Source organism: Oncorhynchus masou, chromosome 1 (assembly GCF_036934945.1).
Source record: "Oncorhynchus masou masou isolate Uvic2021 chromosome 1, UVic_Omas_1.1, whole genome shotgun sequence".
Classification (NCBI taxonomy): Eukaryota; Metazoa; Chordata; class Actinopteri; order Salmoniformes; family Salmonidae; genus Oncorhynchus; species Oncorhynchus masou.
In genome coordinates this window covers 20,967,357-21,111,535 of record NC_088212.1, presented here as the reverse complement: position 1 = coordinate 21,111,535, position 144,179 = coordinate 20,967,357, and the positions used below count along the sequence as shown (strand labels likewise).

At 43.1% G+C, this 144,179-nt stretch overlaps 3 protein-coding genes across 6 annotated transcripts; 1 reads left to right on the top strand and 2 right to left on the bottom strand.

Moving 5' to 3' along the window:
- The first annotated feature begins 12,610 nt into the window (after positions 1 to 12,610).
- Positions 12,611 to 28,357, top strand: LOC135532081 (protein FAM219A-like). Of its 4 annotated transcripts, none has more exons than XM_064959745.1 (6): positions 12,611 to 12,898; positions 14,206 to 14,323; positions 15,812 to 15,914; positions 16,147 to 16,227; positions 23,879 to 23,954; positions 26,691 to 28,357. In XM_064959745.1, exons 1-6 carry the CDS (start codon positions 12,830 to 12,832, stop codon positions 26,847 to 26,849), a joined length of 606 nt encoding a protein of 201 aa, XP_064815817.1. In that variant the 5' UTR covers positions 12,611 to 12,829; the 3' UTR covers positions 26,850 to 28,357. The 4 variants fall into 4 exon arrangements, with proteins under 4 accessions (XP_064815817.1, XP_064815868.1, XP_064815920.1 ...); XM_064959796.1 differs by having other exon boundaries at positions 12,612 to 12,898; positions 14,221 to 14,323; XM_064959848.1 differs by having other exon boundaries at positions 12,614 to 12,898; positions 23,879 to 23,933.
- A 288-nt stretch (positions 28,358 to 28,645) lies between these two features.
- Positions 28,646 to 33,819, bottom strand: klf9 (Kruppel like factor 9). The gene is made up of 2 exons (XM_064959686.1): positions 32,476 to 33,819; positions 28,646 to 29,820 (listed from the first exon to the last, which is right to left on the bottom strand). The coding sequence occupies exons 1-2, from the start codon at positions 32,915 to 32,917 to the stop codon at positions 29,543 to 29,545; spliced, it is 720 nt and encodes a 239-aa protein (XP_064815758.1). The 5' UTR covers positions 32,918 to 33,819; the 3' UTR covers positions 28,646 to 29,542.
- Positions 33,820 to 45,300: 11,481 nt separating this feature from the next.
- On the bottom strand, positions 45,301 to 140,150 carry LOC135543978 (transient receptor potential cation channel subfamily M member 3-like). Its single transcript, XM_064971680.1, is given in 29 exon segments — positions 45,301 to 48,400; positions 48,553 to 48,685; positions 48,774 to 48,967; positions 50,506 to 50,656; positions 52,870 to 52,903; positions 52,905 to 52,999; positions 53,540 to 53,714; positions 54,246 to 54,497; positions 54,929 to 55,057; positions 61,452 to 61,592; positions 63,303 to 63,503; positions 67,902 to 68,130; positions 69,060 to 69,352; positions 71,106 to 71,135; positions 77,500 to 77,640; positions 77,807 to 77,842; positions 83,757 to 83,807; positions 84,176 to 84,310; positions 84,604 to 84,704; positions 87,045 to 87,117; positions 108,645 to 108,768; positions 108,988 to 109,162; positions 129,256 to 129,427; positions 130,473 to 130,597; positions 131,457 to 131,670; positions 131,819 to 132,020; positions 134,409 to 134,518; positions 136,392 to 136,486; positions 140,006 to 140,150. Coding segments are annotated over 29 exon segments (5,508 nt in total). The 3' UTR covers positions 45,301 to 46,848.
- Positions 140,151 to 144,179: the final 4,029 nt, after the last annotated feature.

Genomic DNA, 144,179 nt, shown 5'->3' with positions numbered 1-144,179 from the left:
GGTGACAGTGCCCAGTCAGGAGCGTCCGGCGACAGTATCCAGTCCGGAGCGTCCGGCGACAATGCCCAGTCCGGAGCGTCCGGTGACAGTGCCCAGTCAGGAGCCTCCGGCGACAGTGCCCAGTCAGGAGCGTCCGGCGACAGTGCCCAGTCCGGAGCGTCCGGCGACAGTGCCCAGTCAGGAGCGTCCGGCGACAGTACCCATTCCGGTACCTCCGACGTCGGGCCACAGTCCGGAACCTCCAACGTCGGGCCACAGTCCGGAACCTCCAACGACAGGCCACAGTCCGGAACCTCCAATGACGAGCTACAGTCCGTAACCTCCAGCGATGGTCCCCAGCCCTGGGTCTCCAGCGACAGTCCCCAGTCCGGGGTCTCCAGCGACAGTCCCCAGTCCGGGTCTCCAGCGATGGTCCCCAGTCCAGAACATCCGCCGATGATCCAAGCAGCGAGGGTCCCCAGCCCGGGACCTACGGTGAGGATCCGCAGTCCAGAGCATCCGGCGATGATCCACGGGTCAGTGCTACAAGAGCGGACTCAGTGTAAAGAAGGGGGGCGGCATCCAGAACCAAAGCCACCACCAAGGTTAGATGCCCACCCAGACCCTCCCACATAGGTTAAGGTTTGCGGCCGGGAGTCCGCACCTTGGTGTGTGGGGGGGGGGGGTACTGTCACACCCTGACCTTAGTTATTATTTATGTGTTTAATTAAAACTAGGAAAATCAAACTTTGTCACGCCCTGACCTTAGTTATCTTTGTTTTCTTTATTATTTGGTTAGGTCAGGGTGTGACAAGGGTGGTTTGTTTAGTTTTTGTATTGTCTACAGATTTATCTAGTCTAGGTGTTTATATGTCTATGGTTGCCTAGATTGGTTCTCAGTCAGAGGCAGCTGTTTATCGTTGTCTCTGATTGGGAACCATATTTAGGTAGCCATATTCCTTGGTTATTTTGTGGGTTGTTATTCTATGTTCAGTTGCCTGTTCTGCACTAGTCATATTGCGTCACGGTTTGTTTTGTTTTGTTTAGTTCTGTTCAGTGTTCTCTCTTTTATTAAAGAGTTATGTTCGCTTATCACGCTGCGCCTTGGTCTCCTCTTTATGATGACCGTGACAAACTTCTAAAATTCCATATGTTTGTGTACCCCATTAAAATATTGTGTCTCTAGGAAAAATGGAAATCTCCTCAACCCAAAGGCAACCCCCAGGTTCTAAACAAACAAAACATTTCCAGGCCTTTTCAATATGGTAGAAATATGCCTCTATCTCACTCCCTCCCTTCAAGATTACATCCCCAGAAAACATTTCCAAAGAGACAATGAAGCACTCCTTTTCCCAGAAAAAAAACACAACCACTTGGTCAGCATTTCATTATACTACACCGATTCAGAAACTCAAACGTTGACTACAAACAAAACCTAATGATAATTCCATTGTACTCCAATCATTAGTTTTAAACTTCCTCAATGGTTATACAGTGGGGAGAACAAGTACAGTATTTGATACACTGCCGATTTTGCAGGTTCTCCTACTTACAAAGCATGTAGAGGTCTGTAATTTTTAATCATAGGTACACTTCAACTGTGAGAGACAGAATCTAAAACCAAAATCCAGAAAATCACATTGTATGATTTTTAAGTAATTAATTAGCATTTTATTGCAGGACATAAGTATTTGATCACCTACCAACCAGTAAGAATTCCGGCTCTCAAAGACCTGTTAGTTTTTCTTTAAGAAGCACTCCTGTTCTCCAATCATTACCTATATTAACTGCCCCTGTTTGAACTCGACACCTGTCCACACACTCAACCAAACAGACTCCAACCTCTACACAATGGCCAAGACCAGAGATCTGTGTAAGGACATCAGGGATAAAATTGTAGACCTGCACAAGGCTGGGATGGGCTACAGGACAATAGGCAAGCAGCTTGGTGAGAAGGCAACAACTGTTGGCGCAATTATTAGATATTGGAAGAAGTTCAAGATGACGGTTAATCACCTTCGGTCTGGGGCTCCATGCAAGATCTCACCTTGTGGGGCATCAATGATCATGAGGAAGGTGAGGGATCAGCCCAGAACTACAAGGCAGGACCTGGTCAATGACTTGAAGAGAGCTGAGACAACATTCTCAAAGAAAACCATTAGTAACATACTACACCGTCATGGATTAAAATCCTGCAGCGCAAGCAAGGTCCCCCTGCTCAAGCCAGCGCATGTCCAGGCCAGTCTGAAGTTTGCCAATGACCATCTGGATGATCCAGAGGAGGAATGGGAGAAGGTCATGTGTTCTGATGAGACAAAAATAGAGCTTTTTGGTCTAAACTCCACTCGCCGTGTTTGGAGGAAAAAGAAGGAGGAGTATAACCCCAAGAACACTATCCCAACCGTGAAGCATGGAGGTGGAAACATCATTCTTTGGGGATGCTTTTCTGCAAAGGCGACAGGACGACTGCACCGTATTGAGGGGAGGATGGATGGGGCCATGTACCACGAGATCTTGGCCAACAACCTCCTTCCCTCAGTAAGAGCATTGAAGATGGGTAGTGGCTGGCTCTTCCGGCATGACAATGACCCGAAACACACAGCCAGGGCAACTAAGGAGTGGCTCCGTATTAACTTATTGTGACTCTCAAACCCGGAACCCGGGAGCGTAATCATCGCCTCAAACTAATTAGCATAACGCAGCGGACATAAATCTTCCTACAAAATCTTCCTATTCATGAAAATCACAAATGAAATATATTGAGACACAGCTTAGCCTTTTGTTAATGACTAAATAATACACAGTGACATATCAAACACTATAGGGAAACATACATGTTATACAAGAATAAACCAAACCAATACATGTATTTACATTCGATACTCATCAATGACTGTTCTAGGCCTATATCCAATTATGACCCTTCTTTTCAGGATTTTCATCATAATCTTCATAAAAAAACTGCCTAATCATTAGAAATGATCTCATCCAACATGGGCTCCTCGTAGTTAAAATAAATGGAGCCTTCCCCTAGGCCTGGAGCTCTTGTATTTGTCATCCCACTGGTCGGAGCTCGGAATCGGTCCATATCTCACCATCTGTTGCGTCATTGACCTCTCCAGAGTCCTGGTGATCAAACCTCTCACACATGGGACCAAACAACATCCACACAGAACCAAAACACTCATACAGGTGAAAGCAGCCCACAATACAGTACTTACAATATTTTTCCATTTCCCAAACATGCTATCAAACCACTCCAGAGTTCCCTGCTAACTCATGAGCTAATGTGGTAAAACCTACCAGGGCCTTGGTCACTGATCCCTCTGGAGCTATGTTATTAAAAAATAAACGTACAGCAATGAACCCCAATCATTCTACATACCCCATCCTTTTCTGCCAATAACCTATCGAGAGTCAGTCTATTTTACCAGGTCATGAGGGAGGTGGTGGATAATTGTTCAGAGAACCTCCTTACTGCATCCCCTGTATCATTCATGAATCTCTGTTGATTATAATAAATGTCATTAAGCATCTCAAGGTCCTGGAGTGGCCTCGCCAGTCTCCAGACCTGAACCCAATAGAAAATCTTTGGAGGGAGCTGAAAGTCCGTATTACCCAGCGACAGCCCCGAAACCTGAAGGATCTGGAGAAGGTCTGTATGGAGGAGTGGGCCAAAATCTCTGCTGCAGTGTGTGCAAACCTGGTCAAGAACTACAGGAAACGTATGATCTCTGTAATTACAATGTCATGCAATAAAATGCAAATGAATTACTTCAAAATCACACAATGTCTCTCACAGTTGAAGTGTACCTATGATAAAAAAATTACAGACCTCTACATGCTTTATAAGTAGGAAAACCTGCAAAATCGGCAGTGTATCAAATACTTATTCTCCCAACTGTATGTACTTAATTGAACATGCGCTACCCTTGGATACAATACTGTACTTCAAATCTATGAAATTCCCTTACTTAACATACTACTTGACTAGTTTGGCCCAAGCTTGCTTTACAACATTAAAACCCAGTCAGTCTGTCTGCAAACAGTCTCTCAAAGTGCGAGATAGGAATACCCTGCCATTAGACACACACGACTGATTAATGTGCACTGTCCCTGTAAAATACATTAAACTCAACCTGCAATCCACTTTACTGACCTGACATTGTTCCACGTAATGGAAACAGATTATAATGTCAGGATACATTAACTTCCTGTTCAAATTCACTGGTATTACCTAAACAATCAAACCAAGAATCAATAACTTTTACAATTCAACTATTCAGACCTGAATCCCTTACAGTCAAATATAGTCCAGTGAGCACGACTAACTCTTCTCTTCTTACCAGTGGAAAAAATATAACCTCTGCTCAAACAACGTTTTGCCTTACCTCTATCATACGATTAAAACCAAACGTTACAACTGTCCCTTCTCTTTCGGCTTCACCCTTATGAAATGTGCAATACTTAAAAGTAACATGTAAGTCACCAAATGTATAACCTACATCAGTCAATCCATAAGAATAAAAAACATGTTGGTGTGCACAACTCTATCGCCATTATCTGTGATTCAGTTATTTTAAATACAACTCCATATTACATCGAAATCACCTCGCTATTATTTTGAATGAATTAGTCTTTCAATTTAACCTAAACAAGCTATTAAAATGTTTAGTTTTTATCTTAAACAAACACTAACAACCATATCTTTCCAGGCAAAACATATCAATAGTTGAATTACAATCAGAATCCCAAATTTTAGTCTATTGGTGCATAGGCTGGGATACAAACCCGAGTCTCCCGTGTGGTAGGCGAGAATTCTACCACTGAACCACCAACACTTATTAAATTGCGAAGACTCCTCGCAAATAACCCTATTTATAATTGCTTGTAGTCGTAAATTCCCAGAAAATAGCCCTAATTTAAAGGTCCAAGCGTTTCCCCAGCGAGGATTCTCATTAATCTCGCTCTCGTTGTCTCTGCCTCTCTCTTTCTCTCCCGATTTGTCGCACCTGTCCTTCCCCTTATGTTTGTAATTATGGTGGTTGTGTCCTACTCGGTCACAATGTTGACAGGGAGCCTTACACTCCTGGCTGAAATGTCCCGTCTTATCGCAATTGAAATATTTTCTATCATCTGATCCTGTCCATTTTTTTCCTTCTCTCATAGGTCCATTCCCTTTAAAGCCTCCTTTATGTTTGTCTACAATTTCCCCGATAGTTACTGTCAGATGCTCAGACTCAACCTGTTCTCTCTTTTTACAGTCTCAGTGATTATGGCCTACTTTATTGCAGTGTTTACACGGTGTCTCACAATCTCTAGCAAAATGACCCGGTTTGTGACGGTTAAAGCATCCATCTTCCCTTTCTTTTGACTGTCTCTATCCACTTTGTCAATAAGGTTGCTAAATCCTGTCCTCCTTTCTGTGCATCTTCCTCTCTTCCTCCCTCAGCTCCCTGAGGACCAGCATAAGGGGGAGGGGGTACGGGACAGGCGGCACCTGATGTGGCTGCCTCCGTTTCATTACCACCACCTCGTCGTCTGGATTCCCCCTCCCCCTGGTCTGGGTATAATTTGAGTTTAGGTGGTGTCTCTGTGGGAGATGTGGGAGTCCTCTCTGTCAGCTCCTGGCTACCTAATTCTTCCTCCTTAGTAACTCCCTTTTTCTGGCCCCCTTAGATCTCACACTTTATACAACCATAAGTTCTACTTATTCTTAGTTGTTCCCGGTGACTTTTGACTGATAATTATTTGCGTGTGAGAGAGATATTTATCTTCTTATTCTATGTGTGTGTCAATTACCTCTATGTTTCTCACAATTGATGTGGATGTCACTACTCCCTATGTGTGTGCTCACACTCTATGCTCACAATCTATGTGTATCTCTTAACCTGTGTGCTTTTCCTTTCTTGAAACTTTATCTAGAGAGGTGTCTTTCGGTCAGACATTGGCTTATGGGTTGTATACGGGTGAGACCTATCTCCCAGGGTTTGTAAAGTCCTAGTTAACAGCCTATTTTTCTGTTGTTCCTTGTGCTTTTGACTCGTTAATATCTCATATCTCACTGCACTATATTAGGCTTCCCTTCTTCAATGGAGAATCAGACCTAGACATGCGCCTCCTAAAGATCTGAACATCCCCTCCTAAGCGTATTTAGACAGGGAACCTATATTAATAGAATCAAGTCTCTGACCTCCTCTCTCATAATTATATTATTATATTTCGCCTCCCAATCGACGTTTTTGTGCCAATGTCTTTCAACCAATTTTACGTTTAAGGTCTCAACATTTAGCTAGTTTATTTTGGTAGTCATTATGGACCCCCCCTCCTCCTATTTGAATATATACCCGATTCCTATCTTCCATTTGCACAGAATACTTGGTTCCCTTTAAAACATTTTTTTTCCACACAAAATTCTAAAGAACGGTCACCAGATATAAACTCCTCCAGATATTTTAGCGTCTAACACCCAGAATACATTAAAATTCTTTACTCATCTCCGGTTAATTCCGGCATTCCCTTAAAATCCTTTACCTCATTTAATGCAATCATACAGATATTATCCCCTATATCCTAGAATAAAGAGCACTGACCTTATTATTTGCAGCTGAGGTTTCAATGTGGTTTAGATTTTGTCACCGTTTTCTGTCGCGTACCAGTTTGCCACCGGCCTGAAATGGAACCTCAATTTCCAGAGGGCAGGTCTTTAACATACGGATCTCTGATCCATCCGTACACGGTTTTTGGGGGCTCCCATGGGAGGACAGAAAACAGGTATTGAAATCCAGCTTCGAAGGACCAAGCTGTCACAAGAATTTAATTTTCAATCCCAATGATAACAACTTTCAATCAATAGCTTTGACCAAATCCCCGAGGTTTGTAAGACCATGGGTATAATAATAATTAGGCAAAGACTCAGCTTTATGCAAAAGGTCTGTACAGTTTATTCCATTATATAAAGACATCCATTTTATTGCTGCGCACATACTTCCACACAAATAGTAGGTATCCTACGCACATACTTCCACACAAACAGTAGGTGAGTTTTATCCTTCTCCATAGTTCTCACCACTGTGTATCACTACCCAGCCGACAGTTCCATTCCCCCGAGATTAGGGAAACCTTGAAGTACTCCTTATGCTATTATAAATTCCTCAGAGGCCTAGCCAGGTCGGTCCAAACACAGTTGAACTGTTTTCTGTGTTTTTCTTCGGCACATACATACAAGTTCAAATCCTAAGCGACGTCTTGCTCAGACAGTCTGTGTTTTTCCACTATTCAGATACATTGTTTAATCTAATTCTGACTAAAACTACACACATCATCAGATTATAATTTTATGATTCTAATCAATTTTATACAATTATAAGGTTTCAGAGTGGAATTATTTTATCATTATCTTTCAACATATACATTATTTTATCCCAAACACATGGTACCAAACTCATGGTATCAAACTCATGATATCAAACACATGGTTTGATACTATTCCATTCACTCCATTCAAGACATTATTATATTATATATAATGTGTAAACATCATTGGACTGGAAAAGGCGCAACACTCGCTCACCATAAAAAAATATTTGTTTAATTAGGTTTAAAAGATTGACTTTCGGCCAATAATGGCCTCCTTCAGAATTATCACAAAGGGAATGGTCAAGTTCATATAGAGCTTAGGGCAAACAATTAGGGACAAAACTCTCTTCAGCTGGTGATGCTAATGAGAGACGGCGGTAGACCGTGTAGGTTGGTGCTCAGGGATGTGGGGTAATATGGTCAATGTCTCCAGCTAGTGATGAAATACAGAACTGGAATCTGTAAAAAAACAAACTATTAGAAAACTGGGCGAGCTTTTTTCAACTATAGTATGTGTAATTGTTGTACAACGATTACTATATAATACATGTTAAATATGTTGGATATTGGAAAATATAGGTAAAGGTTTTCAGGAGATATTCATTGTTTAGGCTAGAGGAGGAAATTTAAAATAAAATCCAATGTGGGATTGAGCTCCTACAAATGAAAGATCTTAATTTGAGCCAGTTTGCTAAAAATAAAGTTCTCCTGCAACAGGGTGATCAAATTAAGATCCTACATCTGTACCACCAAAATAGCGACTTGAGTTAATGTGATATGTCCCACCATGTTTTAAGCACAAAAGGCTGAAATTTCCCTCTCGCAAAGAAGCACTAAGGTCTTGTGGAGGACAGTTCACTTTACTGTCACAAATTTGATATGACTGAACCCTGAAAATCTGACCTTCTCTGTTGGGGTTAGAAGAAACTGGCAATTCTCCACCACTCACTCATATCGACATGGTAAGCTTGGATCCATGGCATCCCTCCAGGATTGGGAAAGGAGTACATAAGCCAGTAGGATTGGTGGTGTTTACTCATTCAGTTCTCCAATTGACCCATCCTGGTGGAGATTTAAGAGCTGGACTCAGCATGGCATTACATAACACGTTGAGAATATATTGCAAAAGCAGAATGCCTAATAAACAGAGGACCGCACAATAATCTGCCTCTCCATCTGCACCGCTGGAGGCGTTGCATAACCTACATCCAGGTAGAGAAGCTGGGATGAAGTCACTGAAGATAGAGGTTAGTGTGTGTGTGTGTGTGCGTGCGTGCGTGCGTGCGTGCGTGTGTGTGTTATTGAAAGATAATGAGGCATGGGAAAGTGAATAATGAATGAGTCACCATGCAGCACTAAGGTTCTAATCATATCACATCTGCATAGTGGGTGGCATTGAGATTCCCAGAGATAGATAACCATTCTGAAATTGGGTTTATCAAGCCAATTCACAATCGCAAATCACTATGATTCAACATAATGTTCTCTGAGAATGATATTGTCTAATTCTGGAAAGAGCCAACAGATAACAAAATAAAACAAGTATGCAAAATGGTGTGTGTGTGTGTGTGTGTGTGTGTGTGTGTGTGTGTGTGTGTGTGTGTGTGTGTGTGTGTGTGTGTGTGTGTGTGTGTGTGTGTGTGTGTGTGTGTGTGTGTTGAAGGCTTATTAACTAATTGCTATGAGTTGTGTATCCTCCAGTAACAGTGATTCATTTGTAAATCAGGAGTTGCTGGAGCACATGAACATGAGACACTGAATGACCTGCGGAGCTCAGAGGTCCTGAAATATTAATGAGCGGTGAGAACATGCACAGTTGTTTTTTTTACAAAGATGCCATGAATGCACATTAAAAGACGTCATAGACTTACCTATGAAAATGATTTCTGAACAGATTGAAGATATACTATAGGTATCCCAGGATCCCAGGCCTGAGTGACAATGGCCAAAACAGATCTGGGACCAGTCTAATTCAGACACCTACAGTATGACGGCTATAATATGGAAGGAGTCCTAATAGAACATAATATTGGCCTGTGTAAGGACTATCAATGGACAGTGACCACGAGTCACAACCGGCTGGCTGACAGAGCCGCACCTGTAGTGACAGCCATGTTTCCTTATGCTATTGTTCCCATTGCCCTTTCCCTATGAATGTTGAATTGTAAACTGATAGGGAATACATTTGAAGATTTTTAACTACATGGATTCCATGCGTTTGATGCCATTCCATTTGCGCCGTTCCAGCCATTATTATGAGCTGTCCTCCCTCAGCAGCCTCCACTGACACACACGCACACACACACACACACACACACACACACACACACACACACACACACACACACACACACACACACACACACACACACACACACACACACACATGCTTTGGGTCAATATGAGGGACCATAAGCCAACCACAGCCTCTGCTGTCTTTAGTTTGTCTTATTGCCCCCAGTTGACTATTACAGTTTTTTTTGATTGCTAAACGACAGTGGGCACAACTGGAGTCACATGTGCAAAACTCTAACTACAGTCTGCACTACCAACAGTCACCTGAGCTAAACAGTTCACATCACCTGCAAAACTCATTCCAAGCAACACAACTCTTAACACATGGCTCAAACACGCTCAGTGCAGCCAAACACTATGCACAACCCTCACTGAGATAACACACACTGTCACTCAGAACACACTGAGAGTAAAAACACTAGCATCAAACACCAATACAGAAAATACAAACTTTTCATCTTTACAGTTTGAACAATTTCAGTGACTTCATACAAAGTAATATTTTCTTCAAAGAAAAGAGTGACATTCTTTCACATGATTTATTACAATTTTTAGAACATAACAATTCTTTAAGGTAAATGAAAATTAGCAGTTTGCTTCAATAGTCTGTAGTAATTTACGGAATTACAGTAATGAGAAAAAAAGGTAGAAACTAAAAGAACATACTGTAATTCGAACAAATAATTGAGGGGCTAATCCTGCCTCTCTCTAGCATCAGGCCACAGGTTTTCTTCAACATCACATCTAATGTTTTCTCTTGCCATGCACCTGGGGAAGAACCTTCTGGAGTGCCTTATCCATCCCTGGCAGTCCTCTGGACTCGTGTCCTCACATCCGGCACGCATGGCTTCCAAAAGAGACATTTGGTCATGTGGGTGGTGACCAAACACTTTCCACCTCCAGGCAGAGAGAAACTCTGAGGAAGGGTGAATATGCAGGCAGGTACAAAACCATAAATCTGTGATGTGCTGCAAACCAATCTGTGACTGCTGCAGAGTGGTGAAAAGCAACGTTATCGCAAACTATGACAAAAACTTGGGGGTTTCCTACTGGCTCCCCCTGTTCTGCTGGCACTAGCTGAGCATAGAGCTGTTATAGGAAAGCTATAAGCCTTTCTGTGTTGTATGGGCCAATGAGTGGTGTGTTGAGAAGCAAACCATCAGTGGCCATTGCAGCACACATGGTGATATTTCCCCCCCTTTGGCCTGGAACCTCCACAGTGGCCCTTTTACCTATAACATTCCTTCCTCTGCGCCGTGTTTTGGCAAGGTTAAATCCAGCTTCATCGATAAATACAAATGAATGTGGTCTTTCCAGTGCTTCCACCTCCATTACTCTCTGAAAAACAGTAAGTGCACAGTTTTACTGTAGAAATGCTAGTGTAATACAAAATAGATTCCTGTAATGTTTTCATTTACTGTAAGGATGTAACTCTCACCTGTTTGTATGATGGAAAATTCTCATTACAGATGCCACTGTGGATCTTTGCTGATTGGGTTGCACCCTCAACCCTGCCTCTCTCAATGAGAGACCATGGTTCACGACATGGTCTATAAGTGTAGCCCTTATTTCATCTGAAATAACAGCTCTTTGTCTTCTTTGTCTTCCTCCACGCATCCGCCCTCTCCCTGCCACCCTTCTCCCTCCACGAACCCATCTTCCTTGTTCCATTTACAAAATGAGTCTTTCTGAGCTCTACCTATATATACTGTAATATGTGTGTGTGTTCACTAACAAGTCTAAAACAAGACACCTGCTTAGCCTTTCAGCTGAAATTGCAATCAGCAGTGTTTGAAAGGCACAAGGCTGAAATCTATTCTGTTTTGAATGTGTGGTTCACAGTTTTGACAGCAGTGTGTTAGCATTTGAACAAAGTGCTGTAAATCCACAGTGTTGTGCAGGTTGTGGTTAAAGTCATGGGATAAGTGTGTAGAGTTTTGAAAACTGTGTTCAAGCAATGAAAAACGAACTAGAGTTTGGTCCACATGAACTGCTGCTGTGCAGACTGTAGTTAGAGTTTTGCACATGTGACTCCAGTTGTGTCCACTGTCGTTTAGCAATCGAAAAAAACTGTAACACAAAACCTATGTTTGGAGCGCCATCTGCTGGTTCATACTGGCCAAGACAACTGGCCCTTGAAATTATAATTTAAAAAAATATTATAGTCTTCGTTAGTATTGATTAGTTTGCAATTAGTACATGATATTGCTGCTCTCTGCTGTAATGGCAACGACAACATGTTGTTTTAATTGGGGAGAATAGGCAGCCTATAATAGATGTGATCCGACAAAAGAATTAGGCCTAAATATGTTTATAAAAAACACTTCGTTTTTAATTAAAAAACATGTATAAAAATTTCATATTAGAGAAGAGGTCTGGCACCCCTCTGAGCCTGGTTCATCTTTAGGTTTTTCCTAAGGAGTTCATCCTGGCCACTGTGCTTCTGCTTATGCATTGCTTTCTCTTTGGGGTTTAGGCCAAATATATGTTATTTACTTTGTGACAACTGCTGATATAAAAAGGGATTTATAAAATATATTTTGTCATTTTTAAAAATGTATATAGCCTATATTTAAGCGTCAAGGCACGATGGGTGTGGTATATGGCCAATATACCACTGCTAAGGGCTGTTCTTATCACGACACAACTCGGAGTGCCTGGATACAGCCCTTAGCCGTGGTATATTAGCCATATACCACAAACAACCGAGGTGCCTTATTGATATTATAAACTGGTTACCAACGTAATTAGAGCAGTAAAAAAACATGTTTTGTCATAACGGTGGAATAAGGTCTGATATGCCCCGGCTGTCAGCCAATCAGCATTCAGGGCTCGAACCACTCAGTTTATAAATAGTAGTATCTTTATTGGAGTTATGCCATAAAGAATCACTGGTCCACATTGTCAGGCCATTGTGGAACAGGTTTATGCTCATTCTCGGGCGGCAGTAAGGCGGGCGAGACCATTATGGGCGAGACCGATTAACGGATCCGTACCCGGAAGTGGGTGGTTGAGTCACCGACTGGTCACTACAGATACTGCCTGCTGGGATGAGGCAAAGAACCGGAGAATCGCAGAGATTGATATAAATCTAAGAAACCGAAAATCTCAGCCATAATTGATCACACTAAAACACACGGCGCTGCCGTATTATTAATTACCTTGGCATAAACGGTAGAAATAACACCTCGCCAAAATGATGGAAGAGATACCGGTAGATAGATTTCAGGTGCCTAGCGCTGTTCAGGCGGAGATGCAGCCGCTTGTAAGTGGGATGTTTTTTATAGGCTACAACTTGTGATGATAAATTAATGCATTGGCTAATACAGTATGTTCCTATACTGTTAGACTAGGCTACTACATTTTTGACGCTATCAATTTTGCCTGTAATGTATTGTTTAATTTCGATATTGGCCTGGTGTTAATTTGTTGCATTTCGTTTTAGCTGTCTGATAAATGTAGAAAATGTCGCATTATTGGTAGGAAACCATAAGGTCACGAGAGTATGCCTGGCTTTATGGCGATGAGAAGCGAATTTAAGACGACCTTGATCAATATCCGTTTTTCAAGTGATCGAGCTGCGTAGTGAGCATCGATGATGCTTGGCGAAAACAACCATCCCAACCTCGCAGAGCCATCCGCTCTTGGGACAAACAAATGAGCCAAAGCCTGTCATTGCAAAAATCGTAGGTAGTGGATTGGCATGTATGTAACAGATCATGTTATTATTTAATTGTTTGCTATTTATGAATATTACAAAGCAATTGGCTGGCCTATCGGAGCGAGTAAGGCCTAGCCCCCCTTCGATTACTTCATCATGCGGTGACTGCGTGGAGCGGTACCCTCCACGGCAGCATATGGCGTTTCACTCAGAATCAAACCCGCTCGTTGCATCAGATGCTGTAGGCATATAGTTAGTGTTGTGTCTCAGTAGACCATGTTAGTTTGCTGTATCGAGTTCGTTTTTCAAGTCCATGGGTGGGAAATAATTTTGGCTTAAGGGCCACATCTAGATTTAAAAATTCAGTGGAGGGCCACACAATTTTTTCCTGAGCAATTTGTTAATCAGAAGCAATTTGCGGGCCTGAAAACGGGAAGTTATTTTAATACTGTATAGGTCCATTATAATTTCTACATACTTGATGTCTAGTTGTAGACATTCAAGAGTGGTCTTCCTTTTTTACTCAAACCTCCCTCGTGCCAGATTGAATGGCCTGAAGGGCCGGATTTGGTCCGTGGGCCATATGTTGCCCACCCCTGCTTTGGTGGAGCCTATCTGGAATACCATGATTCAGCGAAAGTGTTTGTCTGTATCTGCAGTGGCGTAGCTTTTGGGAGTTGTGAGTGTAATGTGTGTCACAATTAAGATGTGACAACCTGACAACCTTTGATGTGTGTGTAAAGTGCATATGTGTGTGTGAGCCGGACAGGAAATCTCACAAGTATATTTTTCTAATACAGTAGCAATAGGCCTATTGTATTTACTAGCCTATAAATAATGACAATGTCATATAAACATCCCAGAACGTGAGTCATGTGACACCAATCTCTCACTACTGTGATGCAATTTAGAACCTCTCTCTCCAGGACCCGGCATCGTCCACAGCTTCTTCGGAGGCAGACTCAGACACGAGGGAGGGCGAGCCAGTCACTATTAACTACAAGCCCTCTCCTCTGCAGATGAAGATAGGTGAGCGTAAGAGGTCTCAGCAGAACCTAGTACCTCTGTTTATTTCAGCACCTTGGACAGTGGTCACATGTCCGGAGAGCAATACAAAGATGTGGGGAGCAATACAAGGTTCTGTAGAAGGGAGCAATACAAGGTACTGTAGAAGGGAGCAATACAAGGTTCTGTAGAAGGGAGCAATACAAGGTTCTGTCGAAGGGAGCAATACAAGGTTCTGTAGAAGGGAGCAATACAAGGTTCTGTAGAAGGGAGCAATACAAGGTTCTGTAGAAGGGAGCAATACAAGGTTCTATAGAAGGGAGCAATACAATGTACTGTAGAAGGGAGCAATACAAGGTTCTGTCGAAGGGAGCAATACAAGGTTCTGTAGAAGGGAGCAATACAAGGTTCTGTAGAAGGGAGCAATACAAGGTTCTGTAGAAGGGAGCAATACAAGGTTCTGTAGAAGGGAGCAATGCAATGTACTGTAGAAGGGAGCAATACAAGGTACTGTAGAAGGGAGCAATACAAGGTTCTGTAGAAGGGAGCAATACAAGGTTCTGTAGAAGGGAGCAATACAAGGTACTGTAGAAGGGAGCAATACAAGGTACTGTAGAAGGGAGCAATACACGGTTCTGTAGAAGGGAGAAATAAAATGGCTAGGTTTAGTGTCAAGGCTTAAAAGGCATACATACCTGTATAAACACATTGAAATACCTCATTGGGATGACCAGAAAATGACATGGTAAAATAATGACTCAATTTAACAATTTTGTAAAAAGACATGTCATTGATGAGCAAACCCTACTCATGTTCCCCTTTTAACAAATGTTCCCACAACATATGGGATGAGGGAGGGAGTCACTGTTACTGTTGGATGGCCCTAGTCCCGCACACCAGATATTTCCTTGCCAAGCCCAGAATGTCTGTTATATCAAAACCTCAAACTAGCAAGCTGCAGTCATTAGCCTGACTTATGTACCCCCTATTCCCATCCATATGCTTGTATGAGGCAACATGAAGATTTTAGAAAATGTATTTGTGTTCTTTCTTTTTTATGGGGAAAGTTTTCCCCACAAGTGCGACACATCATCCACAGATTAGATTTTTGTCTATGTGAAGCTTCGCCCTTTAGTTGGAAGGTAGCTAACTAGCTACCATTTATATGTTTCTATTTGGAACCACGCCTTGTAGGTCTAGTAATGTGATTTGCTAAGATCGAATAATGACAAAATACCTTACTCTGTAAATTCACTCAGAAAGTTGACTCAGTAAGTTCATTAGGGCCAGAATTGAGTCGTTCTTGCACCAGGTGTGAATGTGCTGTGTGTGTATAGTCTGGGGATGTGGTGATGGCCTTGGTCTGTCATCTTTGACACATCTCTGACTCAAAACCAGATAACCAGTTGAATGGTGTCAGGAGACAGGTTATCTGAGAGCTGCCATGGCAGGATTGTGTCTGTGGCCCTCTATATTTTTCAATCCTCTGATGTCACATCCTGTGATGTGCAGAGAAACAGCGAGAGCTGGCCAGGAAGGGATCACTGAAGAATGGCAATGCAGGAAGTCCAGTGAACCAGCAGCCCAAGAAGAACAATGTCATGGCCAGAACACGGTGAGAGCTGACCTCGGTCCTGACTAGGGCCTCCTCCCTTTTGGCCCTTCATTCATTGTTTTCTTTCTCCCTATGTCCCTCTTCACTGGTATCTACAACCCCTCCCATTTCTTTCACTCTCACTCACTCTCTTCCTCCTGGTCTGTTCTACCTCTTCCTTCTTGTGTTCCCACTATCCTGCCCACCTTTACCTTTCCCTCTTTTTCACTCACTCCCTCTCTCCTCTCCACAGGCTGGTGGTGCCCAATAAGGGCTACTCCTCCTTAGACCAGAGCCCTGATGAGAAGCCCCTGGTGGCCCTAGATACAGACAGGTAGGTGATATCGTACACACATAATGTCACGTGTCCACCATCACCCTTTACTATCAGACCTGCCAACATGGATACAGTATTTAGGTTATCAAATCAAATCTTATTTGTCACATGCGCCAAATACAACAGGTAGACTTTACCATGAAATGCTTACTTACAAGCCCTTAACCAACAATGCAGTTAATAAAATATTCACTAAATAAACCCTAAGTAAAAAAAAAAAATCATCAATCAAAAAGTAACACAAGACATTTACATTACAATAACTAGGCTATATACAGGGGGTACCGGTACCGAGTCAATGTGAGGGGGTACAGGTTAGTCGAGGTCATTTGTAAAGTGACTATGCATAGATAATAAACAGCGAGTAGCAGCAGTGTAAAAAAAAGGGGGGGTTCAATGTAAATAGTCTAGGTAGCCATCTGATTAGTTTAGTTGGGGGTAGAAGCTATTAACCTCTAGCGTCGAGCAATCCCGTATCCGGGAGCGTAATCATAGCCTCAAGCTCATTCATTTCTGAAAACTTTTGTTATTGTGCAAGTTTCACATATATATTCATGAAAATCGCAAATGAAATGAAATAAATATATTGGCTCACAAGCTTAGCCTTTTGTTAACAACACTGTCATCTCAGATTTTCAAAATATGCGTTTCAACCATAGCTACACAAGCATTTGTGTAAGAGTATTGATAGCTAGCATAGCATTAAGCCTAGCATTCAGCAGGCAACATTTTCACAAAAACAAGAAAAGCATTCAAATAAAATCATTTACCTTTGAAGAACTTCGGATGTTTTCAATGAGGAGACTCTCAGTTAGATAGCAAATGTTCAGTTTTTCCAAAAAGATGATTTGTGTAGGAGAAATCGCTCCATTTTGTTCATCACGTTTGGCTAAGAAAAACCCCCGAAAATTCAGTCATTACAACGCCGAACTTTTTTCCAAATTAACTCCATAATATCGACAGAAACATGGCAAACGTTGTTTAGAATCAATCCTCAAGGTGTTTTTCACATATCTATTCGATGATAAATCATTCGTGGCAGTTGCCTTTCTCTTCTGAACCTAATGGAAAAGTGGACACAGCTGGAGATTGCGCAATAATTTCGACGGAGGACCCCAAGCGGACACCTGGTAAATATAGTCTCTTATGGTCAATCTTCCAATGATATGCCTACACATACGTCACAATGCTCCAGACACCTTGGGGAAACAACAGAAAGTGTAGGCTCATTCCTGGCGCATTCACAGCCATATAAGGAGACATTGGAACACAGCGCATTCAAAATCTGGTGTATTTCCTGTATGAAATGTCATCTTGGTTTCGCCTGTAGCATTAGTTCTGGGGCACTCACAGACAATATCTTTGCAGTTTTGGAAACGTCAGATTGTTTTCTTTCCAAAGCTGTCAATTATATGCATAGTCGAGCATCTTTTCGTGAAAAAATATCTTGTTTAAAACGGGAACGTTTTTTTATCCAAAAATTAAAAGAGCACCCCCTATTTAGAAGAATTTAAAGAGCATTTTGGTCCTAGACTTGGCGTTCCGGTACTGCTTGCCGTGCGGTAGCAGCTTGGCCCGAGTGAAGTACAGGGTAATACGCACTACCCTCTGTAGCGCCTTGCGGTCAGATGCCGAGCAGTTGCCATACCAGGTGGTGATGCAACCGGTCAAGATGCTCTCGATGAAGCCTCCCGGGTGGCGCAGTGGTTAAGGTCGCTGTACTGCAGCGCCAGCTGTGCCATCAGGGTCCCTGGGTTCAGGCTCTGTCGCTCAGGCTCTGTCGTAACCGGCCGTGACTGGGAGGTCACGAGTAGCTACTACAACAATTGGATACCACGAAATTGGGGAGAAAAAGGGGTAAAATTAAAAAAAATAAGATGCTCTCGATGGTGCAGCTGTAGAACGTTTTGAGGATCTGGGATCCCGTGCCAAATCTTTTCAGTCTCCTGAGGGGGAAAAAGTGTTGTCGTGCCGTCTTCACAACTGTCTTGGTGTGTTTGGATAGTTTGTTGGTGATGTGGACATCAAGGAACTTGAAACTCTCGACCCGCTCCACTTCAGTCCCATCAATGTTAATGGGGGCTTGTTCGGCCCTCCTTTTCTTGTAGTCCTCAATCAGATCCTTCGTCTTGCTCACATTGAGAGAGATGTTTTTGTCCTTGCACCACACTGCCAGGTCTCTGACCTCCCTATAGGCTCTCATTGTTGTTGGTGATCAGGCTGTTGTTTCGCAAACTTAATGATGGTGTTGGAGTCGTGTTTGGCCATGTACTGGACATTTACTCCTGAGGTGCTGACCTGTTGCACCTTCAACAACCACTGTGATTATTATTAATTGACCCTGCCGGTCATCTATGAACATTTGAACCTCTTGGCCATGTTCTGTTATAATCTCCACCCGGCACAACCAGAAGAGGACTGGCCACCCCTCATAGCCTGGTTCCTCTCTAGGTTTCTGCCTAGGTTCTGGCCTTTCTAGGGAGTTTTTCCTAGCCACCGTGCTTCAACACCTGCATTGCTTGCTGTTTGGGGTTTTAGGCTGGGTTTCTGTACAGCACTTTGTGACATCAGCTGATGTAAGAAGGGCTTTATGAATAAATTTGATTGATTGATGTAGTCGTGGCTGATCAGGGAGTACAGGAGGGAACTAAGCATGCACCCTGAGGTGCCCCAGTGTTGAGAATCAGCGTGGAATATGTGTTGTTGCCTACTCTTACCACCTGGGCGTGGCCCATCAGGAAGTCCAGGATCCAGTTGCAGAGGGAGGTGTTTAGTCCCAGGGTCCTTAGTTTAGTAATGAGGTTTGTGGGCACTATGGTCTTGAACGCTGAGCTACAGTCAATTAACAGCATTCTCACATAGGTGTTCCTTTTGTTCACGTGGGAAAGGGCAGTGTAGAGTGCGATCATTTAGGCAGGTTACCTTCACTTTCTTGGGCACAGGGACTATGGTGGTCTGCTTGACACATGTAGGTATTACAGACTCGGCCAGGGGGATGTTGAAAATGTCAGTGAAGACACTTGCCAGTTGGTCCGCGCATGCTTTGAGTAAACGTCCTGGTAATCCGTCTGGCCCTGCGGCTTTGTAAATGTTGACCTGTTTAAAGGTCTTGCTTACATCGGCTACAGAGAGCGTGATCACACAGCTTCAGTGTTGTTTGCCTCAAAGCGAGCATAAAAAGCATCTAGCTCGTCTGTTAGCCTCGCATCACTGGTCAGCTCGCAGTTGGGTTTCCCTGTGTAGTCCATAATAGTTTTCAAGCCCTGCCACATCTGACGAGCGTCAGAGCGGGTGTAGTAGGATTCAATCTTAGTCCTGTATTGACGCTTTGCCTGTTTGATGGTTCGTCTGAGGGCATAGAAGTATTTCTTATAAGCGTCTGGATTAATGTCCCACTCCTTGAAAGCGGCAGCTCGAGCCTTTAGCTTGGTGTGGATGTTGCCTGTAATCCATGGTTTCTGGTTGGGAAATGTACACTGCTGTACAAAAGTTTGTTTTTGAAAGAAAAGCACATTTTTTGTCTATTAAAATAACATCAAATTGATCAGAAATACAGAAATACAGTGTAGAGATTAGCTAACACAACATGCCAATTGAACACAGGAGTGATGGTTGCTGATAATGGGCCTCTGTATTCCTATGTAGATATTACATTACAAATCAGCCGTTTCCAGCTACAATAGTAATTTACAACATTAACAATGTCTACACTGTATTTCGGATCAATTTTGATGTTATTTTAATGGACAAAAAATGTAGTTTATTCACTGTCGGGACGATGTTGTGGATACACTTGTTGATGAAGCTGGTGACTGCGGTAGTATACTCCTCAATGCCATTGGATGAATCCCGGAACATATTCCAGTCTGTGCTACTAAAACAGTCCTGTAGCGTAGTATCCGCATCATCTGACCACTTCCGTATTGAGCGAGTCACTGGTACTTCCTGCTTTAGTTTTTGCTTGTACGCAGAATCAGGAGGATAGAATTATGGTCAGATTTGCCAAATGGAGGGCAGGGGAGAGCTTTGTATGCATCTCTGTGTGTGGAGTTAAGGTGGTTTAGAGTTTTTTTCCCTCTGGTTGCATGTGACATTTGCCTGCATTAAAGTCCACGGCCACTAGGAGCGTCGCTCCTGGATGAGCGTTTTCTTGTTTGCTTATGGCCTTATAAAGCTTGTTGAATGTGGTCTTAGTGCCAGCATTGGTTTGTGGTGGTAAATAGACGGCTACGAATGATATAGATTTGAACTCTCTTGGTAGATAGGGTGATCCTCAGCTTATCATTAGGTATTCTAACTCAGGTGAGCAATATCGCGAGAATTCTTTAAAATTAGACATTGCGCACCAGTAGTTATTGACAAATAGACACACACCCCCGTATCTCGTCTTAGCAGTCATAGCTTCTCTGTCCTGCCGAAACACGGAGAAGCCAGCCAGCTCTATATTATCCGTGTCGTCATTCAGCCAAGTCTCTGTGAAACATAAGATATTACAGTTTTTAATGTCACGTTGGTAGGATAGTCTTAATCGAAGATCATCCAGTTTGTTTTCCAATGATTGCACATTGACCAATTATTCTGAGGGTAGTGGTGGTTTACTCACTTGTCGACAAATTCTCACAATGCACCCAGACCTGTGCACCCTGTATTTCCGTATTTTCTTCACGCCAATGACTGGATGAGGGCCTGGTCTCCGGGAAGCAGTATAGCCTTTGCGTTGGACTCAACCTCTTGAAACTCCCCATCCCGGATCCGGGATCGTGACTAAAGCCTCAGGCTCATTAGCATAACGCAATGTTAACGATTTCTGAAAATCGCAAATAAAATGAAAATAATGTGCCTACTCTCAAGCTTAGCCTTTTCTTAACAACACTGTCATCTCAGATTTTCAAAATATGCTTTTGAACCATAGCAATTGACTAATTTGTGTAAGAGTATGCTAAGCTAGCTTAGCATTTTGAGTAGCATTTAGCACGCAACATTTTCACAAAAACCAGATAACCAAATAAATAAAATAATTTACCTTTGAAGAGCTTCGGATGTTTTCAATGAGGAGACTCTCAGTTACATAGCAAATGTGCAGTTTTTCCTGAAAGCGTCTGTGTGTAGGAGAAATCGCTCCGTTTTGTACATCACATTTGGCTACCTAAACGAACCGAAAATTCAGTCACCTACAACGTCAAACTTTTTCCGAATTAACTCCATAATATCGACCGAAACATGGCAAACGTTGTTTGGAATCAATCCTCAAGGTGTTTTTTCACATATCTCTTCATTGATATATCGTTCGTGGAAGCCTGCATTCTTCTCTGAATTCTGTGGAAAAATACTTGCAGCTGACTTTTGCGCACCAATTTTGGCGCAGGACACCGGGCGGACACCTGGTAAATGTGGTCTCTTATGGTCAATCTTCCAATGATATGCCTACAAATACGTCACAATGCTGCAGACACCTTGGGGAAACGACAGAAAGGGCAGACTTACTCCTCTCGCATTCACAGCCATATAAGGAGACAATGGAAAACAGAGCCTCAAAAATCCTGCTCATTTCCTGGATGCCGTCTCATCTTGGTTTTGCCTGTAGCTCACGTTCTAGGGCACGCACAGAGAATATCTTTGCAGTTCTGGACATGTCAGAGTGTTTTCTTTCCAAAGCTACCAATTATATGCATAGTCGAGCATCTTTTTGTGACAAAATATTGCGCTTAAAACGGGCACGTCTTTTTATCCAAAAATGAAATAGTGCCCCCATAGCATCAAGAGGTTAAAGAAAAAAGCTTCGACCAATTTGAGGTGAGTAATCGCTGTTTTGATGTCCAGAAGCTCTTTTTGTTCATAAGAGACGGTAGCAGCTACATTATGTAGAAAATTAGTTACAAACAACGCGAAAAACAAACAAAATAGAACAGTTGTTTAGGAGCCCGTAAAACTGCAGACTTCCCATTCGGTGCCATTGTGACAGGCATGAGGTGAATGTACATACAGTGCCTTGCTAAAGTATTCACCCCCTTGAACTTTGCGACCTTTTGCCACATTTCAGGCTTCAAACATAAAGATATAAAACTGTATTTTTTTGTGAAGAATCAACAACAAGTGGGACACAATCATGAAGTGGAACGACATTTATTGGAAATTTAAAACTTTTTTAACAAATCAAAATTATTCAGCCCCTTTACTTTCAGTACAGCAAACTCTCTCCAGAAGTTCAGTGAGGATCTCTGAATGATCCAATGTTGACCTAAATGACTAATGATGATAAATACAATCCACCTGTGTGTAATCAAGTCTCCGTATAAATGCACCTGCACTGTGATAGTCTCAGAGGTCCGTTAAAAGCGCAGAGAGCATCATGAAGAACAAGGAACACACCAGGCAGGTCCGAGATACTGCTGTGAAGAAGTTTAAAGCCGGATTTGGATACAAAAAGATTTCCCAAGCTTTAAACATCCCAAGGAGCACTGTGCAATCGATAATATTGAAATGGAAGGAGTATCAGACCACTGCAAATCTACCAAGACCTGGCCGTCCCTCTAAACTTTCAGCTCATACAAGGAGAAGACTGATCAGAGATGCAGCCAAGAGGCCCATGATCACTCTGGATGAACTGCAGAGATCTACAGCTGAGGTGGGAGACTCTGTCCATAGGACAACAATCAGTCGTATATTGCACAAATCTGGCCTTTATGGAAGAGTGGCAAGAAGAAAGCCATTTCTTAAAGATATCCATAAAAAGTGTTGTTTAAAGTTTGCCACAAGCCACCTGGGAGACACACCAAACATGTGGAAGAAGGTGCTCTGGTCAGATGAAACCAAAATTGAACTTTTTGGCAACAATGCAAAACATTATGTTTGGCGTAAAAGCAACACAGCTCATCACCCTGAACACACCATACCCACTGTCAAACATGGTGGTGGCAGCATCGTGGTTTGGGCCTGTTTTTCTTCAGCAGGGACAGGGAAGATGTTTAAAATTGATGGGAAGATGGATGGAGCCAAATACAGGACCATTCTGGAAGAAAACCTGATGGAGTCTGCAAAAGACCTGAGACTGGGATGGAGATTTGTCTTCCAACAAGACAATGATCCAAAACATAAAGCAAAATCTACAATGGAATGGTTCAAAAATAAACATATCCAGGTGTTAAAATGGCCAAGTCAAAGTCCAGACCTGAATCCAATCGAGAATCTGTGGAAAGAACTGAAAACTGCTGTTCACAAATGCTCTCCATCCAACCTCACTGAGCTCGAGCTGTTTTGCAAGGAGGAATGGGAAAAAATTCAGTCTCTCGATGTGCAAAACTGATAGAGACATACCCCAAGCGACTTCCAGCTGTAATCGCAGCAAAAGGTGGCGCTACAAAGTATTAACTTAAGGGGGCTGAATAATTTTTCACGCCCAATTTTTCAGTTTTTGATTTATTACAAAAGTTTAAAATAACCAATAAATGTTATTCCACTTCATGATTGTGTCCCACTTGTTGATTCTTCACAAAAAATTGCAGTTTTATATCTTTATGTTTGAAGCCTGAAACGTGGCAAAAGGTCTCAAAGTTCAAGGGGGCCGAATACTTTCGCAAGGCACTGTATAAGATCAACAGTGATGACATGAATCTATGTAAATGACCATCCACTTCCCTTTATGTTGCAGTGACGATGACTTCGACATGTCCAGATATTCCTCATCGGGATACTCCTCAGCCGAGGTGAGATGTGTGAGGGACCAGGTACCTATGCACTCTGGGTAACACTACCTAAGCCCGGAACAGATACAACAGCCGACATAAGGAGAAACGAGATGAGACAAAACTAACCAGTTTTAGAATGTTGTGTTGTAGAACAGCTGCCTAAAGAACGGGCATTCAGATCAAAAAGACAATACATGTGGTTGCGACCGTTTCCACTGTGATGGTGCCTCTTTACAATTGATTTAATTTTTATTTATTTAACCATTATTTAACAATGAAAGTCAATTAAGAACAAATTCTTATTTACAATGATGACCTACCCCGGCCAAACCCTAACCCGGACAACGCTGGGCCAATTGTGCGTCGCCCTATGGGACTCCCAATCTCGGCCGGTTGTGATACAGCCTGGACCACAATGACTGATGTACTTTGAAACAAAGCTGCCTCTGGTTGTAACAAGTTGTTGTAGCAAATTAGTATCATGAAATGCATGCACCAGAAACAGGGTGGACTTTCGTGACAAGTAAGGCTAGCTAACTGCAGCAAAATAGCTATCTGTCTGGTAGGCTAGCTAGCTAACGGCTTGGCTAAACACAGAACATCTGCACACTGTTAAATGGACACGTCTCTTCTTTAGCTAATATTTTAGATATTGAATCTTAGAAACTCCAGCAGCTGACATGAGATGTTCTAAAACTAGATCAAGCAAACCTCAAACTGCATAAAAACTGTCTTGTCTCATCTCAGATGTTGTATCTGTACTGGACTTTACAGTCATGCCTGGCCATTGCTACTCATCCCCACCACACTTATAATCTTCATGTTCTCTCCCTTCACAAACCTCATTACAGTAAATGCAGATTACTGTTGGATAAAATCTCAGACTACCTTTATTCATTTAAGGTCACCACAACTGACCCATTCTCAAAACCACTTACATTACATATTTTAGCCTTATGTCTTTGTCATTAAACAATTTAGCTACTGTAACAAGACTGTCTTCAAAAGCCTGATGTGATCGCTGAATTAAGTCAACTTCAACAACTTATGATAAAACAGTGATTATGGCTTTCACAGTGTAACAATATGACTAGCCTTCAGTTACATGGGTACTCCTTGAAGACGACTTATCTGAGAATACTCATCTGGGAGGAGGCACACTAGTCTAGGCCTCTCTGATTCCTCCTGGTCATTATTGTGTAATACAAGTGAAAATAAAAGCAAGGTCAGTTGATAAAAAAGGGGTGTAGGCGATGGTCAGGCATGTAACTAAGGGGTGTAGGGGATCGTCAGTCATGTTACTAAGGGGTGTAGGGGATCGTCAGTCATGTTACTAAGGGGTGTAGGGGATCGTCAGTCATGTTACTAAGGGGTGTAGGGGATCATCATTCATGTTACTAAGGGGTGTAGGGGATCGTCAGTCATGTTACTAGAGGGTGTCCCCTAGGGGATCCACTCACCCTAACATGACTGTCATGTTACTAAGGGGTGTAGGCGATGGTCAGGCATGTTACAATAAGGGGTGTAACATGGGGATCACCTATACCATCTCATGTGACCATCCCCTACACCTTTCATGACTGACCATCCCCTACACCCTCTAGTAAAATTACTGCCTTTAGTTACATGACTGACCATCCACTACACCCTCTAGTAACAAGACTCTACTTAATAGTCTTAAGTCTATGGTATAGTTTCTGCAGCCCCAGTAATGTGACATTCCCCTACACCCTCTAGTAACATGACTGACCATCCCCTACACCCTCTAGTAACATGACTGACCATCCCCTACACCCTCTAGTAACATGACTGACCATCCACTACACCCTCTAGTAACATGACTGACTATCCCCACCTTACATGACTGACCATCCTTAGTAACATGACTGACCATCCCCTTAGTAACATACCATCCCTACTTAGCATACATCCCCTAAACACCTTAGACTGACCATCCCCTACACCCTCTGGTAACATACTGACCATCACCTACACCCTCTAGTAACATGGCTGACCATCCACTACACCCTCTAGTAACATGACTAACCATCCCTTACAACACCTTAATAACATGACTGACCATCCCCTACACACCTTAGTAACATAACTGACCATCCCCTACAACACCTTAGTAACATGACTGACCATTCCCTACACCCTCTAGTAACATGACTGACCATCCCCTACAACACCATAGTAACATGACTGACCATCCCCTACAACACCTTAGTAACATGACTGACCATCCCCTACGACCTCTTAGAACATAACTGACCATCCCCTACGACCCCTATTAACATGACTGACCAACCCCTACAACACCTTAGTAACACGACTGACCATCCCCTACGAACCCTTAGAACATAACTGACCATCCCCTACACCCCTTAGTAACATGACTGACCATCCCCTACACCCTCTAGTAACATGACTGACCATCCTCTACAACACCTTAGTAACATGACTGACCATCCCCTACAACACCTTAGTAACATGACTGACCATCCCCTACAACACCTTAGTAACATGACTGACCATCCCCTATGACCTCTTAGAACATAACTGACCATGCCCTACGACCCCTATTAACATGACTGACTATCCCCTACAACACCTTAGTAACACGACTGACCATCCCCTATGACCCCTTAGAACATAACTGACCATACCCTACGACCCCTAGTAACATGACTGACCATCCCCTACACCCCTTAGTAACATGACTGACCATACCTTATACCCCCTAGTCACATGTCCATATGTCCACCCTTGCAGCAAATCAACCAGGACCTGAATATCCAGCTGTTGAAGGATGGTTACCGGCTGGACGAGATCCCTGACGACGAAGACCTGGACCTGATCCTGCCCAAATCTGTCAACCCCACCTGCATGTGCTGCCAAGCCACCTCCTCCACCGCCTGTCAAATCCAGTAGCCCACACATCTGCTGTGAGTTTACTCTGCCATTAGAGCGGCGACAAGAGAGCATTGATAGAATATGAGAATTATATGAAAACTTATCGGGCAGAAAGTTAAATGTAAAATGAAAAAATAGAAAAAAAGGAAAATTAAGACTAACAAAAAAATGTTAAAATACGACTAACAGTGATTACTTCCTCCTATGGTAGGACATGCACTTCTGTTTGTGTTTGAGATCTGGGAGGAGACACACTAGTCTAGGCCTCTCTGATGCCTCTTCCTGGTCAATATTGTGTAATACAAGCAAAAATAAAAACAAGGTCATTTGATTTAAAATATAATTTTCATGTCCCTAAATAGGAAATATTATCTTAACTGCTGGTGATAAAGCTGCTCTGCTTACTTGACTTTGTCATATTAATTGCGTTTTATTTAGTTCATTTTTGTAGTTATATACTTTTTATTTAAAGGATCTGTATGATTGAATGTACTGGGGTGTGTTGTAAAGATGAATATCTGGTATCTGATACTATAATTTGGTCCTGAAAGCAGGGTTGTCTAGCACCGGCCTGTCTAGCAGACTCATTCAGTCTACCTTGACACTCTTGCCCTGTTTCTTATTGTACTGGTTGGAGGTATTTATTGTTTTTAGGAATGAATGCATTGCAAAGGGATGACATTCATGATGAGCACCTACTGTAAAGGGATTGGGAAATGTATCTGAATTGGCTGTTTGTTCCCACATCTTACACACTCTGCTACTTTGTCCATTCTTCATTGATTTATCACTTTTGAATGTGTTATTCTTGCACATTTGAGTTTGTTTGGGTTCTAAGGTAATATGTGTATGGTGATTAAGGTGATTGCTAACCTGCGATGACCCTTATTCAAGAGGATGATACAGCACTCTATCATTGGATTCATTCTACAACACAATACTTTTCCAGTTTGCTTACACAATTCACCCCAGTAGAGGCCATAGGGAACAAGTGGTTTTGTTAAGTAAAAGTATAAGCCAACTTTAGATAGCTTTTTGGATACAGGCTGTTGACATCCTACCATGCCCCTCCCACAATGTGTCTAACTAATCACTCCTGCTATCTTGATTGGCACAATCATTCTAAATAGTGTCAATAGAGCAGACACGCAGCAGGGGGTGGGATGCAGTTTATTTTCCTCTCGTGATTGGTTGGAAAGTGATCAAAGGATCATAAGTATCATTAACTTTGAGTACTAATCCCTCACTGAATCCTTCACTCGACCACCTCAGAGTTGATTTCTGATTAGAGTATGCCTTAAAGTAGAGAATATTCAAACAAATGTGTATTTATTGCCAGTCTCATGACCGAATGTATTTTAAAGGGATTTGCAGTATGAATGTATGCATTTTTTTTTTCATTTAGACAGTTGATTATTATTATTTATTTTACTATTGTGTTCTCATGTAGACACTTACATTCTAGTATTTAACAATGTTACTGTCCTGTGTAGTGTATAACATCAATAAACACAAAGCCAACTGAACCTGCTTGGGGTGTCTACTGCATTCTGAGGAATTTTTCTAAATGCATTTCTGTAGCCAGGTGCATTGATAATGTAGCAAAAACTCTCACAGGGTGATGGCAGGAACTAAGTTCATTAGCAATCTAACAATGAACATGTAATGGAATACATTGTTGAAATAAGTAAGCCTACATGCTGACTGGAATGTATTTAGCTACATAAAAAAATGCATATGGGGAAAAAATTTGGCCTAGAAAATTGTGACACCATCTTGGCTCCCTATAAAATGACGCAACCTCACATAGATCATACTGATGTACAAAGAATAGTTTTAATGTTAAAAATATCTGACATAATTAACGACACAGGTATTTACAGTGAGCAATACTATCATAAATTATTATCCACAGGTTGACAGATGGAGCTTCAGACTTTCAGAAAATTAGAACAACTTCAAAACGTCCAAGAATGCTGAGCATGAATTCAATCTGAAAGGCACAAAGTATTACACAATCCCCTATACAAATACAAAAATAATGTACAAAGTTCAAAAAATGTTGCAATACTGCAAATGTAATAGTAATCCAAGCTGCAACACACAACTTTACATTCTATTTGGATAGTTTCAGTTGGCAATTTGACACCTATCTCAGTTGTACAAGTAACCCGTCTGACTTGGAACACAAATTTCACTGCTTTGTGTTATAACATAACCATAATTTAGGCAATTCATTATCAACTACTAGCACACACACACAACTACCAAGGTGATTTATACCATTACATTATGGAGCACTTTAATACATAAGGCCTCTCATTGTCTGGTAGTGTAAAAACCAAATAAATGGCCAAATAAAAAAATATGACATAGTTCACATATATTATTACATTGCTACTTGATGTACAGTATTCCTTGTAGAACGAGTAAATTAAATATTAAGCGAAAAGGTGAATGGTTCTACGATTTATACCGCTTTTCTCATTCCAGTGATAATATTGCTCACACCACTAGGGGTCACTAGAGACCAGTTATTACCAAACAAAACAAACAGGGCACTGTTCAATAGGACACTGGGCCCACAGTAGATTAAAAAAAAAATCATCACATTTTTCCTCGAAAGAAAGTGTGTTTGTTTATTGGGTAAATAAAGTAACTAGCCTACTTTCACCTCCCTGTAGTGTAGTTTGGTTGTGCGTGTGTGTGTCTCACACCTCAGTAGGGCTCTGGTCTCCAGAGTCGCAGGAGGAGAAGGAGGCGGAGGAGCGGCTTCTTCTGACTGTGGGGCCCTGAAGCATGCTGGGGTGAAAGCCTGCATGGCGGCGGGCGTGTTTGGTCAGATGATCACTCCTCATGAAACACTTGTCACATAGCGGGCAGGTGAAGCGCTTCTCCCCCGTATGTGTTCGGTAGTGGCGTGTCAACTCGTCTGAACGTGAAAACCTCTTAGTGCAGTCTGGCCAGGTACACTGGAATGGCCTCTCACCTGGAGAATCATAGCCACCAAGAGGACAAAGTGAAGGAAGAGGGAATAAGTGGAGTCATTCTGACGAGTTCTCAATGACAGAATGAAGGTCAACATTTTTCATAATAAATCAAATTGGCTAACATTCCATCTCTACAGGTGTGCAATTGAGTGAAAATTCAGGTTATGAGACATCACTTACCATTAAGCACTTAAGAGCTGTTATAATATTGAATTCTTATAACAAGGCTATATAACAATATGTTCTCTATGTATCAACATTTATACAAAATGATAGATATGTCAGGAACATTATAAGATTTGTATAAAATTATCTTAAGGGGATTCTACATGCTCATTATTATACCGACTGACCAATAGCATTTGTACTACAAATAGGCCAAATTCATTCAAGTGTTGAATTCCTTCATGACCAGGTAGTCTCGAAACAAAAATATGAGTGTAGTGAAATATGTGATGTAAGAGGAAGGGGTGTTGCATGGTTACCAAGGACAATATGTGGGCTTGAGTGGGTTTATTACAATAATATATCCAGGCTACACATTAAACATAGGTAACAGGTCCTTAACACTTGGTTGAAATGGTGCGCTATAGACAGGCTGGTAGATTAGCAACAAAACTGACGTGTGCGCAACTATGGGGCAAAACAGACAGGGTTTACTTAGACCGTTGACAACATGTAAACTATATTTCTTCTCCAAATGTTTATTGAAAACATAAATACATTTGAACAATGAGTACCTGTTGCCTCTAATACATTGCTACAGTTGTTGGTATTATCTATATTGTCACTTTACCCCTACCTACATGCACATATTACCGCAATTACCTCGACGAAACTGTACCTCTGCACATTGACTCGGTACTGGTACCCCTTGTATATATCCTCGTTATTGTGTTACTATTTTTCCTTTAGTTTATTTAGTACATTTTTCTTACTTACTTTTTCAAAACTCTGCAAGTAACGTTAAGCATTTCAAGGTACGTACGGTTGTTATGAATATGAAAATAAATAAAATGTACAAATGAAATGCAAGCTAGCTAGTCAAAACACCTCAAAACAAGACCTGGTATCAATAACAAGATACAAAGAGCTGAAAGGAGCCACCTACGATTCCGCAGGACAGCTTCTTGTCATTGTTGCTAGCTATCGGACCATTCACAATCATAACAACGCACGTCTTCCGGACACATCCATGAGCGCACATAATTTTTGTGACGTTGTCGACCAACCCGTCTATAATGACGCGTTCACAATCCCGACTTGTAACTGGTTGAATGCGGCACGTATAGAACTACAACCAATTAGCAAGTCAGAAATCTCAGAGTTTCCTAATTCTGACTAGCACGTGAACAAGACCTATGCAGCCTAGTAGAAGTTTGAATAGAGTACCACAGTATGAGTTATAATACCCATAAAACCTAGCAGTCAAACATGGAAATGGTTCCAATCGTTTTTCCACAATTCATCTTTCCCATAGGGGATTTTAGAAACGCTTAAAATAAGGGCTGTGTTTCGTGTAGGCTTACGTTACATTTCGATAACCGTGTAAATCTCTCTAGGCCAAGGTGACTTTAATCAATATATTCTGCTATATTTATTTAGGGGCTTGGTCGGTAGGGATGCAGTGCGTGCTAACCGAGGTTGCCAGGTGCACGGTGTACCATCCAACACATTGGTGCAGCTGGCTTCCGGGTTGGATGCGCGCTGTGATAAGAAGCAGTACGGCTGGTTGGGTTGTGTATCGGAGGACGCTTGACTTTCAGGACGCATGACTTTCAACCTTTGTCTCTCCCGAGCCCGTACGGGAGTTGTAGCGATGAGACAAGATAGTAGCTACTACAACAATTGGATACCACGAAATTGGGGAGAAAAAAGGGGTAAAATTTAAATTTAAAAAAAGACTACAAGTCCCTGAAAGTCCCAAAACCACTAGGTTTTATGGGTATTATAACACCTCCACTCTATGTGCCGTTTCTACATGTCTAGGAAGTCAGTTTCTGTACTACTATGCACACTGTGAGAGACTGAGGACTCATCTTTGTATCTGTGACAACATGCACAGCTCCATTGAGGCTCTCCATTTTGAAGTAGTACATTCTTCATGATTGGCTGATCCCTCCTGACGACCTGTTTGGACATGACTCCAACAGGGTCATCCGGAGGGATCAGCCAATGAAGTCGGAAGTCCCACCCAGTTGGTTAAAGTGGTGGAAGCCCTCAATTGCGCTGCCAATGCTAATACTGCCTTTTGGTCACTAGAGGCCTCTATGATTCTCTATGGTGTCAACAAGAATCACGCCGCCCTTTGCGCACACACCTCTCTGCCCATGGACACACCTCCGCATTAAAAACGCACAGGAAGACAGTTCATGTATAATTTGAGTTATGTACAACACGCACACATACTACAGAGCTAGGCACGATGGTTATCTAGATTCTAGAATACACTAAATCGAATTTTCTTTAGTACAAACTATGAGAGCCATATCATTTTGCAATGTTCTACTGAAAAACTGACTGGTCAAAGTCATGTTCTCAATAATCTCTGCGCCAGTGTGGGCATACAGAGCTAGGCTACATACCAGTATAGACTATCAAGTTTACTTCTATGTATGTATGTACCTATGTAGCCTAACCTTTACAATACTTACCAGTGTGCACTCTAAGGTGGGCTTTAAGGTGGGAAGACTTGCCATACATCTTCCCACAGCCGCTGAACGGGCAACAATGTCTCTTCTCTGAGGACACATGCACAATCACAGCCTTCTTGTTCCGTGACTGCTTTTCTGTCGAGGTATGTTGCGCCCTTGCTGTGTCCCCGCTCACCCTGTGACCGCACAGGGATCCGTTAACCATGCTGTTGGCATCACTTTGGCCCAGACATCTACTACCCCCACCACATGTCTCACTGCGTGTTATCTGGTTACATTTGTTCAGGTCGAGCAAAATCATCGCCACCATTAACAAAGTCCTGTTTTCTTGGTTCTCTTTCGACATGTCTTCTTTCGGTTTGGCATCGGGACAGCGGTCCTCCGGTGGCCGGCGGTTAGCGATGGAGACTAAACACTCAGCAGCGAGATCAACCTCCGACATTGCCGAAGCCTTTATTTATTTAACCGGTGACAAAAATATGTTCCCTAAACGGATGCTGATATTTTTGCCTTTGATAAATGGGCTCTCCTTGTAATTTATCAGGTGGGTTATCTTCACACTACAGGGATTTTGGGAAACATGTGGTTTTCAGTTTCACATGTGTCGCCTTTGTGTCTCAAAATAATACTATTTTACAGAAACGGATCAAATAAACGCTCTTTGGTAACTAGGCTACTAACTAGATAATTATCTTGATATTTGATTTACTCCTCTGTAGCCTGTAAATAATAAATACGGTCCTGGTATAGTGTTGTAGGTTCTGCTGTCTTCTTTCTCTCCTCGCAAATGCGTCAACTTGTCCTATTTTACAGCATGAAGCTGTTCCCAACTCCAAGAAACAAATTCGCGGAATCCCAGGGTGTCATAATAAAACAGGGCTGCAATTGGCTACGAGTAGAGGTGACGTATTTTTGTACACACAACTTGGAATAGCTCGTTCATATTCATTGATGGAAGGGATGGTCGGCCAATCACTGGATGAACAACATGAAAAGGGGGACTGTTTCTGTCATGCCACACATCATTGTTGACCAGACTGCGCGAGTTTTCTTTTTCAAGGGTTAAGGCAAGGCGCATTGCAACACAATTCCTCTAGCTCATTTCCGTAACACATTTCTTCAGCACCGAACACATCTCTTTGAGAAAAACGATTATTTTAAGTGTAAGTGTGTTTCTCTCCAGCGTAGCCTATAGCCTCACATGACAATTAAAAAGTTACATTTATTTGGGAGTATCCAGCGCTCAAGATGCTAAACTCATGAGGCATTTATGGATTACATTCTTCAAGAATCAATGGGAAAATATAAAGAATTATAAATACTGTGGCGAATTCGAGGTGTAGCCCCAATTAGGACTTGATTGGTCCAGCTACTGTCAAGCCAACACCTTAACTGTTACACCAAGAGGCCTGAACCTCTTCAAGAGGTCACTAGGTGTTGTGTTAAGGTCACTACAATACTATTGAACAGCTTCCCAAATCCCGAACTTTAGCCTACTTTGAACTTTTGGGGTTATTTTCTTAGCTCAGGGTTATACACTGAATGTACAAAACATTTGGAACACTTTCTCTTTCCATGAGAGACTGATCCCTTATAGCAAAAGGAGGTGCAATTCAATATTAGGAAGATGTACCTAATGTTTTGTTCACTCAGCGTATAGCCTAATAATCATTATATTTTAATTTGATTTACCAACACAAGCTATAGGCTATATGTGAATCTACTAACCTTGCATAGCCTATTATAACCACAGTGTGTCTTCATGATGTTTCAGTGGTTTGTCATTTTACTCTCAAGGGAACTCACTAATTTAAAACAATGTTCTACTTGAGTTTCTGATAATACATTTCTCTGTTACAACTATGGCATACCCATCTGCAAATGCATACATAGCCTGAAGTTCAGGTCCTGAGTGGTAGGAGAAATCAGCCAATGAGGCTGCTTGTAGTAACAAGAGCCTCTCCAAATGTAAACCCCTTTCTCCGAGCTCACCAGGACACAGTTCGAAGAAAAAATAAACAGTGTTGCCACTTGTCAGGAGAGAATATGTTGCTACAGTCCCCACCGTGATAGCCACGTGCCTGGTTCAATTAGGCTTGAGGCTTATTCTATTCTACCCCAACCCGGTTAGACTATGCCTAGGACCTAGCCTAATATCAGAAGGAAATTATAGCTCCCCCCCAACACACCCATGTCTGGTGGCCTAGTATAGCCTATAACAGGATATAGGCTATAAGAGTGTGGGAGGACGTCGTGACCATATGCTGTCGCCTGAATCTATAGTCTGCACTGGAATTCTCCATTGCCCATAAACACGTCATTGGATGTCTGTTAATGCCGCTACACCCCTTAACCGCAGCATATCACGTTGGTACGCTCTAACATGTTATTCTAACCAACACCGCCTCCTTGTGTGTGTCCACGTGCGACTGTAGAACAGAATGTTCTCTTCCGTGAACTGAGTATGAACTCGTGCGCCATTGCAGTTAAGAGGGCCAAGTTCCTCGAAGATTAGGCTACAGCAATAGAGCTCCCCAGTTTGTAGTCCTAATACCCAGAAAAAAACGCATCTGGTTCGTTCAGTCATCCTTATAGGAAAATGAATGGGGAAAGAATAGAGTTATGGAATAGGCTAATCACCGAAAATACGGTCTCAGTAGATCTTATACGTTTTTGTTGTACGATATAATAGCAGTCAGTTAACATGACCTTTATGAATTCTGAAGCCTTTGTGTTTTTTATCATTACATCAATTATTCAGAATTTACAAAAAGTGACGTGAGTTGATGAATATTGTCTCATTTAACAAAACGTATAAGATCTCATAAGCCTCCTGTGTTTACCACATACCTTATTTTCGTCGGTTATCAAACCCCCCTACAAAACCGCCATTGATTTTCCTCATAGGCTTTGTTCAACGAACCATGGCAGAGTTAGTGCCTACAAAAAGACGCCATTACTATTTCTCTCTATTGGCATGCATCTTTGTTTTCATACAGGCCTATCTGCAATCAATAGTAGTTGTCCCAGATAGCCTACGTTCCAAACAAACATATAGTAACGCGTTTTCACACAATTCTTACATTTTAGTAATTTAGCAGGCGATCTTATCCAGAGCGATTTAAAGTTGTGAGTGCATACATTTTCGTACTGTTTTAAGCTATAGTTTGTATCAGAGTTCGGCAATTTGTTACATTGTATTTTTTAAATGTTGTTTTTAAATTGTTTTCACGTTGCCAAATGTCAAACGAACTAAATGCCCAAACAAAAACATGTTTCCATGCAAGTCATTTGTTTATTGGACAAAAATACTCACCTTAAATCCATTTTTGATTATCATAAAGCATCACTTGTGTCTCCCTATCTTCATATTGCTTTCGCTTTGGTCTTCCAACAGCATGCGCCAGGAAAGAGCGCAATAGCCGCTTTAACTGCGACATTAATAGGCTATATTCAGTAGCCTATATCCCTAATCTGAATAACATGCGCTCAAAAATGCCCTGCTACTCACAAAATGTTTCAGAGATTTCAAGTTATGATGCTGCATGGATTTCATAAAATGCTCGCTGTCAAACAACCAATAATAATGCGCGACTAGCGTTCTTTTTCTGTGTTTGGTCCAGACTGCGTTTTCAACTGCAGCTGTTGTTCGAATTGAATTGGGCCGAGATCACACTTTTTGAGCGAACCATGGTGCGTTGTTTAGTGCGCTCCCAAGTGTGGATAGAGTATTCACACCAGTCCAAAGGGGGTACACTCACCAGAGTTCGGAAAAACCTTTCGGAAATACTGCACCAAAACAATTTGGTGTGAAAATCATCTTTACTTTGAGAACTCGTTGAATGATCGATGTGTGTGGATGTGGTCCGTTCACTGAACCCGCAATCAGCATCTGCTTGGACTGGTATGAACACTATCTGCACTCCGGAGCGCACTAAACAATGCATCACGGTTTACGGTTTAGGGTGATCTCGGTCCGATTCCATTCGTAGGCTACCTTGGTGCGGTTTGCTGCAGGTTTAAACCCAGTCCAGACCAAACACAGGAAAAGAACCAGAGGCTCTCAGTATTGTTGCTTGGTTGTTTGACTGTGCAGTACCATATTTTGCCAGTCTGTAACTTGATATCTCTGAAACATTCCGTGATAAACAGTTCATTTACAGTAAGAACTCATTATCTGATGCAGATTAGGGGAGACGGGGGCTATACCGGGGATATAGGCTCAGTGGCGACCTGTCATTCAGTATTTTGAGCCCAACCTATTTAGCTATGTACAGTGCATTCGGAAAGTATTCAGACTCCTTGACTTTTTCCACATTTTGTTACATTACAGCCTTATTATAAAATGTATTAACTAAAAACAAGTCCTCAGCAATCTACACACAATACCCCATAATGACTAAACGAAAACCGGTTTTTAGAAATGTTTGCAAATTTATAACAAGTAAAAAACAGAAAAACCTTATTTACATAAGTATTCAGACCCTTTGCTATGAGACTCATAATTGAGCTCAGGTGCATCCTGTTTCCTATAGATCATCCTTGTTTCTACAACTTGATTGGAGTCCACCTGTGGCTGTGGTAAATTCAATTGATTGGACATGATTTGGAAAGGCACACACCTGTCTATATAAGGTCCCACAGTTGACAGTGCATGTCAGAGCAAAAACCAAGCCATGAGGTCGAAGGAATTGTCCTCATAGCTCCGAGACAGGATTGTGTCGAGGCACAGATCTAGGAAAGGGTACTAAAACACATCTGCAGAATTGAAGGTCCCCAAGAACACAGTGGCCTCCATCATTCTTAAATGGAAGTAGTTTGGAACCACCAAGATTCTCACTAGAGTTGGCCGTCCGGTCAAACTGAGCAATCGGGGGAGAAGGGCCTTGGTCAGGGAGGTGACCAAGAACCCGATGGTCACTTTGACAGAGCTCCAGAATTCCTCTGTGGAGATGGGAGCACATTCCAGAAGGACAACCATCTCTGCAGCACTCCACTTGGAGTTTGCCAAAAGGCACCTAAAGATTCTCAGACCATGAGAAACAATATTATTTGGTCTGATTGAAATCAAAATTTAACTCTTTGGGCTGAATGCCAAGCTTCACGTATGGAGGAAACATGGCACCATCCCTACAGTGAAGCATGGGGGTGGCAGCATCATGTTGTGGGGATGTTTTCAGTGGCAGGGACTAGGAGACTAGTCAGGATCGAGAGAAAGATGAACGGAGCAAAGTACAGAGATATCCTTGAAGAAAACCTGCTCCAGAGTGCTCAGAACCTCAGACTGGGGCGAAGGTTCACCTTCCAACAGGACAACAACCCTTCACACACAGCCAAGACAACACAGGAGTGGCTTCGGAACAAGTCTCTGAATGTCCTTGAGTGGCTAAGCCAGAGCCTGGATTTGAACCGGATCGAACATCTCTGGAGAGACTTGAAAATAGCTGTGAAGAAATGCTCCCCATACAGAGCTTGAGAGGATCTGCAGAGAAGAATAGGAGAAACTCTCCAAATACAGGTGTGTCAAGCTTGTAGCCTCATACCCAAGAAGACTCGAGGCTGTTATCACTGCCCAAGGTGCTTCAACAAAGTACTGAGTAAAGGGTCTGAATACTTATGTAAATGTGATATTTCAGTTTTTAATTTTTTTATAAATTTACAACAATGGAAAAAAATGATTTGGCTTTGTCATTATGAGCTATTTATTGTGTGTAGATTGATGTGGGTAAAAACAACAATTTAATCAATTTTAGAATAAGGCTGTAATGTAACAAAATGTTGAAAAATTCTGAACACTTTCCGAATGCACTGTATATATTTTATTTTATGTTTGTTGCTTGTTTTGCATGTTATTTTGGCATTAATACGTGTCATATCAGTTTGCAAACAATGTAAACAAAAAAACAAAAAAAACATTGAGTTAATAAGCCACATTACAAACAGTCTCTTTTTTTTGCTTTCTTGAGTAAGGTAGCTTCAAAATGCAACTGTTTTAGCCTAGCTCAGTGCTTTCTGGGGTGGAAGGGCAGCCATCGGAAAATACAGAGCGTAGGGGTTGGTAATCTTCTCTAGTTGCGCCGTGATTGGCTCAGTGTTCTGTCACTCATGGGGACACTACATCACCGCAAAATCTACAGGGAGAGCTAGAAAGTTCATGCCCCCTTGGGCGCTACCATAGATGTACATTAGAAGTGCCCATCCAAGAAGGCTCAAGGTCATTGTCCATAAATAAAATGACGTCAAATAAAGTCTACTGTAGCTTTGATTGGACTGATCATGTCAACAACATACTTTCAAAATCTTAGCTAGACAAGCAGTTGTCCTTATGAATCACGTCATAAATCTACTGGCAAATCATTTTCAATCCTTGTCATATGAAGATAAATAATGAAGAGAAATTACAGATAAAACTTGTCAGTGCTCATTGGGCATTGGACATAAACATTACACAACAAGTTGGAAATTGCAAATTCAACAATGAGTGTTTTGGAAGGAATCAGTGGCTAACTGCAAGCGTTGCAAAGCAATCACTATTTTGCTTTCCCTGCTATTCGGTGGAGAGGGTGTGTGGTCCTAGTCTGGTTTTAATAAGGGTCTCTTTTTCAAGCTTAATAGGAAAAAGGAAAAACATTCACATGCGGCAGAATGGGCCAGAAAAGGTTGAATACATTGGCCATGCTAACAATCCAACATGACTTCTGCCGTGTTCAAAACAACTGGAAACTCAGAACTGAGAAATCTCAGACTCCAGTAAGTTTAAGACAACTGAGTAACTCAGAAAAAAACAAGCTCAGACTGGGAAAATACAATAAGAATGGTCATCCAACTCAGAATTCCAAGTCGGGAACTCTGGTCTCTTTCTAGAGCTCTGACCTGAAGATCGCTGACGTCATAATTCAACCTTGCTTTTTTCAGAGTTCATAGATGTCTTGAAAGCACCATACATACAGAGAATGCAAGACTTTGTTGACAAAGTTTTATGAAAAAAATTGCCCACAAGAAGGACCACTTCGCCACCTTCTTGTTCAAGTGAGCACAGCACAACAAGGTGAGTCCAAAAATGTCTTATATGCTGCTGCATAATTTGTGGAATTTTTACAATATTGTTTTATTTATTTAACTAGGCAAGTCAGTTAAAACTTTTTTCGGGATCAAATCCCTTTAGTGGGATCGATTTCAACATCCTGGTGAAATGGCAGAGTGCCAAATTCAAATTAAATTACTATAAATATTTAACTTTCATTAAATCTCAAGTGTAATAAATAAAAATAAAGCTTAACTTCTTGTTAATCCAGCCACCATATCAGATTTCAAAAAGGCTTTACGGCGAAAGCAAACCATGCGATTATCTGAGGACAGCACCCCACATACAAATGCATGACAAACATTTTTCAACCAGAGAGGTGCGACACTAAAGTCAGAAATAACGATATAATTCATGCCTTACCTTTGAAGATCTTCTTCTGTTGGCACTCCAATATGTCCCAGAAACATCACAAATGGTCCTTTTGTTCTATAAATATCCCCAAAATGTCAATTTATTTGGTGCGTTCCAACTCGCCCAACATGACTACAAAGTATCTAATAAGTTACCTGTAAACTTGGTCCAAACACTTCAAACAACTTTCCAAATCCAACTTTAGGTATTTTAAACGTATAAATAATCGATACAATTTAAGACAGTTTTCAATAGCGGATAAAATGAAAGTGGAGCGAGTTCCAGGTCGCTCGCACCAAACATAAAAGTACACTTGGCTTGACATTCAGAAAGGAAAGGGCTACTTCTTTATTTCTCAAATGAAAAACATCAACCAATTTCTAAAGACTGTTGACATCTAGTGGAAGCCATAGAAACTGCAACCAGGTGCTTCATAAATCTAGTTCCCCATAGAAAACCAATTGAAAACACAGTGATCTCAACATTTATTTTTCCTGGATGGTTTGTTCTCGGGGTTTCGCCTGCCAAGTAAGTTCTGTTATACTCACAGACATAATTTTAACAGTTTTAGACACTTTAGAGTGTTTTCTATCTCAATCTACAAATGATATGCATATCCTAGCTTTTGGGCCTGAGAAAAAGGCAGTTTACTTTGGGCACGTGAAAGGGTGCCTCATAGATTTATGAGGCACCCTCGCCCAAAGAAGTTTTAATTATACAATGACAACCTAACCCAGCAACGCTGGGCACCACCCTATGGGACTCCCAATCGGAAGTGATTCAGCCTGGATTTGAACCAGGGACTGCAGAGACACAGCTTGTACTGAGGTGCAGTGCCTTAGAACACTGTGCCACTCCGGTTGTAATAAATTATGAAATTTGCCAGTGAGATACAATGCATTTGGAAAGTATTCAGACCCCTTGACTTTTTCCACATTTTGTTACGTTACAGACTTATTCTAAATTGACAAAGCGAAAACAGTTCTTTAGAAATTTTTGCATATCTATTAAAGATAAAAAACAGAAATACGTTATTTACATACGTTTTCAGATCCTTTGCTTTGAGACTAGATATTGAGCTCAGGTGCATCCTGTCTCCATTGATCATCCTTGAGATGTTTCTACAACTTGATCGGAGTCTACCTGTGGTAAATTCAATTGATTGAAAATTATTTGGAAATGCACACACATGTCAATATAAGGTCCCACAATTGACAGTGCATGTCAGAGCAAAAACCAAGCCATGAGGTCAAAGGAATTGTCTGTAGAGCTCAGAGACAGGATTGTGGAGAGGCACAGATCTCGGGAAGGGTACCTAAACATTTTTGCAGCGTTGAAGGTCCCCAAGAACACAGTGGCCTCCATCATTCTTAAATGGAAGAAGTTTGGAACCATCAAGACTCTTCCTAGAGCTGGCCACCCGGCCAAACTGAGCAATTGGGGGAGAAGTATTTGATGGTCACTCTGACAGAGCTCCAGAGTTCCTCTGTGGAGCTGGGAGAACCTTCCAGAAGGACAACCATCTCTGCAGCACTCCACCAATCAGGCTTTTATGGTAGACTGGCCAGACGGAAGCCTCTCCTCAGTAAAAGGCACTTGACAGTTTGCCAAAAGGCACCTAAAGGACACTCAGACCATGAGAAACAAGATCATCATAGATGGATTTAACGTGAGCATTTTTCATAAACAAATTACTTGCATGAACATGTGGTTTTGTTAAGGCATTTTAGTTCGTTTGACATTTGGCATTGTGAAACCAACCAGACCCCCCAAAAATGTAAATACAGTGTAGCAAATACTCTAATTCTGATTCAAACTATAGCTCAGAACTATGTGTGAAAATGCCCTAAGACTGCAGAGAATTTTCCTCCATTGACTGAGCATGGTTGCTCTGGTGTTAAAGAAAGTTCGTTATAACATAATTTTTTCCCTGTGTTCCTGGTAAACATGATGCATCCATTTCATAACACATTGAAAAATAGCCTACAACGGGGACACCATGGTTATGCATTCATGTGTTTATTTAATAATGCATGCCAGACATGATCCTATTCATATTGAAGAATACAGATTTGCATTTGCATCCAAATACTCACCACTGTGACACAATTTATAATCTCTCTATCTCGCACTCTCTCTCTTTCATCAATTTCACAGAATGTATTTTTGTACGTCATCAGTGGAAGAGCTGCATGCATTAAAGGACACTAAATAAAGTGAGACTGCTGGAAGATAAGTCCCCTCAAGAAAAACTACAATATCAGCATTATTGCAGAAAACATGTGCTTGGACTCCTCTTTAGCATACGAGTAGCCTACTCACCAACAGATTGAGGGGAAATAAAAACCTATTTGAATTTTAACCATAGTCTATGATTCACAAAGCTGTATGCTACAGTATAGGAAAATATTTAAAAAATACTGTACATTAGGTTTTGTTGGATCACATTGGCACAATTCTCAGTATTAGTCTACTGTCATTTCTGTGTCAGAGTCCTCAGACATACATAGACCTCCCTTTTATTTTATATATTGATATATTGTACAACAGCCACAGCAACATATACAAAACATTTACAGAGCATTTACACATGAGTTAGAAGTGCTATGGACATGTTTGTCCTTGCATGTCCCTCTCCATAATGAAAATAAAAATATCTCTTATGTCCCCTGGAGGGCTGACAGCCCATTCACTGAGGTTAGTTAAAGGACCCAGGACCCAAACCAGTGCCTGGACAAAAAGCCAAGGAGTAACCAAACTATCACCTTATCTCTCCTCTATTGTCAGCTAATGTTCCTTCAATGAGCGTGTTCAATGAGATGTTCAGACATCTTTTAAAAAGTTTGTTAACTTATTTTAAAGCTTATTTTTTTGACTACAAATTTGAAAAAGTGATCTATGCCATGTATTGTGAGACAAAACCCCACCGACAACTAACAACAGGAGTGTCCAACATTGTGCCGGAATTTATTTATTTTTCATGACTATACTTTACGCACCCCTGCACCTGAAAGTTGGATGTGCTTACACTAGTTTTCAACAAAACTCCAAGCCCAGCAAACTATTCTTCACACTTTGTGATCGTATTAAAGCTCATAGTTGGTTTCAACTTTGACTCCTGTGCCCACAAAATGGATGGGAGGGTTGGGTTTCATAGAACACAACTGATGTGGGAGTCCCATGAAAATGTGGGTTGAATGCATAAGCACAGTGATTAGTGGAGGCCTGTCTGCTCAAGAGAGATTGAAATATTCCTTATTTTTTGGTTTTCAGCTCTTACAACACATTTCCTTCATTTGCTGAGCGTCACTCGCGAATCCACAACCTTACAAGACAAAGAAGCAGCTTAGGAAATATGTGAAAACACCCTGCAATGGTATTGGACATTGATAAGGAAAATTAAACATTCAGATCAATAATGAAGATACACAGAGAGCCGCTAGCCCTCCCCCTCAATAGACATCAAGTAGTTATCTCTCCTAGTTCTCTCTCTTAGTTCTTACGCATGTTCTTAGCCATGAAATCAATGCCTTTCTCCAGTGTAAGAACAAATGTTGTAAACACTTCAGAAATGCATTATCCCAACAGTTGCGAAATACAGGAATAGGATACCATGGGTAAGTAGATGTGTGAGAAGAATTACTAACAAAAGAAATGTGCAGATATATGTAGATGTTTAAGTTACTGTGAATTTCAAATAGTTACTCCAGGCCTGAAAGACACCCTCAGTTTGGTAATGTTTGCAGTGGAGTACTGCATTGAAATATCCAACCTACATTAAAAATATATATATTTGTATTTCTTTTTGACAGCTGCTCATGAACATACAATATAGCAAATTATTAAATACTTTAAATATGATTGTGATGTACAATATAGTAATTTATCACATAATATATTAAGTGTATCATATAATACATACGTTTTTAGTGCTTATAGGTGACACCTTTTATTAATGTTAAAACCTTGTAATAATTCAAAATACTTTCAATTAGACAAAATAGCACTGAAAAGATATAAATATTCCGTTTGTATTTCAAACAGCCATTCAATTATTCATTGTAAGCAACAAAATAGTCAAATATAATCAATCAAAACAATTGCAGTGCAATTAAATTGAAGTGATTTAATAATGATCAAATATAAAAAATAACTAATTTGAGAACCTGTGATGTAAATGTTACTCATCATGTTTCATTATTACAAACATGTTGTAACAGGTATTCCACTCCTGTCAGATATTTTTAGTTGTAATAAATTAAGAGATGAAAAAAAAACTGGTTCTCTGCCATTTACATCAACTTGAAAGGTGCCTCTATGTCTCTTAAAATGCATATGATTCATAGAGTTGACTCTTTTGCAAATGTTTCAAATAACTATCTTGTGGAATTCAGTTATCTAACCATTCTCTTCTAGCCTACACATACAATGTACAGTATTATATATTCTTACATGTTGTGCAGACTATTCTCTGCTGTTTTCAGATGATCATTCTAAACGATTACTCTGGTTAGTCTGGTGCTTCGATTTGAATAGAATAAATCAAGAATGAACGTCCAAACAATGTAGGAAGTATGGATCCAATGATCGTAGTTTACCATATCTGGCTACCCGAGACTAGCAGGTGTCAGATCCAAACAACAAAATGCTGCTGCTGCCAGAGGAATGAAAGGAACGGGCAATGCCATTACCAGACATGCTTGATGTTTTCTTGCTAAAAAGGCTGATCTTGATGTGTTCTAATTTCAACATTGGTTTAACTGCTTCGGATGAAGGACTCCTTAAACAGGGTCACAGCCCCCTCTGGTGCCCAGTTTTGAGTTTTGCACTGAGCAGATTTAATCCAAGGGAAATAATGATGACGCTGGGCCTATGAAACAATCTGTTACATTAGAGGAATTGTTTTGGCTTTCCTTCAGCCATTCCACACACCTTGCTGGCATTAGAGTGCATGTATGACTATGTGTATGTGTTAACACTTTGTTCATACCTTTACACTGTAGGCCACAATGACACTAAGCCCGGGGGACTGGGGATAGGACAACAAGTAAATAGATAGGCACATGATGAGTCTACATTTAATAACATGTCCCATCTTCCCTGTTACTCAGGTCCTGTAGGTAATCGATTTTACTGCCCTGATTTTGACCCCTGAAATCTATTGAGTCAATGTTACTTGACTGTCAATGTGCATGGATTTTAAACCAGGGACATGCATTATACATAATAGAGCCCTATTATGTCTAGAAATTCAACCTGCACAATGCTCATTGTCTCTATCCATTGATAAAGTCATCCCCAGCTGACTGGTGTCCATGTGTTTTACTATAGTCACTACTGCTGTAATTTAGTTCAGCAGACCCCCCCCCCCCCCCCCAATGCTCTGACACAGGGCACAATGTTTAGTGGCCCCCCTCTTGACGGTGGAGATAATTTGTGTACTTTTACATTTCATCTTCTACAAATTTTGCCATGGGGTGGAGAGAAAATGTAGCACATTTATAACACATTTCATGCATTCTACTGATTTTGCCATTGGGCAGCAATAACTTTTTGCAGTTTTTAAGTACGTTTTCTGCCGTTCTACACATTTTGGCATGGGATGGAGATAAAATGTTGCAATTTTATAACATATTTCATACAATTCTACTAATTTTGCCATGGGGCAGAGAGACATTTTTGCAATTTAAATCTAATTTCCTGCAACTCTACCCATTTTGCCATGATTTATGAAATGTTAATGATATCTGAGTGAGCGTGACTAACAAAATCAATTTGGGCCCCTGGGCACTGTTTAGATAACTGGCTAGACTAACTTATCAATCTAAAAATTGTTAGCTGACATGGCTAATTGAATGACTGTCAGTGAATGACAAAACAAGAAAAAATAACTGCTGATGCACAACCAACTTGCACGTTGTGTATTCTTCTATTCTATCTCTCAACAGTAAGTTGAGACCCCAACTGAGTTCCCAGACTGAGTTTTGTTGGGGGGTCGGGGGCCCCCCGGAAGCGACCGCTTATGCATGCTTGGACAGTCTGGTGGACCAAAACTTCAAACGTGGCCTTCATTATCCCAACAGAAAGATCAGGAAAAAGTTATAATCCATAGCCATTGGCTTTATTTGTAATCAATCACCTCCCTCTGAGCACTTCCCACCTCCGTATTGCTAGCGTTCCACAAGTTTTTTGAATAGGAGACACAACGCCCAGTCGCATGATTCGCTAAGATCAAAAATGTTTTTGTAGTTTTTATTTTTTACTACCACATAGGCCAGATTTGAGTCGGTGGTGTTTCAGGCTTATATGCGGTATGTACAATTACCCTGGGGATGAGGTTACTACTGCTGCTACTGTTGTAGCATGCAGTGCTATGTCTGTAGTGAAAAGACTGAACGCTATTTCAGTGGTGAAAAGACTGAACGCTATTTCAGTGGTGGAAAGACAGAGTGCTATTTCAGTGGTGGAAGCACAGAAGTATAGAGTCATATCCATGAGTATGGGCAGTTTAAGGGCAAAGAGGAAACTAGGGAACCTGAGGAAATTTGGATTGAGGTGACAATTCTGACCTCCAGTCTTATATTGTCAGGTGACCAAGTTTATTATTTTCTAAAGACTGACTAAACTGTCCTATCAGAGATTTCATTTTTATACTTTCTATTTGGGCTACACCAGTGTTCTGTGACGTGATACATTACAGTAACAATGTGTTGACTTGACTGAAAAGATGGTAGACAGACACGGCACATACCCTCCATCACCAAACATACAAGAGTCAGCTTCAGGAGGAGGTAAAAACTACCCTAGCTTCATAGCACTTTGTTTTACACTGGTAGGAGCCCTCCCCATGACCCTTGCCTTTACCCCTGGCTGGCCCTATGGTTCTGTATAGTAACAGAGTGTGCCCTGTCCCTGTCCTGTTTTCTTCATCATTGTCACGTGTAGTTGTGTCTACTGTCGAAGCTGCTGAACGCAGAGGGGGTGGTCAGCTTTCTCATGGAAAGGCTGTCTGTCTTGGTGTCAGGCCGTGCCCCTGACTTGCTCCTCAGGAAGGGGTTCCTGGGTCCCCCCAGAACCCCACGGTCTGCACCCCTCTCCATCCTCTCACTGACCGACAGGCTTTTTCTGTGTGAAGGAGGGGCCAATGATGGGTGGGAGGAGTCATCTGAGGAGCAGCTGTTGGCTCGTTCCATTCTGGAGAAGGGTGAGCAGAATGGGGTCCCACTCGCCCCTCTTAAGCCCCTCGCCATGCGATGGGGCTCGGGGGCCGGGGCCAGGTCCTCTGGGTCTTCAGGGTCTGACTCTGTGTGGCTGAGCTCGGCCTCGCGCTCTGGGTGGGAGGAGCCCAAGTCTGGGGGCTTATTGAAGGGGAATGAGGTGGAGCCTCCGGGGGAGTGGGAGCGCTCTGCGGTGGAGTAAGGGGCGGAGACACACCTGGTGTCTATGCAGTCGGTGATGCTGGTGTACTCAGCCGCTTTGACTTGAACACCTGCCCCTAGGCCTCCGTAGCAGCCTCGCGGTGTAAACATGAGGCTGTGAGATTTGACCAGCTGAGTCTCTTCTAGGTAGCCCCTGCCGCCAGTGGACAGGTAGCGGCTGCTCTTGGAGCGCTCCAGTGGCCCCGCTGACGGGGGTGGGGAGGGGTCCAGGTCCCAGGTCGGCATGGTGTTATCTGGGAGAAGGTGGGCGGAGCATAGCGACAGGTCTGCAGCCGCGCTGTCCTCGAACACTGCACCACCCTCCGAGTGTCTGTCGCCCAATCCGCTGCCTCCGCTGTAGTCCCTCCCGCTCGACAGCACCGCCTCCATAATCTCAGAGTGGAGTGAAGAGTCGTGCCGGAGGGGAGGGCCCATCCTCAGCGGGTCCGAGAAGACCTCGGCTGGCCCCGCCTCCTCGGATGCAGACACATAGATGTCGATGCAGGAAGAGGGGCGGTGCTGCTGGGAGATGGACAGCGTGGCCAGTGGGAGGGGCTTAGACTCCTTGGGGGCGGTACCCGAGGCCACCGACTGTGAGCTGTTGGCTCGGTGCAGGCTGAAGGAGCGCTCCTTGAGGAAACGGTCGGCCCTTTCGGCCCTGTCGGCCCCAGCTCGCTCAAGACCTCCGCCCACGTAGAAGGAGTGACTGCGTGTGCGAGTGGCCAGGCCGGTGGGGGAGGGCGGAGACATGGAGCCCTCTGCACCCTCATTGAGCCGGTAGGAGTTCCCCTCTTGGCTGTTGAAGCTGCTTTGGCGCAGGATGTAAGCCGCATCGGGGCACTCACCCTGACGCAGCATGTAGGCCGAGTCTGTGCAGTCCGAGGAGGTGCGTGAGCGGGCCTTGTTGACCTCCCCCCGCTCCACCCCCGTGACTCGCTCAAGAGCCACAGCGATCCGACCAATCAGCTCCTCCATCTGGGCCAGCCGTATGTCCACGGTCTGCAGAGATGACTTCATGAAGTGTTCTCTCTCATTCACCTCCTCCAGGCGCATGGCCATGTTCTCCACTCTGAAACGGACAGAGAAAAATGAGATAAAGAGAGAGAGATGGATGGAAAATAAGGGAGAGGGAGGGAGAGAGAGAGACACACGCAGAGAGGTAGAGAGTGAGGAGATATGTTGCACTTAAGTATGACAGGATTATGTTTGCCCATGCCCAACCTTTCTGATGTCACTCGGATCCTCTCGTCATTTGAGGAGTTGAAGCGGTCATCCTTCTCGCGGAAGTACTCCTCGATGCACTGCTCTTCAAAGTCATGCACTTTCTTCAGCTCGTCTTCAGTGATGAAGAGCTCTGTGACGGAAAGATGAAGAAAAGCAACATGAAGTGTAAAAGGACAGAAGGAAGGATACATTTCTAAAGACCTAGGCCATGTACTCACTCAGCCCATAGTCTCTCTCGTCATCGTCGTGCTTACGCCAGCGACAGCACAGGTGCTTGAGGACCATGGTCATGTGACTGAAAATGATGAGGGGAGGGGGGAGGATGGGCCGCTCGTAGAAGGTCATGATGAGCTGGTACCTCTGGAACTTCCACACCTGGTTGGAGATGGACTTCACCTCAAAGAAGGTGTTGCTATGACAACAGACAGTAACAACCAAAATGTCAAACCAACCCTATGCAGATGGAATATGCACTGAACAAAAATATAAACTCAACATGTAAAACATTGGTCCCATGTTTAATGAGCTGAAATAAACGATTACAGAAATGTTCTCGATGCACAAAAAGCTTATTTCTCTCAAATGTTTTGCACACATTTGTTTACATCCCTGTTAGTGTGCATTTCTCATTTTCCAAGATAGTACATCCACTTGCCTGTGCCATATCATGAAGCTGATTAAACAGCATGGTCATTACACAGGAGCACCTTGTGCTGGGGACAATAAAATACCTCTCTAAAATGTACAGTTTTGTCACACAACACAATGCCACAAATGTCTCAAGTTTTGAGGGACTGTGCAATTGGCATGCTGACTGCAGGAATGTCCACCAGAGCTGTTGCAAGATCATTTAAAGTTCATTGCTCTACCATAAGCCCCCTCCAACATTGTTTTAGAGACTTAACTCCAACTGGCCAGTAACTCCAACTGGCCTCACAACCACAGACCACGTGTATGGAGTCATGTGGGCAAGCGGTTTGCTGATGTCAACGTTGTGAACAGAGTGCCCCATGGTGACGATGGGGTTATGGTATGGGCAGGCATAAGTTACGGACAATGAACCCCAACGCATTTTATCGGTGGCAATTTGAATGCACAGAGATACTGTGATGAGATCCAAATTAATTTATTTCCATTGACTGATTTCCTGATATGAACTGTAACTCAATAAAATCTGAAAAATTTTAGCATGTTGAGTTTATAATTTTGTTCAGTATAGTTTTGAAACACTTACCCTTTAATCACCCATCCACTCATCTAACCCAAATGTTCATTCATTCATCCTTCTGTCCACCTATCTGCTAGTGCTACTACCGTCACCACAACTTCTACCACTACAGCCACTACTACGACTATGCCTGCTACTTCTTCTACTACTAAAATCACTAATATCTTCCTACATTTACAGTTGAAAGAAAATGCCAGTAAAACAGAGGTGTATTAACAGTGTTTCTTTCACTTAATCTCTATCTGTACTGCAACTTTCCTGTCATACGCAATGTTTTGTAATTAGTAAAGTAATCACTTGTTAAGCTATATAAACAAACAAGGATCACAGATGGAAATAAGTTAGGTAGCTAACTAACCCTGGTGATATACAAGTATGCTGTGCATGGGCCCTGGTAAACACATCAGTAAACAGAGTGGGTGTGGGAGAGTAAAATAAACCCATCCTATGCACATTTTTGGCCGTGTCCAGAAAGAACAACTTTGAGAGACCCTACCTCCCCGCAATTGTGGAGGTCTGACAGGATTGGGCAGGTGTAAGCAATATGGGGAAAATTCCTCCTGGCCTAAACCTATCAATTTGCTTAAACCTATCGAATCCTCTCAGATCTCCTCAAGTGTCTGGAGGGTAAGGGCTTGGGGTGGTCTCTGGACAAGGCAATGGTATGTATAACTGAGTGGGCGTAAGGAGAGTAGGTCTACAGAGCGAGTGAGAGAACGTACTTGAAAACAGCGATGAGCAGGTTGACCAGCAGGATGTTGGCCACCAGAAGGTAGCAGGCCATGATGGCAGGAACGATCCAGGCTCCCGTCTTACAGGGCGGCAGAGCCACAACATGCCCGTCCTCTGTGGTGATATTCTGGCCACATGGAGCTAAGCACAATGACACAACCACAGAGTCAGGATGACACACAAGGTGTCACAGATTGTGTCACAAGACAAATTCTCTTAAAGCTACCCCATTTATTTTGTCATATGACAAAACAAAAGAGTAGCCAGCCTAAAGAGAGTTTCTCCGACAAAACATTATTAATAAAGACAAACATATTGTAAAAGCCAGTTGTGTGTCAAAACAAATTCACATACAGACAACGACTAGACAAGCAAGCCAACATAAAACGAACATAAAATCAAATGAAAGAAAGATGTCAACATACAACACAAACAAGGTACATACAAGCAAACCCAGGCATTCCCACCAAACAGACAATCACTACGCTGACATCTAAAATAAACAAACCAACAAATAAACAGAACAACAAATACTTCAAGTTTAGCAAACAAGCAAGAGGCATAATATACTGAATATATGCATCTTTTTTTGTAGGGGATAGGAAGGAGTGAGCTCTAGAATGGAAAGGTGTTATGTGCTGAAATGTGTATCTCACAATATATTCTAAAATATATTGTCAATAACTTGCATTCCCAATATATTTAAACATGGCATGATGTTTAAAATATATTGTCACATATGCGTGCCATAGCCTAGCTGAATAATGACTATACTACAGATCAATTGAAATGTATTTAAGATACATTGACATGTATTTAAGATACATCATATGTTTTTTCCATCAGTGATGGTTCAGTTGCTGTGGCTTATAATGGGGACACTCAGCACTTTCACTTTGGATGCTCATTCGTTTGTTTGCCTATGAATCATTATATTCATACTCATCTCTGGATTTCAATTGATCACACAAGGCAGCCCACAGGTAGAGAACTGAAGTAATTTGCTATCTCTCTATCTCACAATTTTACACTCAAATAAATTGGGTTAGAAACTCTGACAACTGAACCACGTGAAAAAACAGATTGCAGATGATGACAGGGTATGATATGTTCTTGTCTGTGTGTGTGTGTGTATGTGTGTGTGTGTGTGTGTCTGTGTGTGTATGTGTGTGTGTGTGTGTGTGTATACGAATCTGCACGTGTTTGTGTGTGTGTGTTTGTGTATGTTTGGCTGTATTTGCACATCCATGAGAGTATGATTGAGAGTGCATTATTGTGAGTTTGTGTGTCTAGATGACATTGTAGTGATGTTACAATCATGTTTTAGTGATAGCAGAGCTGGCGTTGGGGGATGGCAATAATGACTGGGTTTATCTGGCAGGCTTACTTTTCCAAAATCAAACAAAATAGTGAAAATGTCAAAGTAGCATGTCTGTAACAATCCTAGTTCCCTTTCAGATTTAGTAATGTCATCAAAATAAACAAATTAATAAACAAAAATAAACCAAACAAGAGTGCTACTGCCATGAAACACAGTTATTGACCTGTCACTATGTCGTGCGGCATGCTTAACCATAGAGATGGTAAAGAGGACACGCCTCCTATCTTTGCCATTGATAGCTTCTGCGACAGCATGGGCATCACCACTGAGGGATATCTCATAGAGATAGATAGAGGACTCATCTTTATATCTGGGCCATTATAGCATCTGTGACAGCATGGGCATTGCCACTGAGGGCTATCTCGTAGAGATAGATAAAGAACTCATCTTTATATCTGCGCCATTATAGCATCCGTGACAGCATGGGCATCACCACTGAGGGCTATCTCATAGAGATAGATAGAGGACTCATCATTATATCTGGGCCATTATAGCATCTGTGACAGCATGGGCATCGCCACTGAGGGCTATCTCCATCTCTTCTACTTCTATGAGTTCATTGGCGGTCCATAAAAAAACTGAAAAGCTGCATACTGCCACCTACTGTGCAGCTGTGTATATAATCTGAACAAGCATAAAGCGAAGGTTGGGGATTTACTGCCAGCTGAAGTGCTGAAATATTTGCTCAGGAGTATAATGAATTTCCTGATCCCTCCTGCTGACCGGTATGGAATTCTTCCCTCCACAACCCATAGAAAGTCCCACCCAGTTGACTACATTCAAATGGTGAAAACCTTCAATGACGCTGCCCATGCTAAAACAGGCTTTATGGAAAGTGTACCCTCTATCCATCTCTATGTGCACATCTGACTCAATAGCAGCCCCTGGATGAGGGTGCAGTGATGGTATGGCAGTGAGGCTGGAATGGTGTAGGGAGGGGACGGGACGGGGGTGGGTCTAATTATCGATTTACTGGCATTCTGATTGAACATAGCAATGTTGGTATGGACCATTATTACGCCAGGTTCCATGAGCTCGAAACTGATTTTCGATCATCCAGAGTTTTGAATTCAGCCTGTGCTTTAGCTTCCTACTATGTACATCTGAAACAAAGAATGACAGCATTATTTCAGATCTCCAGCTTTGGGCTAGTCCTTCCATTCTATACAATCTCACACACGCACACACACGCACTCCCTCAAAACAGATGGTGCATTCAGAGAGCAGTCATGTTCCTTATTTGAGTCGATTACTAAATTACTAAGAAATGTTACCTGCTGTTAGACATCACCTGACCTCATCACTAAGATAAGGTGAGCTGTTAGTGATCTGTCCTCTGCTGTTGTCAGAAAATATCATATGGGTATTTTTTTACCGCAATTTAAAATTTGCATGACCAGTGTGAATAAGAACCAATCCAGCCACCAATGTCTTTCGTTGCACTAATATAGTTCCCCCTGAAACCAGAGAGGTTCCAAGTGCATGGCATTTCAGCACCTGGATGACTTCAGCTAGTCTGCCGAGTGTGTGTGTATGTGTTGGAGGGGTGGGCAGCCTTACACTCCGAGCTCGACTCTACACCACTCCACCACCCTTTCCCCCTCACTCCCTCCCCCCACATTCACCACCCCTTGTGGGCTTACGGTCGATCTGATCAGCGAACACCTCTCCATAGATCATCCAGTAAGGCATGAAGAAGATGTTCCGAGCCAGCATCCAGGACGGGTCCTCATTGGGATTCAGGATGGCCTGCCTGGCCACTCCGAAACTCATCAACACTACCAGCATGATGATCACAAAGTACATCATGTCAATCATCTGAGAGAGAGAAGGAGTGGGAGGGAGGAGACAGAGTGTGACAAAAAGGGAGACAGGGAGAATGTTGGAACCTGATAATACTCATTCATCTTCATAGAATTCTCATTAAGTGAGCAATTAAGTAGAACATTAGACACCAACAGACAGGCAGACAGGCAGACAGGCAGACAGGCAGACAGACAGACAGACGGACAGACGGACAGACGGACAGACAGACAGACAGACAGACAGACAGACGGACAGACGGACAGACGGACAGACAGACATGCAGACATACAGACAGAGAGAAAGACAGATGGACAGACATGCAGACATACAGACAGAGAGAAAGACAGACAGGCAAACCAAAAGATAGGTTGCAACCAGATTCTCTACCCTTCTCCCGAAGGCTGCATTTGCACACTCCACATCATGGAATTCAAAGCATTGGACTGGTGTAAGCATTAGTTGGAGGGATTTTCCGCTATTGTTAAATCCATGACTGGGAGTGTGCAAGTGCACCCTGCCAGTGACAGACTTCGCCCCCCTCACCATCTTGCCGATCATCATGACATAGGGGCCCAGGTATTTGTTGACGCCAAAGATGTCGAGCAGCCGGATGTACCAATAGATGATGTTAACGCAGTAGATGACCCGGCCGTAACTCATGAGGGGCGGCTCCTGGAGGCGGAGCACCATGCCCACAGAGAAGATGAGGATGGCCATGAGGTCCGTGATGTTCCAGTACTCCTGAAGCCACACCTTTACCTTCTGCAACAGCTTCCCCGGCTCCGACATCAGAATCTGGGGGAGGTAGACAAGGAGGGAGGGATGGAGGGAGAGAGAGGGAAAGAGAAAGAGAGCCGTGCTGGCCTATAAAAGGTCACTGAAGAATTTGTTCTACATAAATAGGTACAGGTTTGGAAATGATGACGAATGCAAATGTATGTTGTTTTAGGAGGATGACATAGAATGCAGGGCTCTTAGTTGGATCATTTCATATGGTCACTGGCATTTAGGTCCTGTACTTTATTTGATCTTGCATTGGAAAATCTGTGTTGATTTACTAGAATGACAAACTTCATAACGTGCAACCCACCCACCTCTCTAACATGTGTCTGTGTTATAGACCTGCGCATGCTTGACTGTATTGAAATATCCATGAGAAATCCTGGAGTTGTACTGAGAAATCCTGGAGTTGAACCATCTCTTTGTATATGTGTGTCCTGCCCTACCTCTCTCATCTTCTCGATGCCATTGGTGAAGATGTAAGCGATGACTATCCACTCCTGCGGTGAGGGCCACAGGTCCATCTTCACCAGCACAATATAGTTGAACAGCATCAGGTACGCCACATAGGCCATCTGGGGACAAAGACACAGTGTCAGGGCCTCCCGGAGCATGTGAAGAGTCTTCAGTGCACGCAGAGGGTCTTACAGACGACATAAGGTGTGGGTCATAAGTGGGTCTTAGGTAGTCTTAGAGGGCATTCAAATTGATTTAGCACTGACAAGTTAGGTACACGCAGAACAAGTGATAGTTTGTCAAAAAACTAACTGCACAGAATCGCAGCAAACCTTCAGGGTCTCATCAAAATCTAGAGGCGATTCACGTAATGTAGTGACCTCATGAAGCCTGATTTATGTACTAAGCTAGTTTGAATCCCTCTCCCCAGCCTAAAAAATGTGCTATTAAACTGCAGTGATGTAAAAAGTACAATGCAGTGTGACAAGACTGTGTTCATATTCATTTTCATGGCTGCTTTGTAGATAAGACAACGACTGCAGAAGAGGTAATATCACAGAGGATGGTTTTGAATGCAAAGCAGATCATGATGATTCCCTGACCAAGTATCAAATCAAATCAAACTTTATTTGTCACATGCGCCGATTACAACAAGTGTAGACTTGACTGTGGAATGCTTAAGAACAGTTAAGAAAATATTTACCAAGTAGACTAAAATAAAAAATAAGAATAAAAAGTAACACAATAAGAATAACAATAACGAAGCTAAATACAGGGGGTACCCGTACCGAGTCAGTGTGCAGGGGTACAGGCTAGTTCAGGTAATCTGTACATGTAGGTGGGAGCGAAGTGACTATGCATAGGTAACAAACATACAGCGAGTAGCAGCAGTGTACAAGAGGGAGGGGGGTCAACGTAAATTGTCCTGTGGCGATTTTATTAATTGTGCAGCAGTCTTATGGCTTGGGGGTAGAAGCTGTTGAGGAGCCTTTTGGTCCTAGACTTGGCTCTCCGGTACCGCTTGCCATGCGGTAGCAGAGAAAACAGTCGTGGGTGACTGGAGTCTCTGACACTGGCCTTTCCACTGAAACCGCCTATTATATAGGTCCTGGATGGCAGAAAGCTTGCCCCAGTGAGGCTGTTTACCTTCGCTTCCTTGAGCACAGGGACTATGGTGGTCTGCTTGAAACGTAGTTATTACAGACTCAGTCAGAGAGAGGCTGAAAATGTCAGTGAAGACACATACTGTAACAGTTGGTCTGCGCATGCTTTGAGGACATGCTTTGTGAATGTTGACCTGTTTAAAAGTTTTGTTCACCTCGGCTACAGAGAGCGTTATCACACACAGTCATCCAGGACAGCTGGTGCTTTCGTAGGTAAATCAGTGTTGCTTGCCTCAAAGCGAGCATAAAAGGCATTTAGCTCGTCTGGTAGGCTCGCGTCACTGGTCAGCTCGCGTCTGGGTTTCCCTTTGTAGTCCGTAATAGTTTTCAAGCCCTGCCTCATCCGACGAGCGTCAGAGCTGGTGTAGTAGGTTTCAATCTTAATCCTGTAATGATGCTTTGCTTGTTTGATGGTTTGTCTGAGGGCATAGCGGGATTTCTTATAGGCGTCCAGATTAGTGTCCCGCTCCTTGAAAGCAGCAGCTCTAGCCTTTAGCTCGATGCGGATGTTGCCTGTAATTCATGGCTTCTGGTTGGGGTATGTACGTACAGTCACTGTTGGGACGATGTCACCGATGCACTTATTGATGAAGCCAATGACTGAGGTGGTGTACTCCTCAATGCCATTGGATGAATCCCGGAACATATTCCAGTCTGTGCTAGTAAAATAGTCCTGTAGTGAAGCATCCGCGTCATCTGACCACTTCCGTATATCTGTTCCTAAAATAAATCCATTCTGTGATATGTTTTTTTTGCCCCATACAGTTTCCTTTCGGAAAAGCTGATCACGACTCCATTTTGTTGATCCCTGCCTACAGACAGAAACTAAAACAAGAAGCTCCCACGCTGAGGTCTGTCCAACGCTGGTCCGACCAAGCTGATTCCACACTCCAAGACTGCTTCCATCACGTGGACTGGGATATGTTTCGTATTGCGTCAGACAACAACATTGACGAATAGGCTGATTCGGTGTGCGAGTTCATTAGAATGTGCGTTGAAGATGTCGTTCCCATAGCAACGATTAAAACATTCCCAAACCAGAAACCCTGGATTGATGGCAGCATTCGCGTAAAACTGAAAGCGCGAACCACTGCTTTTAATCAGGGCAAGGTGACTGGAAACATGACCGAATACAAACTGTGCAGCCATTCCCTCCGCAAGGCAATCAAACAAGCTAAGCGTCAGTATAGAGACAAAGTAGAATCTCAATTCAACGGCTCAGACACGAGGTATGTGGCAGGGTCTACAGTCAATCACGGACTACAAAAATAATACCAGCCCAGTCACGGACCAGGATGTCTTGCTCCCAGGCAGACTAAATAACTTTTTTGCCCGCTTTGAGGACAATACAGTGCCACTGACACGGCCTGCAACGGAAACATGCGGAGTCTCCTTCACTGCAGCCGAGGTGAGTAAAACATTTAAATGTGTAAACCCTCGCAAGGCTGCAGGCCCAGACGGCATCCCCAGCCGCGCCCTCAGGGCATGCGCAGACCAGCTGGCTGGTGTGTTTACGGACATATTCAATCAATCCCTATCTCAGGGCCACCATTGTTCCTGTTCCCAAGAAAGCTAAGGTAACTGAGCTAAACGACTACCGCCCCGTAGCACTCACTTCCGTCATCATGAAGTGCTTTGAGAGACTAGTCAAGGACCATATCACCTCCACCCTACCTGACACCCTGGACCCACTCCAATTTGCTTACCGCCCCAATAGGTCCACAGACGACGCAATCTCAACCACACTGCACACTGCCCTAACCCATCTGGACAAGAGGAATACCTATGTGAGAATGCTGTTCATCGACTACAGCTCGGCATTTAACACCATAGTGCCCTCCAAGCTCGTCATCAAGCTCGAGACCCTGGGTCTCGACCCCGCCCTGTGCAACTGGGTACTGGACTTCCTGACGGGCCGCCCCCAGGTGGTGAGGGTAGGCAACAACATCTCCTCCCCGCTGATCCTCAACACTGGGGCCCAAGGGTGCGTTCTGAGCCCTCTCCTGTACTCCCTGTTCACCCACGACTGCGTGGCCACGCACGCCTCCAACTCAATCATCAAGTTTGCGGACGACACAACAGTGGTAGGCTTGATTACCAACAACGACGAGACGGCCTACAGGGAGGAGGTGAGGGCCCTCGGAGTGTGGTGTCAGGAAAATAACCTCACACTCAACGTCAACAAAACTAAGGAGATGATTGTGGATTTCAGGAAACAGCAGAGGGAACACCCCCCTATCCACATCGATGAAACAGTAGTGGAGAGAGTAGTAAGTTTTAAGTTCCTCGGCATACACATCACAGACAAACTGAATTGGTCCACCCACAAAGACAGCATCGTGAAGAAGGCACAGCAGCGCCTCTTCAACCTCAGGAGGCTGAAGAAATTCGGCTTGTCACCAAAAGCACTCACAAACTTCTACAGATGCACAATTGAGAGCATCCTGGCGGGCTGTATCACCGCCTGGTACGGCATCTGCTCCGCCCACAACCGTAAGGCTCTCCAGAGGGTAGTGAGGTCTGCACAACGCATCACCGGGGGCAAACTACCTGCCCTCCAGGACACCTACACCACCCGGTGTTACAGGAAGGCCATAAAGATCATCAAGGACAACAACCCCCCGAGCCACTGCCTGTTCACCCCGCTATCATCCATAAGGTGAGGTCAGTACAGGTGCATCAAAGCTGGGACCGAGAGACTGAAAAACAGCTATCTCAAGGCCATCAGACTGTTAAACAGCAACCACTAACATTGAGTGGCTCCTGCCAACACACTGACTCAAGTCCAGCCACTTTAATAATGGCAATTGATGGGAAATGATGTAAAATATATCACTAGCCACTTTAAACAATGCTACTTAATATAATGTTTACATACCCTACATTATTCATCTCATATGTATACGTATATACTGTACTCTACATCATCTACTGCATCTTTATGTAATACATGTATCACTAGCCACTTTAACTATGCCACTTTGTTTACATACTCATCTCATATGTATATACTGTACTCGATACCATCTACTGTATCTTGCCTATGCTGCTCTGTACCATCACTCATTCATATATCTTTATGTACATATTCTTTATCCCCTTACACTTGTGTGTATAAGACAGTAGTTTTGGAATGGTTAGTTAGATTACTTGTTGGTTATTACTGCATTGTCAGAACTAGAAGCACAAGCATTTCGCTACACTCGCATCAACATCTGCTAACCATGTGTATGTGACAAATAACATTTGATTTGATTTATAGGGAGGGAGAGAACGGCTTTCCTTTGAGTGTTTATTATCTCCACGAATAAGAGATGATGCTCCCTATTGGGGAGGTCTTGTGATGTTTTCATTGGACATTGACACAGATACAGATACAGACACAGACACAGACACAGACACAGACACAGACACAGACACTGCACACAGACACAGACACTGCACACAGACACTACACACAGACACTGCACACAGACACAGACACTTCACACAGACACTGACACAGACACTGAACACATACACAGGCACAGACATCGTACAAAGACACTGCACACAGCCACTGACACAGACACAAACACTGGCACAGACACCGGCACAGAAAGAGACACGCTGTGTCACACACTGCATCTGTCTACTGGGTTCTCTGTTAAAAAACATTCTACAGTGCCTTGCGAAAGTATTCGGCCCCCTTGAACTTTGCGACCTTTTGCCACATTTCAGGCGTCAAACATAAAGATATAAAACTGTATTTTTTTGTGAAGAATCAACAGCAAGTGGGACACAATCATGAAGTGGAACGACATTTATTGGATATTTCAAACTTTTTTAACAAATCAAAAACTGAAAAATTGGGCGTGCAAAAGTATTCAGCCCCTTTACTTTCAGTGCAGCAAACTCTCTCCAGAAGTTCAGTGAGGATCTCTGAATGATCCAATGTTGACCTAAATGACTAATGATGATAAATACAATCCACCTGTGTGTAATCAAGTCTCCGTATAAATGCACCTGCACTGTGATAGTCTCAGAGGTCCGTTAAAAGCGCAGAGAGCATCATGAAGAACAAGGAACACACCAGGCAGGTCTGAGATACTGTTGTGAAGAAGTTTAAAGCCGGATTTGGATACAAAAAGATTTCCCAAGCTTTAAACATCCCAAGGAGCACTGTGCAAGCGATAATATTGAAATGGAAGGAGTATCAGACCACTGCAAATCTACCAAGACCTGGCCGTCCCTCTAAACTTTCAGCTCATACAAGGAGAAGACTGATCAGAAATGCAGCCAAGAGGCCCATGATCACTCTGGATGAACTGCAGAGATCTACAGCTGAGGTGGGAGACTCTGTCCATAGGACAACAATCAGTCGTATATTGCACAAATCTGGCCTTTATGGAAGAGTGGCAAGAAGAAAGCCATTTCTTAAAGATATCCATAAAAAGTGTAGTTTAAAGTTTGCCACAAGCCACCTGGGAGACACACCAAACATGTGGAAGAAGGTGCTCTGGTCAGATGAAACCAAAATTGAACTTTTTGGCAACAATGCAAAACGTTATGTTTGGCGTAAAAGCAACACAGCTCATCACATTGAACACACCATCCCCACTGTCAAACATGGTGGGGGCAGCATCATGGTTTGGGCCTGCTTTTCTTCAGCAGGGACAGGAAAGATGGTTAAAATGGATGGGAAAATGGATGGAGCCAAATACAGGACCATTCTGGAAGAAAACCTGATGGAGTCTGCAAAAGACCTGAGACTGGGACGGAGATTTGTCTTCCAACAAGACAATGATCCAAAACATAAAGCAAAATCTACAATGGAATGGTTCAAAAATAAACATATCCAGGTGTTAGAATGGCCAAGTCAAAGTCCAGACCTGAATCCAATCGAGAATCTGTGGAAAGAACTGAAAACTGCTGTTCACAAATGCTCTCCATCCAACCTCACTGAGCTCGAGCTGCTTTGCAAGGAGGAATGGGAAAAAATTTCAGTCTCTCGATGTGCAAAACTGATAGAGACATACCCCAAGCGACTTACAGCTGTAATCGCAGCAAAAGGTGGCGCTACAAAGTATTAACTTAAGGGGGCTGAATAATTTTGCACTCCCAATTTTTCAGTTTTTGATTTGTTAAAAAAGTTTGAAATATCCAATAAATGTCGTTCCACTTCATGATTGTGTCCCACTTGTTGTTGATTCTTCACAAAAAAAATACAGTTTTATATATTTATGTTTGAAGCCTGAAATGTGGCAAAAGGTCACAAAGTTCAAGGGGGCCGAATACTTTCGCAATGCACTGTAATCCCCCCTAAAATGTTGTGGTTATAGGTAGCAGCAAGCCCTGACAGCAGACTCACTGTGTGAAACCAGAACTTGACGATGGGGGCGTTGTAAAACTCGTAGATCTTTCGGCCCATGGGGATCAGCCGGTGTCTATTCTGGACCTCCCCCACGCCCTTCTTACGAGACGCCTCCGTGCTTACCTTACCCAGCATGGCCTGGTGCATCACACCCAGAGAGAGAGAGAGAGAGAGAGAGAGAGAGAGAGAGAGAGACAGAGAGAGAGTGAGAGAGAGAGAGAGATAGGGATGGAGGGAGGGAGAGAGATACAAAAATACAGGAGAGAGGGAGGAAATCATGAAAGAGCATTAGAGCTGTTCATATACATAGTTGCATGAGCAGTAGCAAGCAGAGACAAACTCTCTCTGAATGTGTCATGTTAGCGGCATTAAGTGCTGGTGGGGATGATGACACATGTCGCAGACAAACACTTATGGATTGAGTCTCAGATGACAGTGTCGGACAGTAGAGAGACAGAGATAGAAAAGAAGAGAGATCGAAAGAGAGAGAGAGAGATAGAAAAGAAGAGAGAAAAGGAGAGAGAGAGAGATAGAGGACAGATAGGAAAAAGAAATATGTCTGAAGTCCATTTCTAGGACTCTAACACAGTTTGCCATCCATAATGGGGGAGTCAAATCCCAGAGGTTATGATCATGGATGCCCAAACTACACCACACAGTTGGGGAGTCAGTGAATGGTATTGTATTGTATTGCATGTCAAGGGATAAGGGAGAGACACCCTGCGGTGTGAAAATAACACTGCCATGCATACGTCCTTATTTTAACTGCATATGGACTGGGAGAGTTGGCGATTACAGTGTGTTTTTTGAGGCATCTGAGGCTGACTTGCAATACAATTCCCACTAGGTGTATTGTAGCCTAGTATATAGAGAGAGCAGCCCACAGTGGCAATCGGAAGAGCTCATGACAGATATAATCCTTTGAGTGTTTTGGGAAGACTCATCAGCATTCTCATAAGCTCCTGATGCCAGTGAGTTTTGGTGCCGGCTGGCTGACTGAATGCAGATGACAATATGTATCGCAATGTCTATGTAGATGGACCGAGTCACCAATTGCCTGTTCTGTATTGAGAGAGAGTGTTCAAACAGTCAGGCAGTGTTTGAAATGGATCACTACCTCCTATATAGTGCACTATTTTTTGACTAAAGCTCTATGGGCCGTGGTCAAACGTATTGCACTATACAGGGGATAGGGGTCCATTTCGGACACAGCCACAGAATGTGCATCTGCATAGACCAGGCAGATAGGCAGGCAGGCACAGTTATGTAACCTGAGCAGCTGAAGCTGCTGCCATAGATCAGATGAGACACCCTCTGTCAGCAGCATGCGGAGTGATGCGCTGTTGCCAGAGCCACAGGGGAGAGTGAGGGGCAGCAGTCGCATACGATACTGTACCTCTAGTAAGACCTTAACTAGAAAAGAAACAGAACAGAGGAAGAGAGAGATGGGGGAGGGGAGAGATAGAGAAAGTGAAAGAGAAGGGAAAGCTAGAGAGGTGGAAGAGGGACATCCACAAGGAGCCGAGCGAGGCAAACAGACTGAGACGTTACAACTCCACAACCACGTCTTCGCCGACACGACAGGAAACGAGAAGCAGGATGACAGGTAGGTTTTGGGGAGGGGCATTCTTACTACCCCTCCGGTTGGTCAGAATAGGGACAAGGCTTGGATGGGTGTGTAGGGACAATAACAATGGTGTGTGTTTGTTAACTGTGGGCCTATATCGCTGGCTAAGGGTGCATCCGAAATGGCGCCCTGTTTCCTATAGGGAATAATAATAGGCTTCCATTTGAGACACAGCCTGCGTGTGTATAGTCTGAAGGCGGGGCTGAGGTGGGTGCTCTCACCACGGAGTTGTACTGCGTCTCACAGTAGGATCTTACTGTGAACTCCATGTCCTCTTCTTCCTTCTCATTGGCAGGCTTCTCAGGCTCCTCCTCCTTCTCCTGCAGGTAAGTGTCCTGGTCCTGGGGCATGTATGACATCTCATCCTTGTTCTTGAACTCCAGACTCAGGATGGACGGAGGCAGCAGCAGGCCCAAGATCACCTGTACAGGAGTGTGGAGTTAAACACCTGCACACAGGCAATGCACACAGCAGAGATGCTTCTTCAACAGTTGTCACGTGGCACGGCGTCGGGAGAGCTATGGTCTAACGCGTGGGCCGGTTTAGGTGTCAAACTTAGAGATGTTTTCATTGCTCCCAAAGCAAATGTAATACATACCTGACGTACTGCAGCAAATTCCTCACCTTGCAACTTTCTTTCCTGTAGTCAAATGACCAACAGTGGCCTCACGGGTGGAACGTTATTCATATTTTTCATAATCTCAAAATTAATAAACACGATAAAAAAATGACATGGAAAATCCAGTGTTTCTATGTCAAATGGTTTTTGTATATTTCAGACTTCTGTGATGTGTATAAAGTGTCATATTTGGAAGCAAACTAAAATTGAATACATTCCAACTCTATATCTGACATGGAACAGGTGTCTTGTTTTTTTAAACCCACAACCATGTGTGTGACATGTATTCTGTTGTTTCAAGGTAGATTTGTTAAAGACTCCCAAGAAACACTCTGTGTGACCCTGATTTAGCACCCTTCAGTAAAGGTTTAAAAGTTGCTCAACTGTCGTCTTGAACCAGTGGATCTGTATAAAGACACACACACACACACACACACACACACACACACACACACACACACACACACACACACACACACACACACACACACACACACACACACACACACACACACACACACACACACACACACACACACACACACACACACACACACACAGCACTATTCTTATCCCGCAAGTCCATATTTCTAAGCTCGACACTCTGAAATCGTATAATTCTATGTCTGATGTGCAGATAGTTTGGGTACCATGAATTGACTATTTAGCAGTCTGGCTGTATAGCAGTCTTAGGGCTTGGGGGTAGAAGCTGCCTTGGAGCCTGTTGATCCAAGTGCCGATGCTCCGGGACCATTTGCCAGACGGTAGCATAGTGAACAGTCTAAGACTTGGGTGGCTGGAGTCTTTGGCAATATTTTGGGCCCGCCTCTGGTACCACCTGATATAGAGGTCCTAGATGGCAGGGAGCTCGGCCCCAGTGATGTACTGGGCTGTCCATACCACCCTTTATAGCGCTTTGCGGTCAAGGGCGGTGACTTTACCATACCAAGCAGTGATGCAGGATCTGAGGGCACATGAGGATCTGAGGGCACATGTCGAATATTTTCAGCCTCCTGAGGGGGGAAGAGGCGCTGCCTTGCCCTCGTCACGACTGTGCAGGTGTGTGTGAACCATGTTAGGCCCTTGGGGGGACACCAAGGAGCATGAAGCTCTCAACCTGCTTCACAACAGACCCGTCGATGGCTTAGACCTGGGTAAGCACCTTGATTCCTTAAACATGTCTTACTATGACTGTGATATGCTGTTGTCTTTTATTTTTGTTTGATTTATTTCACCTTTATTTAACCAGGTAGGCCAGTTGAGAACATGTTCTCATTTGCAACTGCAACCTGGCCAAGATAAAGCAAAGCAGTGTGACACAGACAACAACACAGAGTTACACATTGAGTAAACAATAAACAAGCCAATAACACAATAAACTAATCAATGACACAGTAGAAAAAAGAAAGTCTATATACAGTGTGTGCAAAAGGCATGAGGAGGTAGGCAATAAATAGGCCATAGGAGCGAATGATTACAATTTACCAGATTGACACTGGAGTGATACATGAGCAGATGATGATGTGCAAGTAGAGATACTGGCAAAAGAACAGAAAAGTAAATAAAATAAAAACAGTATGGGGATGAGGTAGGCAGATTGGGTGGGCTATTTACAGATGAACTATGTACAGCTGCAGCGATCGGTTAGCTGCTCAGATAGTTGATGTTTAAAGTTGGTGAGGGAAATAAAAGGCTCCAACTTCAGCAATCTTTGCAATTCGTTCCAGTCACTGGCAGCAGAGAACTGGAAGGAAAGGCGGCCAAATGAGGTGTTGGCTTTGGGGATGATCAGTGAGATATACCTGCTGGAACGTGTGCTACGGGTGGGTGTTGTTATCGCGACCGATGAACTGAGATAAGGCGGAGCTTTACCTAACATATACTTATAGATGACCTGGAGCCAGTGGGTCTGGCTACGAATATGTAGCGAGGGCCAGCCGACTAGAGCATACAGGTCGCAGTGGTGGGTGGTATAAGGTGATTTGGTAACAAAACAGATGGTACTGTGATAGACTGCAACCAGTTTGCTTTGCAGAGTGTTGGAAGCTATTTAGTAGATGACATCGCCGAAGTCGAGGGTTGGTAGGATAGTCAGTTTTACGAGTTTGGCAGCATGAGTGAAGGAGGCTTTGTTGCAAAATAGAAAGCCGATTCTAGATTTGATTTTTGATTGGAGATGTTTAATATGTCTTTTATCGATGGTGGTTATGATATCGTTTAGTACCTTGAGCGTGGCTGAGGTGCACCCATGACCGGCTCGGAAGCCGGATTGCACAGCAGAGAAGGTACGGTGGGATTCGAAATGGTCAGTGATCTGTTTATTAACTTGGCTTTCGAAGATGTTAGGTAGGCAGGGCAGGATGGATATAGGTCTATAACAGTTTGGGTCTAGGGTGTCATCCCCTTTGAAGAGGGGGATGACCGCGGCAGCTTTCCAATCTTTAGGGATCTCGGACGATACGAAAGAGAGGTTGAACAGGCTGGTAATAGGGGTTGTGTAACAGTATAACTTTAGACCGTCCCCTCGCCCATACCCGGGCGCGAACCAGGGACCCTCTGCACACATCAACAACTGACACCCACGAAGCATCGTTACCCATCGCTCCACAAAAGCCACGGCCCTTGCAGAGCAAGGGGAACCACTACTTCAAGGTCTCAGAGCAAGTGACGTCACCGATTGAAACACTATTTAGCGCACAACACTGCTAACTAAGCTAGCCGTTTCACATCCGTTACACTCACCCCCCTTTTGACCTCCTCCTTTTCCGCAGCAACCAGTGATCCGGGTCAACAGCATCAATGTAACAGTATAACTTTAGACCGTCCCCTCGCCCACACCGGGCGCGAACCAGGGACCCTCTGCACACATCAACAACTGACACCCACGAAGCATCGTTACCCATCGCTCCACAAAAGCTGTGGCCCTTGCAGAGCAAGGGGAACCACTACTTCAAGGTCTCAGAGGATGTGACGTCACCGATTGAACACTATTTAGTGCGCACCACCGCTAACTAAGCTAGCGTTTCACATCCGTGACACTTGCAACAATGGTGGCAAATAGTTTTAGAAAGAGAGGGTCCAGATTGTCTAGCCCAGCTGATTTTTACGGGTCCAGTCTCTATTAACTACCTTAAGATTAATGCATTAACTGTAAGTCGCTCTGGATAAGAGCGATGATAAAGGACTGAAATGTAAAACTTTAAAATGTTTCAGATGATTGAAGGAAAGGACATGTAGTGTCAAGGGAGCTGTATAAGGAAGCTGCATCAATGGATAAGGACCCAATCCATCTTCTCACCACTCTCTACCTGACTTTCTGCTTCAGACCTGTAGCAGCAGGCCAGTCGTATTCATTAGTGCACACTGTGGAAAAACAGTTTTGCAACTAAAGTACGAAAACAAGTGTTTCTCATTGGAAAAGTTTAGGTATTGCCTTCCTGTTTCAGTCCGTTTTCTACCATTTGGTGCCTGGTGAATACAACCCAGACAGAAAGGTGTGTGTGTGGTGGGGCTTTATGGGTCATGATGAGTGCGTGTGTAGTGCTATTTGTTGTGCGATCTACTACTCATGGTATACCATCCTGTTTGCTCTACCTTTGGTTTCTGCTCCATTGAATCGGTTTGCCATCCAGTTCTATAATGCACCTGGATTCATCCTCCTTACACTACACAACCACCCACCGGTCTCCAAGCACAGCTACTCATAATAATACATGACTGTGGCCTTTCATGATCTAAGCAGCTGTATGCTATCAAACCATAGCCAACTCACTGGCTAACCTACTTGACTGGGCTGAATAATAGCACAAGCCTTTACAGTGTAACTATAGGTGCGTTGTCGTAAATCAACATTGAAAGCGTTAGGGACGGTCAAGCAATAGCTCAGATATGGGATATCATTAGCCATTATTCCCATCAGGCCAAGCAGGGTAATTGCAGCATCTATTTCAGTATACACTTTCACCTCTCCATCCATCCGTCTGTCCGTCTGTCCGTCCATCGGTCCGTCCGTACGTCCGTCCGTCCGTCTCTCTCTCTCTCTCTCTCTCTCTCTCTCTCTCTCTCTCTCTCTCTCTATCTGTCTTTCTGTCTCCATCCGTCCGTCCGTCCGTCCCTCTCTCTCTCTCTTCATCTATCTGTCTGTCTGCCAGCTGGTCAACTCCATTTAGACAATGCACCGTGTGACCCCTAACCTTCTGACCTTAAGTCCAGAGTTCTTGCGCATGCGCAGCCGTCCCATCCACATGTCGGTGAGCAGCATCTGGCTGCAAGTGTGGGCGATGAAGTCGCGGTGCTTGGCGGCCACAGCCAGCTGAAGGCAGGTGGCGTTACTCCAGTTCTTCAGCTCGTAGGTTAGCAGCTTCATGGCCATCTGCTCATCCTGCTTGTAAGACTGGTCCAGCAGCTCAACGGCTAGCTGGCCAAACTCACTGAAACACACATATAGGATTTCACACAGTGAATGTTTTAGTTGGACTAGGCTACATTGCAGTTGGACATATCAACATAACGTATAGATAAATGCACTGCTACACACACACACACACACACACACACACACACACACACACACACACACACACACACACACACACACACACACACACACACACACACACACACACACACACACACCAAACACTACTCAGAGGATTAGGATAAGACTTCAACAGCCAAACTCTGAGGAACAAACATACCAATATGGTCTGTACTTGACAGAAAGAGAGGTGTCAGGGCTTTGAAGAGAGTGTGTGTGTGTGTGTGTGTGTGTGTGTGTGTGTGTGTGTGTGTGTGTGTGTGTGTGTGTGTGTGTGTGTGTGTGTGTGTGTGTGTGTGCCACCTGGCAGTTCTTCCCTCTAATCAACTTCCAACATTTTCATTACAGTATTTTTACTTGAGCAAGAACACACGAAGAACTAACACGAAGGTCCATCCCACACACATACCATTAATTAAACTACATGCGTGTCATTGGCTAGAGTACCCTATATGTGTTATCATTAGCTCTATAAATGTACGGCAGTCCTATGAGATGTGTGTGTTATCTAAAGCAGGTCAGGCTGAGAGGAGGAGTGTGGATGCCGCTCCAGTCCAGACTCCCAGCTCAACTCCACATTAATCATTTAGAAGAGAACTTTCCTTGAAATAGGTGGCGCTCAGCCTAGAAAATAGACTCTGACCACTTGGTTAGCATCTATCTCAGCATGCTGAGAAGGTGTGTGCGAGGGGTTAATTTGAGGGCATGCACACGTGTGGCAAACTCTACAAATGCTTACATGTTTGTGATTGCTTGTCTAACACTGTGAGGATCTGTGTTTGTTTTGAACTCTATGCGTGCCTGTCTTGCGGTCTATAGTACCTGGAGTTATGGTTGAGCTCCTGTGAGATGTCGTCCACCATGTCATTCTCGGAGGCCTCGTGGGCCATGGCCTTACACAGCTTACAGGCCACCAGGGCTTTGGCCATGGCCTCCTCACCGTGCTGCCAGAAGAACAGCGCCATCTTCTGTCTCTTCATCAGCACGGCCCACACCATCAACTCATGGAAGGGGAAGTGGAAGTGGTTTATCTCAGGGTCGTCCAGGTCAATGTCCACCTCCTCCTCCCGCTTCCGTGTAGTCTTCTGACGACCCCTTCGGATCGGCATGTCATCCTTACGCATGGCACACAGGACGAGAGCAGAGAAATGGATTAATGGGTTTTTGAATGTGATGCTCAGCCTTGGCACATTGAGGGAGAGAGATGGACATTAAGAGAGACTGTGATCAAGTAATATTATTCACACTGGCTATGGTCTTAGAGAGATGGATGTAGTACCATGGCCATGTATTGATAAAGGCCTATTGGTTTACACTCATGTCAGAGTGAAGGTGGAAAGTACTGACAATTGAGAACTGAGAAAGGCCTTGGTGTTTTATGTCTGTCTGCTTAGGATATTCTGACATTTATTCCAATATTTATTCTGATATTTCCCTACTACTTCCATATCTCATTAAACAGGGAGACTTCAGCTGAGTCAAGATTAATTAATTTTCGATTTTTGGATAAAGGAGTGAATTTAACTGATCTCAGCTAAACTGTGTGAAAATGAGGAAGATTAGTTTAGATTGAATAATATATTCAATTTTGATTTGTTCACAGATTGCCTTAAGTATCCCCATCGACTAAAGACTTCTACTTAGAGATCTCCATGGTAATGGTATCACCATGGTAATGCCTGCTTCACTGACAGACACACAAACATGCAAGGTATCAGAATGCTGTATAAGAAATAATAACACAAGTCACACAAAGTATTTACATTGTCATAAACCCTGTACACAGACAGGATGTCATATCGAGGCATTCTGTTATTCTAACCAGGGGAAACCACCAAACTGAACAACCTGGACGTAACTATCCAAGTCACCTGTGATACAAGTCAGTATTCGATGTCCAGCTATGTCTGAGGACGTCGGGAGATGACGTGGAAACTGTTCACTTGGGGCAACAATGAGCTCTGTTACCTTCATGTAGGTTTTAGTTTTGCTAGGGCGTTGTGGACCGGGATGGCGGATGGCTGCAAGTTCCAATCCAGCGATAGAAAGTTGTTTTTGATACTTTTGTTTTAAGCCTATCCCAAACCTTAACCCTTACCTTAACCATTCAGTGTTAATGCCTAACATTAAGAATTTGGAGTTAATGCCTGAATTTAACCCTAACCTTAAAAATTCTGAGTTATTGCCTAAAATTAACCTTAAACACTCTGAAATACAACGTTTGGAACAACTTTGAAATGTGACGTTTGAGGAACATGGAACAACGTCTAATTCTGATGCGAGACTGTGAGAGCTGGTAGAACGTAACATAGTAAACGTGAATCTGTCTCCAACCATTTAGTTTGATATGTTACGTTTTGTATGGTATGTATTAATTTGTGTATGTCCATCATCCATTTCGTATATGTTACGAATTGCAATTCGTACAATATGTTAACATTTTGCAATATGTATGATATGTTCTGAATTCCAATTTGTTCTGCCTAACATTAGCTAGGTTGCTAGGTGGTTAATGCTAACATTAGCTAAGTGGCTAACTTTAGCTAGGCTAGGGGTTAGGGTTAAGGGTTAAGGTTATGAGTTAGGTTAAAGAGATAGGGTTAGGGTTAGGGGAAGGTTTAGCTAAAATGCTAATGTTGTCTGTGATGAGATTCAAACTTGCAACATTTGGGTTGCTAGACATTTGTGTTATACGCCCACCCATCCACCCTGACCAACCACCCTCCTTTCGGTTTATGTAACCACACCAAGCGTAACATATCATACTAATTTGAGTGTCCTGGATTTACTTTTACTATGTTACGTCTAGTCTATGAGACCAGGCTAAACTGTAAATGAATCATAACAACACTATGACCCGGAACTCACCTCCATCCCCAGCAGTTTCAGGGCTTTGGGCTGGAAAGGTAACAAAAACATAGTTATAGAGAAATCAACACCCTCAAGGGAAATGTTTCACATTTAAAATATGCACACACATAAAGTGACACAAAAGGAACAAATGTACACACACTCAATAAGCCAGATGTTCAAATACAGAAATACTGTATATGCATTAACTAAATAATACAGCTGTCCTGTTCCAGATCAACAGTAACCTGTTGTAAACCAGACAGTAACCTGTTGTAAACCAGACAGTAACCTGTTCCAGATCAACAGTAACCTGTTCTAGATTAACAGTAACCTGTTCCAGATCAACAGTAACCTGTTGTAAACCAGACAGTAACCTGTCGTAGACCAGACAGTAACCTGTTCTAGATTAACAGTAACCTGTTGTAAACCAGACAGTAACCTGTTCTAGATTAACAGTAATCTGTTCTAGATTAACAGTAACCTGTTCTAGACCAGACAGTAACCTGTTCTAGACCAGACAGTAACCTGTTCTAGATTAATAGTAACCTGTTGTAAACCAGACAGTAACCTGTTGTAGACCAGACAGTAACCTGTTCTAGACCAGACAGTAACCTGTTCTAGATTAATAGTAACCTATTGTAAACCAGACAGTAACCTGTTGTAGACCAGACAGTAACCTGTTCCAGATTAACAGTAACCTATTCTAGATTAACAGTAACCTGTTGTAGACCAGACAGTAACCTGTTCTAGATTAACAGTAACTTGTTCTAGACCAGACAGTAACCTGTTCTAGATTAACAATAACTTGTTCTAGACCAGACAGTAACCTGTTGTAGACCAGACAGTAACCTGTTCTAGATTAACAGTAACTTGTTCTAGACCAGACAGTAACCTGTTCTAGATTAACAATAACTTGTTCTAGACCAGACAGTAACCTGTTCTAAATTAACAGTAACCTGTTCCAGATTAACAGTAACTTGTTCTAGATTAACAGTAACCTGTTGTAGACCAGACAGTAACCTGTTCTAGATTAACAGTAACTTGTTCTAGACCAGACAGTAACCTGTTCTAGATTAACAATAACTTGTTCTAGACCAGACAGTAACCTGTTCTAAATTAACAGTAACCTGTTCCAGATTAACAGTAACTTGTTCTAGATTAACAGTAACCTGTTGTAGACCAGACAGTAACCTGTTCTAGATTAACAGTAACCTGTTCTAGATTAACAGTAACTTTTTCTAGACCAGACAGTAACCTGTTCCAGATAGATTTTAACCATTAACCTAGATTAACAGTTGTCTTTAGATATACTGAACAAAAATATAAACGCAACAAGCAGCAATTTCAAAGATTTTACTGAGTTACAGTTCATACAATGAAATCAGTCAATTGAAGTAATTTTTTATGGCCCTAATTTATGGATTTCACATGACTGAGCAGGGGTGCAACCATGGGTGGGCCTTGGATGGCATCCACTGGGGAGCCAGGCCCAGCCAATCCAAATGAGTTTGTCGCCACAAAATGGCTTCATTACAGACAGAAATACTCCTCAGTGCACTCCCCTTCAGACGATCCCAAAGGTGAAGAATCCAGATGTGGAGGTCCTGGGCTGGCGTGGTTACACGTGGTCTGTGGTTGTAAGGCCAGTTGGACGTACTTCCAATTTCTCTAAAACAATATTGTAAGCAGCTAATGGTAGAGAAATTAACATTCCCTTAAAACTTGAGACATCTGTGGAATGGTGTTATATGACTAAACTGCACATTTTAAAATACCTTTAATTGTCCCCAGCACAAGGTGCACCTGTGTAATGATCATAATGTTTAATCAGCTTCTTGATATGCCACACCTGTTAGGTGAAAGGACTATCTTGGCAAAGGAGAAATGCTTACTAACAGGGATGTAAACACATGTGTACACAATATTTGAGAAAAAAATCTGCTTTTTGTACATACATTTTGGGGATTTTTTTTCAGCTCATGAAACATGGGACCAACATTTACATGTTGCATTTCTATTTTTCTTCAGTGAAGTAACCTGTTACCGTAACCTGCTCTCTTTCATCGGTGTGTGTTTGTGTGTGAGGGCAAGGCTGGCTAAGTGGAGTTCCATGCAGCGGCAGGCCCTCTAAGGCGTATTAAAGCAGGCCGTGTATGAATTATGTATTCATCAGCCATCATGTGATCTACTTCCCCAACTGCTGGTAAAATAACTCAGGCCTCCTGTGGGGATGTTGATATCTGCATCTATTTCAAGGCTGTGTTCCTACCACTGTGTGTGTCTGTGTGTGTCTGTGTTTGTGTGTGTGCGTGCCAGCTTTCCCACTGCTGTTTTATCTAACATGAGACTGTCAGTGTGCCCAAATCTTTTCAAAACAGATCAAAGATAAGCTAGATGGCTACCGCTTCTTCTTGCATCCTCTGTCTCTCTTTTTCTATCCTTCACTTTGCCATCAGTTCTTAGTCTATCGCACACACACACACACACACACACACACACACACACACACACACACACACACACACACACACACACACACACACACACACACACACACACACACACACACACACACACACACACACACACACACACACACACACACACACACACACTGCTGGAATAGTCATTGCTCTACATCAGGGCTCTCCAACCCTATTCCTGGAGAGCTACCCTCCTGTACGTTTTTGCTCTAACCCCAGTTTTAACTGACCTGATTCAGTGTATCAACCAGCTAATTATGTGAATCAGGTGCGCTAGACTTGGGTCGGAGTGAAAACCTATAGATGGTAGCTCTCCAGGAACAGGGTCGGTGAAAACCTATAGGATGGCAGCTCTCCAGGAACAGGGTAGGAGTGAAAACCTATAGGACGGTAGCTCTCCAGGAACAGGGTCGGAGTGAAAACCTATAGGACGGTAGCTCTCCAGGAACAGGGTCGGAGTGAAAACCTATAGACGGTAGCTCTCCAAGAACAGGGTCGGAGTGAAAACCTATAGGACGGTAGCTCTCCATGAACAGGGTCGGAGTGAAAACCTATAGGACGGTAGCTCTCCAGGAACAGGGTAGGAGTGAAAACCTATAGGACGGTAGCTCTCCATGAACAGGGTCGGAGTGAAAACCTATAGGACGGTAGCTCTCCAGGAACAGGGTCGGAGTGAAAACCTATAGACGGTAGCTCTCCAGGAACAGGGTCGGAGTGAAAACCTATAGACGGTAGCTCTCCAGGAACAGGGTCGGAGTGAAAACCTATTGGACGGTAGCTCTCCAGGAACAGGGTCGGAGTGAAAATGTATAGGACGGTAGCTCTCCAGGAACAGGGTCGGAGTGAAAACCTATAGGACGGTAGCTCTCCATGAACAGGGTCGGAGTGAAAACCTATAGACGGTAGCTCTCCAGGAACAGGGTCGGAGTGAAAACCTATAGACGGTAGCTCTCCAGGAACAGGGTCGGAGTGAAAACCTATTGGACGGTAGCTCTCCAGGAACAGGGTCGGAGTGAAAATGTATAGGACGGTAGCTCTCCAGGAACAGGGTCGGAGTGAAAACCTATAGGATGGTAGCTCTCCAGGAACAGGGTCGGAGTGAAAACCTATAGGATGGTAGCTCTCCAGGAACAGGGTTGGAAAATCCTGCTCTACACAATAGTCCTTCTATCGTGGACTGTTCCACTGTTCTTTAAGGAGCCTTGTCTTGAAGGAGGCCTTGAAACAGTACAATCAACAATAAAATATCTCCTTTCTATCTCACAGCCATTGTTCCTAACAGTATAATGTAGTGCAGTTCAGCACTGCTTTCTATTAGCAGTGTGTGAGAGATGCACGCAGAGGGAGAAAATGAGGCCGTATCCCTAGTGCAGGTTCCAGTTAGAGTGACATGCATGTACATCCTGCATTCAGAGGGACTGCATAGTTATTCATATTCATTTACAGAACCTTTGATCACACAAAAAAACAGGTTAATTAAGTACCACATTTCCATCACTCCAAAAGTGAGGCTCGGGTTGGCTTTCAGTTGGCTTGTCAGTTTGTGTTACTGTTACTACAGAGCAGCTGTCCACACAGCAGTACCTTCTTTAACTGTTCAGTCTGAACAGGCAACAAACCATCCCATCACCTGCATTCAGCCCCGAATAAACAGACAAAAAGCACCACACAACCCACTACCGTTAGTCAAAACCTAATCCCACACATTGCGTATCATACCCTCACAGCTCACACACACATGCATTCAGTTCAGCCTCATATCCATCACACATACACAAAGACACAGACACATGGGCTGGAATTAAACCTGCCATAGCAAAATCAATACAGTGTATTTTTTTACAAACGTCATCCCACATGGACACATGCTTCTCTTCTTCTTCTGAAAACTGAAAGCCTACCTGAGGTGAGTCCACCAGGTTAGTAGTTGTAGGTTTGTATATAGTACCTAAGACCAGTCAGTTAGTTTATTTGAACATGGGAAAAAGAGCTACTGCATAATTACTGCAATGCAGGTTTGATTAAATTGAGCCCACAGAGACAAGTAGACATGGTAAACATCGGGGACAACAACTGTCCCCACTCATTGAAGCTACGAAAGTTCAAGGCCGACCGCGGTACTGCAGACATTGTTAGCAGAAAACAGGATCCTCAATTATAGTGAATGGAAAAAGTTTAATCTTCGTGGTCAAACTTTGTGTAAATATTATTATTTTTTGAAGACAATCATGATGCCAATAATTGCTTCCAATTCACCAGATATATGTCCTTTAACCGATTATTTGACAATCTCACACAGAAGAGGTGATAAGGATAATTTAGTTGCTAATGGCACCTTTCAGTACCCCGGTCAGCCTTCAACTTGAGTTAATCAATGAGAGGGAGCAGCACTGAGCTCGCCTGCAAAGTCACTTCCTGGAGTTGGTCAAACTGTGTATGTTATGTCTCCATGAGACGCTATCTTAACCGACTTCATTTGGCTTCAATGCGCTATTGAGTCCCCACATATGAATGGTGTCACGTGATCGATGGCTTTATCCACTTACTATGTATACAGTCATTGACATATATGCACATACTGTGCCTTCAATAAGTATTCACTCCCCTTGACTTTTTCCACATTTTGTTGTGTTAGAAAAAATGGGATTAAAATGGATTTCATTGTGATTTTTTTGTCAACGATTTACACAAAATACTCTGTAATGTCAAAGTGGAAGAAAAAATACATGTAAAATAAAACACTAATATGTCTTGATTAGATAAATATTCAACCCCCTGAGTCAAAACATGTTAGAATCCCCTTTGGCAGCATTTACAGAAGTGTCTTTCTGGGTAAGTCTCTAAGAGCTTTGCACACTTGGATTGAACAATAATTGCACACTATTCTTTAAGTCGGTTGTTGATGATTGCTAGACAGACATTTTAGGTCTCGCCATAGATTTTCAAGCTGATTTAAGTCGAAACTGTAACTAGGCCACTCAGGAGCATTCAGTGTTGTATTAGTAAGCAACTCCAGTGTATATTTGGCCTTGTATTTTAGGTTATTGTCCTGCTGAAAGATATATTTTTTTCTCCCATTGTCTGTTAGAAAGAAGACTGGACTAGGTTTTCCTCCAGGATTTTGCCTGTGCTTAGCTCAATTCCGTTTATTTTTATCATAAAAAACTCCCTAGTCCTTGCCAATGACAATCATACCCATAACATGATGCAGCCACCACCATGCTTGAAAATATGAAGAGTGGTACTCAGTGATGTGCTGTGTTGGATTATTGGCCCCAAACATAACACTTTGTATTCAGGACATAAATAGCTAATCAAATGGCTACCTGGACTACCTGCATTGACCCTTCTTTGCACTAACTCCCTTGCATTGGCTCCATGCCAATTCACACACATTCACACTCATGACATACGCTGCTGCTACTGTCTATTATCTATCCGGTTGCCTAGTCACTTTACCCCTACCTATATGTACAGTCATAGCTACCTCAATTACCTCGTACACCTGCACATCGACTTGGTACTGGTACTCTCTGTATATAGCCATGTTACTTTTTATTCCCTATATATAGCCATGTTATTTTCTACTTCCTGTATATAGCCATGCTATTTTTACTTGTTATTTTTATTTGTTATTCACTATTTATTTATTCCTTGTGTTACTATTTATATTTTTTATTACATTTTTATCTTATCTTTAACTCTGCTGACTCAAGACATTTTAGCTTTTCATGATCTATTATTTTAATTAATTCCACTTTAACATCATGGGTTGTAGGCCAGTGACAAAATAATCTTAATTTAATACATTTCAAACTCAGGCTGTAGCACAACTACATGTGGAAAAAGTATAGGGGTGTGAATACTTTCTGAAGGCACTGTTTCATTTGCAGAATAGGAAAGTGTAAAGCTGGTCTGCCACTCACTCGTTTGGGTCCAAAGAGGTTATGATACAGCGTTCTAAACCTCTTCCTGGTGTAGTTGCATCGGTAAGCTCCGCCCATCAAGTACTCGATGACCAATCCAATGTCAATGAGACTAATGCGGTAATCTGGTGGGAGGTTACCCTGGGGACCGAGAAAGTGGTGAGACCACGCCGCACACTCCCACGACAGTTGAGCATAAGAAGGTGAAAGGAAGAGAAAACAACACACACAAATCATACACACTTCACGTCACACATCCACACACATTTGTTTTGTGCTAAAAAGAATAGGTGATTAGTTGATTCACCTTGAAGTAGATCCAACTGAACCCTGGATATTCTTGCTTGGAAAGAGCACACAAGGTCAGTGAGTATACAGCACAAGGCCAAGGAGAGATGGGAGACACAGACCCCCAGATAAGATCACAAAGTTTATAACCTAACCTAATTTAAATGACCTTAGCTTAATTTAAATGAAGTTAGCTTAGCTTAATTTAGCAGTTTAGCTTAGCTTATTTGATCATAACTTAGCTCAGTTTAACTTAGGTTATTTCAACAGCACTGAGATCGACGTCAGTATACTGTACTCTGAGAGGAGAGGGGTGGAGGAGTCAAGGAGGTAGGAGGAAGATGGAGACCATGAAAATAGGGAGAATGTTAAGGAGAAGATGGAAAAATACTAATCTTGAGGAAATGGAAAAATCTAAAAATCAGATCAATGCTTACTTAATTTGTCTGATTGCTATGTACTAATTTGCATATGTAATATATGACCAGATCTTATCAGGGGTTCAGTGCTGGAAGAGAGAGACAACCAGAAGTCTGAAGATGAGGATAAAAGGAGAACAAATGAGAGACGTTTCTTGTTAGAAATAGGCCTTCATCATCCACTTCAGCTAGTAGGCAGAACTCTATGAGCCCACTGTAATTTACCAGGAGGCCATTAGGTCCAAACCAGTGGAGGCCGGTGAGCGGGAAAAATAGGGAAGTTGGGCTTCCGCTGCTCCTTAGAGCTGGGCCAATTATCATACATCTACGGACCATCTCATCCACTGCCCCTGGTTACTTAGTGGGAAGCTCCCTATATGCCCCATCAAAACGTACTCTATTTTGTTTCTGTTATCCCAGTAAAGCCTCAGTTATCCAGTCAAAGCTCAGAGGCAACCCTTTGAAGTGGGAGAACTCCCAAGGAGGATGCGCTTGTGTTTTTTCACACAAGTTCCGATTAAACGCAGCACTATGCCGTTACCCGTCCTCTACATAGAACGTTCTAAACCTTGCTGGGTGAACATACTCTATCCCATGTTGGCTACATTATTGGCTACATCTATTACCATGTCAGAGCACTGCCCTGCTGCTCCCTTCAAACAAACTATCCCTACAATGAGTGAGCTGACCTCACCATCACTCTGGGGTTCTAGAGGTGCACTTACACAGTCTTATGAAGCCGAGACCTGAATACAAATAGTATTTATTTCCTGTCAAATATTTTGAGCGTTAAATCAAGCATGTCTGAAATTTCATATGGGCAGGGTTTGCCCGTATGGAACTAGCTATTGTATTGGTTCCAGTGCACCAAACAAGCTCAGTCAAAAACACCTAAAGTAGTTGAACGAAAATAAATGATATTTGTTTACCGTGTCTGCTTACACGCTCATACGGTTGTACACAGTAGCGGCAATCACATTGATTAGGTATAGGCCCTCAAGTCAATCAATTGCAGATAAAGGAAAAGCACACTACAGATTCACTCAGAATGTTTAACTCTGCATTGTCACGCCCTGGCCATAGAGAGGCTTTTTAATCTCTATTTTGGTTCGGCCAGGGTGTGACTAGGGTGGGCATTCTATGTCCTTTTTATCTATTTTTTGTATTTCTATGTCTTGGCCTGGTATGGTTCTCAATCAGGGACAGCTGTCTATTGTCTCTGATTTGTCTCTGATTGAGAACCATACCTCGATTCACCGCCCACTTCCAGTTGTCTCTGATTAGGTCTCTATTTCCGCTCATTCGTCTGATGTGGTGTTCTCCAAGGTACCCTTTTCTCCCACCTGTTTTGTGGGAAGTTAACTTTGTAGTTGTTCAGGGCACATAGCCCAAAGCTTCACGGTTGGTTTTTTGTTCTTCGTTTTGTCGGCGTCATTTTTAAATAAAGTTAAAATGTACGCTTACCATGCTGCACCTTGGTCCTTCAGCCAGCCGTGACATGCATTTTGTAGGCAGGTGTGGTTTCTTCACAAAATGTCACCCTGGGTGTGTCAGTTTTAACAAGGTTAACACCTCCCATACTGCATAATTATTATGATAGAGCTTGCAGTGCCCTTCTCCTTTATCTTCAGTTGTTTGCATCGGGGCCATTGTACAGTGGGTCCGAAATGATTGACACCCATGATAAAGATGAGCAAAAATTACTTTATAAACTATTTTGTATGCAACAACTAAAATATATATAGTATTATTTTTTACTAATACAGTTGCTCAAGGAAAGAGATTTTGTTTAACAAGTAAAATGTTTTATATTTTATTTGGAACCACGCTATATATGTCAACTAACTGATGAACTTTTATTGTAAAAAGCTGTAACACCTCAACTTGCTTTTATGATGCTAGGTACGAAAGCCTGTACACAACTGCAGTCATGCAGTAAGCCAAGAGATGTCAGCTAGTTTCATCACTCCAAGTAATGTCATGTTGACTTATTCCAGCACCAGAGGATCCAAGGGTTAGAGTTCAGGGGCCAAAGTTACACACTAAAGCCAATAGCAGTTGCACACTCTCTCTCGTGGACTTAAAGATGGTGTCCCTTCATCCGATGCTTACATAAATTCAATGCTTTTAAATCCATAATGTGTGGAGAATCATGACATAGCCAATGATAGTCTAAGATTTCCTCCAGAGAGAGAACAGGGGAAGAGGACAGGATGTTTGGGCCATCCTGATTAAAGCAATGCATCCTACTATGCTGCACACCAATTCCACACACTCAATACCACACCTTCACACAGCAAGACAAGAGGAAGAGAATAAAAACACAGATATTGGGCAAAAGCCTAAACCGCCATGCTCTATGGTTTGTGTGAGCTTTATCATACGTTTTAATTTGATAAAATATAAATAACTAATAGATAGTATATACAGTACCAGTCAAAAGTTTGGACACACCTACTCATTCCAGGGTTTTCCTTTATTTGTACTATTTTCTACATTGTAGAATAATAGTGAAGACATCAAAACTATGAAATAACACATATGGAATCATCTATTAACCAAAAAAGTGTAATTTAAAAAATATATATTTAATATTTGAGATTCTTCAAAGTAGCCACCCTTTGCCTTGATGACACCTTTGTACACCCTTGGAATTCACTCAACAATCTTCATGAGGTAGTCACCTTGAATGCATTTCAAATAACAGGTGTGCCATGTTAAAAGTTAATTTGTGGAATTTCTTTCCTTCTTAATGCATTTGAGCCAATCTCTTGTGTTGTGACAAGGTAAGGGTGGTATACAAAAGATAGCCCTATTTGGTAAAAGACCAAGTCCATATCATGGCAAGAACAGCTCAAATAAGCAAAGAGAATCGACAGTCCATCATTACTTTAAGATATTAAGGTCCATCAATCTGGAAAATGTCAAGAACTTTGAAAGTTTCTTCAAGTGCAGTCACAAAAATCATCTACCGCTAGGAAGAAACTGGCTCTCATGAGGACCACCACAGGAATGGAAGACCCAGAGTGCTGCAGAGGATAAGTTCATTTGAGTTACCAGCCTCAGAAATTAAAGCCCAAATAAATGCTTCACAGAGTTCAAGTAACAGACACATCTCAACATCAACTGTTCAGAGGAGACTGCTTTAATCAGGCCTTCATGGTCGAATTGCTGCAAAAAAGAACACTGCTAAAGTACATCAATAATAAGAAGAGACTTGCTTGGGCCAAGAAACATGAGCAATGGACATTAGAAATCTGTGGTCTGATGAGTCCAAATTTGAGATTTTTGGTTCCAACCGCCATGTCTTTGTGAGACGCAGAGTGGGTGAAAGGATGATCTCCACATATGTGGTTCCCATCGTGAAGCACGGAGGAGGAGGTGTGATGGTGTGGAGGTGCTTTGCTGGTGACAATGTCTGTGATTTATTTATAATTCAAGGCACACTTAACCAGCATGGCTACCACAGCATTCTGCAGCGATACGCCATCCCATCTGGTTTGTGCTTAAGGGGAGTATCATTGGTTTTTCAACAGGACAATGACCCGAAACTCACCTCCAGGCTATGTAAGGGCTATTTTACCAAGAAGGAGTGTGATGGAGTGCTGGATCAGATTGCCTGGCCTCCACAATCACCTGACCTCCACCCAATTGAGATGGTTTGGGATGAGTTGGACCGCAGAATGAAGGAAAAGCAGCCAACAAGTGCTCAGGATATGTGGGAACTCTTTCAAGACTGTTGGAAAAGCATTCCAGGTGAAGCTGGCTGAGAGAATGCCAGCAAAGGGTGTATACTTTAAAGAATCTCAAATATAAAATAGATTTTCATTTGTTTAAAACTTTTTGGGTTATTACATGATTCCATATGTGTTATTTCATAGTTTTGATGTCTTCACTATTATTCTACAATGTAGAAAATAGTAAAAAATAAAGAAAGACCCTTGAATGAGTAGGTGTGTCCAAACTTTTGATTGGTACTGTATATTCCAATATCCATTTATTGGTATATGTGTGTATGCGTGCGTGTGTGTGCGTGTTGCTTGGTTATGTGTGTTGAGCATGTGTTTGTGCACAAGACTCATTAGTCCAATCCTCTGAAGTGCCTGTACGGTCCTCACCCTGCCTACAGAGCTAAGGGGGTTATGAGAACTGTTAAATGAGGGATGATTACAATATGACTTCCAGTAACCTCTACAGCTCTCCCATAGGAGCACATGTTACTGTAATCAACTATGATTCTATTCATCAGAACTAAATACAGATGCTGCTGACCTATGAACTTCTTTGAGCTTTCACTAAAGGAAGATCAAGAGTGTAATGGGTCATCATCTCAAGTTAAATAAGAACATTTTTGTACATTTGTTTTGTTACATGGTACTGTAGTTCTGTCATAGAATTATCTAAAGGATTTTGGGTAACATTGGCATAATTTGTATGACATAAAATGTATAAAATGTTTAGAAACTATTAATAGCAGTCCACTATTTGTAAACATTATACACATTTATATGCATTTATAAGCCATTAGTATTATTAGCCATACATATCAGAAACATGTATAACATTTATAATGCAAGCAATTACAAGCATAAAGGCTTGTTCATGAAAGTTATTGTAAAATATTAGTGGCTTTTGTATATTATCGTATAGAATGAGGTATCAGTATTAGAGGGCTAAGGAACAAGCAAGACAGACACAGGCAGAGAGTAGTAGAAAAAGTAATGCCTCATATACAGTCAACAGTCTAATCTCAGACTAACTCTCCATAATGAATGGCATGTTGTACACACTCACTCCTCAACGAGACACCCAATTTGGTGTCAATTGCAGAGAGATAGCAATACATAATGGTAGCTCATTTTAAATAATTGTGTCAAGGCTAAGTGAACTGTGACACTTAGTAGCCTGGAATACTGTGCACATTTGCTTTCAGGAGTGTTTTTCCCCGGTTTAATGTCAGAGATGCAAGACTACTATACGTTCCAACAGTGCAGGGTTAGTGTGCATACGGATACATAATACACATTGGACCCAAATGGAGTAATAATGGATTGGATTTGTATGGGAGTGAGTGTGTACAGAGCAAACGAAAGAGTGATGGGAGGGGTCGAGACCAGTGGAGGCTGGTGGGAGGAGCGATAGGAGGACAGGCTCATTGTAATGGCTGGAATGGTCATAAATGCAACGTTATCAAACACACCAAACATATGAAAACCACTTTTGACTCCATTACATTCATTCCATTCCAGACATTACAATGAGCCAGTCCGCCTATAGCTCCTCCCACCAGCCTCCACTGGTAGAGACAGACAAAATACAGAGAGAGCTCTAAGCAGCCACTGCTGTAACCCCAGCTGAAAAGGAGAAAAGCCGTCTCCTAGATGCGCCGTTAGCAACAATAGCAATCTACAGAGCTACACACACTCTGCAAACAAAAGCAAGACAAGTCTAGACAAATAAGGCATTTGCTGGACTTGCATTCACACACAAGCAAACATTCCCACAAACGCCTACGCAGTCACACACACTTACTGTACACGATAAGCGTACCTTTTTGACGTCTCTGACCAGGTGGTATAGAGTGTTGGATGGTCCATGCCTCTGACAAAGCAAACAGAAGCAGAGTTTAGTCCACGGCCTCCAGCACGTTGTAGAGCTATGACAGACGGCTCACTTGAATAAAGTACCACACTGTAGGCATAGTATTATGTCATTGTTGATAATAACCACCTACGACGGATGCTACAATGTCTTATGTAGCTGTTATAAAGGCATTAGGAATGAATACATACTTGTACATACAGCTTCAGGGTTACCATTTCATTATTCTAACAGACTCATCAGGAGAGAGTATAGAAGTAATAGTGACATACAACTTGTGTTCTACACCCACCAGGGGTTGGAGCAGTTACAAAAACACTGGATTGAAATACAGAGAGTTCAACGCTGTCCACCATGCAGTGTAGTACCGTGTTGTAGAGCTCCTCCAATCTGGAGAGAGTGAGGAAGCGATGCATGCTCACTCCGTTCTCGATCAGCAGCTTGACGAAGTCCACTCTGTCCAGCACCAGGGCATCCAGCATAGACTGCTCCAGAGAACCCACCTACCGTACACACAGGGAAGGCACAGCCAGTCAGTCAACTCAGGGTTAACCATTGAGAAATGCAACCTAAATCCTGATTGATAGAGGATACGTTCACATTTTCACTTGGAGAGTGCTGTCTGTAGTCTATATTGTAAACAAGGAAGTGCTAAGTTACAGGCTGGATCTTTCAGGCCACTGCTGTGGGTAATATAGAACTAAACGCTCCCTAAACTCTAAGTACAATAACTTCATGATCCATTGCACAGTGCTGTAGTCTATACTGTAAAGTAGGAAGTGAGGCTGAGTCTTACAGGCCACTGTTGTCCATAGATGAAGATCTGACTGCGAGCGATGTCTACTCGGTTCCAGGCCAGGGCCAGGCTGAGCTGGTCAGGAGCCGATGCGTTGGCTCCTAGGAGGATGAACAGAGAGCCTCACTTGTTTTCACTTGATCTACATATTGTTGTTTTTTAGGATGCAAGGTGATTTTTAGATCAGTCAGTCTGAAGTCGCCGACTACAATCTCTAACTCATACATTTATACTTCTCTTGCTGCAGGTAGATGGAGGTATTTACTTATTTTTTATTGGAAGGGCAAAACATCATTGTTCAGCAAGCAAAAAGGAGATTGCTGTATTTGTGCAGTTGTTCTTAAAGGACAGCTTGTTCTTGTCCTCCGACACCTACCACTTACTTTCTTTTTGAGAAAGGACGTTTGTCAAGTGGTCTGTGGCGTGATAAATTGTTTTGCAAAAAGCACTTTAACCAGTAGTTTGAAGACTCAAACAGGAGGAAAGGTTGCGTCTGCACATCTTTCATGACGACTGACAGTTTTACTCAGCAGGTCAGCAGAGCTATTGCACAGGCTTAAGAATGGGAGCTTTAACAGAGCTTGGAAATGAAATGCTTTAATAACAGAGCTAAGTAATTTTACCTTTAACTCAACAAGTCAGTTAAGAACAAACTCTTATTTTCAATGAAAGCCTAGGAACAGTGGGTTAACTGTCTTTTTCAGGGGCAGAATGAAAGATTTTCACCTTGTCAGCTAGGGGATTTGATCTTGCAACCTTTCAGTTACTGGCCCAACACTCTAACCACTGGGCTACCTGTCACCCCTAGTGGTTGAGATGCTTAACAGAGCTTAGTAATGAGATGCTTAACAGAGCTTAGTAATGAGATGCTTTAACAGAGCTTGATAATGAGATGCTTTAACAAAGCTTGGTAATGAAATGCTTTAACAGAGCTTGGAAATGAGTTCCTTTAACAGAGCTTGGTAATGAGATGCTTTAACAGAGCTTGGTAATGAGATGCTTTAACAGAGCTTGGAAATGAGATGCAGACTAGCGTAATAGGAGTTTAATAAATACGTCTTTTTAAAAGGGACTGCTGGCGTTTAGCACTTAAATAGCTGATCTCTCCACAGTTCTGTAGTCGCTGGAGTTTATGGACTCCTTCCGACATAGTTCATCAATTACTCTCTCTCTTTCCCTCTCTCTCCCTCTCTGTTTCCCTGTGTCACTATCTCTCACACAATCACAATCTTTCTCTCACTCTCGCTCTAAAAAGACACAGTATGCATAATGACGTCTGTACTCTTTATTGGTCATGCTTGTGACAGTCCATGTCAGATAGAGAGATCACTCACAGAGAGGGAGATGGACAGAGAGATATGAATAGAAGATGCAAAAAAGAACGAGTGTGAGTGAGATAGATGCATAGAGTTAATCATGTCTCTTACAGGCTGCCAAAAATGCATTATTTCTTGGCAGCGTGTAGGAGACATGAGGCTTTTGTTTCATTACCTTCTGAAGCCAACTGTCTGACTTAAGGGGCCTCTGTTTATATAATGTGCATGTATGGAAAATCACTGTAGAAAACGATTTCCTAAAATTGCTGTATTGTTGAAATGGTTCTAGTCGGAGTGTTTTCGAACTGGATTTGGGCAATGGCAAAAGTTTAAAGATGGCAAAATGTAGATATGACGTCCTTGTTTTAGCACTATCCCCTGAGTTTTTAAACTACGGCGTGTCATATGTTTCAATGTGGCAAAAAATCTGCACAATCTACCTCTTTGGTTTAATTAAAACATAGTAATGGAGAGCAATATTAAAAATGGTGAAGAAAACAAGGAATTTGTGGTAAGTGCAAAGGGGTGGACATTTTTATGCACCTCCACTATTGAAAGATAGTCCTGAGCTAAGAACAAGAAACTGTGTTTGTGTATCCTAAACTCTAAGAACAAAAGGTGCTATCTAGAACCTAAAAGAGTTCTTTGGCTGTCCCCATAGTTGAACCCTTTAAAGAACCCTTTTTGGTTCCAGGTAGAACCCTTTTGGGTTCAACGTCGAACAATTTCCACAGACGTTTCTACATGGAACCAAAAAGGGTTCTCCTATGGGGACAGCCGACAAAATGGGGACAGCTCTTTTTTCTTAGATTGTAGTGTGTGTTTTCTGTGTGGTGTTTGTGTATCATAGTGTGTGTTACCTGTGTTTGTGTTCATGTATTCCTGTGTGGGTTATCTCCTCCTCGTGCCTTGCTAAGGACCTTGTAAAGGACCATGGAGGTATGCTTTGGTAGATGAAACTGTAATTGGGGCCTCAGCAGGAGGAAAGCTTTCTGAAATTAATTTATATCCTCCTTTTAACTTCCCAGGATACACAGATAAACAGAGAGAATTCCCTAAGGTTACCACTGAAGGGAACTCATGGAATACGAACACATTCACATGCACACACACGCAGACAATTACCTTTAAGCAGAGCAGTGAGAATGGCCAGGTCAATGTCCTGGTGTCCTTCAGACCCCATCCGAAAAACTGTTATCTGAGACATACAGAGAGAGAAAATGAAGAGAAGAGAGAGAGAGAGAGAGAGAGAGAGAGAGAGAGAGAGAGAGAGAGAGAGAGAGAGAGAGAGAGAGAGAGAGAGAGAGAGAGAGGGAGAGAGAGAGAGAGGGAGGGAGAGAGAGGGAGAGATATGAATATAATATGTATGTAATCTGTACATCATTATTCATCACAAGTCTATTTCTTTCTTGCTTGCTGAATGAAGTGTTTTTACCCATAGAGATAATTAGGGCTGTAAGTAAACCAGTCACGTCATAGCGCAGTGATTTTGATACATGGGATTAGAAAGCATCTGTAAATGACTAAGATGTTTCATGAAGTTCTGAACAGAGGATTGTACAATATGCTTCCTAGCTGACTCACTTTATTACAAACAGTGTAATGTAGCTTTTATGCAGTGTTGTCCCAGTAGAAAAGAAGGGGAGAGATAAAATGGAATGGATAGAGAGAGAGAGAGAGAGAGAGAGAGAGAGAGAGAGAGAGAGAGAGAGAGAGAGAGAGAGAGAGAGAGAGGGAGGTGAGTGAGTGAGTGAGCTCTATAGTGACTGGAGACCCTTTTGTGGAGTACAGTATAGTATAGTACAGTATAGTACCGTACAGTATAGTATAGTACAGTATAGTATAGTATAGTACAGTATAGTATAGTACAGTATAGTACAGTATAGTATAGTACAGTATAGTACCGTACACTAGGCAAGAGTAAAAAGAAGGGCACAAAGCAAGACAGTGGGAGAGAGGGAGTAGGAGACCGGGAAGGAGGGAGGGAAAGCAGAGGGAGAGTAAAAGAGAGAGGGAATGCGGCAGTTCCTCCAGATTTTGTCGCATGATGACATGTGTGTGAAGGGCACCTTGCAGCTCCATGTATGAGCTGCGTGTTCGCAATGCCAGAGCGCACTATGAACCCCCGCCACATGGTCATAAATCTATTCCTCTAATCCCTCTATCCTTCTCCCTTTCCCCTCCATCACATCACCAAACCCATCTCCCCCTATACATGGCTTCATTTGGTGGAGCACCAGGATTTCAGCTGGCTTTCACTCCCGCCTCCCCTCAGGCGATGATGCAATATAGTATCTCTCTCTCCTTCTCTCCCTCTCTTTCTCTCTATTTTTTAAAAAGCCCTTCAGACACCAAAGATGCGAGAGAAATGGCAAATAATTTAACTCAAACATTATTATTTATTTAGACGCTAGCTTGTTCATTATTTTTCCGCTACTGAGATGACACACATTGTCCCCTTGGAATGGGCTGTGTGATCTCCTGGAGCGAGAGAAATGGGCATACTGTATGTGTGTGTTAGGGTTATCTCTTGTCCTGTGTACCTCTGCCATAAACTTTGTTAGATGACACATCTTTGCATCTGTCCCATCATGGTGTGTGTGAGCAGCGCCATTGAGGCATCTCCATTTTAAAGTAGTGAATGTTCTTCTTCTACTAAGTCTATGAGTTGATAAACAAACTGCTACCTGAGGTGTGTTGTTTGAACAGGTATAAAGGTTGGTGGTTTACTGCCACCTGCAGTTATGGAATGTTTTCTCACAAGTATAATTCATTGGTTGATCCCTCCTGATGACCTGGATATAATTTTGTGATCTGTCCTTAATCCATTGGAAGTCCTCAATGGCAATGTCCATGCAAAAACAGGTTATTTTGCAAACAGTAATCTCTATCTATCTCTACGGTCTCTACATGAGTCTGGGGATGAATATTAATTGTTGTGTTTAATGTGTGAATAATGTAAGTATCTGCATACTATATCATCTGCATGATATAAACCCAGCAAAAAAAGAAACCTCCTCTCACTGTCAACTGCATTTATTTTCAGCAAACTTATTTGTATGAACATAACAAGATTCAACAACTGGGACATAAACTGAACAAGTTCCACAGACATTTGACTAACAGAAATGGAATAATGTGTCCCTGAACAAAAGGGGGGTTGGGGTCAAAATCAAAAGTAACAGTCAGTATCTGGTGTGGCCACCAGCTGCATTAAGTATTGCAGTGCATCTCCTCCTCATGGACTGCACCAGATTTGCCAGTTCTTGCTGTGAGATGTTACCCCACTCTTCCACCACGGCACCTGCAAATTCCCGGACATTTCTGGGAGGAATGGCCCTGCCCTCACCCTCTGATCCAACAGGTCCCAGAGGTGCTCAATGGGATTGAGATCTGGGCTCATCGCTGGCCATGGAAAAACACTGACATTCCTGTCTTGCAGGAAATCACGTACAGAATGAGCAGTACGGCTGGTGGCATTGTCATGCTGGAGGGTCATGTCAGGATGAGCCTGCAGGAAGGGTACCACAAGAGGGAGGAGGTCTTTCATGTAACGCACAGCATTGAGATTACCTTCAATGACAACAAGCTCAGTCCGATGATTCTGTGACACACCACCCCAGACCATGACGGACCCGCCACCTCCAAATTGATCCTGCTCCAGAGTACAGTCCTCGTTGTAACACTCATTCCTTCGACGATAAATGCGGATCCGACCATCACCCCTAGTGAGACAAAACCACTACTCGTTAGTGAAGAGCACTTTTTGCCAGTCCTATCTGGTCCAGCGACGGTGGGTTTGTACCCATAGGTGATGTCTGGTGAGGACCTGCGTTACAACAGGCCTACAAGCTCTCAGTCCAGCCTCTCTCAGCCTATTGCGGACAGTCTGAGCACTGATGGAGGGATTGTGTGTTCCTGGTGTAACTCGGGCAGTTCTTGTTGCCATCCTGTACCTGTCCCGCAGGTGTGATGTTTAGATGTACCGATCCTGTGCAGGTGATGTTACACGTGGTCTTTCTGTCCTGTCTCCCTGTAGCGCTGTCTTAGGTTTCTCACAGTACGGACATTGCAATTTATTGCCCTGGCCACATCTGCAGTCCTCATGCCTCCTTGCAGCATGCCTAAGGTATGTTCACGCAGATGAGCAGGGACCCTGGGAATCTTTCTTTTGGTGTTTGTCAAAGTCAGATTAAAGGCCTCTTTAGTGTCCTAAATTTTCATAACTGTGACCTGAATTGCCTACCATCTGTAAGCTGTTAGTGTCTTAACGACCATTCCACAGGTGCATGTTAATTCATTGTTTATGGTTCATTGAACAAGCATGGGAAACAGTGTTTAAACCCTTTACAATGAAGATCTGTGATGTTATTTGGATTTTTACAAATTATCTTTGAAAGACAGGGTCCTGAAAAAGGGATGTTTCTTTTTCTGCTGAGATTACATGGATGAATCTGTCAATCTGTGAGAGAGTGCATGGTGTGTAATTGAAAGGCCTTTCTCCAGGTGAAATTGGAGAGTAAATTAGATGTGATGGTATCGATCCAAGTCTTCATTGCCTGTATAAGAACAGATTATTGGAATGTGTGTGTTAATGTTGTGTGTATGTTGTCTTTGTGTGTGTGTGTGTGTGTGTGTGTGTGTGTGTGTGTGTGTGTGTGTGTGTGTGTGTGTGTGTGTGTGTGTGTGGGGGGGGGTGAGTTTGAGAGTGAGTGAGGGGAATGAGGGAATGAGTGAAGGCCAGTGTGTGGTCAGGGAGAGATTATTCCAGTGAAGGTTATTGATGACCTGTGGAGTCAGGACTGGACTGGACCATCTATGTCCAAGTGACTATGGCAATTTCACTATGGGAGACACTAACAAGCAACCCTCCAAGCCATCTGCTCAACCAAAACATTGTAATCAAGGATGTGTGTGTGTGCCAGGCATGCACTGTATCACTGAATGTCTGTGTTTGTGACCATAATGCCACACCATCAGTGTCCATCACTAGGGGCCTAGATTTCCCTCTAATGCAGGAATAAGAAACACACCCCTCCCCTACTCCATTTGTATCCTACAGGGAAATGATTGCTTGAGTGCAAGTTTACATACACCTTAGCCAAATACATTTAAACTCAGTTATTCACAATTCCTGATATTTAATCCCAGTAAAAAGTCCCTGTCTTAGGTCAGTTAGGATCACCACTTTATTTCAAGAATGTGAAACGCCAGAATAATAGTAGAGAGAATGATTTCATTCATCATATTCCCAGTGGGTCAGAAGTTTACATACACTCAATTCGTATTTGGTAGCATTGCATTTAAATTGATTAACTTGGGTCAAATGTTTCGGGTAGCCTTCCACAAATTTTGGCTCATTCCTCCTGACAGAACTGGTGTAACTGAGTCAGGTTTATAGGCCTCCTTGCTCACACACGCTTTTTCAATTCTGCCCACAAATTTTCTTTAGGATTGAGGTCAGGGCTTTGTGATGGCCACTCCAATACCTTGACTTTGTTGTCCTTAAGCCATTTTGCCACAACTTTGGAAGTATGCTTGTGGCCATTGTCCATTTGGAGGACCAAGCTTTAACTTCCTTACTGATGTCTTGAGATGTTGCTTCAATATATCCACATATTTTTACTACCTCATGATACCTATTTTGTAAATATCTATTTTGTAAAGTGCAACAGTCCCTCCTGCAGCAAAGCACCCCACAACATGATGCTGCCACCCCCGTGCTTCACGGTTGGGATGGTGTTCTTCGTTTGCAAGCCTTCCCCTTTTTCCTCCAAACATTACGATGGTCATTATGGCCAAACAGTTCTATTTTTGTTTCATCAGACCAGAGGACATTTCTTCAAAAAGTACCATCTTTGTCCCCATGTGCAGTTGCAAACTGTAGTCTGGCATTTTATGGCGGTTTTGGAGCAGTGGCTTCTTCCTTGCTGAGGGCCTTTCAGGTTATGTCGATATAGGACTTGTTTTACTGTGGGTATAGATACTTTTGTACCTGTTTCCTCCAGCATCTTCACAAGGTCCTTTGCTGTTGTTCTGGGATTGATTTTCACTTTTCGCACCAAAGTACGTTCGTCTCTAGGAGACAGAAACCGTCTTCTTCCTGAGCGGTATGACGGCTGCGTGGTCCCATGGTGTTTATACTTGTGTACTATTGTTTGTACAGATAAACGTGGTACCTTCAGGCGTTTGGTCTTAGCTGATTTCCTTTGATTTTCCCATGATGTTAAGGAAAGAAGGTAGGCCTTGAAATACATCCACAGATACACCTCCAATTGACTCAAATGATGTCAATTAGCCTATCAGAAGCTTCTAAAGCCATGACATAATTTTTTGGGAATTTTCCAAGCTTTTTAAAGGCACAGTCAACTTGGTGTATGTCAACTGCTGACCCACTGGAATTGTGATAAAGTGAATTATAAGTTAAAGAATCTGTCTGTAAGCAATTGTTGGAAAAATTACTTGTGTCATACACGAAGAAGACTTCTCAAAACTATAGTTTGTTAACAAGAAATGTGTGGAATGGTTGAAAAATGAGTTTTAATGACTCCAACCTAAGTAACTTCTGACTTTAACTCTATATATTTAGTAGTGATGTGTGCGTGAACAGGCCACCATACGTGTTTTTCAGAAATGCTCCAACCTTTAATGCTGATTGGTCAACAGTCTTTGTGAAGCAAGTATTTATATCTCATTCAATAGATGATTGGCATATTTTGACACTTGAAGAGCTTGATAAGGTTATTTCTGCAAAAAGATGATTCTGAGATAAGTGTATTTTAAGTTCTGAACACTCATTTGTTTGAATGGTGTAAAGCAATTTCTATCTTGTATTCTTTTGAGCTTAAGAACATGAATTGGAGTATTTAGAGTACTGTATAGGTAGAGAACAAGGATATGTCAATAACAACATGAATTGGAGTATTTAGAGTACTGTATAGGTAGAGAACAAGGATATGTCAATAACAACATGAATTGGAGTATTTAGAGTGCTGTATAGGTAGAGAACAAGGATATGTCAATAACAACATGAATTGGAGTATTTAGAGTACTGTATAGGTAGAGAACAAGGCTATGTCAATAACAACATGAATTGGAGTATTTAGAGTGCTGTATAGGTAGAGAACAAGGCTATGTCAATAACAACATGAATTGGAGTTTTTAGTGTACTGTATAGGTAGAGAACAAGGCTATGTCAATAACAACATGAATTGGAGTATTTAGAGTACTGTATAGGTAGAGAACAAGGCTATGTCAATAACAACATGAATTGGAGTATTTAGAGTGCTGTATAGGTAGAGAACAAGGCTATGTCAATAACAACATGAATTGGAGTATTTAGAGTGCTGTATAGGTAGAGAACAAGGCTATGTCAATAACAACATGAATTGGAGTATTTAGAGTGCTGTTTAGGTAGAGAACAAGGCTATGTCAATAACAACATGAATTGGAGTATTTAGAGTGCTGTATAGGTAGAGAACAAGGCTATGTCAATAACAACATGAATTGGAGTATTTAGAGTACTGTATAGGTAGAGAACAAGGCTATGTCAATAACAACATGAATTGGAGTATTTAGAGTACTGTATAGGTAGAGAACAAGGCTATGTCAATAACAACATGAATTGGAGTATTTAGAGTGCTGTTTAGGTAGAGAACAAGGCTATGTCAATAACAACATGAATTGGAGTATTTAGAGTACTGTATAGGTAGAGAACAAGGCTATGTCAATAACAACATGAATTGGAGTATTTAGAGTGCTGTTTAGGTAGAGAACAAGGCTATGTCAATAACAACATGAATTGGAGTATTTAGAGTACTGTATAGGTAGAGAACAAGGCTATGTCAATAACAACATGAATTGGAGTATTTAGAGTACTGTATAGGTAGAGAACAAGGCTATGTCAATAACAACATGAATTGGAGTATTTAGAGTACTGTATAGGTAGAGAACAAGGCTATGTCAATAACAATATGAATTGGAGTATTTAGAGTGCTGTTTAGGTAGAGAACAAGGCTATGTCAATAACTCCATTTGGACAAAAATGCCTATTGATTGACACGTGTCGCTCGACTAGGACTGATGAAGAAGACAGGCCATTGACAGCCGTCCATCACACTAAAGCGTTGAGGAGAGGACAGAGGAAGAAGAGATAAACTAGTAAGAAGCACCCCTTTTAAGTGAGATTGGATGCTTTTTGATCATGGTGCTAGTGCATATTTAAACACTCAACATGACTAGGAATCAAGAGAATGCTCTTCACGGCCAAATGGCTCAGGCTGATAGGAAGACATTCCTCTTAATTTAGCAGGGAAATATTTCCCCTCACACCAGCCCACCGCCAACCCTCCCATCACACCAGCCCCCCGCCAGCCCTGCCTGTAGGTGGCCTCCTCTCCCCTCACACCAGCCCCCCGCCAGCCCTGCCTGTAGGTGGCCTCCTCTCCCCTCACACCAGCCCACCGCCAACCCTCCCATCACACCAGCCCCCCGCCAACCCTGCCTGTAGGTGGCCTCCTCTCCCCTCACACCAGCCCACCGCCAACCCTCCCATCACACCAGCCCACCGCCAACCCTCCCATCACACCAGCCCCCCGCCAACCCTGCCTGTAGGTGGCCTACTCTTCTCTCCCCTCCACCAGGCTCAACACAAGCCCTGTGACCCACTTCACTGCTCCTACTGCTTAACCTAATTATGTTGCCTCTCTATCCATCTGTCTCTCTGTCTCTCTTTCTTTCTATTAGGGATTGGAATTGCCAGGGACCTCAAGATATGATATTATCACGATACTTAGGCGGGAATATGATATGTATTATGATTCTCAAGATTCTATATGTATTAATATTTGATACTGCAATTTTATTACGATTCGATGTTACAAACTTATTGGTCAATCCCAGGAAACCAAAATTGTTTCCGTGAAAGTTCGCGGCAAATGTTCTCATAACACAAAAGTTGTCCAGTTGTGCTGATGATTATAGAGGGTTAACAATCTGGTTGCAGATCCAAAGATTGTAGGTTCAATCCCACATATTCTGATGATTATAGAGGGTTAACAATCTGGTTGCAGATCCAAAGATTGTAGGTTCAATCCCACATATTCTGATGATTATAGCGGGTTAACAATCTGGTTGCAGATCCAAAGTTTGTAGGTTCAATCCCACATATTCATTAACCATGTTCCTTTAAAAAAACATACTGTGAAATTGAGGCTCAAATACATTCTTCTAAAAGAGAGGATTTCTTTAAATGAAATGCAGAATTAAGACTAACTGTAAAAAAATCAAACAATATAATTCCTACTTTGAGACACTTGACATCGTCCCCCTGTTTGATTTTTAATGATCTGAAAAGCAAAAGTGATCCTAGATCAGCACAGTCTTGGATACCTTGTAAATATGTGCTGCATATAAAGAGGATGGGTGAAGTGATGTTGAATAACTCAGGTTAATTATGTCTAAGAAGGCTAAAAAGGAAGCATGGAATTCCTGAATGTCCATACAGCCATGTGCTATATACTGAAAAAAGAAGATCTAAGTGTCATTCCCTGGTGGCAAGAAGAATAAAAGATCAACCTTTGGAACCAACCATCTCAGGTTCAAACCCCATATGTGCAGATTGGCAACATAGAAAGTGTAAGAAAGATGTTTGAATGCTGTTCAAAAGTCCTATGAATGAAATGAAAGTGCTGTGTTTCTATACCACCATGTAGTGGGCCTACAATGCAATCCTCAAATGCAAATGGCCATTTAATCTTTTGAGAAACGTGATGGGGATGTATTTCAATCTGCATTAAGTAAATACAAATTTGCACGCTGAGAATGCTGTGGTAATATTAAGTCAAACTTAAAAATACACTTTTCTAAATGTTCTTGAAATGTTCTGAGGACCTCCAAAACAAGGTAGACATGTGTATTGCATGAAAATCAATGGAATATTATGTTAAACCTAAAACAAATATGCCATGACCGTCATAAAAAAATATATATTTGGAAATTGTGGAACATTATGCAACATTTCGGGAATTTTCTGTGCAACCTTCATGAATATTACAAGAATATTGTTTATGCACATTGTGGGAATGTTCTGTGCAACATTCGTGAATATCACAAGAATATTCTTGCAACATTAAGGGAATTTCCTGTGCAACCTAACAAACATTGTATGACTGTCATCACAACTGAGCATATTTTATGTTTTGGAAACCTATCTCTTGTAATGTATCCACACTGTTCCCATAACCTAATATAATGTTCTGGGAACCTTTAAAGAACTTAGAAAGGCGGTTCTGTCAACATTCTTGCAATATCAAAGGAATGTTTTTTGCAACCTGATACAAACATTATCTGAACTGGACAGTTTTAGTGTTTTGGGAACCTATCGCTTCTCATATCCCCATGTTTCCACAACCTATAGAAACATTCTGGGAACCATTAAAGAACAGATTCAATGTGTTCAGGTGAATGTTTTTTACACCCTAAAAGAAACATTGTAGAACCATTCGCACAACTGGACAGTTTTAGTGTTTTGGGAACATGTCTTTTGTGATGTCCCCACAATGTTCTCACCAGACTGTTCCCACAACCTAATGAAACATTCTAGGAACCTTTAAAGAACAGACCAAATGTGTTCTGGGAATGTTCTTGCAACATTAGTTGACTGTTTTATAATCATCAGCACGACTGGACAGTTTTTGTGTTATGTGAACATTTGCCGGTACCTACCGAATGTTCTGGGAACTTTCATAGAACCAATTTTGGTTTGCTGGGAAAACACTACTGGCACATTGAGTTATTACATTACGTGGAAACTTAATGAGAACCTTTGAGGAATGTTCTGTGGTGGTTCTTACAGATGTTGTGCACAACATTTTAGTGAATGCTAGAACGTTCCAAGAATAAAAAATGAATTTTGTTATCATCCTAACCTAATGTTAGATAAAAACCCTAACTAGAACTTGATGTGAATCTTAGCTAATGTTCTGGGAATGTTCCCGGTTTGCTGGACTATGTCGGCTGCAGAGGGACAATAGAGGGCCATGAGAAAATGAACTGTCTCACTATTTAATAGAAGATGGAGTACAAGCTATGAAGGAAAATACTGTTGTTTTGGTGTAGGTACAGCTGACTAGCGCAACATTTTGATTTTGATATTGTAAACAATTATATCCTGATATTTAACTGTATCCATTTTCACCCTGATCACTTCAATCAGTCAGTCTGTCAGTCAATCAGTCAGTCAGTCAGTCTGTATCAGGGCTGAGGAGTGTGTTTGGTTTAAAACACACACCCCTCAATCAATATGACACACAAAGCAACAGAGAGACGGAAACAACTGTCTTGTGGCTGAAACTGTCTTCATGAAATGTTAATGTGATAAACCAGCCTCAACATAATCAAGTAAAGGCCGGATGAATCCTCTCATTGCCAGAGAGGTGGAGGAACGTTGAGGGCTGGTGGTTCATACTCAGTCATTAATGGGAATTAAACATATAAAGCCTATCCTGCATTTAATTATTCATCTGAGAGAGATGCCAGTGACACAGGAAAGAGGAGAAACATCTTAGAAAAGGATTCTGCCATAGCCAAGCCCATAATGAAGACCGTGTTGTGGGGGTATGACATATAATAACCCCTTTGAGACTTAAATATAAGAGAGGAGTAATCTACTGAGATATAAAGGACATGCCATTCTTACAAAGGCATCATAGTGGTGTTATCGTCATAGAGACTTATTTTAACGAACAAAGACTCTTTCTTACGCACTGTGGATGACTTGAATTCATATCGTTTTCCAACAGTGGTTCTTTCAGCAGTGTTACTGCGGTGGATTTACCATCACTGACATGGATATGAAAGAGACGGCTGCTAAATGAAGATATGGGAGCGGTGTAGAGGCTGTGAGGGCATTAGCATGTGCAACAGGGGAGGAAGACTGTCAAGCAGAGAGCCAGAGACCTGACGCAGAGCAGGTCTGACATCTCCAGCTGAGAGAGATGGTCGGGTGATTTCCTTACTGCACGGGGAACAGCAAAAGTTTGAAGGGATTCAATGCACAGCGGAAGCCCAGTGCTCAGCTCGCTGATGAGTACATGCTCTTTGGAAGACACCCTCACCACCATGAGTCTTTATAAGGAAAAGGAACGAGGTATTCCTGGTAGGAACCATGTGTTTACAAACGGGATTAGGGAACGAACACTCCTAGGCCTGTCAGTTTGATTAATAGGAACGGGGTCGCTCATGCTGGAAAACATGGAGAGAGAGATTGAAACCTCTCGGCTTGCCAGAAGAATAATTCAGGGATAGCATTACAGGGCAGTGCTGGCAGTGGGCCAGCAAGCAGTAATTTCCTGTTCTCAACATGACCCGCTATGGATGTCTACATGGTAGAAGGCTACTAATATGTATCTTAATCGAAACACTGACTAAACGAAAGAGCACCGAACCTGCTGTGTGAAACAACGTAGATTAGAATGTCATGATGACACGGTAGGCTACAAATCCAAGGGATTCCCAATTATATTCCTTCATGCAAACTCGTTAGTCCCAAGTCATCAGAAATCTTACAGGATTTTCTTGCTCTAACTTTATACAGCCAACGCCACACTACTGTGCTTGGCATTACCCTGCATCAGCCTAAGTCAAGCAAGACCAAGGTGGCAGCACATACAAACCTTCTCAGTATGATCCATTTCATAGAGGACGTACTATAGTAAAGTAGTAGTAGCGTATGTAGTGGTGCCAGTAGCTAAGGAAGAGGTAGACTCTTTTGTCTATCAGATTTTCTTGGCTCTAAGTTCTGCAGCGACTCCATTCAACTGGGTGTTCTGGAGATGCATCTGAGTGAGCATCAATCACATTGTAAACCCCACAGAGCTCAAATCAATCCACTTACACACTCACATCCGTGACCAGCATCTCTCTTCCTCCCTCCCCCTCCCTCTGTGTGGGAATATGCAGTTCCCTATCTGTGTGTGTGTTTGTCTGTATGGTAGGAAGAAACATGGGATGCACAGTGAAAAGGAGAAACACCAACACAGACACAAAAAGGTTCCTAATCATCACATAAACATTTGAATATTTTATGGAAAAGGAACAAAGGAGAAACAAAACATTCCAAAATATATATATAGTTTAATTTAAAGAGATTTACAATTACAAAAAAGTAGGACAACACATGCAACCATGATTTCAATCTCAACGTTTGCTTGCAAAGTATGGTGCAGTAGCAACTGCAAATAAGTAAATTGTTTTGCCCCACAGTTTTCAAAGTTAGCTAGCTAGCAATTTTATTCTTTGCAGTAAGTTAAAAAAAGGAGCAACTAGGGTTAAGTGCCTTGCACATCAACAGATTTTTCACCGAGTCGGCTCGGGGATTCAAACCAGTGACTTTTCAGATATTGGCCCCACGCTTTTAACCGCTAGGCTACCTGCCTTTCACATAACATGTGCTCCTACATTGTTTTGCTAGCTACCGTAAGGCTGTTTGGTAAAATACAAGTCCTCAATTTGACGAGGTGTCTCCAGTTGTGGTTATGATTCAACGATTGTGATGTAATCGACTTTCCAAGCAGATTGGGCTTGGAAATGTACCAGAGTGTGCATTTACATGTACCAGAGTGTGCATTTACATGTACCAGAGTGTGCAGTTACATGTACCAGAGTGTGCATTTACATGTACTAGAGTGTGCATTTACATGTACTAGAGCGTGCATTTACATGTACCAGAGTGTGCATTTACATGTACCAGAGTGTGCATTTACATGTGCCAGAGTGTGCATTTACATGTACCAGAGTGTGCATTTACATGTACCAGAGTGTGCATTTACATGTACCAGAGTGTGCATTTACATGTACCAGAGTGTGCATTTACATGTACCAGAGTGTGCATTTACATGTACCAGAGTGTGCATTTGCTTACTGTGGCCGACATTCCATGCACATGACATTATACATGTGCTTGTGCACTGAACTGGTAAATCAGCTATTGCAAAGCAAAGATGTGTTTGTTCAGTGCATGTGGGCTAATCGAGGCTGAAGAGACCCAGTGACTGTTATTTCATTTCACTATGTATGAGGACAATATGATGTGATTACCATCATCATCCACTTACCATAGAGCGTGTGGCATGCCCTGTGAAATGTCACTCTGTGCCAGGGAAAGTGTTGTGATAATATGTATCGTTGTGTGTGTAGCGGGACTGTCTACTAAACATTGAGGATGAGCTCTAAACTAAATATAATAAACGTGCAGTTTCTCTCCACAAGAGACCCTGACCTGAAGAGACCCTGATTACATTACATTTAAGTCATTTAGCAGACGCTCTTATCCAGAGCGACTTACAAATTCTGAAGAGACCCTGATCTGAAGAGACGTTGATCTGAAGAGACCCTCACCTGAAGAGACCCTGATCTAAAGAGACCCTGACCTGAAGAGACCCTGATCTAAAGAGACCCTGACCTGAAGAGACCCTGATCTAAAGAGACCCTGATCTAAAGAGACCCTGACCTGAAGAGACCCTGACCTGAAGAGACCCTGATCTAAAGAGACCCTGATCTAAAGAGACCCTGACCTGAAGAGACCCTGACCTGAAGAGACCCTGACCTGAAGAGACACTCACCTGAAGAGACCCTGACCTGAAGAGACCCTCACCTGAAGAGACCCTGACCTGAAGAGACACTCACCTGAAGAGACCCTCACCTGAAGAGACCCTGACCTGAAGAGACACTCACCTGAAGAGACCCTGACCTGAAGAGACCCTCACCTGAAGAGACCCTGACCTGAAGAGACACTCACCTGAAGAGACCCTCACCTGAAGAGACCCTGATCTAAAGAGACCCTGACCTGAAGAGACCCTGATCTAAAGAGACCCTGACCTGAAGAGACCCTGATCTAAAGAGACCCTGATCTAAAGAGACCCTGACCTGAAGAGACCCTGACCTGAAGAGACCCTGACCTGAAGAGACACTCACCTGAAGAGACCCTGACCTGAAGAGACCCTGACCTGAAGAGACCCTGATCTAAAGAGACCCTGATCTAAAGAGACACTCACCTGAAGAGACCCTGACCTGAAGAGACCCTGATCTAAAGAGACCCTGATCTAAAGAGACACTCACCTGAAGAGACCCTGACCTGAAGAGACCCTGACCTGAAGAGACCCTGACCTGAAGAGACACTCACCTGAAGAGACCCTGACCTGAAGAGACCCTGACCTGAAGAGACCCTGATCTAAAGAGACCCTGATCTAAAGAGACACTCACCTGAAGAGACCCTGACCTGAAGAGACCCTGATCTAAAGAGACCCTGATCTAAAGAGACACTCACCTGAAGAGACCCTGACCTGAAGAGACCCTGATCTAAAGAGACCCTGACCTGAAGAGACCCTGATCTAAAGAGACCCTGATCTAAAGAGACCCTGACCTGAAGAGACCCTGACCTGAAGAGACCCTGACCTGAAGAGACACTCACCTGAAGAGACCCTGACCTGAAGAGACCCTGACCTGAAGAGACCCTGATCTAAAGAGACCCTGATCTAAAGAGACACTCACCTGAAGAGACCCTGACCTGAAGAGACCCTGATCTAAAGAGACCCTGATCTAAAGAGACACTCACCTGAAGAGACCCTGACCTGAAGAGACCCTGACCTGAAGAGACCCTGATCTAAAGAGACCCTCACCTGAAGAGACCCTGACCTGAAGAGACCCTGATCTGAAGAGACCCTGATCTAAAGAGACACTCACCTGAAGAGACCCTGACCTGAAGAGACCCTGATCTGAAGAGACCCTCACCTGAAGAGACCCTGACCTGAAGAGACCCTGATCTGAAGAGACCCTCACCTGAAGAGACCCTGACCTGAAGAGACCCTGACCTGAAGAGACCCTGATCTGAAGAGACCCTCACCTGAAGAGACCCTGATCTAAAGAGACCCTGACCTGAAGAGACCCTGACCTGAAGAGACCCTCACCTGAAGAGACCCTGACCTGAAGAGACCCTGATCTGAAGAGACCCTCACCTGAAGAGACCCTGACCTGAAGAGACCCTGACCTGAAGAGACCCTGACCTGAAGAGACCCTGACCTGAAGAGACCCTGATCTGAAGAGACCCTGACCTGAAGAGACCCTGATCTGAAGAGACCCTGATCTAAAGAGACCCTGACCTGAAGAGACCCTGATCTGAAGAGACCCTGACCTGAAGAGACCCTGATCTGAAGAGACCCTGACCTGAAGAGACCCTGATCTGAAGAGACCCTGATCTGAAGAGACCCTGATCTGAAGAGACCCTCACCTGAAGAGACCCTGATCTAAAGAGACCCTGACCTGAAGAGACCCTGATCTAAAGAGACCCTGATCTGAAGAGACCCTCACCTGAAGAGACCCTGATCTAAAGAGACCCTGACCTGAAGAGACCCTGATCTAAAGAGACCCTGACCTGAAGAGACCCTGATCTGAAGAGACATTGATCTGAAGAGACCCTCACCTGAAGAGACCCTGATCTGAAGAGACCCTGACCTGAAGAGACCCTGATCTAAAGAGACCCTGACCTGAAGAGACCCTGACCTGAAGAGACATTGATCTGAAGAGACCCTCACCTGAAGAGACCCTGATCTGAAGAGACCCTCACCTGAAGAGACCCTGACCTGAAGAGACCCTGATCTAAAGAGACCCTGACCTGAAGAGACCCTGATCTAAAGAGACCCTGACCTGAAGAGACCCTGATCTGAAGAGACATTGATCTGAAGAGACCCTCACCTGAAGAGACCCTGATCTGAAGAGACCCTGACCTGAAGAGACCCTGATCTGAAGAGACATTGATCTGAAGAGACCCTCACCTGAAGAGACCCTGATCTGAAGAGACCCTGACCTGAAGAGACGTTGATCTGAAGAGACCCTGACCTGAAGAGACCCTGATCTAAAGAGACCCTGACCTGAAGAGACCCTCACCTGAAGAGACCCTGATCTGAAGAGACCCTGATCTGAAGAGACCCTGATCTGAAGAGACATTGATCTGAAGAGACCCTGATCTAAAGAGACCTGACCTGAAGAGACCCTGATCTGAAGAGACCCTGATCTGAAGAGACATTGATCTGAAGAGACCCTCACCTGAAGAGACCCTGATCTGAAGAGACCCTGACCTGAAGAGACATTGATCTGAAGAGACCCTCACCTGAAGAGACCCTGATCTGAAGAGACCCTGATCTGAAGAGACGTTGATCTGAAGAGACCCTGACCTGAAGAGACCCTGATCTAAAGAGACCCTGATCTAAAGAGACCCTGACCTGAAGAGACCCTCACCTGAAGAGACCCTGATCTGAAGAGACCCTGATCTAAAGAGACCCTGACCTGAAGAGACCCTGACCTGAAGAGACCCTGATCTGAAGAGACCCTGATCTGAAGAGACATTGATCTGAAGAGACCCTCACCTGAAGAGACCCTGATCTGAAGAGACCCTGACCTGAAGAGACGTTGATCTGAAGAGACCCTCACCTGAAGAGACCCTGATCTGAAGAGACCCTGATCTGAAGAGACGTTGATCTGAAGAGACCCTGACCTGAAGAGACCCTGATCTAAAGAGACCCTGACCTGAAGAGACATTGATCTGAAGAGACCCTGATCTAAAGAGACCCTGACCTGAAGAGACCCTGATCTGAAGAGACCCTGATCTGAAGAGACATTGATCTGAAGAGACCCTCACCTGAAGAGACCCTGATCTGAAGAGACCCTGACCTGAAGAGACATTGATCTGAAGAGACCCTCACCTGAAGAGACCCTGATCTGAAGAGACCCTGATCTGAAGAGACGTTGATCTGAAGAGACCCTGACCTGAAGAGACCCTGATCTAAAGAGACCCTGACCTGAAGAGACCCTCACCTGAAGAGACCCTGATCTGAAGAGACCCTGATCTGAAGAGACCCTGATCTGAAGAGACATTGATCTGAAGAGACCCTGATCTAAAGAGACCCTGACCTGAAGAGACCCTGATCTGAAGAGACCCTGATCTGAAGAGACATTGATCTGAAGAGACCCTCACCTGAAGAGACCCTGATCTGAAGAGACCCTGACCTGAAGAGACGTTGATCTGAAGAGACCCTCACCTGAAGAGACCCTGATCTGAAGAGACCCTGATCTGAAGAGACGTTGATCTGAAGAGACCCTGACCTGAAGAGACCCTGATCTAAAGAGACCCTGACCTGAAGAGACCCTGATCTGAAGAGACGTTGATCTGAAGAGACCCTGACCTGAAGAGACCCTGTCACCACCTGAGGGGAAGTTAATTCACGTGACTGACAGCCACTGCTGTGTCTTGCACTTAACACAGCTAGTGGGGTATGTTTTGAATGGATTTTGAATGGTTTTGAATGGATGTGACACTTGCAGAGAGAAAAAATAGAAAGGAAAAGAGAGGAAAACAACCTAAAGCCAAACCAGTTGGTCCTGCACAATGTCAAAGTGCTTTTGAATTCCCAGCCCCTTCACAGCCCTGATCACCAAGATACTTGTTGAGATCTATAAGGTTTGGACATGTGTGTGACAAAAATATGACAAAAAAAGCATATTAGGGGGCAGGGTGGAGCTATTACCGTGTCTCATCCTCTCAGATCTCCACAAGTGTCAAGGGGGTAGGAGTTAGGGGTCAAGGGGTTGTTTTGGACAGTGTAGGGGTTAAATGGGTTGTTTCTGGACAGTGTAGGGGTTAAAGGGGTTGTTTCTGGACAGTGTAGGGGTTAAAGGGGTTGTTTATGGACAGTGTAGGGGTTAAAGGGGTTGTTTCTGGACAGTGTAGGGGTTAAAGGGGTTGTTTCTGGACAGTGTAGGGGATAAAGGGGTTGTTTCTGGACAGTGTAGGGGTTAAAGGGGTTGTGTAGGGGTTAAAGGGGTTGTTTCTGGACAGTGTAGGGGATAAAGGGGTTGTTTCTGGACAGTGTAGGGGTTAAAGGGGTTGTGTAGGGGTTAAAGGGGTTGTTTCTGGACAGTGTAGAGGTTAAAGGGGTTGTGTAGGGGTTAAAGGGGTTGTTTCTGGACAGTATAGGGGATAAAGGGGTTGTTTCTGGACAGTGTTTTCCACCTTTATTTAACCAGGGGAGCTAGTTGAGAACAAGTTCTCATTTACAACTGCGACCTGGCCAAGATAAATCAGGCAGTGCGACAGAGTTACACATGGAATAAACAAGCTTACAGCCAATAACACAACAGAAAAACGTCTATATACAGTGCGTGCAAATGGTATGAAGAGGTAAGGCAATAAATAGGCCACAGTTGCAAACTTATTACAATTTACCAGATTAACACTGGAGTGATAGATGAGCAGATGAGCAGATGATGATGAGCAGATGGTGTGTAAGTAATGATACTGGTGTGCAAAAGAGCAGCAAAGTAAATAAAAACAATATGGGGATGAGGTAGATAGTTAATCTGTAAATAGCCCACCCAATCTATGTACAGCTGCAGTGATCGGTTAGCTGCTCAGATAGCTGATATTTAAAGTTAGTGAGGGAAATGTAAGTCTCCAGCTTCAGCAATTTTTGCAATTAGTTCCAGTCACTGGCAGCTGAGAACTGGAAGGAAAGGCGGCCAAATGATGTGTTGGCTTTGGGGATGACCAGTGAAATATACCTGCTGGAGCACGTGCTATGGGTGGGTGTTGTTATCGTGACCAGTGAGCTGAGATAAGGCGGAGCTTTACCTAGCATAGATTTATAGATGACCTGGAGCCAGTGGGTCTGACGACAAATATGTAGTGATGGCCAGCCGACTAGAGCATACAGGTCGCAGTGGTGGGTGCAATAAGGGGCTTTGTTAACAAAACGGATGGCACTGTGATAGACCATGTCCAATTTGTTGAGTAGAGTATTATAAGCTATTTTGTAGATGACATCGCTGAAGTCGAGAATCGGTAGGATAGTCAGTTTTACTAGGGTAAGTTTGGCGGCGTGAGTGAAGGAGGCATTGTTGCGAAATAGAAAGCCGATTCTTGATTTGATTTTGGATTGGATATGTTTGATATGAGTCCGGAAGGAGAGTTTACAGTCTAGCCAGACACCTAGGTATTTGTAGTTGTCCACGTATTCTAGGTCAGAACCGTCCAGAGTAGTGATGCTAGTTGGGCGGGTGCGGGCAGCGAACGGTTGAAAAGCATGCATTTGGTTTTGTTAGTGTTTAAGAGCAGTTGGAGGCCACGGAAGAAGTGTTGTATAGCTCGTTTGGAGGTTAGTTAACACAGGGTCCAAAGAAGGGCCAGATGTATATAGAATGGTGTCATCTTCCTAGAGGTGGCTCAGGGAATCATCCGCAGCAAGAGCGACATTGTTGATACATACAGAGAAAAGTGTCGGTACAAGAATTGAACCCTGTGGTACCTCCATAGAGACTGCCAGAGGTCCGGACAACAGGCCCTCCGATTTGACACACTGAACTCTGTCTGCGAAGTAGTTGGTGAACCAGGCGAGGCAGTCATTTGAGAAACCAAGGCTATTGAGTCTGCCGATAAGAATACGGTGATTGACAGAGTCGAAAGCCATGACCAGGTCGATGAAGATGGCTGCACAGTACTGTCTTTTATCGATGGAGGTTATGATATCGTTTAGTACCTTGAGCGTGGCCGAGGTGCACCCATGACCAGCTCGGAAACCGGATTGCACAGCGGAGAAGTTACGGTGGGATTCGAAATGGTCAGTGATCTGTTTATTAACTTGTCTCTCAAAGACTTTAGAAAGGCACGGCAGGATGGATACAGGTCTATAACAGTTTGGGTCTAGAGTGTCACCTCCTTTGAAGAGGGGGATGACCGTGGTAGCTTTCCAATCTTTAGGGATCTCTGACGATACGAAGGAGAGGTTGAACAGACTGGTAATAGGGGTTGCAACAATGGCGGCGGATAATTTTAGAAAGAGAGGGTACAGATTGTCTAGCCCAGCTGATTTGTACGGGTCCAGATTTTTCAGCTCTTTCAGAACATCTCCTATCTGGATTTGGGTGAAGGAGAAGCTGGGGAGTCTCGGGCAGGTAGCTGCGGGGGTTGCGGAGCTGTTGGCCGGGGTTGGCGTAGCCAGGAGGAAAGCATGACCAGCCGTAGAGAAATGCTTATTGAAATGTTAGATTATCATGGATTTATGGGTGGTGACCGCGTTACCTAGCCTCAGTGCAGTGGGCAGCTGGGAGGAGGTGCTCTTAGTCTCCATGGACTTTACAGTGTCCCAAAACTTTTTGGAGTTACAGAATGAACATTTCTCTTTGAAAAATCTAGCCTTTGCTTTCCTGACTGACTATGTGTATTGGTTCATGACTTCCCTGAACTGTTGCATATCAGGATGTTTTTGTGCTGATCAAGGGCAGTCAGGTCTGGAGTGAACCAAGGGCTATATCTGTTCTTAGTTCTACATTTTTTGAAAGGGTCATGCTTATTTAAGATGGTGAGGAAATTACTTTTAAAGAACGACCAGGCATCCTCGACTGACGGGATGAGGTCAATATCCTTCCAGGATACCCGGGTCAGGTCGATTAGAAAGGCCTGCTCACAGAAGTGTTTCAGGGAGTGTTTGACAGTGATGAGGGGTGGTCGTTTGACCGCGGACCCATAGCGGATGCAGGCAATGAGGCAGTGATCGCTGAGATGAAAACAGCAGAGGTGTATTCGGAGGGCAAGTTAGTCAGGATAATATCTATGAGGGTGCCCATGTTTACAGTTTTATGGTTGTACCTGGTTTCTTGATAATTTGTGTGAGATTGAGGTCATCTAGCTTAGATTGTAGGACTGCTGGGGTGTTAAGCATATCCCAGTTTAGGTCACCTAACAGAACAAACACTGAAGATAGATTGGGGGCAATCAATTCACATATGGTGTCCAGGGCACAGCTGGGAGATGAGGGGGGTCTATAATAGGCGGCAACAGTGAGAGACGTATTTCTGGAGAGATTCATTATTAAAATTAGATACTCGAACTGTTTGGGCATAGACCTGAAAAGTATGACAGAACTTTGCAAGCTATCTCTGCAGTAGATTGCAACTCCTCCCCCTTTGGCAGTTCTATCTTGACAGGAAATGTTGTAGTTGGGTATGGAAATCTCAGAATTTTTGGTGGCCTTCCTAAGTGTAGGGGGTAGGGGATACAGGGGTTGTTTATTGTCAGTGTAGAGGGTAGGGTGTAGGGTGTAGGGGTAGGGGGTTGTTTTTGGACAGTGTAGGGGGTAGGGGTAGGGGGTTGTTTCTGGACAGTGTAGGGAGTAGGGGGTTTGTTTCTGGACAGTGTAGGGGGTAGGGGGTAGGGGTTAAAGGGGTTGTTTCTGGACAGTGTAGGGGGTAGGGGTAAGGGGTTGTTTCTGGACAGTGTAGGGGTTAGGATGTAGGGGTAGGAGGGTTGTTTCTGGACAGTGTAGGGGGTAGGATGTAGGGGTAGGGGGGTTGTTTCTGGACAGTGTAGGGGGTAGGATGTAGGGGTAGGGAGGTTGTTTCTGGACAGTGTAGAGGGTATGGGGTTGTTTCTGGACAGTTTAGGGGGTAGGGGGTTGTTTCTGGACAGTTTAGGGGGTAGGGGGTTGTTTCTGGACAGCGTAGGGGGTAGGGTATAAGGGGTAGGATCTAAATGGGTTTTCCTTCTGCTTTCTTCTAATACTTCTAAATCTCAGTTTTTTCTCCTTACTAATCCCCATCACACTGGTGCTTGAGACTTTGCACAGGTGCAGGGGGGGGGTATGTTTCCATTGTGACCCGTGAGTAAGTGTGAACACTCACCAACTCCTTCTTCTTCATGCATTCCATGAGGATGATGAAGAGGTGTTGGGCTTGGGTCCGGCTGTACGTGAATGTCTTCTGTATGGTCACCAGCAACTGGTCCCTCAGAGTCTCATTTATGATCCTGATGAGAAGGAGGGATAGGGAGAAGGATAAGTGTAAAAGAGACCTGGAGCCAAAACTTAAATTCAGGTTTTCAATTGAAGTATTAACGTTCAGCATAAGTATTAGGACTGTATTTGGGAAACACTAAAAATGCATCTTACTATACAGATATTTGGAACGGTTTCTGCATCCCCGGCAATACAGTAGCAAACCTGTGTATCTGATATGTGACACCTACCCTCCCTCCTCTGAGTACTTGTGTCCAAATGCCAGGATGTCTGAGGCACGCCCGCTCCCGTCACACACCACCACGGGGACAGGCGGAGTGTCCCTCAGGTACTCCAACACGATGGAGATCACATTAGGACCCCCCTCCACTATCAGAGCCACCACCGGCACTCCCTGACCAATACCTACAGAGAGAGGGGAGAGGAAGGGCGGAGGACGGGGGGTAGGTAGAGAGAGAGCGAGAGAGAGCAAGAGAGAGCGAGAGCGAGAGAGCGAGAGCGAGAGAGAGAGAGAGAAAGGGGAGGAAGGGGAGAAGAGAGAGGTGTGACTGACAACATTTCAACGGGGTCCATGTTGCGTGCTGTTCCCCTATTCAACAAGTGCCCCTACATCTCACCTCTCAATTAAAATAGAACTGCTACCAACAGACAAATCTGGGACACACGTGTTAAAAATAGTCGGCAGTCGGCAGCACACTGGTGTGTCTTGATTCTGAGAGAGTTTCCAATTTCGCTGTGTTTTTCTGAGAAGTTAACGAAAGCACAGATCCACACTGAGCCGCATAGAAGCCCTGGAGCGAGCACCCTCCTGCTGCACAGAGGGACAGCCTCATGCGGGCTAATCAGAAGCTATTAATAGTCATTAGAGGTAATTAACAGGTGGGTTCTGGTGCTCACACACAGGCCTGCCTGGGATAATGGACCTGGAAAGAGAAAGGATGCAGCCCTACAGTACCAAACCCCCACAAGGACGCCCAGTTCCTTTGTCACTGCTTCTCTCTTTCTGTCTCTGTCTCCCACTCTCTTTCTCTCGCTCCAACCCACTCTCCGTCACTGTCTCTCCCTCTCTCCCACTCCCACCCACTCTTACTCTCTCCCTCTCTCTCTCTCTGTCACTCTCTCCTTCTCTCTCTCCCTCTGTCTCTCTCTCTCTATCTATCTATCTATCTCTCTTTCTCCCTCTCTCTCTTTCTCCCTCTCTCTCTTTCTCTCTATCTCTCATTTGGCTGCCACCCATCAGTGTTTTGACTGCTGTGTCCTGCCAGATCCTCCTTCCCATAATTTCACTGGGGATAGGTGGGCCAAAGACTCAGGGCCCGCTCATACACGTGCCATCATTGTGTCTCGCTTGCTACAGGCACAGTTACATAAAGAAGGACCTATTTTAGGGCCTTGTCTACTTCAAAGCCCAGAACACCAGCACACTGTTAGACAGAGGAGAATAAGAACAGAGAAGTGATAGTCTTCTCTTTTCATATCGGTTTTACTTGACTTCTTCTGTTAGTCTTCACCTCTGCATGTGTCACAATAATGGCTGCTTTGCTTTGGCGGTCATCTCCAGAACCTGAAGGTATTACGCTCCAATTGAAAGACGCCAGCGTGCAGATGAGGAAGGGAAAGCACAGCTGTGTCGTTGCTAATTGGCTAGACAGAGAGAAAGAGAGCGCATGGTAGTGGTGAGTGCGGGTCAGCTGTTTGTTCACCCGCACCCGTCTGCAATTGCTAATAACCCATCCGCAACCACCCCAATATACTTGATAAAGTGAAACTGAGGCCAACACACGACCCTAACCCGCTAATATAGAAGATGTGCTACAGTCAAGAGATTTAGAAATGCTTCTGCTTCTAATTTCCAACCTTTTGGTAGGCTATTTGTAAGTCAACTTGTCTATAATTAGATGCACGCAGCTTCTCTTCTGTTACTATATGTGGCCCTAGAAGACTAAATAAACCCTTCCTCACCATAATAATGTCATAAAACAATATAATTATTTATTTATTTAGGGAAAACCCAATTAGACCAGGATCTCATTCCCAAGGGCGCCCTGATCACAGCAATACAACAACCAATAGTTTCATGCCCTGATCTGTTTTACCTGTCCTTTTGATTGTCTCCACCCCCTCCAGGTGTCACTTATTTTCCCCAGTGTATTTATCCCTGTGTTTCCTGTCTCTCTGTGCCAGTTCGTCTTGCATGTTCAAGGCAACCAGCGTGTTTTTCCCCGTGCTCTTGCTTTTCTATTCTCTTTTACTAGTCCTCCCGGTTTTGACCTTTGGCTGTTTTTCTGGACTCCATTTCCGCCTGCCTGACCATTCTGCCTGCCCTGACCTCGAGCCTGCCTGACCATTCTGCCTGCCCTGACCTCGAGCCTGTCTGACCATTCTGCCTGCCCTGACCTCGAGCCTGCCTGATCATTCTGCCTGCCCTGACCTCGAGCCTGCCTGACCATTCTGCCTGCCCTGACCTCGAGCCTGCCTGCCATTCTGCCTGCCTGACCATTCTGCCTGCCCTGACCTCGAGCCTGCCTGATCATTCTGCCTGCCCTGACCTCGAGCCTGCCTGACCATTCTGCCTGCCCTGACCTCGAGCCTGCCTGACCATTCTGCCTGCCCTGACCTCGAGCCTGCCTGATCATTCTGCCTGCCCTGACCTCGAGCCTGCCTGATCATTCTGCCTGCCCTGACCTCGAGCCTGCCTGACCATTCTGCCTGCCCTGACCTCGAGCCTGCCTGCCATTCTGTACCTCTGGAACTGAACTGGTTTTGACCTTTTGCCTGTCCATGACCATTCTCTTGCCTACCCCTTTTGTATTGTTAATAAACATCTTGGACTCTAACCATCTGCCTCCTGTGTCTGCATCTGGTCTCACCTTGTGCCCTTCTAATATAATGTAAAATAAAACAGCAATCAATAGAAAATAACATTTAACAAAAACAGTTACATTCCTCTGCTACTAGGTCCTCAATCAAAACTCTGAACTGCCTGAGCGGCACCAGAACATCTAATTGTAATGAGTTCTATAAATTGTCCCAGCAGTGAGGCGCATTAAAACTAAAAGCAGATTTACCTAATTCGGTAGAGACCCAAGGAACCTCAAGAGTTAACCAACTCTGTGAATGGGTTTGGTAAATCATGTTTTTATACTTCAACAATGATGTTAAGTCAGAAGCTTGTATAGTAGAGCTTTGTAAACAAAAAGGGAATAATAAAGTGATCTCCAGGAATTCAATGAGGACCAGCCGACCTTTTGAGACAGGATGCAGTGATGAGTATTAAAACTGCCACATGTGATAAAGCGAAGGGCACTATGGTAGACAGCATCCAAAGGTTCAAGAGCAGTGGCTGCTGCATTCTGGTAAATTGTTTCACCATAGTCAAGTACTGGCAGAAAAGTTGACTGCACAATCTGCTTCCTGCTGTTTAGGGAGAAGCAAGATCTATTTAAAATAAAAAATAAGCCCATTTCAAATCTTAATATAGCTTTTAACTAGCTCATCAGTATGTTTTTGTTTATGCTAAATCTTTGTCAATCCCAAAGCCCACATATTTCTTGGCGGGAACCCGATCGATGGGACAACCATTGAATTAATACATATGTAGTCCACCTGATTTCTTTTGTTTTTGCGAGAATTTGAGAACAACATATTTCATTTTTTCCACATTAAGTGCAAGTTATAAAATTGAATGCTTCAATCTAGTTGACATCGGGAAAGTTTTCTGTCATCTCTACTGTGCAAAATGTCCAAATGACATCAGTTTGACCAGTTGTAAGGAAATAGAAAGCAGTGAGAAAATGACCCAAAATGTTTCGGATAAGATTTTAGTTTGGCTTGGATGCATAATTTATATGGTTGAAATAATATCAGCTTTTATGATACTGATAAATATAGCCCCTCTACATATGGTATCTAACTGCGCATTCGCATTCCCTCAAGATGCTGAAAGAAATAACTCATATTTCTCCACTTCTGTTCCCTAGTCAAAAATGTACAGTAGCCTACAATTTGTTGTATCATTTACCAGCAAGAAATGCAAAATTCTGCAGGAGTAAATATTGAAGGTGTAATATGCAGAAATTGCTATGCCATTTCTTAGTTGCTAACATTCTAATAGTTTGCATAATTTCTGTTTATGTAGAGAATCATTGTACCATCTGAACCGCTGTGAAATATATTTTCAATAACCCAAAATATTGTGATTTCAGCTGTTTGATGCTGGTGTACAACACCAAAAGTAAAAGATGCAAAAGAGAAACGTATGAACGGGAAGCACAGAAATAGCCACATAGAACAGATCTACCACATCTTAGACTTGATTTCAATGAGAATGATCGATCTATAACTCCCATTTCTATGTGAATTTTGTCAGTAGCCCAAAAAGTAAAATATTGCAACTTTAAGGCTATGTGAGAGGTTATAACCCATCTGAACAATAGGCTACAGTTCCCTTAACGGGCCATAGGCCTATTTGAAGTTCCCGTCTTGAGACTGTCAAATTTGTATAGCGCCTCACAATCATCACACATAACATAGCTAGCACTGCCATCCTCCTCTTTTACCACTTCACCTAACATGACTTTTCTGGCCCTCCCTTCTCTTTATTTTCAACTCTCCATTTCACAGCTTTTCTCTTTTTGAATTAAACCCCGACATTGTCCTTTCTGCCACAGTGGATCGACGATAACCTCTTCTGCCTGATCCCAGCATTTGGTGATTGGTGTGTAGGCTATTTGGCACACATAGATTTAGGCCCTGAATCTTAGGCTTACGCACCAATGCCAAGTAACCTAAAATAATGAAATATAAACCTATGTAGCCTATAGATATAAATTGCACAAGAATTATACATTTATGGATTTTTTTAAGGTATAGTTTTCTCTTTATTCAGCACACCCACCCGCCATCCACACAATATTTTGTGACCCTAACCTAACCCAACTGCGGATATAGCTGCGGGGACTGAGGGATATGAGTCAACCCGCCCATCACTAGAGCGTGGTACCTGCATATGCCACATTATACAACACAATCAAAGAGCAGGAGTAGACTGCACTCACAGTACGTGTGGTCTTAAAGCCAGTTCATATGTCTGAGGGAAAGAGCAAGATTTGTGTAACTTGCAATACTGACAGTTCTGCAAGTTGCTTTAGATAAAAGCGGTCTGCTAAATGACCATGTTATATTGTTATTATATGAACAGCTATGGTCTCTCAGGTAGAGTGGGGACCTCAGATTGAGCATTCATTCTTAAATCACGTCACATTGGAAACAGATACAAGTTAGCTTTGTGCTCATTGCTGTGTAGGGTTGAAAATATTTGAAAATAGCCTTACAGAATGGACCAAATGCTAAATAATTTAAAAAAAGAACACATCTGCCATAGCTGTATGGGGAGATGGAATCCATTTTTTTGGACAAGATTACTCTCGAGTCTATGGAGTGGAACGTTGTGCTTTGCAAGACGAGTCATTGTCAGTACACACTGTATTTCACTACCCCCTCTGATCAAGTTTCCACAACAGCTCACAGTCATGTTGATGAAATAACACCAGGGCATTTAGAACCGGACATTGAATAGATTCCATTACATGCCAGTACCCCATCAATAATGGATAATAAATCACGTTCACTACCATCCGGTTTATATAAGAGAAATCCTTTGGGGTTTTCCGTATCAGATTAGTGGAGGCTTTACTAGTGATAGGTCAGAGTAGCTCGTAACTGGAGCAGATCGATCCCTTCCTCTCTTTGAACACTCTCCACACACCCACCTCTATGTATCTACTGTCTTCCCTCTCTCTCTCTGACGTCTATGGCCCCTGCTCACAGCTCGAGAGAGAGAGAGAGAGAGAGAGAGAGAGAGAGAGAGAGAGAGAGAGAGAGAGAGAGTGAAGAGAAAGAGAGAGAGACAGCCCACAAGAGGGGAGGAGGAGAGGAAATGTGTGAGCCTCACCAGCCCCCAATATCTATCTTTAGTCCGGGAGAGAGGGGGGAGGGTTGTGAGGGGGACACATGTAACATGATTAAACGGACCTCATTATGGAGCCGTTGACTCACCCAGAGAAACATTAGCAAGGCTGGAGGAGGTTTCTCTATGTGGGTCGTTTTCACACATCTAGGCCTTCCCTCGGCATCCACACTGCACTCGCTAGCACCTATTTCCCCAGAGTGGACTGGCAAATTGGAGCTGTGAAAGTATTAAGACATGAAAGGTAGAGAAGAGAAGGTCAGAGGCAGATGTAAAGGGCCGGTTCTACAACGCCACCGCTCCATTTCGATTAGTTATGTCTCTGTCACACTTTGACTTTCCTTGTTCTTCTGTTCTCTTCTGAATATAATCCATTCGTTTCTATTTTTGCGTTGGGTAGGCGCTGCAGTTGAGATAAGATAATTAGTTGGGTTGGGGGACACTTTCAGAGGAATAGGGATAAGATGGGTGAGAGTGTCAAAGGGCTACAGAATTAATTTGAACCCAAGCCAACACGGGTATGGCTGTTAGTGGAGGTGGTGGCATTAACCGCTAGAACACCAGATTGTGGGGCATTGTCTACTGGAAAATGACACCCATTATAAATATTGGGGAAGCAACTCTGAAAATATAGTTTACAAGCTACCAATTACTTCACTAAAGCTACCCTTAAGAAAAATATAGTTTACTGTACTTAACTAAAAATTACTTTATGAAAGATTATCATATGTAAATCTGAAATGTCATAGACTACAAATTGCAAAATGTATTTAGTCTATTAAACACAAAAAATATGTTTCAAGTAATAATTAGGCAGGTCTGAAGCCAATTATTGCCGACTTCACCCATGTTTTATTTGAGCAAAAAAGTTATAATAGTTAGCCACACAACTACTGTGCATATGTAAAAAGTAATTAAGTACTAAAAATACTTCCCATATTAGAATTTATTTAAACTACCACCAAGATAAAGCAAAATGCAGTTATATTACCAGATGACCTACTCCCCAATACATGGTACACAGCAGCTTCCCTACTGATTTACCTGGCTGTCTCAGAGTTGACAGTATCTCTCTCTCTCTCTCTCTCTCTCTCTCTCTCTCTCTCTCTCTCTCTCTCTCTCTCTCTCTCTCTCTCTCTCTCTCTCTCTCTCTCTCTCTCTCTCTCTCTCTCTCAAGCACGGCAATTCCACCATGACAGGCGACAGGCGGTCGTTCACTCACCTCTCCCTAACCCTGTGCTATCAAACTCAATTACCTGCCAGGCTAGTACGCATGATTTTGTTCCAGCACTAGCATACCACATGGAACGAATCAAAGAAGTTGTCTATTAAAGATCATGATTGGTTGATTAGTTCTATGGGTTGTGTTAGTGCTGGGTTGAATATCCAGTCCCTCCAGTAACTGAGTTTGAGTCCACTGTTCTAACCACTCCAATCATCACTTCCTCTACTGTCCCTCCCTTTTAATAATTCATCAGTCCTGTGCAGTGTTTCCTCTGGAAAAAATGTGTAGCAGTGGGGGGGAAAGGTCGTGGAGGGGGCTGAATGGGGGTTCCCTCCTAGACTTCTTATGTAGAAGGACTGTGCAAGGTCCATAGCCTATGCATGGTCCATATTACCAGATATGCTATTAGCAATAAACATTGGCACCTGTAGCCCAACTGATGCAGCAAAGTGCAAATAAATAGGCTGAAGCATGGAGTTGCTTATCTACATTTACCCTATTGGGCTAATCATTAGCCAGAGACCAAACAGATCCCAAATGTGATCTTTTGACTAGTTACAACCAGGAATACAACTTCCCAGAATTGGATCCTTTGTTTGTACTCCCCTGGGGAATTGAACTGATTTCAGAGGCTGACCTAAAACATCGCCGGCGGGGAAGAGGTACTCGGAGTGGACTTCTAGTCTGACTCAGGAGACCTGCACACCGCTCACCGCTTCCGAGTATATTACTCACTAATGTTCCGTCTCTGGATAAAAGCTGAGGGCGAGTTACCCCGACCTAGAATACCTCTCAATCAAATGCCGACTGTATTACCTCCCAAGATAATTTCTTCAGTTATAGTCACAGCCGTGTATATTCCCCCGAGCCGATACCATGACGGCCCTCAAAGAACTTCACTGGACTATATGCAAACTGGGTATTTTAACAAAGCAAATGAGGAAAACATTATTAAAGTTCTATCCAAATACTGACTGCAGTAGTCGCGCTGCTAAAACACTCGACCACTGCTACTCCAACTTCCGGGATGCCTACAAGGCCCTCCTCGGCCCACCCTCCCTCACGACTTCATTTTGCTCCTCCCTTCCTATAGACAGAAAGGCAAACAGGAAGTACCCGTGCTAAGGACTATTCAATACCGGACTAACCAATGGGAATCCACGCTTCAAGATTGTTTAGATCAGGGTAGCCTCCGAGAATAACATTGACGAAAATACAGATACGGTGACTGAGTTTATCAGGAAGTGTATAGGAAACGTTATACCCACTATGACTATTAAAACCTACCCTAACCAGAAACCGTGGATAGATGGCAGCATTCGCGCAAAACTGAAAGCACGAAACACCGTATTTAACCATGTCAAGGTGACTGGGAATATGGCAGTGTAGTTATTCTCTCTTTAAGGCAATCAAACAGGCAAAATGTCAGTATAGAGACAAAGTGGAGTCGCAATTCAATGGCTCAGACACAAGACGTATGTGGCAGGGTCTACAGACAATCACGGACTACAAAAGGAAAACCAGCCACGTCACGGACACCGACGTCTTGCTTCCAGACAAGCTAAACACCTTATTGGCCTGCTTTGAGGACAACACAGTGCCACGAATGCGACACGGTACCAAGAACGGTGGGCTCTCCTTCTCGACGTGAGTAAAACATTTAAACGTGTTAACCCACGCAAGGCTTCCGGCACAGACGACATCCCTAGCCACGTCCTCAGAGCATGCGCAGACCAGCTGGCTGGTTTGTTTACTAACATATTCAATCTCCCCCTATTCAAGTCTGCTGTCCCCACATGCTTCAAGATGACCACCATTGTTCCTGTACCCAAGAAAGCAAAGGTAACTGAACTAGTTTTGCGTGAATGCTGCTATCTATCCATGGTTTCTGGTTAGGCTAGGTTTTAATAGACGCTGTGGGTACAACATCACTGATGAACTTGCTAATAAACTCGCTCACCGAATCAGCGTATTCATCAATATTATTGTCCAACACTATGCGGAACATATCCCAGTCTGCGTGATCGTAGCAATCTTGAAGGTTGGAATCCGATTGGTTGGACCAGCGTTGAACAGACCCGAGCACGGGCGCTTCCTGTTTTAGTTTCTGTTTATAGGCTGGGAGCAACAAAATGGAGTCACGGTCAGATTTTCCAAAAGGAGGGCGGGGGAGGGCTTTATATGCTTCGCGGAAGTTAGAATAACAATGATCCAGAGTTTTGCCAGCCCGGGTCACGCATTCGACATGCTGATGAAATTTAGGGAGCCTTGTTTTCAGATTAGCCTTGTTAAAATCCCCAGCAACAATCAATTCAGCGTCAGAATATGAAGTTTCCAGTTTACATAGAGTCAAATGAAGTTCTTTCAGGGCCGTTGATGTGTCTGCTTGGTGGGGGGGGTTTCACGACTGTGATTATGATCAAAGAGAATTCTCTTGGTAGTTAATGCAGTCGGCATTTGTTTCTAAGGAATTCTAGGTCAGGTGAACAAAAGGACTTGAGTTCCTGTATGCTGTTCTGATCACAACACGTCTCGTTAATCATAAGGCATACACCCCAGCCCTTCTTCTTACCACAAAGATGTTTGTTTCTGTCTGCACGATGCGTGAAGAAGCCAGGTGGCTGTACAGAGTCTGATGACGTATCCCGAGTGAGTCATGTTTCCGTGAAACAAAGAACGTTGCAATCTCTGATGTCTCTCTGGAAGGCAACCCTTGCTCGGATTTCGTCTACCTTGTTGTCAAGAGACTGGACATTGGCGAGTAGTATGCTCGGGAGCATTGCTCAATGTGCCCGTCTACGGAGCCTGACCAGAAGACCGCTCCGTCTCCCACTTCTGCGGCCGTGGTTTTGGTTCACCGGCTGGGATCCGATCCATTGCCCTGGGTGGTGGACCAAACAGGGGAGCCTATTTTAGAGAAATGTCATCATTGAATATTGTAAGAGACTTCATTATATGCCCCCGTTATTTATCCTACGGTTCTGACTTGGTGTACAGGGAGAATGCTGTAAGTCTGTCGCTGTACATTTTAAATGTAGCTTAATGTCTTAATCGAAATTATGGCTTGCCTCCTATCCGCTCATCGATACCTTATGCCATAGTTTATAAATCTCAATTGTTACAATATATCGCTTATATAGGTCTATCTCATTAGTATCTTATTCACCATCTTAGGCAAAGTTGGAATTCTGCATTTCATTGTTTTGCTTACTTTGAGTATTATAATTAGCTCATGTGCTTTTCTCCACGAGGAGGAAATACTATATAATATTGTTGAGTCTGTAACCATGTTTGCCGGTGACAGTCTCTTTGATATATTTTATAAATTGCAGTAGGGTAATAGACCCATGTAATTCCACTTGATATTGCGAGAGTTGTTTTGTTTGTGCAATGCGCTGTCTGTGCATCGGTATATTATCTATAAAAGTGGATCCTCGTGATTTAATTTTGCCTCCTTTTTAGACCACATCGGCCTAGTAAATACTTCACATGGTCGGCTAACTCTCTCTTTCTCTGCCTGTCTCTCTGTCTGTCTCTGTCTCTCTCTCTCTCTCTCCTCACAGAATAGTAAAGTTATGGCCTCAACATCTTGCTGAATTGATCTGAACTAACATCTATCTGAATTGATGTCAGTGTCCATTTTGAAAGTGCTGAACAAATAGTCCCACCTCATCACAGCTTGTTAGTTTGCACTTGCTTATACTTACAGCTAAGTGTTAATTATATAAGAACAAACATTATGAATTTACTGAACATAAATGTAATGATGTTTGTGTATGGTTCAAAAGTCAAAATTCATGTCAGCATTCCTTACTAATGAAGAAGAATGTGGTTCTTATCAAGTTACACAAATCGACAGAGTCAGTAGAAACCACATTTACTTAAGCAGCCATATAAGCTGTGGTTTAAAAAAAAGGCAGTTTAGTGTTATGTTTTTTTGCTGGCATGCATCTAAAACAAATTGGTTGAGTTGCCGCACCAAGATTTACATGCTAAAATTGCCATTATGCAGAGGAAAAGTAAATGTGGACTTTTCTAGCAGCTTCAAAGTGCGCCTCAGCAGAAATATTTTTGAATCTTCCTTATTTTTTTCACTGGTGGCAATGATTTTGCCCTTGGCCCAGCGCCACAGCAAAATGAGTGTGGCGGAAACACTGGTCCTGTGGGTCCCAGCTGAGGTCAGGGCTTCATAGCATTTGATTAGAATCCAATTCCTGCAGGGGCCATTTCTCATCCTTTACATATGACTGTGATTAAAAATGGTATAGATAACCCCCCCACACCTAAAAACAGACAGAGAACCCCCCCCCCCACACACACACATACACCCACACCTTAGTGCTGACGAGAGAGTAGGTGAAGGCTACATGAAGAGAAAAGGATCCCTCTTTCTCTCTCTGTCCTCTCGTATATTTTCATCCTCCTATTCAGAAGAGACCTCTCAAGGTAACCTCATCGCCTCTCTTTCCACTTCGTCTCTCATTCCGTTTCCCTCTCTGAGACTAGTGCATTACCACACACAGCAGAGAGCTATGACTGTCACCTGAGGCCGTCTGCTGTCTCACTCTTCTATCTGCCTGGCTGTTTGAATTGTTGCCACGGGGAGAGAATGGAGTCTGGTGGGAACAGAGACAGCACTGTTCTTCAAGGATTCCTGTAGTCTTCTGACATTGACACATGGGAATGAGGGTGTGTGAGGATGAGTTGTTTAAAGGGGAGGACAAGGGGATATGACAAGTGCACAAATAAGGGATGAGTCCACAAGCGGACTATATGACAGGGGTATGGATGACCATGGCTATGATGTAAGAGGACTAGAGGACAGGGGTATGGATGACCAAGCTATGATCTAAGAGGACTATATGACAGGGGTATGGATGACCATGGCTATGATCTAAGAGGACTAGAGGACAGGGGGATGGATGACCATGGCTATGATCTAAGAGGACTCAAGGACAGGGGGTATGGATGACCATGGCTATGATCTAAGAGGACTAGAATACAGGGGGATGGATGACTATGGCTATGATCTAAGAGGACTAGAGGACAGGGGGATGGATGACTATGGCTATGATCTAAGAGGACTAGAGGACAGGGGGATGGATGACTATGGCTATGATCTAAGAGGACTCAAGGACAGGGGGTATGGATGACCATGGCTATGATCTAAGAGGACTAGAGGACAGGGGGATGGATGACTATGGCTATGATCTAAGAGGACTAGAGGACAGGGGGATGGATGACTATGGCTATGATCTAAGAGGAATAGAGGACAGGGGGATGGATGACCATGGCTATGATCTAAGAGGACTCAAGGACAGGTGGTATGGATGACCATGGCTATGATCTAAGAGGACTAGAGGACAGGGGGATGGATGACTATGGCTATGATCTAAGAGGACTAGAATACAGGGGGATGGATGACTATGGCTATGATCTAAGAGGACTAGAGGACAGGGGGATGGATGACTATGGCTATGATCTAAGAGGACTAGAGGACAGGGGGATGGATGACTATGGCTATGATCTAAGAGGACTCAAGGACAGGGGGTATGGATGACCATGGCTATGATCTAAGAGGACTAGAGGACAGGGGGATGGATGACCATGGCTATGTTCTAAGAGGACTAGAGGACAGGGATGGATGACTATGGCTAGAAGATCTATCAGCTATTCCTGTGTTTGGTTATACAGGGATCTCTCTAATCTTAAAGAGACAATTTGCAACATGTACCTATTCGTAGGCTGGCTAGTTGGTTTCGTAACATAATGTTGAAAAGAATAATCCATACTTTATCACTGAGAAAGACCAAAGACAAGAGGAAGAAGGGAAGGACAATGGCTGAGATGGGAGGATACCGTTAGTTTTGAAGGAAGCTGCTCAGGCATATCTCCAGCTGCTGCTGGACCGTGCCAGGAGGAGACAGGAATGTATCCAACCTGGCGTGTGACTGTGTTGGCCACAGCCACCATAAACAGCACTTCACCCAAAGCCCTGTCTTTATCCATTTATTCTGTTACCCTCAGCTGGAGCTGAGCTGTCACCTCGATCCTCAGTCACAATAGCACACGAGGCAACACAGCTGAATGTAATATGGAGTGGGAGGGTGTACTCACTGAAAAATTACTTTTTTAATTTTAGCTATAGGAGAAATGTTAGGAGAATATTTTATTCATTAGATCTGACCTAACATCGTTTCGTGCTTGTGTCCACAAAGCACAATGTAAAAAATGACTAATATCCAGGACAATATATATTGATTGTATTAGTCTTGAAGTAATGTTCCTGACAGGTATTGTGTAACCAACCACAGGTTTGCACATACAGTACAATGGGACCTTGGAGGCAGATTTTTCTAAGTATCACTTTCATTCCAACATGTGGCCATTCAAACTAAATGATTTTTCCTCTCATTTCATTATCCTCTTTTTTTGTGAGAAACCTCAGGGCATGACGTATCCCAGAGGACCCTACTGAGAAGGACATTTATACTGAACAAAAATATAAACCCAACATGGAACAATTTCAACGATTTTACTGAGTTTCAGTGCATATAAGGAAATCAGTCAATTGAAATAAATTAATTAGGCCCTAATCTTTGGATTTCACATGACTGGGCAGGAGCGCAACCCTTGGTGGGCCTGGGAGGGCATTGGCCCACCCACTGGGGAGCCAGGCCCAGCCAATCAGAATGAGTTTTCCCCCACAAAAGGGCTTTATTAAAGATGGAAATACTCTTCAGTTTCATCAGCTGTCCGGGTGGCTGGTTTCAGACGATCCCGCAGGTGAAGAAGCTGGATGTGGAGGTCCTGGGCTGGCGTGATTACCTGTGGTCTGCGGTTATGAGGCCAGTTGGACGTTCCGCCAAATTCTCTAAAATGACGTTGGAGGCGACTTATGGTAGAGAAATTAACATTCAATTCTCTGGTAACAGCTCTGGTGGACATTCCTGCAGTCAGCATGCCAATTGCATGCTCCATGAAAACTTGAGACATCTGTGGCATTGTGTTGTGTGACAAAACTGCACATTTTAGAGTGACCTTTAATTGTCCCCAGCACAAGGTGCACCTCATAATGATAATGTTGTTTAATCAGCTTCGTGACATGCCCCACGTGTCAGGTGGAAGGACTATCTTGGCAAAGGAGAAATGCTGAATAAAAGGGATGTAAACTAATTTGTGCAGAACATTTTAGAGAAATAAGCTTTTTGTGAGTATGGAAAAGTTCTGGGATTTTTCTGGGACCAACACATGTTTTGAATCATGGGACCAACACTTCATATTTTGCATTTATATTTTTGTTCAGTAATATGTGCATCTTTATTGACTGTGGACAGATAATCAAATAAAGAAATGGTCCATTTCTAGAACCCTGGGTGATATTCATTAGGCACACAAAATGGAAGCAAACTGTCTGAAACGTGGAGGTACCATTGGAGCTTGTCCCAAAAAGGCTAATTTTTGTTTTCTGTCGCAATATGTTTTGCTACATTGTGAGCTAATAAATATGACCCTGCTATAGTGATGCGCAGGTTGATTCATAGCAGGCAGGTTTAGGGTCAATTAAATATTGTGTGGCAGAAGGGCGGGTGGATGGCGGGCGGGTTGAATAAAGGAAAATAATACCTTAAAAAACATAAATGTATAATTATTGTGCAATTTCTGCAGGTTACATTGAGTTTTTTTGTTCATTATTTTAGGCTGATACAACTCCATAAGCCTCCATAAGCCTTTATGGCTTAAAGGTATGCACACCAAATAGCATACACAACTAATCATGCTTTTGGGAATGGCAGAAAAACTTAACATTAACCCTCAGAGGCAAAAAGGACATTGTGGAAGTTTATTCAAAAAGACAAAAGATGCCAAAAGAAGAGTTGAAAATAAAGAGAAGGGAGGGCCATAAAAGTGGTGGTAAAAGAGGATGATAGCAGTGTGTGTTATGTTATGTGTGATGATTGTGAGGCGCTATACGAATTTGACAGTCACAAGAAGGGACTTCAAATAGGCCTATGGCATGTCAAGGGAACCGAAGCCATCGGTTTAGATGAAACTGAAATCTGGACATTGACTAACCAGAATAAATCCTCTGATAACCCTAGTCCGGTACGAATCGACATCCCTGAGTTTGACAGGTGTTGCTCACTGTTTGAGCAAGAAAACAATAACTGATTCAATAACTTGAATGAAGTGCTGCGCATACCCTATACAGTATATGAAGGGACTACATGTATCAACTTCCACAGTGAATCCTTTTGTTTATACGTTTTGTGCAGTGGCATAAAGTACTTAAGTAAAAATACTTTAAAGTACTACTTAAGTCGTTTTTTGGGGTATTTGTACCTCTACTTTACTATTTATATTTTTGACAACTATTACTTTTACTTCACTACATTCCTAAACAAAACAATGTACTTTTTACTCCTGACAATTTCTCTGGCACACAAAAGTACTTGTGGAAAATGGTCCAATTGACACACATTAAGAGAACATCCCCGGTCATTCCTACTGCCTCGTATCTGGCAGACTCACTAAACACAAATTATTAATTTGTAAATGATGTCTGAGTGTTGGACTGTGCCCCTGGCTATCAGTATATTAAAATAACAAGAAAATCGTTCCGCCCGGTTTGCTTAAAAACCTCTTAAGGGTCCGCCCCTTTTTTTCAATTTTCGCCTAAAATTACATACCAAAATCTAACTGCCTGTAGCTCAGGCATTGAAGCAAGGATATGCATATTCTTGATACCATTTGAAAGGAGACACTTTGACGTTTGTGGAAATATGAAATTAATGCAGAAAAATATAACACATTAGATCTGGTAAAAGAAAATACAAAGAAAAACAAACCATTTTTCTAGTTTTAATAATAATTCCTGTACAATGAAGCATTTATTGCAGTAAAATTATACGCCAAATGTAGGCAAAATTTGGACTTGGGAACAAAAGTAGAGAAATATGGTTTATTTCTTTTTGCATCTTGAGAGAATGCAATGCTCAACTAGATACCCTCTGCAGAAGTGCTTTCTTCATCATCATCATTGTGACCTGTACGCTCTCGTTGGTTGGCCCTCACTTCATACTCGTCGCCAAACCCACTGGCTACAGGTTATCTACAAGTCTCTGCTAGGTAAAGCCCTTCCTTATCTCAGCTCACTGGTCACCATAGCAGCACCCACTCGTAGCACGCGCTCCAGCAGGTATATCTCACTGGTCACCCCCAAAGCCAATTCCTCCTTTTGTCGTCTTTCCTTCCAGTTCTCTGCTGCCCATGACTGGAACGAATTACAAAAATCTCTGAAGCTGGAGACTCACATCTCCCTCACTAGCTTTAAGCACCAGCTGTCAGAGCAGTTTACAGATCACTGCACCTGTACTTAGCCTATCTGTTAACAGGCCATCTATCTACCTACCTCATCCCCATACTGGTATTTATTTATTTTGCTCCTTTGCACCCCAGTATCTCTACCTGCACATTCATCTTCTGCCGATCTACCATTCCAGTGTTTAATTGCTATATTGTAATTACTTCGCCACCATGGCCTATTTATTTCCTTAACTTACCTCATTTGCACTCACTGTATATAGACTTTTTGTTTTATTTTGTTCTACTGTATTATTGACTGTATGTTTTGTTTATTCCATGTGAAACTCTGTGTTGTTGTATGTGTCGAATTGCTACGCTTTATCTTGGCCAGGTTGCAGTTGTAAATGAGAACTTGTTCTCAACTGGCCTACCTGGTTAAATAAAGGTGAAATAAAATAAATAAAATAAAAAATCATAAAAGCATCATAAAAGCTGAAAGATTTTCAACCACATAAAATATGTATCGAACCCGAACTGAAACCTTGTCAGAAACACATCGGGTCATTTTCACTACTTTCTATTTCCTTACAACTGGTCAAACTGATGTCATTTGGGCATTTTTGCTTTATTTGATTTTCTCCCCAGTATCTAAATGTCTTTGCTCCGCGAAAGATGACAGAGAAACTTTACCGATGTCAACTAGATTGACGCATTCATTCTATCGATCTATTGCATTATTCTGTTGAGCAAGAGTTTATTTTGTCTTCTAGGGCAACAAAGATAAACTACAAGTATCTAATTATAAACAAGCTGACTAACAAATAGCCTACCAAAATGTTGGAAATTATAAGCAGAAACATATCTAAAATCAGGCAAAAAAATGTCTGTACAACCTATAAAAATGTTTGTTCTGCAGTCTTTGACTGTAGCCTAAAGAGCATGTTCTATATTTGCAGGTTAGGTTTGTGTGCAGGCCTCAGATATCCACTTTATTACATACAGTCGGGCAGTTGCGGATGGGTTATTAGCGATTGCGGGTGGGTGCGGGTGAACAAACAGCTGACCCGCGCACCACTACCCTGGTGGTTAGCCCCGTTATTGTTATTTATTTATTTTTACTTTAGCTTATTTAGTAAATATTTTGTTAACTCTATTTTCTTAAAATTGCATTGTTGGTTAAGGGCATGTAAGTAAGCATTTCAAGGTAAGGTCTCCGGCGCATGTGAAAAATATAAGTTGATTTGATTTGAGCACTACACTATCAGTGTCACTCAACAAACCAGCAGTAAGCTTTTCTAACAACTGAATTAGTTAAATGCATCCAGGCTTTAAATGAAGATGAAAGATGCTATTAATGTAGTGATGGTTACTGTTCTGGTTTGGAATGGTTTGTGGACTGCTTGATTTGGGGATGGTGAGTTAGTTGAGGATGTTGTTAATTACGCTATATATGGTCGGTTGGGATGCTGTTATGACGACTGGGCGTCCCTTTGCCTCCCCAGCCCCCTTTATATGAGCCCAGGCATAGGATGACAAAGGGAAGCCCATAGGTCACATGACAGGATGGACAAAGAAGGCACATCTCTTCCTGCTTCCTGTTGACTTCACAGTTGCCATTTGTGAGTGTAATCTCAGCCTGTGGGCTAGGGTTACGGCTTTGTCTGTTTGACTGGATGGTAAAAACAGGGGCTATATAAACTCTGCAGTATCTGATGGATATTTAAAAAGTACAACACTGATGCAGTCAAAAGGTCAGGGTTGAATGCTCACAACATTTTCTATTTTTTTTATATACATGTTGAAACATGTTGACATTTATGTGGATACCAATAATACAGTATCACATTGCATAAGTGTTTGTAGTGTAACAGGACATGGTATGTGAAGTTATACACAGGGGAATGTATGGAGTCATTAGGCAAGGTGAGGGCACGAAGGAGTTTGGATGACTGACAGTACAAACAGACAAGGCCGGTTTCCAAAAAAACGTTAGATCCATGATGAACTTAGCCTTCAGAAACTTTCGGGAAACAGGCCCTGAGCGTTAGTGCAACATTATTGGAAAAGGCAGCCATTGTATCAATTTACTCAAACAGGATAGGCCTACTGGGCACCAATTCCCTGTTATGGACAGAAATTACATGAAAAAAGGGGATGATGCAGTCATAAAATGTGATATAGCAGTCCTATTTCCACAAGGTATACTGTGCAAAATGGGAAATATTGCCTTGCTTCAGTTTATTCATAAGCATAGAATACTTTTAGGCCATCATTGTAAATAAGAATTTGTTCTTAATTGCCTAGTTAAATAAAGGTTAAAAACTTGAATAGGGCCTCCCATGTGGCGCAGTGGTCAAAGGCACTGCATCGCAGTACTAGCTGTGCCACTAGAGATTCTGGTTTCGAGTCCATCAGGGATGGCCGTCAGGGATGTTCTTGTCCCATTGCTCACTAGCGACTCCTGTGGCAGGCTGGGCGCAGTGCATGCTGACAAGATCGCCAGGTGTACTGTGTTTCCTCTGACACATTGGTGCAGCTGGCTTCTGGGTTAAGTGGGCATTGTGTCAAGAAGCAGTGCGGTTTGGTTGGGTTGTGTTTCGGAGGACGCACGGCTCTCGACCTTCGCCTCTCCCGAGTCCGTAAGGGAGTTGCAGCGATGAGACAAGATTGTAACTACCAATTGTATACCACGAAAAAGGGGGTAAAAAACCCAAAATAAATCATTAATAAGGCAATTTGTTGATAAAACTAGCAGACAGATAATCAATTATAGCTGAAAGAAACAGTTTTCAGATGCAGGTTCATTCCTGGCTTTGTTCCATTTGAAATCATACAATTGAGAAGTCTATGTCAAGAGTGGAGGCAACGAGATGTGCACATCATTTATTTTATGTTTATGCAAATTATTTTGGCTATCAGGCTCCATGATACAGTGGAAATTGAAGTCGGATAAATTTGATGTGACAAGGTCCTCACACAGGGGAGCACACAATCCTTCTTCAGGAATAATACCGTTGTGCAATATACAACTAACACAGATATATTCTGAGCATCTGAAATCATTCATTGTGCTCTCATCGACAGCAGTGGCTGTGTTGATTACATGCACAAGCTCTGCATCAGTAAAAAACCTTTCAGACCTATTTCTCTCTTAACACACACACACACACTCACACCTGCACACATACACACACACGTGCACACACACGTGCACACACACGTGCACACATACACATACATACAAGGGAGTGGAAGGGGAGGATTACTGGCTTCAGTTGAGGTGATGATGAGCTGTGTCAGGTGGTTAAATACTTGGTTGAGTGAAAAACCTCAGAGAGAGAGGGACAGTTTCAAAGCCTTTTGAGGAGAATCACCTTGGGCTAAATCTGACAGCCTACCTACCATGAACATGGAATATTGGCCAGGTTGTCTCTGTTAAAACAGAAATGTGAACTCAATTAACCTACCTGATAAAATGGTAGTACTTCGGGGGCCCAATTCAATCAGTTGGAGATAAAGGCACTGTTGGTTCACTCAGCATGTTTACAGGGGTGGTTTTGTGTCGATACACAATGACAACGAGGAACAGCTTGCTCACTGGACACCTCAGATAAAGTGTAAATATTCAGAGTAAACCCGCAGTATGTTTTGACTTCATTTGCAATCTAGCTGTTACATTGGGCCATTAAATAATGTTATGTTCATCATGATGCCATGATCTCACTGGAGATCTATGACGAAATTTCACTGTAAGAGCAATGGAGGTCTAGGATTGGACAGTCATTGGTTCTTAGCAGTGACCAACATCCAGCCGGTATATGACTTAAGGGATGTGAAGGAAATACCTGCACAATATTTAATGAACCACTCTCCCAGAAGTAAATACAGCAATGTTGGGAGGTTGTCATTTGAACAGTGTGCACTGTGCAGGTATTTCCCTTTCTTTTCACAGCCAGTCATTGGCTTTTGGTGTGATTGACAGTGGCGAGCTCCACTTACGTGTGTTGATCTTCTGCAGGGAGATGTGTTTCTCCAGCTGTCTGCGGAGTTTGACCTCAGCACCGTACTTCCCTGTGGTCCCATTATCGGCCAGGATGAAGTGGGAGTGCAGGCTGTTGAGCACGGTCAGCTTGCTCAGTGGGTTGGACATGGTCTGGTACGGTCGGACCACCTGTTGGACCACAACAAAGTTTTCATCAACATATTTTGTTTACTCAGCAGTTGAATATAATAAACTAGTGTTGGAGTCGTGGCCGCGCACAACTCCAACACCATCATTAAGTTTGCTGACAACACAACAGTGTCTGGCCTGATCACTGACAGCGATGAGGCAGCCCAAGAGGCTGAAAAGATTTGGCATGTGCCCTCAGATCCTCAAAAAGCTGCATCACCGCTTGGTATGGCAACTGATTTGGCATCCAACCGCAAGGCGCGACAGAGGGTAGTGCTTACAGTCTAGTACATCACTGGGGCCAAGCTCCCTGCCACCCAGGACCTCTATATCAGGCGGTGTCAGAGGAAGGCCCTAAAGATTGTCAAAGACTCCAGCCACCAAAGTCCTGGACTGTTCTCTCTGCTACTGAACGGCAAGCAGTACTGATGAACCAAGTCTGCTGCTAGTATTTACTATCTATCCTGTTGCCTAGTCACTTTACCCCTACCTATATGTACATATCAACCTCAATTACCTCGTACTCCTGCACATCGACTCGGTACTGGTACCCTGTTGTCACATTCGCTGGAATAAATATTGGACCAAGGCGCAGCGAATGTTGAGTTCCACATATTTTATTAGAAAGTGAAACTAAGCAAAGACAATAAGAAATAAACAATACACTAACAACGAACCGTGACTACAGAGTTGCTACGTGCACTAACTCAAAACAATATCCCATAAACACAGGTGGGAAAAACAGCTCCTTAAATATGATCCCCAATTAGAGACAACGATTACCAGCTGCCTCTAATTGGGAATCATAAAGGGTTCTCATATGGGGACAGCCGAAGAACCCTTTTGGAACCCTTTTTTCTAACAGTGTATATAGCCAAGTTATTGTTACTCATTGTATATTTATTCCTCATGTTAAATATTTCTCTCTGCATTGTTGGGAAGGGCCCGTAGTAAGCATGTCGCTGTTGTTTACGAAGCATGTGACAAATACATTTGATTTGACTCACAAACACACACGCGCGCCCACACACACACTGTAACTTACGTCTTTTCCCACCAGGTCCTCCTGGTTCTCCACGATGCCCCAGGGGGCGATGCCAATAGTGCAGATCTTCCCCCGAGATTTAGAGGCATGGTCCTTTAGCGCATCACCCACATGCCGGATCACCCCTGAGTGTATGTTTGTGATTGTGTGGGTGTGTGTGTGTGTGTGTGTGTGTGTGTGTGTGTGTGTGTGCGTGTGCGTGTGTGTGTGTGTGTGTGTGTGTGTGAGAGAGAGAGAGAGAGAGAGAGAGAGAGAGAGAGAGAGAGAGAGAGAGAGAGAGAGAGAGAGAGAGTGTGTGTGTGTGAAGGAAAATGTGTATGGGTGTGAGACGAGAGAGAATAGATTATGCATGTGAGTGAGAGTTGTACGTGTGTTTGAAAGAGAGATGAAGAAAGAGGGCCATTCTGTCAGGATTGATACATAGAGTAATCTTAGATAAATAATACACAGACGACTAAAACATAAAAACATTTACACCGCACCCAGAGACAGAGCGACAGAAAGGTATATCTCAGCCCCACCACCCTCTCTCAATCGCTCTCCTCTCCCCCCAGTCACACCTGAGGGGAATCTCATTTCATCCCTCTACCTGACACTCACTGTCCACTTCCTTTTGTCCCCGAAATCCTCCTCTCCGTCAATTATTCACCCTCCCATCTCCCCACCTCTTTTTCTGTCCTCTGCCCGTCTTTTCTCTCTTCTCTTCTGTTTATGACCTACATCTATACAGTTACCTAACCCTTCAAGGTTACCACCCGCCAACCAGATTAAACCCAAATGTAATGTTGTGGCTAGGGTCAAGGTTAGGCTGAGCATTTATTTTTATTTTTTTACTAACACTAGTATTGATTTTTCACACCCACAACACAACGCAAGAGCAGTGATAAACAGAAGCGTAGGGTTAATGGGTAACAACGTCCCAGCACGTGGTTGTTATTAGCCCACTAAGTGGGCCTTTTTCATGCCTCCACCCACCCAGCCCACCTGTGTTGACCCCGCCGGTGAAGATCCAGGCTCCGGTTGTCATTGCAGCCTTGATGAGGCCCTTGCCAAAGACCTGTTTGAGTTTGGGCTGCAACTCAAAGTTCTGCAGGCCCCCATGCACCGAGATGAGCAGCTTGGGAAGGTCCAGCTGCCACTCCTTGGTCATCAGGTGCAGCAGGAGGTCTGGCTTGGTGTCGTAGGACACACGCACATACTGCAAATGATCATACAAATAACCAATAGCTGTCATTTGTTTGGTATAGCATCAACGTGTAATATAGATTACAATGAGAGATATTTTGTTATCTGTCTATCCACCCTTTATGTGTTATATCATTCAACCCTAGGTATAAAGTGGTCACCATGGCTTTGTTGGAGTGGCCGCCTCCCTGGAACTCAATGGTTCCGAAGGCGTCGGTGGGGCTGAGCTGGGTGTGTTTGCTGATTGACCATTTCTCTGATAGGCTGTCATTCTTCGCCAGACGCTCCGTCTTGTCATTCTGACTGGAGGAGATGCCGGGGGGCAGGCCAACGTGCTGACCAATCAGACGGCCACAGCAGCACCTGGGGAGGCGCAAGAGAGGGGACAGGTAGTCAGAGGTGAGGTGAAACATTCTGAACGTTGCTAGAGCTGGGAAGGAGGAAGTGACATGTCGGGCAGGTTCCCGTTCATCTACTGTGAGAGAATGGAGTTCAAAGGCTGTTCACACAAACCCCATGCAGCCCACTCTCTCTGCTTTGTACAAATCTCTGATAAAGCCTCTGTAAATGTGCTAGAATTACGCTCATAATATCATAGCCATTAGACATACTAGTAGTCAATAGTCACATACATTGGACATAATGGAGTTGAAATGTGACAGGTCCAGACATGAGTCCCTGAGGGCAGACAACTGGAATCTTTATTCTGAGATGATGTAAACACCGGCCTGAGATCAAAGAAAAAACACATTTCTCTTCACTTGCATGTCGTCGACCCAGTTTTTCCAGATGAGTAACTATTTGATCCTGGAGCCCCCTCGTTTCCCTCCAGAGCTTTACTTATTCTGTGTTCACTGCTTCATTACATGTCATTTTTGAAAGCATCATTCTTGGTTTCTTTAATGCAGAAATATGTCTGTGACAGGTGTTACGTTCTGCCAATAGCATGCTTTATGTCAGTGTGATGTAGCTCCCTAGAAATGGAGTGATTTTGGTCATTCACAGCATTTTATTGTGTGTCTGTTATGCTTGTTCTGAATGTCCACTTATGCAGAACATATGGCAGATTCATTAAATATTCATATATTTAATAAGGTCCTTTAGAGATACCTCCTTTTTTTAGAGAATGAAACATCTGCAGGGCTCCCTTGCTAAAATAAATGTAAAATAAAATGTGAATGAGACTGTGTGTGTGGTGAATTTTTGGTGTTTTAGACATTACAGTTATATGGTTCCTTACCCTGGCAGTATTATATAGGCCAGGAGAGACTGTAATCCACAGTTCTGATTTCTTTAAACAGCTAACTTTAGCCACCTCTAGCTACAAATCATTTGGGGAGCTGGGGGCAACCATGTAATGTACATTGTTTGGGGGCGAATCACCTTTATGTTACTTCAAACAAGTCCTTGAGTTGATTTGGCTAAGAAATATTTAACATTGCTGCTAATTTTGAACACAGCTACTTTGGATGCTGCTTCCACTATGCCTTGTGTGGTGTCCGGGAGATTGGGACTAACATACAATACATGACCAAAAGTATGTGGACAACTGCTCGTCGAACATCTCATTCCAAAGTCATGAGCATTAATATAGAGTTGGTCCCTCCTTTGCTGCTATAACAGCCTCCACTCTTCTGGGAATGCTTTCCACTGGATGTTGGAACATTTCTGTAGGGACTTGATTCCATTCAGCCACAAGAGCATTAGTGTAGTCGGGCACAGATGTTTGCCATATGGCCTGGCTGCAGTCGGCTTTCCAATTCATCCCAAAGGGTTGAGGTCAGGGCTCTGTGCAGGCCAGTCAAGTTTTTCCACACCGATCTTGACAAACCATTTCTGTATGGACCTTGCTTTGTGCACGCGAGCATTGTCATGCCAAACTGTTGCCACAAAGTTGGAAGCACAGAATCATCTAGAATGTCGATGTATGCTGTAGCGTTATTATTTCCGTTCACTGGAACTAGGGGGCCTATCCCGAACCATGAAAAACTGCCTCAGACCATTATTACTACACCACCAAACTTTACAGTTGGCACTATGCATTGGGGCAGGTGGCGTTCTCCTGGCATATGCCAAACCCAGATTTGTCCGTCGGACTGCCAGATCGTGAAGCGTGATTCATCACTCCAGAAAACGGATTTCCTCTGCTCAAGAGTCCAATGGTGATGAGCTTTACACCACTCCAGCCAACGCTTGGCATTGTGCATGGTTATCTTAGGTTTGTGTGCGGCTGCTCGGCAATGGAAACCGATTTCATGATGCCCCCGACGAACAGTTCTTGTGCTGACATTTCTTCCAGGGGCAGTTTGGAACTCGGTAGTGAGTGTTGCAACAAAGGACAGATGATTTTTAAGCACTATGCGCTTCATCACTCAGCGGTCCCATTCTGTGAGCTTGTGTGGCCTACCACTTCTGGCTGAGCCATTGTTGCTCCTAGACGTCTCCAGTTCACAATAACAGCACTTACAGTTTGACGAAAATTTGACGAACTGACTTGTTGGAAAGTGGCGTCCTATGACGGTGCCACGTTGAAAGTCACTGAGCTCTTCAGTAAGGCCACTCTACTGCCAATGTTTGTCTGGCTGTGTGCTCAATTTTATACACATCAGAAACGGGAGTGGCTGAAATAGCCGTGTACACTAATTTGAAGGGGTTACCACATACCTTTGTATATTTTGTGTAAGACAGCAAAAATATGAATTTCCCATTCACATTGAACAACAAAGTTGTCTTTTAGTACTTTTCACGTACCTATGGGGGTCTTTGGCACTCACTATGATATGAACACATTCTCTCTTGTTGAAGGCTCTCTCAATCCACGATTTCTGTGCCTGTGGAGAGAAGAGAAGATGCTCAGTCAGCTAGTTACTCAAACTCAGACCACAGGACTCTTAACTTAAGAGAGGTAGACGAGAGAATCACAGGCGGCACATCAGGAGACATGCAGGCAGCTAGTACCCAGCTAAGCCCCAGTCTGAGTCGAAGCCCAGTCGGCCCCGGGAAGATAAGAGGCCTTTCTCTACCAAACAACAACAACTATTCATTAGAATGGGAAGAAGGATTTTGTTTTTCTTACAGAGACCAATTCTCTTCAAGAACCAGGTAGTTAGCTCTTGCAGAATTTGAAGTGCATAGATACAAGCCACAGGTTTCCTATCTGATATCGACTAGGCCTATTTAAGATGCATAATTTGAGGTCTTGAAAATGTTTAATTTTACTTTTATTTAACTAGGCAAGTCAGTTAAGAACAAATTATAATTTTCAATGACGGCCTAGGAACAGCGGGTTAATTGCCTTGTTCGGGGGCAGAATGACAGACTTTTAATCTGTTGTTCTGAACAAGGCAGTTAACCCACTTTTTCCCAGTAGGCCGTCATTGTAAGTAAGAATTTGTTCTTAACTGACTTACCTAGTTAAATAAAGAAAAATAAATAATTGTGTTGGAAATGACTATCAAAGATGTGCATGCAGTACGTCCAATTGGCCTCACAACCACAGACCACGTGTAACCACACCAGCCCACCTCCACATCCTGCTTATTCACCTCCGGGATCGTCAGAGACCAGCTACCCGGACAGCTGATGAAACTGTGGGTTTGATTAACCAAATCATTTCTGCAAAAACTGTCAGAAACTGTCTCAGGGAAGCTCATCTGCGTGCTCGTCATCCTCACCAGGGTCTTGATCTGTCTTCACTCACCTTCGGTGGCCACTGGCATGCTGGTGAAGTGTGCTCTTCACAGATGAATAGCGGTTTCAACTGTACTAGGCAGATGGCAGACATGTGGCGTCGTGTGGGCGAGTGGTTTGCTTATGTCAACATTGTGAATTGAGTGCCCCGTGGTGGCGGTGAGGTTATGGTAAGAGCAAGCTTAAGCTTCGGCCAACGAACATAATTGCATTTTATCGATGGCAATTTGAATGCACGGAGACACCGTGATGAGATCCTGAAGCCCATTGTCATGTCATTCATCCACCGACATCCCCTCATGTTTCAGCATGATAATGCACGGCCACATGACGGAAGGTTCTGTACACAAATCCTGGAAGCTGAAAATGTCCCAGTTCTTCCATGGCCTGCATACTCATCAGACATGTCACCCATTGAAAATAGTTGTGATGCTCTGGATCGACCTGTACGACAGTGTGTTCCAGTTCCCGCCAATATCCAGCAACTTTATACAGCCATTAAAGAGGAGTGGGACAACATTCTACAGGCCACAATCAACAGCGTGATCAACTATACTTAGGAGATGTGTTTCACTGCATGAGGCAAATGGTGGTCACACCAGATACTGACTGGTTTTCTGATCCACACCCCTACCTTTTTTAAGGTATCTGTGACCAACAGATATCTGTATTCCCAGTCATGTGAAATGATAGATTAGGGTGTAATAAATGTATTTCAATTGACTGATTTCCTTATATGTACTGTAACTGAGTAAAACCGTTAAAATTGTTACATGTTGCGTGTATATTTTTGTTCAGTATAGTTTACTTCCCCATTGAGATAAAGTGCAGAGTAAGCGGATGGTCTGTGCACCCAGGCAGTAAATTCTGTTTCTCAGAAATGTGAAGTTCTTCATCCTGCTCCTGCGGAGTCCATGAATATGAATTATTTCCTTATTTCCATGGGATTACAGCACAACTGACAGCCAATGGAAACAAGTGTGTGTGTCGGGGCATGCGGCTGTCATGTCTACTGCAGGGTCTGAAGGAGAGAGTCAATTATACCCTGCTAGAGCCTGGTGAACACAGCCTGGTGAACAGAGCCTGGTGAACAGAGCCTGGTGAACACAGCCTGGTGAACAGAGCCTGGTGAACACAGCCTGGTGAACAGAGCATGGTGAACACAGCCTGGTGAACAGAGCCTGGTGAACAGAGCCTGGTGAACAGAGCCTGGTGAACAGAGCCTGGTGAACACAGCCTGGTGAACACAGCCTGGTGAACACAGCCTGGTGAACAGAGCCTGGTGAACAGAGCCTGGTGAACAGAGCCTGGTGAACAGAGCCTGGACTCCAACAACACCGCTGGGGGGATATAAAGTGAAAGCATTTTCTGTACAAAGATGCACATTGACCCCATCCACACAGGAAGTGTTAGTGGACATGAGGTGTTGTGGAGATGAGTATGATGGTAGGAGTGTCCGGAACACTCTGTCGCCTCCCGACAGCAGGACGGGACAGCTAAAAGACACTAGAGGAGGGGAACCGAGCCTCCCAAAACCCACAGCAGCTGTGGCAGGAACACCACAAGACAAAACAAAAGGAGGACTTTTCTCTGCTTTATTCCGGGAGAATTTGCGTCCCCTGTTCCCAGCCTGCTCTGCTTGTACAGGGCTTTTCCCCTCCGTCAGAAAAAGAACAACACACTGTCTCTCTGCTTGACTGGCCCTGTCCCCCCACGGCACGCCAAAACCCCCTCAGGCACCGACCTCCAACCCCCGGCAGGCCTCCCTCCACACAGGCACACTTACCCTAACACCAGACTTCCCACGATTAACCATTACTCTGAACAAGTCAAGCCACGGGAAGGGGAGGGGTAGGGGGGCCACTTTACACAGGTCAATCTGACCGCGATGACTCAGCAAGCAGCCCCCCTCCCCTCCCCCGACAGGCTGCGACCAATGTATTCATACGCCGCTGCGCACAAGCACAAAGTAGATCTCTCCCTCCCGTTTTTGACAAAATTAGGCGTGACAGTGCTGGTATGAGCCTACTGGCGCTGCTCTCGTGTTCTCAGTAAAAAGAAGATAAGACCAGAAAACCACACAACACAGAAAACACAACACAACCTGTGCCAAAGCCTCAAACAACAGAAAACCACCCCTGGGGTAGAAAAGGAGACCCTCCACAATCTTCTTTGTGGTTCTCTCTCTGTGGCTCTCTCTTTGTGTCTCCCTCTCTCTCTATGTCTCTCTCTCTCTGTGTGTGTGTCTCTCTCTCTCTCTCTCTCTCTCTCTCTCGCTCTCTGTGTGTGTCTCTCTCTCTATGTCTCTCTCTCTCTCTCTGTGTGTGTCTCTCTCTCTCTCTCTCTCTCTCTCTCTCTCTCGCTCGCTGTGTGTGTCTCTCTCTCTTTGTATCTCTCTCTCTAGTATATTGATCATTCTGTCTCCCCCTGCTTTCTCTCTCTGTCTCCGTCTCACTGGTTTTGTTTATGAGTTTTGACATGGTATGATGGGGTGGCCCAAACCCCATTGTGTAATTAAGATTTGTCTCTGGGGTGCATACCTGACGTCTGCCAACTAGTGCCAAGGCATGGGAAAGACGGTGTGTGTGTGTGTGTGTGTGTGTGTGTGTGTGTGTGTGTGTGTGTGTGTGTGTGTGTGTGTGTGTGTGTGTGTGTGTGTGTGTGTGTGTGTGTGTGTGTGTGTGTGTGTGTGTGTAGTGTGTTGTGTGTGTGTGTGTGTGTGTGTGTGTGTGTGTGTGTGTGTGTGTGTGTGTGTTGTGTGTAGTGTGGGTGTGTGTGTAGTGTGTGTAGTGTGTGTGTGTGTTTGTTTGTGTGTGTCAGGCTGGCTGGCTGGTAGTGTCTTGGTTGTCTTGGTTGTGAGTAAGGGAAATCAGACAACCTGTCATGGGTCAAGACAACATTACAGACTCTATCTCTCTCTCCACGCCCTCTCCCCCTCTCTCTCTCTCCCTCTCCTTGTTTCTCCCTCTCTTTTTCATTGCTAATACTAGTGTGGAGTCTGCTCAAACACCACATCAAATGAACAGCCAACTGTCTAACTGATCTGTTCCAAAATAAACAAACATTAATACATTGAGCAGGTATGCAACATGTTTTTCTTCTTTGGTTGACATAGAATGCTATTTGTACTTAACTTCATGAAAATGAAAATAATAATATTAATAAAAAGAGAATTACGTCTGAACTCTGGAGAAATGTCACTGAAATTATGGATTTCTCTTCATCTGTTTTCTTACTGTGCAAAAATATTCTCTAGAACTGAATTGCTGTCAAACTAATTGGAGCGTTGGCGGAAGCACTGAGCCATAGGATTAGATTCTTAGCTACTTGTCTCAATTGCACTTCACACTTTTTAATTACCATGTATATCAAATAAAGTATCTTTAAACTTATTTTTGTCTTTTCCATGACTTTTCCTTTATCCTAGAACAAATGCAAACAGTGGAAGATTCCAATTAATGTCAAAGCACAATTTCCATTGTGCTTCTTTCGTGATATCCATACTAAAAGGCTTGGGTGAGCATCTTCTTTTAATTGACTATCCCAGTTAGGTGACTCATGACTGAAGAAGATACATGCGAATACATTTCTGTGTCTTGAAAAGCATTGGGGAAAAAATTATGAAATAAATAACTTCAACCTTAATAGATGTGTGTTGAGCTTTTTATATTTTACACCATCACTGCTATGTCCTCATCAGAACCATTTACCACACACATTTACCCTTAGCTTAGCATACAGGGAAACACATAAACATGTGGGCTGCAAGTGGCACAGTGGTCTAAGGCACTGAATCTCAGTGCAAGAGGGTTCATATAAGTCCCTGGTTTGAATCCAGGCTGTATCACATCCAGCCGTGATTGGGAGTCCCACAGGGCGACGCACGATTGGCCCAGCGTCTCTGGAGTAGGCCATCATTGTAAATAAGAATTTGTTCTTAACTGACTTGCCTAGTTAAATAAAGGGTCAAATTAAAAAAGATGTTCTGTTGTCTATTTGAGAGAAAATATTTGTTTCTAAATGATTTAACATTGAGTTATAGTCAGAACAGTATGTTTTTCATTTTGAGAGGACTACACTTTTTTTAAATCACAATAATAATCATTCATGCACTCTCCTGTGTCCACAACAGTCTTTAAAACTAAATTCTGTTCGTAGAAAGGTACATCAATTATTCAAAGGAAGGCAACTAGCAAACAGAATCTCTTGAAAAAAATAAAAAATAATTTCCCAATGAATACAAATTGCAGCAATTGAACTGAATATAGAAACATTTCCGGGATACAGAGCAAAGACAATGGATCAACAACAAATAGAACCTTCTGTTTAAATCATTTTCAGTTTCTTGCGGTAGTTAAGTCTAGGCTACATCAAAATACCATTCAATAAAAATCTGCACCACAGTGAGAATTCACAACAGTTTCTCCTCTCATGTCTCTGCGCAGAGAATGTGTTATTTCTGTGCTGTTCTCTATGAGACTACATCAGGCGTGAGAGATAAGCCTATTCAGACCCTCTTCGAAGAACATTTTAATTCAATAAAAAGCATTTCTTTGTTATTAGAATACGGTAAGTTTTGTCATCAGAACCTTCACTAGGGACTCTGTCGGACTAGAATAAAGTACATCAAAAACAGTACACCTGAGCCAGACACTTACCTGAGTGTGTTGCTGTGCTGCATTGATGGGAGCATCCTGTGAAAAGCAGGGCAAGTGCTGAGGGCATCTCTATATCTCTAAACCTCACACCCTCACTGGATCCTGACACCAGGCCTGTCCAGTCCACCCCGCAGCCTAAGGACATTAGGGCTAAACCAGAGCCACTGTGGCCCTATGAGCCCACTGGAATGTGTGTGTGTGTGTGTGTGTCTGGTGTTGTAGGGGGATTAGCCTGATCAGAAAGACCTCCGTATGTCCAATCACAAGCCCCCCCCCCCCAAAAAAAAAATCCCTCACTACGGTATCAGAGAAGGAACTCTGTTCATTTCCATCATGCATGCACACACACACACATAGATACAGTCGCATACAAACATGCACAATTGGTACATGTAGAACAACAATACAACTGCTGACGTTTCTCTACTGTAAAACCACTACAAGTCTCCCCTCCACTATGGATGCTTAAATATGTATTTTTTCTAGTTATGCCTGTAATGGCGTTGGGCATCTTTCCCTCAAGGAGATGGCCCACCAGGGAGAGTGGCCATTTAAGCCCGACTACCATGTCACTCAGATATGCACTGCAGTGTGTCCTCTCTATCAGTGCACACCACACCTGTCTGTCTCCGGCCTCCACAGCTACTGTGCAGCTCCTGGTGTGTGTGAGCAGCACATAACAGCTTTTGACACCACAAACCACTTCTGAGTAATGGGGACATTCTTCTTGGGTTTAGCCAGATTATTATAACATTATACCACAGTATTGTTGAAATCGAATTTCTGATTGTCTGGAAGGGCATTCTAGAATGGACATTAAAACCAGATAATGGGACAGTTGAAAAATAATTCGGGACACCTTGCAATCATGAGCCAATAATATATGCGCCTACAAACGCAGACCGTACTTGTTACAAAGTTACAGAAAGCTAAACCAACAACCACACAAAATGAAATTGGTACATTGTAAACGCAGTGAGTGATAAACCTCTCCTGTCCCCTCTGCCACTAAAGCTGTCAAATCCTCCCACGTTTTTCTAGTTTGACCAGCTGTTTTCAGCAACTGATATTTTTGAATTTGGTTTTCATATTGGCAGATTTGCAAGACAACAAACTATTTAACTAGCTTCTTTGACAAGGTACACATCTGTTGTTCTGCCCCTGAACAAGGCAGTTAACACACTGTTCCTGGGCTGTCATTGAAAATAAGACTTTGTTCTTAACTGACTTGCCTTGGTAAAAAAAAATCAAACAAAAGGTGTATTTCCCACAATTCCCTTTGTATGTGTGTTTGTTTGAGTAGGATTTAAATTAGTGCAGATTAGAGTATTATTTTCCTGGTCTCCCCACTGTTAAGACTAATTAAAATTTGCCCAGATTACTTTAAATCTGTATAGTCCCTGGATTAGGAGACCAAGAACAGACAGGTTCTAAACTACAAAAGAGCAGTGTTACAGCTTGACCTCAGCATCTACCACCAACCGACCTGCCCTCTGAGAAACGTTCCATTCAAAGAAATGGCTGGGAGGGAAAAAAGTATATTTGGCAACGTATCATGAGTTCACCATAGATATCGAATGTGTATTTTACTTATAGCATTCTACTAGTGTATAATTTTGCAAAGTATTGATGGCATCTTGACCCCGTCAAGTTAAACAACATGAAAAAGATTATTGAGTCGAGCAGTGTGGCCAGGTAATGAAATCCAGTTGAGATTTTCTCAGTTTTGAGGATTCAATGTATTCAATTTATCTAGAGTCACAGATTTCGAGAGAACTCAAAGTTCTAAAATCAGAACACAACTGATCAAATCTGAACCAGTCCAGTTGAGACAAGTGTAGATGTTCTCTGTGTGATGGTCTGTGTTAACTCAGATTTAGATTATATACAAGTTCTACTGGGAATAATATACAGATTTTGTGACAGGCCCCGTTAGAATCCACAGTCAGAATGTGACAGGTCTCTTGGGACGTCAGGAAGGCTGAGTCTGTGAGCAGTGACTTTCAAAGAGCCAATTAGAATTGAGGAAACCTGCAGACACACTAGCCTAATGGTCCTATAGAATGAGATCAGTTCCTCAGTCTCATTCATAAGGTGGCCAGCATCACCAGCTTCCATGTCAATACTGGGATTGGGAGTGGAGAGAGCAGCTAATGATATGACACAGTCAAAGCTCTTTACAAGGACATTATAGAAACTCTCAGACAAAGCCTTTCCGATTCTTGAAACTCCCATGTTCAATATGCCACAAAATGGATGCCAACATCAAAACAAAAGCCAGACAGTACTCTATTCCTCTGAGCAAGAGTGTTTGTGATATTATAAACAGGACACACAAACAGATTAAGAATTCCGTTGGTTTTCTCCTAATGAATTTGGATTGGATTAAGCGTTGTGAGGATGTGTTTGTCGTGTTGAAATTCCATTCCTAATGCATCTAATGTGCCTCACCAGAGGAGAATTCAAGGCCCTTTTACCCCAAACAAAACCCCAAATGGTTGTCTTCCTTACTTGATTTTGCTGTGACCTGAATGCTTTTACACAGAGTGGGGACAGGTGGAAAAGTGAACAATATTGTGTGAAAACACCTGGAAGCATGTTGTAATGCTTTAATGGGGAAAATTTCAGGAGATGATCTGAAATACACCATGATGGTTCAAGTGTACACACACTCAATAGAACACAGGCACTATTGTTAGCATACCCTGACATAAACTCCATGCACTGTCTCCGATTCATTACGCACACACGTGCACGCACACACACGCGCGCACACACACACACACACACACACACACACACACACACACACACACACACACACACACACACACACACACACACACACACACACACACACACACACACACACAGATATGCACATAAACACACACACACATATTCTCACACTATCGCTCCTTCATAGGCCCACTCTGGTCAAGGTCATTGCATTGGAAGAATGCAAGCTGGTTACTCTGCAAGGCGACAGAATAGAGGGGTGGGTTGCAAACATCTCTCCCAATGAAAGTTCTAGACCCATGCCTCCAGGTGCCTGTCATCAACATCTCACATCTCATGAGCTGAGTTATGTGTATGTATTTCACCTAAACCTGCCCTCAACCCTGGGCCTAGAGAGGACGTGGCCACTTCAGAGGAGGGCCATCTAGCTTATTCAATCTGTACGATGGTGCCATACAGTATGGCTGCTGTCTCGCGAGCTCCGACCCAACTTTGCTATTCTGTGATTTTTCTGACGTTTATCTATCCGCTATTATTTCTTATGATCAACAACTTTTTAACATCAAATCGTCAGTTACTAACTTGAATTCCAGCATCAACTTCAAATTCATCTGCCGTGGGCTCTGTGTAATTCTGCCCCAATTTTCGGGCTACCCACGAGGAAACGCCAGCAAAAAAAGAGAGGCGTAGTCCTGGCGAGATAATGGCAAAGGGAAAACCGGCCACCTATTCCTTCCATTATATTGGCAAATATTATTGATAATAAGATGGCTGACCTCCGATCGCAGATTTGCTATCAACGGGACTATCGTAACTGCAATATTTTCTGCTTTTCTGAAACATGGGTTTTGGACAAGATACATCATTCATCAACAGCAAATAGTGTGGTGACTCTAGCGTAGTGGAGGTCTCGACCCATTGTTCACCCCTCTTGGAATACCTAATGGTCAGGTGCTTACTATTCTAACTCCTAAGAGTTTTCAGCTGTTATCATGACTTTAGCTGTAGACATTCCACCTCAGGACAAGAAAAACATCAAGCTGGCACTTTTATACACCCAGATCCTGCTTTTCTTGTTGCCAGTGATTTTAATTCCCCGTCATTAAGATACATGATCCCCAACTTCCATCAGCATGTCTCCTTCTCCGCTAGGGGCGATAAAGTCCTAGACCACTGCTACTCTACCCACAAGCAAGCATACAAGGCCCTCCCTTATCCCCTGTTAGGCAAATCAGATCATGGTACTCTATAGTCCTGATTCCTGTCTACAAGCAGAAGCTCAAAACAGGAAGAACCCTGAGGCTTCGTAGAGAAATCATCATCCGAATTGGAAGCTATGCTGCAGGACTGCTTTGCTAGCATGGACTGGAATATGTTCCCGGACTCGGGCGATAGCATCGGTGAGCTATCCACCTCAGTCAACGGCTTCATTAGG

Excerpts from the sequence above, each read along its gene's own strand:
- klf9 (XM_064959686.1), bottom strand. The coding sequence starts at position 32,917 with ATGTCGGAGGTTGATCTCGCTGCTGAGTGTTTAGTCTCCATCGCTAAC. Across the intron at positions 29,821-32,475 it reads CCACCTTAGAGTGCACACTG|GTGAGAGGCCATTCCAGTGT; the intron begins GTAAGTATTGTA and ends ATGATTCTCCAG.
- LOC135532081 (XM_064959745.1), top strand. The coding sequence starts at position 12,830 with ATGATGGAAGAGATACCGGTAGATAGATTTCAGGTGCCTAGCGCTGTT. Across the intron at positions 14,324-15,811 it reads TCCTCTGCAGATGAAGATAG|AGAAACAGCGAGAGCTGGCC; the intron begins GTGAGCGTAAGA and ends TGTGATGTGCAG. Across the intron at positions 23,955-26,690 it reads TGAGATGTGTGAGGGACCAG|CAAATCAACCAGGACCTGAA; the intron begins GTACCTATGCAC and ends CCACCCTTGCAG.